Here is a 132224-nt window from a genome sequence, read left to right on the forward strand (position 1 = left end):
TGCAGGCTCGACACGAGTGGAGATAAAACATTGTTGTAGCAGCAGCGTACTGTACCAAGTCGCTCAAGCAGCACAGGCAGAAAAGAGCGACATCACAGCTGCAATGGTGTGAATATGAATGCAGAATATGCAAAGTGCCAGATCAGTCAAAGCAGAGACGCCGTGTATTTATAAGAGCTGTGATAATGTCATAGCAGCTACAAATGCAGAGCCTCGACTGGCAGATAAAAGGTCAATCGGTCATTAATTACAAATATGTTGTTCCATTCCAACAGTCCGGCACCAAATGAATGTGGTTTATCATTTTTATTTAAAATGAGGAAATCCTGAGCATGAGCGACTCGTTCCCCACAAACTCGGTGTTCATTTGTGTTTGCCGAGACAGAAAGGTTGGCGTGGTAACTATCCACATCATGGAAATGTCATCACAATACAAGCTGACACAGATTAGAATCATGCAGAGAATTTCATTAAGTGGTAACATCACAGAGAGACAGACCGACGTGTGTGTGTGTGTGTTCTCACTTTAACATACCAAACAGCTCAGAGTTTGCACTATGCATTTGTGCTTTCAGCTACGTTTATATAAAGGCGGTTTATACCACATTCACACACGCACACACTTTCATTCTCACACACACACACATAACACTTTTGAAGTTGCACATGTACACACACATTATACTGTTATAGATTGACACAGACATGAACAGTAAGATTTGTTTTGGTCCCAAACAACCAGGTGATCACGCCGCCAACAGCACTCACTTTTTTAAAATGACCTCAGATTACAGGCATTGTTCTCTCCGATTAGACTTTGTTTTTCCTTTGTCGTCTTCAATCCTTTGCCACCGTAGCCGAACGCTTTGATGCCGTTACACAGAAAGGGAGTCGATCGAATGTTAAATCAATGAGTAACTCTCAGAGAATTCCACCGCGGGCAATTTCAAACAAACACAACACATTCTCCCCCAAAACATCAAAGAAAGTTCTTTTAAGTATGTTACATATTTATAAGATGAGGGTATAACCATAGGGGGGAAACGTCTCACCTCCAGAGATTAACAATTGCACATAAATGTTGGCTAATACATTTCAAAACAGGAGGAAAGGGTTAAAAATGGCATTATAATACACAGATCAACATTTGAACAAAATTGTACACTCGCTTTTCCTTTACATGACCATGATGATGTAATGTGGAATAGAAAACGTAAGAAAAGCCGAACATAAAAAGCTCTTTGGCTCCGTTACCGCGGCCGGAGCGTGAAAGCGTTTTAAAACAAGCCTTTACTCTTCTTCAGATTCTTTTGCTTCCAGTTTGGCAGGGCGTTGAATTCCACTCGACTCATCTCCAGAAGCCTCTGAAACACACAGAGAGCACATCAAACGTCACAGCAGGCCTGTCAGCTCTGTCTGTGCCTGTGTGTGTGTGTGTGTGTGTGTGTGAAACAACATTTGGTCCTGACAAGCTAAGTGCTACAGTAATGGACTGGAAAGAAAACAAATACTGTGCTGGGACACGAGTTACACATCAGACAATGGAATACATGGCACCTTTGTTCCATTCTATTCCCACTTTTTCCTGCATTTTCCCTTCGTTCTTATTATCCTGCTGCTTCTGGTGACTTGGCAACTCGTGCTTTGTACCTTGAAGTCCTGGTCAGAGAGGTAATCCTCCAGGCGCAGAGGGTCCACGCCTTCTGGCAGCGGCTTACCGGTCAGCTCCTCGATGGAATACTGCTGCTTACTCAGCTTAGACAGAGCCTCCTTCACCAAGATCACTTTGTTCCTGGAGCCGCCAACCTGCACACACACACACACACACACACGTAAATATATGAGGCTGCATAATAATAAACTGAACTAACACCTGGACGTTAAAGGGAAAAACAAAAGCCACCGAGTCAGAGCAGAGGTCACGCAAACGGTTACTACATCAGCTCTGTCTGTATTCTGCTCTACACGAGACTCTGCTTGCTATTCAGCACATGGGCTTCATCTGTGCAGCTCCCAGTGAGTAAGACCACTCTGATTCTTTCTGTGATCAAATGGAAAACAGAAGGTTCTGCTGTGTGAGCTGTGATACCAGTAAAGCTCCCATTGAGCCTCAAACTGCTCGTATAAGAACAACACGGCAACACAAGAGATGTCTCCCACCTGTGCAGCAACACTGCTGTTCTTCTCCCAGTATGGGAAGATGTTGGTGAAGGTGAGGGGCTCACAGCCCGCCAGGATCAAGTAAGCCTGAGGGGGGCGCCGAGGGTTCTTCTCTGTAAAGTCAGACCACAGGATCGAGAGTGAAACAGGAATACAAAAATCAAAAACACTGAACATGAAAGGAAAGAACAGATAAGAGCATTTATCTTTGTAAGGCCATAAAATATTTCTCAACACATCAGAATACAATCATCAACTTCTCCGTCATGTGGCCTGTGACCTCTGACCTTTGCAGTAGTGCAGCACGGTCTCCATGGCGCACTTCCTCTCATTGTCCCAGCGCATCTTGGCCGAGCCGGTGCACTGTGTGTCGTCCGGCTGCCAGCCCTGCCACAGGTACACCTCCATGCGGTTATCCAGCAGGAACAGAGCTGGGCCAGGGAACAGGAAGTATAGCTGTGTGAACACATGATGATGATGCTGCTGCTGTGAGAACTGTTTGAGTGTGTTTGTGTGGTACCTGGCTGTTGCGTGGAGTAGAGGTTCTCCTGGAGGAAGGGCATCGCCATGACACCCTCCATCACCCTGGCGGGACACAGCTGCTCCTCCCCTTCAAACACTCCAGAACTCGCGCTGAGCCCGAAGAGACGGGCCGTGTAGTTGTACTTCCCCGGATCTGGGGGGGAGACACGGACACGGACGGACACACACACACACAAACTTGTAAAAAGCAGTTACAGCTCTTGATGCATTAGTGCAGAAAATGCTTCTTTTCTTCCAGTAGGTGGCAGCATTTACATTGTTTTGCCTTAGTCTTTTCTTCTCTCTAATATTTAGTCCACGTTGCTTTGTTAGTGGACATTACTGGTAGCTGGCGAGCGACGTGTTGGAGACCCCTGTCCTAATCCCTTTGAGTTCCTGGGTGTGATGCTGGGCCGGAGCAGATGAGGTCTCACCTTGCAGCATGCAGTCGTAGGCCTTCTTGTCTGGAAGGCCCAGAGCCTTCATGAAGTCTGCAGGCTCAGCCCCTTCCTGCACCTCCTCCACCTTCACCACGCTCCCGCTGCTCAGGCCCAATTCTGACGGACACCTTGTGAACACAGAAGGTCAAAGGTCAATTCACATAGTCCTCCGTATAAACTCGTTAAGGTTGGCTGTGCCGGCGCCTTACCTCTGCTTGAGTTTCTCCACAGCCCTGTTGGCGACCTCCCTGGCGCCGGCGTGCACCTTGCAGCCGTGCCACAGGAAGAGGCGGCACCTCTGCGTGTCCAGGAGCACCAGGCTGCCCCGGGAGCGCAGGCTGGTACAGTGGCAGTCCACCTCCACCAGTGAGGCCTCCACCTCCACCTCACCTCGTACGCAGAACAACCTCCACCTGTCTGCAGGGGGGAGGGGGGGATACGGTCACAGTTTAAAGGATTTCATCTCAAAATATGAAGGACTATCTTTAAACTCATCACAGGTAACGCCCGGTTTGTTTGTTTTGTACCTGTGTTATTGGCTCTATCCTCTCTGCTCCCCTTATGGATGATCAAACCTCCCTGGAAGAGCTGCAGGAAACATGGAGGCTCCTTCCCCTGGGTCACCAACACCTGGACAAAACAATCTGATGAAGAATTCCTCCTCCTCCTCCCTGAACAACTTGTCTTTAAGATCTTTGCAACATGTGAACGTTTTTATCAAAACAGGTTTTGATGATTTGGTGTGATGTAGTTGTGCTCACCTGCGCCCCCCTGTGGCTGCCCAGCTCCACCGTCATGAGAGCTGAGGTTCCCTTCTCGTTGACGCTGGAGTGGCGGCCCTGCCAGAAGAAACAGGCGATCCTCTCTCTCCCAGGACCGCCGCTGCTGTGCTCGCCGGGCTTCTGCCGCTTCCCCACTAACAAGAACACACAACCAGACCGTATGAACTTCATTTAAATACACCGGGACAACAAGCAAGTCATTCAGTTGGCTGAGCTGCTGATGACTCACCGATCGTGGTGACTGAATACTTCCAGCGGAGGATGTAGGCGTCGCACTCGTGCAGCTGGCCCAGGCTCTCCTCGGGCACTTCAGCCTCGCCGTGCTCTTCGATGTGCCAGGCGTCTACGGTTACCGAGGCCAACTCCGCCTGCCTCCGGTCCTCGTTCCGCACCAGGCCGTGGCCCCGCTGGACGTCCACGCCCTCCAGGACGCACTTCACCGGCTCCGGCTCGTTGTCCAGCAGCGCCCTGGTGTCGCACGGCTGCAGGTCCAAGTCGAACGAGCAGCGGGCGCCGGAATTTACAGGGCTCTGAGAAGACAAAGAGAAGAGCGGGATTATCTACAGAACAGAAAAGGGAAAACCCTTGGAGTTTGAGGCCACAGGGCGACAGCAATTCAGACTTAATAGAGAGGAAAGTATTCATTACCCTGACACGAGTAACACTATCAGTCAGGCAGAACAACAAGCTTGTTTCCTCTACCTTTCTACCCCACTGTGTGTCATCATCTCTCACAATTCCACCTGCCACTTGGAACCGGGCCAGTTTTGATTACCTTGACTTCCTCGGCGGCGGCGGCCTCCTCCTTCTTCCTCTCCGCCCAGTCCAGGAACTTCTCTCTGAACAGCGCCGTCTCGTTGTGCTCCGACAGCCTGCCGAAGAGGGTCCAGCTAGGACGGCCCTCCCCCTGCCTGCGGATCACACACACACACACACACACACACACACACACACACACACACACACACACACACACACACACACACACACACACACACACACACACACACACACACACACACACACACACACACACACACAGAAAAGGCTGTCAGTTGTACTAATAAGGTAGAACCACTAGGGGATCACATAACACAACTGATAAAATCAAAGCTTTGGTTCACACAGGGGTGAAGACAAATGAAAAACAATCTGATACACAATAACCCAACCATGGGGGTTCTTTGGCTCGTCACACTCACTTTGGGACGTCCGTGTTGGTGATGGAGGCGTCTAGGGGGTTGACCCTGCAGTCGCTGTAGTCGTAGCTGCCGCCGAAGAGCTGCTTGCCCAGTTTGACGGCCACCTTCCTGTCACCCAGGGACACGTCCTTGCCGTGCCACACGTACACCTCGCCACCAAAGTCAAAGACCAGGACCTGGGGGTGGAGGAAGAGGCAGGAGGAAGGTTTGGTGGTTGAAAGTAGGAAGGAAGGGAGTAAGGGGAAAAACTTACTTGATTCTGAAAGAGTCCCCCCCCCTCCCCAAACAGTTTCCAGACTTCCTTGCGGCCCTATAATCCCTCTGCTCTTACCTCTTTAGAGTTCAGCAAGGAGACGCTGGGGATCGAGGCCCAAGCGTCTTCGTGAGGAACCAGTTTGTCTCCCTGGAGTCTGTACACACCAATGGAGTCGACCACGCCGCTCTCATACAGCTCGTCCTCCTCTGGCTCCCCGGCCCCTAAAGAGCGCACACACACACGCGCACACACAGTGAAACTACAGCACATTGGCTCACCGTGGCTTCCTCCTTCTTCTGAGCCACAATAAACTGTAATGTCACAGATACAGAGCCAGAACGGGACGTGTGAGCGGGGTGTGCACCTATGTACGGAGTCTTTCCTCCCAGTAGGCTCCAGAACTCTTTGGCCCATCTGTTGTCAGTGTTGATGCCCTCCTCCAGCACCGTCACCTGCGGAGCCTTGCAGCCGAGGTCCCTCTTGGCCTGAACGAACGACGCCATCTCCGACGCCTAGACGCAAACACTCCACAGGTTAGACTCCTGGGCCGGGCTGTGACTTGGAGGAATTTAAAAGTACGATGAACCTATTTCCGAAATGTTTACCTTCGCTTTCTCTATGACGTTGGCAAACTCGCCGCTCCAGACAAAGCAGTGCTTCGGCGTTATGAGGAGGTAGCAGTCACCGCTGTTTAGAGAGGCGGCCTTGGGCTCCACTAAACGCACCTGGATGTGTCTCCGACCTGCACGCGACATATACACGCCCCTCTGGGATTAGACACGCCCACTTATGTGTTATCCTGACACATTGTATACATGCTTTATTGCATTGTGCACTTTGCTCCGGTTCAAACCTTTGATCCGGATCAGCATGAGCTTGTTGAAGGGCACGGCGCTGTTGTTGGTCACCACATCGGTGGACTTCACGCTCCGCAGGCTGACCTTGCGGAAGTTCTCCTTGCTGGCGAGGCCGGCCAAGGCCACGTCAGCCAGGTTGGAGTGCTTCGCCACTGAGCGGGGACAGAAGACGAGATGATCAATGAAGCAGAATACTGAGGTGACATGTTGTGTTTAAAGACTCCTCTATTAACGTCTGCCATCTCAACGAGTTCAGGTCAGTAATAAGTTTCGATTATAGTTTAGGAGAGCAAGGGAATGTGTTTCATCTTTCAGGTGAGTTCTACTATACAGCCTTACACAACTGTGGTTCCTCATTGAAACCTGTGAATACGTCACTGTGCTCGAAGTAGTAAGTGCAGAACACACATTCAGAGGAAGTGGAAGGTTATGGACTTTCGAAAAGAGATGCAGAACCTAATAAGGAGCTCCGCCACATGTGGTCTCTGTTTACGAGCGAGGAGGCGTCTTACTCCGCTCCACTTGGATCCTCTTGGTCTCCACTGTGGCCACGTTGAGCCTCTGTTCGGTGTAGACCTGCCGGATGTCGTTTCGGGCAGCCAAAGCCCTCAGAGGGTTCCTGGAGCCCTGGTTCCGTCTGGGCGGTCGCACTGCACGCTTGTGTTCCGCTACGGCTGAAGTGAGTCTGGATTCACACACGGACGCACACAGTGTCAACATAAGGGTGTAAAAATATATTGTATTTATCCTTTGTTTATTATAAACTTACTTTGGCGTGTTGGCCTTGATGTTGCTCAGATCCTCCTCGGTCATGACCACACTGGAGTTCTGGAGTGTCGTAGGCGAGACGGATTTGTAGAAGTTGCCGAACGTCTCGTCGTCGTCCAGGGTCATCACCTCCTTCTCCGTCTCTGCCGTCACCTCGATGGTGGACGTGGCGCTTTTGCCCACGCCTGACCGGCCCGCCGCCACAGGAAACAGGAAAGAAGGAAGGAAAAGGAAGTGTTACACAGCTCATCAGGTCAGAAAGCAGGTCAGAGTACAGCCATGTTGGATATCCTGTCCCTTGCAGCTCTATGATAGTAACACACACTCTCCTGTTGGAAAATAAAACAAGAAACGGGGGGTCTGTACCTTTATTGTGAAGCTTGTCTAGGAAAGACTCCAGCTTGTCCAGACGTTTATCACCTTCCACCTTTGCGGCGGTTCTACTGGAGATTTCTGTCCAGCAGAAACAAACAGAGTCTCAGAGCTGGACTGGATCTGACATTACGCTTCTGTGTAAGGATCAAGATAGTCATGCCTGGCTGTACCTTCATGTGGCTTCACAGGCGTGGCATTCGATTTCTTCAGGGAGATAAGTGGCGACTCGTCCCTCCCCGTGTCGGTAACGAGACCTGGAGGAGTAAAGAGAGCGAGTCACCCTCTTGTGTCACCGCACAATGAGTGTGTGCAGACGGCACAAGTGGCAAAATAGGGGGGAAAGTACGAGACACAAACGGACGGCCGCTGTAGTAGACGTACCTTTCCTCGCCATGCGTCCGGCGACCGTGAACTGCACGGAGTCGTTGGCGGCCCCTTTGCCTTTGTTCTTCCACTGCTCCTCCTTCTCCTTCAGGACCTTCATCCTGTCTGCCAGCGACACCTTGGTCCCCACGTCCACGCCCGATTTCTGCAGGTAACATTTAGCATTTGAGTTAGTTTGTTTCATTTAAAGGAAGTGCGGGTGGGAGAAGAAGAGAAGTTACTGGAAGTGACGCACATAATCCGACCTGCCTTTTAAATCAAGCTCCCTGTACGCCTTCTTTTACAATGTGAACCCTAATTCTTAACACAAAAAAGACTCAACTTTGTTCACAGGAACGCCGGTGCCAAAAGTCTAACGCCATCCATCATCCTGCACAGTTTCTCCTTTGTGATTTACTCAGACTGCCACTTTTACACCTGGATTCCACCATTAAAAGTAAATTAACACAGGTTTACTGGACCCACTGGTCCCGTTGGCCCACAACAGCAATGTGAGAGTAATTAATGATATTGTACTCTTAAATATCTGTGAACTGTTTTATGGTCTGGCATGTGTGTGTTTTCTTGCCACCCCCGCACTCGCTCATTGCTAATAACGACGAGGAATTCATCTGCCGTCATGCAGCGGTGGCGTCCTTTCTGCGGCTCGGACGCAGGAACATGACTCACATGAGATCTGTTGGACGCAACTTTGTCGTAATTCACAGCAAGTTTAGGACATAATTAACTGGAATCGGTCGGCAAGTGGAAAGAAAAGCTGCTGCTGAAACTTTCCTTTACACACCCTTTGCCAACACACAAACTATACACACAGAAAAACATTGAATATTGTCACGGCGTTAACTCTTTAAGCTTGACGATCACGAGAGGAGATGTCATATATGGGTTATAGAATCGATACTGAAAAGCTATTTTGATGAGTTTAGTATTGATGAATATAACTTTTCTAGTTGTCTTCAGCTATTCGTTAACAATATTGACCACATGACAGTTCAGTCCATTAGGTCAGATGAGATTCTCTACAGACGTGTGTGATCCATCAAAACACAATGTACATGTCACAGGGCCCTAAAGCTCTAGACGTTTTACACGGCCGCCCCAAGCTCCAAGCCCCCATCTCTGCAGTGGATCAGAGAGGGGAAATACCTTGGCCTGACAGGACCCCAGAGAGCTGGAGGGGAGAGGGGGGGGGGGGAGGGAGGCCGGGGCCTGAAAACCCCACAGGAAACTATTTTTCTCAGCCCTGCCTTACTGTACCGACGCAGGCAGCGCCTCGGCCAAACCGCAGACACTGAGGGTCAGCAAACCGCATTCGTGTAGCAGGAGCGGTAAACCCAGAGCGCCAGAGTGAGAGATTGTGTGAGAGATTGTCCAGAAAGCAGATAAAGAAACGAAAGAACAAAACAAAACTAAACAAACTGAGCAAACTTGATCTGCGTCTTTGCAGAGAGGCACATACCTTCAGAGACGGGGAAAGGTGGACAGGCAGGTGTCAAAGAAAGGGCGAAAGAGTCCTGAGGTGAAGACAGGGGGATACTGGAGAGAGCGGTGAAGGAAGGAGACGGGAGGACAGGAGGAAGAGAGAAAGGAAAGGAAAGGCAAATTAACCAGAGAGAAAATCGAGGAGGAAGAGTACAGGAGGTCAAAGCAAAACATTCGCGTCTGGAGGCGGCCGGCAGGTTTCGGCAGATCAAAAGAAGAGAGCAGGGGCGGTTCAGAGCCCCGCACCAAGCCTGGGAGGATGGGAGCGAGGGTGGGAAAGAGAAAGGGGAAACGAACCACAACAATGAGAGAGGAGAAAGCAAAAGCCGTAAATAGAAAGCAACGAGTGTCTGAATCACTCCGGTTCATGTGCATGTGAAACTAGAGACCTCTTTTAACTCCGTCATAGAAATGATTCCACCACTTATCCCGTCAAAACGCTCAAGGCCCTTTTAAAAAAAAATATACGACATCGTTAATACGCCCGAGAGCTCGTGATCCCCGAGACATTTCCATGGGAATCGCGGCACCGGAGACGCCGTATTCCCACTGATCCTTAGCGCCGACGGGCTGGAGGGCCGTGCGGGGGAGTGGCCGCGTGTCAGGGCGGCGAGTGTGCTGAGAGACGGCAGGCAGATCTCTACTGAGTCACTGCTGAGGCACGAACCTCAAGGCACACGGAGGCAAAACACTGGAGCGGATGAAAACAAAACAAGAGGGATTTTGCCCATAAGCCTCAGTTAAAAGTATAACTGAGGCTTTTTGCATTAGAAACGTCAAACAGGGCAATCGAGCTTCATTTAAGGAATTCAGCTTGTGTGTTAAATGTACACGCAGAAAAGCTGCGCAGGCTTTAACAGGAAACATCTGGAGGTGGTGGGGAGATGGCGGCGTTGTGCAGCGTTTGCGGGGCCGCGATCCCCGGCTCTCCCAGAAACCAACTGGGGAGCAATAACATCTGCACCTGCAAAGCACATTCTGCTTTTGCTTTGCTCCGCGCTGAAACCACCTTTTCCTCCAAACACACACAGAAATCCAAGCCCCGTATCAGATGGCACCGAGCGAGCGGTTGCCAGGCTGTTTCTCTATCTGCAGCTATGACCTCATTTGGCTTCTGCAGCTACGACGGCCGAGCCTTTGTTTAGCTGTGCAAACAAAGCTGATTTGACCGGACTGGACTTTACGGTGTGTGTGCGACAGCGGGACTCGACGGCGATAACCTCATGGCGAAAAAGGGCAGAGATCAGTGAGGTGCCGGCTCAGCCACGTGTTAATGCGAAAGAGAAGAACTCTTCTACCGCGAGTGGAAGCGGATCAAATTCACGGATGTGGTGTTGAATCATCCTGATGGAGACACGCCACAGAAATACAAAATGACATCAGATTCCTAATGAACTGGGGATTTGTTGGGAATTTCTGGCCGCCTGCACGCAGTCATTCTTCTGACCCTGCATTTGTCGTTGTAACTAAATCAGGCCTTATCTTATTTGAAAACGCTGGACGTGCCCATTTCCAGGCCCCGAGCAGTTTCGTTCTGAGGTTAGGTCATGTTTGGAAGGAGGATGAGCCCAGGCCGACCGGGCGAATCCTCCAGGAGGCTCACTGATGCAGACAGACCTCCAGTCAGGGGGATGACAAAATGGAGATGACATCACTTCAAACTTAGTGTCCAATTAAATGTTACAGTACTTTGTCAGAGCTCCACGCACCGCAGATATGGGCTTTCCACTCCATCATCTCATACTCGTCCCTGTGATGGTCATAACGGACCGCGGTGTTAGCGATCTCGGCTTTTCCGGGAGGATCCCCAGAACGCCCTGAAGTCTTTTGCAACAGTGTGACAGAACATTTGCACCTTTGTACGACTGAACAAATCTCTGCAGAGGACAAAGCCTCGCTCGCAGAAGGCCGTAACGAGGCTTTGCCAATTTTTTTTTGGGGGGGGAGGAAAAAAGGTCAGGCCAGCAAAGGAGAGCAGGCATAAGCTTGGAAACGGTTCAAGATGTGGTCATAGTGTTGGATTTTATTTTTTACAAGGGGGGCGAGAGAGAGAGAGGCGTGTTCCTCTTTGGGAGGCCGGCTCAGCCCCGGGGTTACGGCTTAGGACCCGCCGCTCCCAAACGTGTTCCGCCAGAGTCCCGCCCCGCTCTTGGCAGTATCTCGGGGAGGTGGAAATATGCCGGAGGAGAGGAGGAAAACGCATCCATGGAGTAAAACCTTTCTGTCCGTGTGTCAGAGGACGAGTCTAAATATGAAACAGTATCTTGGAAAAGCGATGCACCCTCACACGACGACATGAAATCCACTGAGGCCCTTTTACCTTTTTCATCCAGGCGTTCTCAGCACCTTGGAGCTGGTTGAAGCGGTCGGCTAATGGCGTCTGGACCACTTCAGAGGGCTTGACCTTCTTGACTCGCTGCTTCTTCTCCTCTGCACCAGTCAACTCTGTTAACCTACAGAGAGGAATAAGCACTTTTATTCTTCTTCTCCTTCATTGATATTGACGGTGTGTTGTTGGCGCCGCATACTGACCTCTCTTTGAGCGAGGAGCCCAGGCTCTCGTCCAAGCTGCTGTCCAGCTCCTCCCCGTCCTCAGACACTGACGGGGTCTTCTCAAAGCTCTCGTCAGGCGAGGAGCTCTGCATCTCCTCTAAACTCCCCCGACTGCCGCTGCTACTGCTGCCCTGCCGCTGCTGTCTGCCGGCACTCAAACTCCCTCCATCTGTGCTATCCAGAGCCAATGATTCATCCTCTTCATCCTCATCATCTTTTTCCCAATTGACTTCTTCTTCCTCCTCCTCCTCCTCCTCCTCCTCCTCCTCCTCCTCATCTATCTCCTCTTCACTTTCAGAGTGACTGAGGGTGACGCTGCTCTGTCGGGCCAGTGTGACGCCGGGCGCCGAGCCCTCGCTGTGGTCCGACTCCACGCTGGTGGAGCGACTCTTCTTCAGGATTCCCTTGATGCCCGGCGGGCCCGAGTCTTGGCGCTGCAGCGAGACGGGCTGGCAGGGGGGCAAGGGAGGGGGGGAGGCATCTCTGTCCCTGCTGGAGGGGGGCGCTCTGTCAGAGAGGAGACTGGAATTCTGCTGCAGAGAGAAAGAGAGGGGGAGAGAGAGAGAGAGAGAGAGAGAGAGACAGTCAGCCATGATACTTCCAACACAGCAAACAGTATATTATGAAGTTGATTAAAGTGAATATAATCCACAATATTGTGACAGAGTTGTCTTTTGTCAGCTCATGTGCAATTAATGTTTATCTGTAGTGATTTTCAGACACACATGTTAACAAAAAACAGATGTTCTGTCAATTTCTGCTGTGTTTGTGAGTCACTGAAGTCTGTTTTGTGTCCAGGTTACTGACATGGAACGCAAAAGTCAGTCTTAGAACACATTTGCCATTAATTGCCTAAAGAAAACACACAGACGGCTCAGGGGATGTGATCATGCGTCAGAAATGCCCGGGTCTTACGTTCATCACGATGGTTACATGATATTAGGGGGATGAAACGTGGAATCCACAATGTGCAGTGATGCAAACCAGACAAAGCCACTTTAAGTGTGTGTTAAATGTGGTATCACTTAGAAGACTTGGAAGAACAGCAGGCGCCTCACTGACAGGTCAAAGGTTATGGGAAAGAGTGCTGATGTGGTGCTGGGGGGGGCCAGGGGGGTGAAGAAAGACACAGATAGTGAAGCCAGCTGAGTGTGTGACCCAGGTGGTCTCCTTACATGAAAAACACCAGGATGCAGAGTGTGTTTGTATATGTGCACACACACTTTGGGAAGTAATCTGGCAAGAACTTATGAGATAATATTTTCTTTAATGAGAGATAACATTGTAGTGTGAAACTCACAGTTAAACAACACGCAGATTTAAAACAACACCGACCTTCTCCTCTTTCTCCGTTGCGGAAACACATTCCCGGCGCTTCCACCGAGGTTCGTCGGCGGTCTCGCTCACTTCCTTCTCAGGCGTCACGCACGTCTTCAGCAGGCTGGAGGAAGAAAACAAAAAATTGAGTTTGCACCATCTCGGCGTCTACAGCTGACAGTCAAACAATGACACACACACACACACACACACACACGCACACACACAGTGGAGTGCTGTAACCGCTGGAGACTTCTCTCTGGGTTTTTAAATACCATCTGGCTCTCACTGCTGCAGCTATTCCCGTAGCCTGAATCTGGTTTGCATCTCCATGGCGACCACAGTGTGTTTGAAGCGCATGTACGTGCGTGTGTGTGCGTGTGTGTATGTGTGTGGTATCTCAGGTATGCTCTGCAGGTTTATCTCGCTTATCTCCTCAGCTGTTTGCTTGTGTAGACAATTTCAATTTGCCGGCGATTTCCTGTTTGACTGCCAGTTAGTGGATTGGTTCTATACGTGTGGATCGCACCATATGTGGTTAAAGTGATTACTTTGCTGGTAGAACACAAGACTGCATTGAGAGTTAAAATGGAGTTAGTCTAATAAACGCTCGGGCCGCAGAGGCGCTTGATTACATTACAGTTACTGTAAGTCAACACACGTGACAATTCTGTTACCCAATTAGAGGTGAAACTCAGTTCTGGCACAATGTCTGCACCTCTCCCCACCTGGTAGACGCTGCCTCTTCCTCGCCTGTGGTAGGCCGCTGCCTCAAGCCGTCTTTGTCACGGCGACCTCTGCTTCCGTCCTCCGTCCCTTCCCACTCCTACAGAGAGAGAGAGAGAGAGAGAGAGAGAGAGTGGGGAGAGTTCAGGAGGTTGTTTGTTTGTTTGAGATTGTGAACTGGGGGCCCTGCAGGAAAAGAGCCAGTTACTATCAGCCCACCCTGAGCACATACAGTAAAATCTAAATTTAAAAGCACAGAGATACACTGTGGGTGTTTTCCACATTAAAGCAAAGGGCCCTCGAGGGAGCTACCATTAAGTTGCTTCATCCCCCTTTGAACCGAGGTTAAACATTGCTTTAGTGGAGCCTCTGTCCAACGGACCTGAGGAGTCTCAAGTGCAGGCTAACGTAACGGACGTACTGTGTGTTTACAAGCCACTTTTCTATTCAAACAATGTGTGAATGTACGCAAGGGAAGAGATTTCAACAGGGGATATAAAAAGAAAGACGAGCTTTGCTGCATTCACTGTGAGCCCTGCAGGTGTTTGAGTCATCAGCCTGAGCAGACCGGGTGAAGACAAGTAGAGCCACAGCTGAGTGGATACCAAATAAAAGAAATGGCTTATGGAGAAGAAAAGGGTCAAATACCGGAGAGGACTGGAACAAAGACATGTAGCAGCATCTTTATATGAGCTACGTCCTCCTCAGACGTTTCTGTGCTCGAACTTCACAGCCTTCATTCATGTCGGAAAGCAGACGCACGGCTGCTGCGACCTCATAACTCAGCTTCTCCCGCTGGAGACACTGACTCACTGGCGTTCGACGGGGGGGACGCCTCCATTTTCTTTAGCCGAGAAAAATGAAGACGGGGCAGACTTATTTGTCATCACCGGGGTCTCATATTTCAATTTGGAGTGGGAGGCAGGGAGGGAGGCAGGTAAGACAGAGGAGAGGGCACAGAGGAGGAAGAGTGTGACAGGGCCCTTTGTTTCCGAGCCGTGTTTTCCCAGCAGCTTTTGGTTATGGAGACTCGCTGCCATCTGGGTTCACTTGGCTGAGCCTTGGCACCGCTCCTGCCTCCGACGAAGGCTGAGGCAGAGCCGCTCCGACCGAGCTATTTCCATCCGCTATCGTGAAATCTAACTGCTTGTGAAACCTCCGCACAGTCAAGTCAAGAAAGACAGATGCGCTGTTCGTCTCTCTGCCGAGCTCGTGACTAGATCTTCCATTCCTCTGCATCTCCCAGCCTTCTTAGACTGCTGCCTCCACGCTGCTCTCAGACCTCCGAGGATCGCATGTGTGAAGTCATGACTTTGGCCAAGTGAGCGTCCAGGTGCGGGACAGCTCAATGCTCTATGGAACAGCTCTATTTGTTATTAATGGAGCGTTCTTCCTGAGGAGAGTGTGAGAGTGTGTGAGTGTGTGTGAGTGTGTGTGAGTGTGTGTGAGTGTGTGTGAGTGTGTGTGTGTGTGTGTGTGTGTGTGTGTGTGTGCTTTTCAAGCGCACACCAGCTGCACTCTGGACGTCTAAATGTGCATTTTACAGTAAAGTTGTCAGCTCTGAATTTAATCAATACCCTTTTTTTTTGCGCTACATCTTAAAGCAATTAGGCTCATTACATACACCTGTACAATCCAATATAATGCCTTTTGCTATAATTACTACCTTTGCGAGGCTGATAAAGTTCAGCTTTTGTTGGTATCGTGTCTGAGAGGTCGGTTGATTCATGATGAAGCTACACATGGGCTGGACAGAATATAGAAAAACACCTCACGACTTGCTTACGGTTCAAAGTGTGTCGTGGATCAAGAGGCGAAAACAAAACGTCTGTACCTTATGAAGAGGCATTTTGGAAGCCGCATTCCTCCTGGCTGCAGAGTCTGTAGGCGTCTCATCAACTGAAAAAAACACACACACACGCACAAGGCTTACCGCAGATGCATCCATGACACACAATTACATCATTCATTTAGACAGCAGGGATAATCGCTTTCTGACAAATGAAACCGCACACTGGGAGCCACTTGAGAAGGACGGCGAACATCAGCACAGCAGATTTAAGAGACTCATCACAGCGCAGAGGGGACGGGGTGATTATATGACCGTTAGACAACAAGGGGGGAGCTTCTTTTACGAGCCTGGCTCATTCCTGAGGCTGTAGCTGTCCTTCTAACATCTGTGTTTGCGGCAGGTAAAGCAGTGAGTCAACCACCTCGATATCCACACATGCACAAACATCTCAATCTACCAAAACAAGCTGAGGGGCGTCGAGCGGCTCTGACGGATGTGAATCGGAGCGCATGAGAGCGCAGCGGACGAGCGTGCCAGTCCTGTGATACCTCTCCTCCTAATCCGGTCCGAGCCCGTGCTACACCCCTCACATGACGCACTGTGAACCAGGAATTAAAGAGGGGGAAAGTCCCCAGCCCTGAAAATCCTTTGACCGTTTATCTCAGCAACTAAAGAGTTCAGCGAGGTGTGAAAATGGATACCGTTCCAAGAGGAATCCTGTTTAGTTTTGGGTGCCGTGCGTCATCTGGACAAATCTTTTAATCTCGAGGTGAAGGAAACCGTTACAGAATCCCAAAACAACCAAAAGAGTTACAGTAAGTCAGCTCAAGGTAAATCAATTTTTATTGCCTTCACAATGGGATGTTTCAGGCCAAACTAATCTCCCCCCTCAGAAGTCAAATCCTCGATAACAAACGTGTATCTCCCACCCCCCCCCCAAAAAAGAAGCAGCTGACGTCTAACCGCCTTTTGTTTTGCTTCGTGTTTCCAACTTCCCTGCTGCCCCCGACGGCAGCTTGATTTAGTTCCCGGTGATGAAACGTTACACATTGCAGACTGGTGATTCCACTCCCGAGCAAACTCTCTCTGGTTTTGACTCGGGGCCAAGACTTTTCACATCGTCCTTTACGCAACGTCTGAGAGGGAAAGGGAAAAAAAAGAACCACTCGAGCGATGGAAAAGGCTCCTCTTAAGTTTACTGACGCTTCCATAAGTATTATCATCCATCTGGTATGACTGCTCAGTTGGAGCTCGCAGAGAGAGGCCTTTGTGCGGGCTTGTGTAACTATCACCCTGCAGGGTTTGTGAGTAGAACGGTGCCTGCCGGGTGTATCCATGTTGTATTCTTTACAGGTCTGTACAGCTGCTTACTCCACGGCTACACGACGACACGGTACCTGAAGTGAAGTTAAAGTGTGGCATGATCCCAAGGAAAAAGCGCTCTTAACTGTTTGCATGTGGAGCGTTGCAGGGTGCGTATGGAATGGAAACAGATATCTTGGTGAGGTGACAGGATATGCTCTGTATAGGCCCGAGTTGGACGTTGTTCTGCATAGTTGAGGGATTGAGGAAACTCCTGATGCGACCATGCGAGGCGTCCTGGCTCGAGACGTGGACGCTCCTGCCAGCCTGGAGAGGAACCGCAACACGTCCAGCTCTCCCTTCTACTCTCCGTACCTCTTATTCACACCTGATGCTGTGTTTTTCCTTACGCAAGATATACACATGCTGAGAAACCTTGGGAATCCATCAGTAAGAGAACAAACAGGTTAAAGAGCTGGAGAGCCGGTGAACGTTCTGAGCCAATGCACAGCAGTCAGTAAAACATTAGTATCCTCTGACTGTTCCTTTCTATCTTCATGCTGCGTTTTCAGTTTAACAACCTCCATCATAGATTAGACCCTTTTTAATGTAGTGAACAGAAGGGAAAGCCTACGCTGCTGCAGTACGACAGGCAACGTGTGTGTAAGCAGCTCACTGAAGTACATACACTATTACATCGTCACGGTTTGGTTCAAACGTAGGATTTGTTTACAAATGGAGATGCCGGCTGCTTTATTTGCTGGTCATGCTTGCTGTATAGTTTTACACGCGCCAATATGAAGCTGGAGCTCTGAGCAATACCACTTCCTGATTAACTTGCTGGGTAAAGAATTGTGTGTTTACCTTGTTGTTCAAATATGACATGTAACGCAATATTACGCAATATGTCCTCTCTTCAGTTTGTTGGTTCTGACAATTCACACACCACAAAAACCTGCACCCACGTAAACACAGCTTATTTGTAAGGAGGCACCAGATGGACAAATTGACCAGTCAGATCAGATCAGATCAGACAGTGAGGCAGACGAAACACATCCAGGGAAGAACGCCAACGCCAGAGCCAGCGGACAGGCAGGCAACCAGGCGGACTGACGCCTGGGCTGAAGGCTCAGGTGGCTAAATGGGAGTCAGGGAGAGCCGCCAGCAGCCTCTGTGTGTGTGTGTGTGTGTGTGTGTGTGTGTGTGTGTGTGTGTGTGTGTGTGTGTGTGTGTGTGTGTGTGTGTGTGTGGGTGTGTGTGTGTGTGTGTGCGCGCAATCTTGGCAATTTCCCCCGTCTTTCTGTTGGAGCAACCTCCAAATTTAGCCGGTAATGATAGCTTGCTGAAACACGTTCCCATTGTGAAAGCATACAATCAAAACTTTGCACACGGAACAGAAACGTGAGAGAATACGCACGATAAACAAAAACACTGAGTCACACACATGCTTTAAATCACGAAAAGGGCCAAAAACAGCAGCGATTAATGAATTTGTACAATAGGAGCTGCGACCTCAGCGCGACTGCCAATATACCTTCCATACTGTGCAGGCGGGGAAGTGGTCAGAGATCAAACAATGAGCGTGGAACAATAGAGGACCTGAGCGCAGTGAAAGTGGAGAGTTCGTCTTACCCTTTGTCTCCTCTGGGTCACGGGTTTCCAGCAGCCTGGGACCAAAACAGAGACAGGGGGGGGGGGGGGAAGAGAGAGAGAGAGAGAGAGAGAGAGAGAGAGAGAAATGAGGTCAGTCTGTAACTGAAGCCTGCAAACTACACAGATTAAATATATATATATATATATACCATTTAAAACACACACACACACACACCTGCATGCATGCAATAATCACATAGGATACACACATTCAGGCAATATACTACACAACATACAGTCCACGGTGGCAATGATGCGGCGGCGGCGGCTGTGTAGTGCCTGAAGACGCGGCCATTCATCTCTAAGTAATGGGCGTTAAATATGGACGGGGACAGCAGCTGCCTGTGATGATGTAACAGGAGGAGCAGGAAGAGGAGGGTCTGCTTTCAACACAATGGAGCGTCAGGGTGGACATCTGGGTGGGGGGGTTAAAGGTCACTTGGGGAAGGGGACACTAATTCGATTGGAGGAGTCTAGACGCTGGTGTACCATCACTCTGCTCATGATTCTGATCTCATTAAAGCTATTTGTCATTTTCCATCATGTAAACACCATAACCGGACTAAAATGGGGATCAATTCTCCAGTTTACAGTCGTCATGAACATTCTGTGCATGCAATTCGCCGTCAGCATGTAGACAAGACTTGATTCCAGGCATTGATGATGTCATACTCCTGCAGATTGAGCTACAGTAGCGAGCGAGAGTGAAGCTGAACACACATTCAAATCAAGGTAGCACAGTCATTAATCACACACGTTAGGACGGTGAACTCCCTCTACTGTTCTACACAGAGTGATGTCACACACACACACGCGCACGCGTACATGCGGCTCAGAGCGATGTAATGTAATAAGGGTTATAAGACTACGGAAGGAAGTAATCACAGGATCTGCATCGTAAGGAGATCTGAGTCTTGTTGTCTCTAATTTGCTTCCTCGACGGCAGGAGAGCTCAGCACTTCATCTGTCAGGAACCTTTCCATTAGCAGAGCTGAGCCAGTAAGACCGCGTAAACAATAATTAGCCAGCGTTCACGTTCGCTCTTCACTTTTTAGAGCTACGGTAACACTAACAGTCATTTTGTAGGGAGCGGTGCCAACGAGCCGATCAGTTTGTGAAACTCGAAATGCTGCCGGCCTCACACACACACACACTAGTGTGACTTTCTGACCGTGTTGCTCAAGTAATGAATATCTTTATATCCTTCAAAATAAATGTCAGTTGCATGGAGAGTCTGTCATCGCGTCTGGAGTAGCCGGGTCGTCAGGAGGAGTCAGCGTGCGAGCGAGTGAGGAGAAGTTGGGATTTGACGTCTGGCTTGAAGATGTGGACTGGCTCTGCTCCACTGGTCATGGTTAGTTCTCCACTTCCCCACCAATAAATTGTTTGTGTGTAGTACAGGCACATCTTTTGTCTGTAAGTCAGGCGTGCCAAGTTCAAAGGGTGCGGCTTTGTAATTGAACTCCTTAGACCAGGGGTTAGATCGGGGGCAACATTCAGCCCAATTTAAACTCAAGTGTAAATTCTACATGGATCTAAATTCTGATCCAGGCCTCAAATTGTCCCGCATGAACAGACAGCCTGCAGAATGAAGCTGTGGTACAGTACAGGACAGGTGTGACTTACATGACTGAGGGCTGTATGTAGTTACAGTAACAGGTGACTGGGGAGGATTCCTGTCACAGGCAGATAAACTTGTTGACACGCTAGTTTTCATTATCATTTGGACGGCTGAGCTCCAGTTTCCTTCTTGCTATTCCTGTCCCAGACAAGACACACACACAGGCGTACATTTCACCTGAGGTCAACTAAGCGTGCACTGCTCTCAACAGGAAACGCATGCGAGTCAAGCAGAGGACTGGGATATGATGTCATACACTGGTGTCCACTGTCCTGTCCTACAGTCAAAGCAGTTATCAGTGTGTCTACACACATGATTGCACAGCTGGACTGTGACAGCAAATGTCAAGACTGAGCAGATTAGCAGTCAGAGTGACACGCGGGCGAGAGGACGATGTCAACACATCAGCCCTTCCTTCCTGCTCTCTAATTAAAGATACAGTCCGCTGCTCTGGAGTGACTGTACCACTACTCCAGCTGTTTGCCAAACATCCGGTGGCAAACTCAACATGGCGGTGAGTCATCAGAAGTTGTCCATAGGGGACTGGTCTTGGGAACCAGAAGCTGATCTTAACTGGATCAATTCTCTTAGTAACTGCAGCACTGGACCCCAAAACCGTGCTATGAGCAGCTACATGACTGAATATGATGAAACTAGAACCACAATAACCTCACCTAACCTTCCTCTGCCAGAGAAGCTGACAGGAGATTTTATAGCAACGATCTGCTGCAACACGTCCCACTGCACACACACTGTTTGTTTTTGGCCAAGGTATTACCACACAAGGCAGGGTTCGTCAAATCTCACTGACTTACTAATAGGCTATCAATCACCCTTATCTCAGATCAATAAGCGTAGGGCAGGAGGAGTTGGCAGCGCTCAAGGCTACACTCCCAAATCTCTGTCAAAACTTGGTTTGGTCACAGTTCGACCCATCCCAGTTCTTCTCTCTCTCCACATGTCTCTCCCCCCGCCCCCCCTCGTTCCTGCAGGGCGCCTGTCAAGATCAGACAGGCCTGGGCTATGTGCACCCCTCCCCCCTCCACCCCCCCACCTTGATTACAGCTCAAACATCCCAAAACCAGGACTGGACATGTTTGGCTCCATCTGTGTGCAGCATTCACCATCATTCTCTGGCAAAAAAATCATCTCTTGATCTCCCAGATCACTCTGACACTTTCTGTTTGTTATTAATTCCCAGGCATTTTAAACATCTGAACCCTCCCCCCCCCCTCCATATGACAGCTAAGCGAACCATAACAAGCAGCATGCTTGTAATCACAGCAGAACATACCATGGCAGAGTCCAGTATGGCAATCCTCTGCTTCACACACACAAGGCCAATTTTGGAAATGTTAAGACGTGGTGTTTACTTCAAAGAGGCAGATAAGCTCTTAGTGTTCTGCTAATGTGCTCACTTGTTGTGCTTCCTCGCTCATTTGGAGCTGGCCCGTCTTCCTCCACGGCCCTAAACACACTGCAGATACTGATTCTGTTGGATCGAGGCACCGGCCGGACGTGAGATACAGATACAGAGCATCCATTCGCATGTTCTACGTTTCGAGGGGTGTGTGTGTGTGTGTCTTGCTTCTATTACGGAGGGACATTATGCTCAAAGTTCAAACAGATTCCCATCTGGAGCCGTGTGTGTGTGTGTAGTGCTGTGGAGCACTCTGAGTGTAACTGGAGTCACAGAGACATACAGCACATGAATATTTCAGATGATTACATTACTTTAGAACGGCATTCTCTTCCTAAGATGTAATCTGGAGTCTGAGGGTATTTGTCTAATGAGCGTCTCCCTGACCGGCTCAGGCTTTCATGTGCCCAACCAGGCTTATGTCATGCTGTTACACGAAGGTTGTGTCGAATTGGAATGAACGTACCTGGAATGAGAGGGCGGCTTTGAGGAGGACACAGCTTCTGATCTGGAGGAGAAAGCTGTGTGGGTCGTCTGGTGTCTGGTAGTCTGTCTGGTGCAGCCCGGGTCTTGACTGGGGTCTGCGTCGGTGTGTTCCACAGGTTCCACCGCTCTGTTCTGCAGGCCCCTCCTGGTGTAGCTGTACTCCGATCCATTATCCTCACATTTTTCCTTGTCCTTGGTTGTGGAAGATAAAGCTTCGGATGACGAATCTCCAATTCTCCGGTCCCTGCGGACATATTTGGAGGTGACGTCTTCTGTGTTGCCGTAGCGCTCGGCGAGCTCCCTCCTCCTCTCAGCCTTGTAGCGGGCGATTCGTTCAGCCTTGGTCTCTGCGGCCGAGCTCTGCAAGGTGTCTATTCCATCCATATTGCTGTCCCTTCTGTTGAAATGCAGTCAGAGTTTGGGGGAAGTGAGAGGATTCCAAGATGCTTCTCTGTCCTAATCCCCTCCAGCGACGTCTCTCTCCATCAAAAGTGTACCACTGCTGCAAACAAGAGAAGCAGACATCATTAGTGCCTCATTGCTATGGGGTCGAGTTGCATATTGAGGCTCTATAAAGCTGGTCCTGAGACATGTACGGGTGTCCAGCTTCCATTGGAAACTGTCTACGGTTGCCTCAGCTGCGGAGCTCTGAGCCGAGCCGAGCCCAACCCTGGCCCGGCCAACACCTCCCCCTGTGAGCATGATGTCAGTCAACTCTGCTCAAAGACAACCGACCACCGCAACGAGACTCTCACATAACCTCTATTCCATCCACTCACATGGAGCGGGGCTGGAAAGATGGAGGGAGGGAGGGAGGGAGGGAAACAGACATCACACACTTAATTGAGGAGTTTGTGACTAATGCATGAGCTCACACAAAGAGGAGGTACACAAAGAAACTGCCCATATCAATAATAATTGGGGCTTTTTGTTAACAGCTTCACACCAATAAGCACCTTTGTTATGCACGTCTCCCTTCCAGATGAAGCGGAGGGAGACGGCCCGTTTGGCCCGATGCCTCAGCGAGGGAAGTTACAGAAAATAAAATTGCGGCACGCTTGTTGACACACTTTTATATTACAACTCTGGACTGTTCAACGGTTATGTATTTAAAACAAATGAGGGCGGTTGAGTCGAGTGCATTTTGTTCCGACAAGTATTCACAGGGCGTAAAACCTCACCGCCGATGAAGAAGTTCCAAAATTTGCTAAGGCACTTAAGTGCATCGCCAGCTGACAACGGCAATAAAACGTATTACGTGCGCTCACTTTCTGGCGGCTCCACACCGAGCACGGAGGCCTGCTTTTAAACGGACACTTCTCACTGCGCAAGTATGCAAACGCTGCTTTGGGGCTTCTGCCCCGTAGACAGTCCGGGAGCACAGGAAAGATGGAGGTAGGAAAAGGGTACGTTTTATGTTCGAGCGGCACAGGGGGTTACTACAGCAACAAAGCTCATAGCCAGGAGCGGCGCTGAGGGACACCGTATGGGAGTTATACATCTGTGCAACGCTAGTAATGAGAGTACAGGCAGGAAAGAAACGGGGAGGGAGAGAGAGAGAGAGAGAGAACGAGAGAGAGGAGGTGGCTTTGGTTAGAAAGTGTAATAAATGAGCCAACTGCCTCTTCTGTAATGACGTAAGGCTCTTGCAGCTTGCCAAATGCAGCACCTCTGACCCCTGAGCACCTGATGGGATAAAAAACAAAACCCAAGCCGCAAAATAACACAGAGGCTCGGTTCCCTTTTAAAAAATAAAAAATATGGCTTTGAAATATTACCCAGGAAATCACCATCTGTCACGGTGAGTGTGTGTGTGCGTGTCTTCACCCCGACCTCTGGCCGCCCTCATCCACCTAACATAGCAGCGCTCCTTTAAATCATGATGAACGGCCGTCGCGTCTCCCTTGTGCAAGTTTAAGCCACAAACTGTAACTTTGCTTGACATTTGCATGCCGTCTGTTGCTCTTTTTAAAAAAAAGAGAAGAAAAGAGAAACGCCTGGCCTCTTAAATGTGCAGGCATAATCAATTAGCAGTGGTGCATCCATCCTGAAGTTATTTCTCCAACCTTACAAATCAAAACTTTGAGCAATTAAAGATCAAGTGAAGCCTGACGGAGGTTGTGAACTCTCAACTGAACACTTCAATCTATTGTATGGGATTCTAAGTTGAAACGAAGCTGATGAAGGTTCAGAGTTGTGGCTCTCTTTCACCTAAACTCACAGTTATTTAGATTCAAACCAAATGTGCATGGGGAAGCATGCATGCAAATCTCCTTAAGAAGGCAAAGGATTCCCGAGGTTGGAAGTCTTCCTCTCCCTTAACATAACTTACCTCAGTCACTACCTATAAAAGGACTGCACAGCGCTACACTAAAGCTTGACCACGCTGATCCAAAACATTAAGCTTGCTTTGTTTGGACGCCTCCTCTGTTGTGTTAAGCAACAGGGGGACTAGAACACAGTGGTGAGTCATACATTAGAAGTCATCACCGCTATCAGCAACTGGTGAACTCACCCCAAGATGTTTGTTTTGGTAGGTGAACTTTACCCATAATGGTCCGTTTAAGTAAAAAAGAAAATGTGTGAGGCAGAACACATTGAGAGGTTCTAGATAGGATCGAATGTACAAAGAAACAAAGGTGGCTTTTGACCGCACAACCTCAGGTTTATCTGTTACCAGTTCTCCTCCTCGGGTGGGGGGGGGGGGTGTACACAGACTGCTGCTACTCCGACGGCTGGGGCGCTCGCTGACCTTCTGTTGCCGCGGAGCCGTTGCGAGCTATGAGAGGAAGATCTGTCTCAGCGAAGGCCAAGTGTCACGCTTCCTGAGCACCCCCCGTATCCTCCTTCATAAAAGCTCAATTAATCAGAAAACATTACTCACACACTGGGCACAGGTCCACGTCTCTCTAGAGAGAGGGGACAATGAAGGGCAGGGAGATAACGCTGAGTGGAATCAACAACCACACTTCCCTCCCCCTTCCCCTTACATATTCAATATCAGTCTGAAACCTTCTAACAGAAGGGATATACCACCAAAGGAAGCGGTAAACCACCCAAATATAACCTCTCAGCTCTCCAAATACCCTTCACATGAGTCTGTACTACACCAAAAACATCTCAGTGCTATCAACATTCCTCCCTGCACCCGGCAGAAAGTCCACACAGAGCACAACGAGAGCTTGACAGAACTATGCCCTGGAGACAGATAATCAAGTTACTGATGTAAGAATGAATGATGAGCAGAGTTTAAGCTGAACTCGATTTACTTGATTTAAAAGGCAGGGGTATGTTCCAGGCTCTGGGATTCAACCAATCAGCCCTTATCCTCATTACTCACAGCCCACTGTTGGCCCTATCTGCATGTGTGAAGTAACAAGGCGCCTCATGGGAAAGCATACCTGTAGTGCAGCTTCATAGAGACCACATGCACACTGACTAGAGGATTCACTCCAAGACCAGGGGGCCGGTCAGGAATCAGCCCTGGAGGATGAGACTGACCTGAAGCTCCTCGGTTTGCGGATTCTTTCAGAATTCACGTGTCCGTGCAAGAGTATGGAGCAGGAATGCAGGCTCCACCCCACTCGTAAACACTGGATCTGCATGGGAAGGTAGAAGGATATGAACCGTACAAACAGTCTGGGCCTAAAGCCATCAACGCTCAGACTTCCATTTATCGAGACAGTGGCATTTCCTTTCGGATCAACCTTGTAGCCAGAAGCTCCGAACAAAACCTTGATGCAATGACACCAAGGTGCAGGGAACCTGTGCAAAAAGGGCCAAGCTTACACAAGAAGGGCCAATGTTTTACTTTGAAAACCTCGCACAGCGCCACGACCTTTCATCAGGTGCTCCAACATCTGAAACAGATTGGATTTTGGGACATTTTGCAGGCGAGGCATCCAAATGAATGTACGCTGAGCCCCGGAGAGCCTTTAAGACATCAACTTTCCCTTCACCGTATGAAGAGAGAGAGACGGCCGTTAAAGATGGAGCCAGCTCCGACGCACATTCTTCCTCGGGGGGGAAGAAGGGTGGAGAATGGAAATATCACTCCGCTAAGAGAACCAGGTGCCAGTGCGTCGACTGTAGAGCAAGACTGCCACGCCATTGCTTCAAAACTTCTTTAGTGGTTCCAGCTCAGAGGGATTTCAGGGACCATAAAGTCATAAAACATCCAAATACACTCCAGTTGCATTACGTTTACCCACAAGTCTCTCAAAATCTTTGTACCTCTGCAGCTGTGTCCCGTAATAAAACAAACAGGGCATAATAGAAGGGTACAGGGCACAGACTGGCACGTCCCCAGCAGTTACTGGGAAAACACGCGGCTCGCCTCTGCTCCCTGAGGGTGTGTACATACAGTATATGTTGCCTGTTTGCGAGCGGGGCTGCGGCTGGGGTCACGTGACCAAACGACCAGAGCAAATACATTACGGGTCATCAATCAAACAAATCCAATAGCTCCATATTTCCACGTATCTCACACCCAATCTATCCCACCGACCCTATTCCATCTACACACAGCCCAGAGGGGGGGTGAGACCGGGGTGTGTCAGCATACACACTATACCATAATCAGCCACATACTGACTGGCCAATGTGTTCCTCATTATTAAGCAATCTTTCTGCATTTATGGCAGTTTAAGGGCCCTGGCTGTAGCTAAAGGCAGAGTGGGTTGTTTTTTTTTAATTGCAACTGTAGCGGCACTGAGCAGTAATGGAGAGCTTAAGGAGGATGCTGACAGAGGGGCTGTGTTTTCTAACGCGGCCCCCCTCTATTTCACATGACTCAACAATCCCCCCCCCCCCCCGAGCTGGAGCTGGGAGAAAAAAAAACGAAAGAAAACGAGGCGAGAGGGGTTGAGTTGAGTGACAAAAGAAGGGAGAGCGGAGGAAGAGGAGTGCGCCGGGGAAGCGTGCAAAACAATGACGGGGAGGAAGAAAGGAGAGGCCTGAGGAGAGGATGGTGGAAACAGGGAGGGGGGGGCGGGGGATGAACTGCAGAGGTCAGAGGAAAAGAGGGGGGGGGGGGGGGGGGGGGAGAAAAGGCTTTTGTGGGGGTGGATGAGATGACTTTGTGGGGCATGTGTCTCCAGGGTGCCAAGGGGCCCCCGTCTGGTGGTGCTGAGGGCGGAGGAAGAGGAGGAGGACGAGGGGCAAAAACAGGGCCAGAGACAAATCCGTTTCTCCCTCCCTCCCTCCCTCTGTCTCTCACTCACCCATCCACCCACTCACACAAACACTGTCAAATCCTTTTTACCAGCAGTCCCGCTGACTGTAGCCGCTCACCCGTGAGGCGGTTGACATAACAGCCCCCCAGATAGACGGGCCTGTGCTGTGAAAACTCTACTGACCGGCTACAGCCCGGGCTATAATTGTCACCAGACGCACGAAGCCTCTGTCAGGGGGCGCAGCGTTTGATAAATTCCAAATGTTCATGGGAGTGTGTGTGCGGTGCGTGCGTGCAAAAGTCTCGCAAATGTGTCACATTTTCTTTTCTGTTTTTAAGCTCTTTGTCCGAGCCTTCCGGCCGGCTCTGTGCCGCATTCAAAGGACCCATTAAATGTGACGTATGGGAAAGCAAACAAGCACAACACACCCGCATGCAACGTAAAAAACAGGCCACACACACACACACACACACACACACACACACACACACACACACACACACACACACACACAGTGGGATGGGTGGGGTTTATGGGTTTATCTCACTGGAAGATCCTCTGCTAACATGTAAACACACAGACACACACACACACACACAGCCAAAACACACTGCAATGTGCTAAGTTTGGATTCTACTGCGAGGGTTAATGTAGGCCGGGCGCAGGCACGCACACGGGCCTTTTATAGGACTGATGTAGTAGCTCCATTTAAAGCAGCGCCGACAGTCACGCCTCCCTTTGATGCACGCTGATTTACAGAACATGTTCCCTCGGCCCGACAGAACCTCCTCGGTGCTGTGTGTGTGGAAGCTAAGACGAGGGTAAGAGAAGTGAACAAGCCCGGTCATTCGGAGCAGAAAAATCAGTGCAGATGTTTGGATTATTTCTCCTTTTCCTTGAGGAGTTCACACACACTTCCTTCACTGCTTTCTGAAAAACAAATTTCACAGAGCACCAAAACAAATCCTTGTTTATCGAGTCAAAAACAGCGTGGAACACTTTGCAAAAAGACAAAAAAGACAGAATACAAGGTCATAGTGGCCCCGCCACGAAAACGATGACATCACCTCATTGTTCACCAAATGTATGACACCGAGTCACCAAAGACAACACACTGATTTCTATATGGGTGTTATCATGCAACCCCTGCCCATTTTCTACAGTACACAGACTCTGGGCCAGGCGCTGAAACGCACAACGCTGTCTCCTGTCGGTGCTTCTCTCACGGCCAGAGACGTTCCTCACCCTAGAAACCGACTAATGTGATTGCTCCACTTGTCAACTACTTATCAGCCTGGACTTCATCCTCAGAATGGCGCCTTACAAGATACAGACACGGCTGCACACAAGAGAGAGAGAGAGAGAGAGAGAGAGAAAGAGAGGAGACACGAGAGGCGGCAGGGGGGCTCACTGGGGTGGAATGACTCATCCAGTGAATCCCCATCATGGGGTCTCAGTGTTTCGCTCTCGTGTCCACTGTTCGGAGCAAACACCATCTGGCCAGCTGGAATGCAACTGAGTGGTGGACGGAGGGGGGTGGGGGGGGGGTGAGGGTCTCCTGTCCTGTGCGGGGAGGGGGGGAGGGGTTATAGCTCAGAGGGCGAGTATTTACAGTAGAGGTATTAACCGTTTCAAACCAGACAAACAGCAGAGACGTCGACTTATCTGTTCAAACAGGAACAAGAGCAGAAATCGGGACCCACAACTGCTTACTCATTAGAGGTCAATGACATTTCTAACAACCAGTAAATGTGCCCTGTTGCTTAATGAGGGTTGCACATCATTAATGGGAGCGTGTCTCTGTCAGTATGGGGAAACTCTACATCAGCACACTACAGTCAAGCCCGTACGGTCGCTATGCACGGAATAACTTCTATTATAGATTTCTGTTTTGGTCGACTGCCTCCGTTAATTTGAATGTTGGGTGGATTTGCTAATAGTGAAAACCTTTCACTTGTTCCTGTGGGGCCGACGTGTGTGTGGAGGTCGATGGAGGAGCAGAGCTTTGTGTTGTAAACTACTCGTTCTGTAATATGCGTTGGCTCCACTGCAGGCGTTTTACTGGCAATAAAATTCAGGAAAATATGCCGAATCAGCAAGGCTTCATGTTATTTGGACACTCTGCCCGTTTTAGTCAAAGTGGGATCAATTCCAGACGACCTGTACAACGCCCGCTTCAAACTAAAGTGCTGCCGAGTCCAGACCTGCTTGTTTGGAACCTAGCCAACTATTACTCACATGGACACTGAGGCAGTAAACCCCTGATTGACAAACGCACAAACCGGTGCCCGTAAACTCACAGTCTAAGCCCTCTGATGTTTGTTTTTCGGGTTTTATTTCCCTGGGATGACGGCGTCAGACAGATCTCTGCTGTGACACAAAGCTAAGACAAGGTGAAGCGTGGCGTAGGAGAGAGGCCTCCCGCTGTCGGCGCATGGAAACCATTACGCCTGTGTGCCTTGAATGAAAGTCAGAAGTGCAACCATATGTTATGCAAGTGTTGGGCCTATGCTCACTGGCGACGTCATCCCAAACGAAGCTTTGGCTGTGCGGTCGCCCGGGCCAAATACAGTTAGCGATCTGGTGACAAAGCTGGACGCCATCCACTCCGACTGTGAGCGGAGTTTATAAATATGTCTCGGTGGAGATTAGCCCCCGGGTAACCTCCAGCAAATCATCCCGGGGGGATTCCTATTGCTCACTTTGTCACATCCCTTCTCCTTAACGCAAATATTTGTACTGCAGGAGGTTTTGGCAGCAGAGCCGACACCAAAGCCTACAGAGGGCAGAGCGCTGAGGAACGCTGGGAGCAGCGCAGAGGGGAGAGGCTTAGTGGGTGGATCTCTGTGATTTGCCTGAGTTTTTAGCAGACAGATTTTGCATCTCACTTAACAGTCTGTCTCTCTCTCTCTCTGTCTGTCTGTCTGTCTGCAGGTCCAGAAATTTTGAAAACCATTGTTGAAAACCACAATTACCCACAACATTTGACAATTTTATTTTGTAAGATTCCAACTCAGCTAATGGACACACACAAAACAAAACTCCACCACAGCATGCTGGCAAAACAGCACCGACTGGTTACATTAAACACAATGAGATGACCAGGTGACCGGGCGAGCGGCCTCATGCGGGCGACCACCGAGTAATCCCGAGCTTTAACTTTGTAATGAAGGGAACATCCTTCCATTGAAACCACTAATTTGGCTGTTTAAATCTCACAGAGCTCAAACAAGTTCATGCTCCAGCTCGCCAGGTTGCGACACTCAACTCAATCAGAACAAAAGCTGAGTGAGTAAGTCAACATTAAACAAATACACTTGAAACCTTTCATTAAAAACTTCCGACATTGCACATCTGACCCTTGCTCTCGTTCATTTGTAATCTTGGTGATCTAGGACAAACATATATCAGGCAGAAACCATTCCTTATTACAAATGTCCTGTATGTGTGTCTCTCCACCTGAAGCCCTCATCCAGCATGAGCTCCTCCGCCCTGCAGAGCCCTGTCAGCGCTGCTCGGTAACAGGATCCCTACACAGGCAACACAACACCGCCCGCTGTTTGACACGAGGCGTTCAGGTGAATGACAACACTTACCACTACCCTTAACAACGCTCACTTCTGCCTCGGCGACAACGCCAGGCCTGTGTCTTTGTTTGGGGTTCTTTACACGGTGCGGCAGAAAAGGCAGGTAAAGACGCAGCTGAACCGTGTGGGTGGGAGAGGAGGAGGAAGAGGAAAATGAACACAGCCACTCCCTGCTCGGACACGTTCCGTTCCAGCTGCTCGCTCTGCACTCACCAGGGGGACTTTGCTTTGGTCCACCGAGCGTGTTTACTTTTCAAAACTATTTTACACACACAGACGCCGATTGTTGTCTTATCGAGGTATTCCGTCTGTATTCTTTTACTGCGTGGCTCAACACCGGCGTGGAGGAGGAGGGAAGGTTACGGGGGAATGCCTGTTGTGACACAGCCGCTGCCAGAGATGCGGCACGATGGGAAAATTACAGTCTGGCAAACCTCAAATACCATCGCCCCCGGAGAGGAAGCAGCACATAATGAGGTCGATTGTATCCACCCTTTGAAAAAAAAGTCACAAGTACTCTTAAAGTTATTAATAATGCAGGTTGTTGTACTTTCTAGGGGATATTTGGTAACCGAAGTCACTAGAAAGAGGTATGGCACGTTCATAGTGTGTTGTAAAGATGCAGTATGACCAACTTCAATCGATATTTACGATATGGAAACAGCACATATTTGCAGAGTCTCAAGACGAGTCCCAAGTGCCAGTCAGTCTCAGTTTGAATCAACAGAACATGACAGCTGATAGGAAGAATCACCGGCCACAAAAGACAAAGAATAAACACTTTAATAGAACACAGTCGCCCGATTCTGCAAGATCAAACGAGCCTCATCCATCTTTATGTACACATTACCCAAGGAGTGTGCAAGTATTTGTACTAGGCTGTCACGCTGTTTCAACACACAAACATCAATCTGATCCCAACACGATGTAACCACGCGCAAGCTCAAATCACTGGGTTTGTTGTGAAATTACGCACATATTTCATCCCAGCAGAGATGGGAAATAGGGTTGTGTACGGAGACACAATTGTCCCCGAAACCGTGGCGGTGCGTGTGTTTTGCTTGGAGATATTAGCTTCCTCTCACTTTCTTATCCCTTTTGTTTTCACAGGTGTTTTCGCAGAACACGAAACCCCAAATGCTCGCCTGCTCTCTGGTTTTGTTTGCAAAGGGGACAACGGAGGGGAGGGAGGGCAGCTCGGGGTCTCACTTTGGACCAAGAGGGGAGGCAAACTCCACTCGGCCAGTCTCTGGTGACCACTAGCACTCCTGGGCAGCCTGCCAAGTCCAAAGACAGCAGGTTAAAGGACAAAGCTGGATCGACTCGGGAGCCTAAGTCAGTGTGTTAGGCCCCAGCAGTCCAACTGAATAATTCAAAGGCATATTCACTGGGAGTACACACATAGGGCACCTTTAACAAAAGTGTATGTTACTGTGGGCTTAAACGTCATAAGGGTTTACTACACAATACAATACAATACAATACAGGAAGCAGCGTTTTCTTTCATGGTGTAAGTCATATAACACCACCAAGCTAATGATTAAGTAAGGAAATTAAATTGACCAATGCGGTGACAGCTGGTGTGAGCCTAGGCGCAACAATATTGCGACATTTAAAAAAACCAAAGCGCATCTACGCACGGTATTCTTGTACATTTAGGGCACGTAACGCAAAGCACGTAGCGTACAGTACGTTCGGCGTGTCGGTTAAACACCTGTCAAAACACCGTAATTTGCAAACAGGAAACCTCGTCCGTGCGGTGGGAGTGACAGCGGAGTGAGTTAGACTGCAGTGACACAAACATTACCGGGATGTAAAGTGAGTATAGAGATAAACCGAGACTTACCTGGAGTCCCCATACGTCTGAATGCACCGGTTTAGTATAAATGAACAAAACAAGGCGCCGGTTCGAACACAACTCGACGAACCTAGCTTGAAACTTCCTTAACTCGCTAAAACTGGATGCTGAACGACCCGGCTGCAGCGACTTCTCGACTTAACGTACAGGAAAGCGTGACTAAACCGACACTCGTCTTCTTAAGAAACGCTGCGGTTGTCTACGCTCATCCTCTGTGGAGGTCGTGGGACGTTACGCGGAGACTCGGCTCCTCCTGACCGGCCAGGTCCCGCACAGGCAGCGGCGAGCGAGTGTTACAGTCAGACCCTGTCGCTGCACACTTAAAATGCTTCCTTGATGCTGATTGGTCCAAACTGCAGCGAAGAGGCAATGCTACCTTCACGTGTTTCTGGTAAATCTCCACTCCTCCCCTTATAGATCCCCTTAACTTATAAACGTTATTAGACACAAATGTTCGTGTCTAATAACGTTTATAATGGCTTTGTTGTTTCTAGGGGCGTCCGTTTTTTCCCAGAGTACTGTTGAATGATTTTTTTTTTATTAGTTAAATGTGTACTTTTAATGCTATGTCTCGTAACAGTTTGTAACAATTACTTAGTTGAAAATAACCAATGATGTTTCGATTGTTTTGAGGAATGGTGATGCCTATATTTCCGACAGCATTTATGCATCATAAAGCCAGGCATTATGTGTGTGTACGTGCTCCATCAACTTCCTGTCTGCTTGTACACACACGCACTTTTAAACAAACACACACGTTGCTTATGCTGTTGTTAATTTATGCATTTGGTGACTTTTGGTTTCAACAGAACCTTTTTGCACATTCTAAAATGTGGAGCAGGCTACATACATACTACGTCTGCCATCTGGCATCTCACAATAGTAGAAAAAATACATGGTTGCAGTGCCTCCTGCTGTTCATATTGAAGAAGAACACCCACATTTTATTATCCCAGCAGTCTGAGAATTTTAGGTTCAGATACATGCGGTTTACATTTCATGCCGTTCCTACAAACATGCTTACATACATGCTTTTGACACACAATGTTTTACAATATACATTTTCGAATAGAGATAAAAGATTAATGATCGGGGCTTCAGTCAACAAATACAGCTTCACAATAGGAACAAACTAGGCCTTAACACACACATTCCCTAAAATGCAAAACGACTTTGAACAACTTAAGGTTCTACAGCTATATCTAAAACTTGAGAGGTTGGGTCCAGTCAGTAATCAGCTGCTAACTCTCGAATGGCTCATCCTGCATCATTTCCTTCCTTCTTTAATGGGCGAGGTGATAGTGCAGAATCTTACTGTAAAGTATTTATTACTTCCTGGGACTCTGTCGGCCTGTGAGGCATTAGGGTTTGTCATTATTATGTTTTTGCATAAATACACATATTGTCTAGATGAGATTTAAGGTCTTTGTTCATATATTTTTTTAACATGAAAATCCATTTGCTGTATGAAATATGAAATTGGATTTTTCCAGTCAAAAAAAGTATCAGTCTGACGGGTGTGTGTGTACGTGTGTGTGTGTGCATGTGCATGCTTGAAAGGGAATGATTAATCATCTTGTCCTCTAATCAAATCCATGTAACGCTGAAATTAAATTAAGTGTCATTCCACCAGAGGTTATGTGAACTGCCTGCTGAAATACCCAAAACACACACACACGCACACACACACACACACACACACACACACACACACACACACACACACACACGGTGTGCACTGCTTGAATGTGTTTACTCAATTCTCCATCATGTCAGAAACAATCTTTTCCTCCTCCAGAAATGCTGAATGCATAACTGACATCCAAATGATTAATGCGTTCACAAATGGAACATCGTCTGTATTTCCTTCATCTAAGTGTGTGTATGTGTTACAACCTGTCAGTTTATATTGACCCTCAAATGCATGCAGCTGACGCGAGCTGTCCAACTCATCATTTCATCCTCTCCAATTCCCTTTACCTCAGTGGAACGCCTAGTTAGGTAACATCAAGCCCACCTGTGAAACAAACATACAGCCTGTTATGAATGACTGGTGACTGGCAGCCATCAAACACAATCAAATATCCAATATGAATCAATAACCCGAGTGATTCTGTCAGCCAGGATGCTAAACTCCAGCACAATTGCACTTAGTACTGCTGCGTTTATAAAGGTCACGGCTGCTAATGTCGGAGTAATGAAATGTTCAAGCATCTAGGTTTTTGGGGTAAAACAAGGAGGGATTTGAAGCATACATCAACGTAAATCAAGATGAAGTCTGCAACGATTCCTCATCCTTCCATTGCTGAACAGGATTTGGCGAACATTTGATCTAAGACCAAATTCAAAGGAAATGGATGTTTTACTGCATATAAATCAAAATCCACAAACTTATTTAATGTTTCTGCTATACAAAGCAATAAATAAGAATATTGCAATGCCAAATGTCTCTGCCTTTTCTGACCCATATTGTAATTGCGTAAGATCTGATCTTGATTTTTGCCCAGATCTAATCTATAGCAATTTGGCCAAAGCTCAAATATGTCAGCAGAGAGAAAATGGATGTGGAGGGCTTTGGTCTCCGATGTGTGGGATGGCTTAGGTGTCTTGACATATGGTGATGGTGTAGTATTGAGTACCTTGTCTGGGCTCATATTAGGGCACATCCAGTTGTACAGGTAGTAATAAAGGCTCCTGTCACTCATGCTGAACTTGAGCTTCTCCAGGAAATTCTCGTTATCCATCACATCGAGAGCAGTGAAGATGTCAAATCCTTTCTGCCAATGAGAGAGAGAGAGAGAGAGGGAGAGAGAGCGAGAGAGAGAGAGAGAGAGAGAGAGAGGGAGAGAGAGAGAGAGAGAGAATTTATGTGGCGATCATACACACAATAACAGTTTTACATATTTGATTGTGTCTGATCATATTTTGCTTTTATTTTATGTCAATACTACGTTGTCGCAGAGAGTTAATGATTAAGATCTTTCTGATACACTCACAGATTTGGCCAGGACCAGGGTGTCCTCCATGAGGTCCGCTGGGTGTGTGGCGGTACAGACAAAGAGAAAGAGACGAGCGTCTCTCAGGTCGGTGTGGACCGGATGATTCAGCACTTTGAAGGAGACGGTGTAGAAGCTCACCACGTCTGTCAGCCGGCCATCATCGCCCTGCACGACAGTAAGAGAGCACAACATAATCTAGATTTAGAGTTGTCTTACATGCAAAAGGAAACAGGAACATCTTAAAGTATAAAGACTACAGTATTAGTTAAACTGGACAGTCCCGACCTCCACCACATAGGTTTCAACCACATTCTCCCGTGGTAGCAGCCAGTGTTCTACTTCCTGCAGGGACAAGTTGGTGCTGAGGTGAAACTTGTTGAGGTTGGCCTTGAGGAGCGAGTGTATCTGCGGAACGTCTCGCCCCGTCATGGCACGCAGACCTGGAGTCTTTGTTAGCTTGGAATAAGAGGAAAGGAAGGCAAAAGTCAAATACATGCTGGTTTATATCTCAACAAAACAATTGCGAGAGAGAATCTATTGGTGGTTACATGTGCCGAAAAATATTCATTACACTTAGGTCTGCGATTATCCAAGTGCGTCAAGGTGATCCTCTGACATGCTGCATTGTAGTAGAAGTATAAACCTCTAGGTGGCAGCAGAAACTAACCTCAGGCAGGTGGTTGAATTTGCGAGCCCTCTGCAGAGTCATGCTCTGTCTCAGGCCTGGGAAGTCCACGTCCATCAGTTTACGGGCTTTCAGGGGCCTGTGCCAGTATCTGAAAGGACAAACCTTCACTTGTCTTTGGTTGCATGCACACAAATGAATGTCAGAGCAGTTTGGATGACAACTGTGTTCACACGGTGTAAACTAAATGGCTGACAAAACCTTTTTAAACAGGAACCGACATAAAGACCGTAAGTTTGCTGTTTCTGCTTTGTATTAATGAACTTAGTTGCTGGTGTATGCGGGCTTGTACCTGCAGGAAGATACTGGTGTAGGCAGCACCACATCAGCTGTGTAGACAGCTTGGTAGAGCCCCTGCTGGTTGACTCGTCTAGTGATCTCTCGGATCAGAACTGGACTCATCCGCTTGAGGCGAAGCTTCTTATGAACGCACAGGGATCTGACCTGGGCCATCTGCTTCTCCCTGGAGACACATTTTTCATGATTTTTTCCGTGAGACATTATTAGAAAGATTTTCCACAACTGCCCTGAATACTGCAAATCTACCAGCTAAGTAAATGTGAAATATCTTCGTCGTCCCTCTGCTGAATTCAAATACGACTCAGTTGACGCCACAAGCGAACAATTTTTGGATATATTAATGTGCTACTCACACGTCATACACACGGACACTCGCACCAGCAGCAGTGATGAAGCCGACTAACTTCTTATTGCTGTTTACCCTCACACCACAGCACCACTCCGCCTGCCAGCTCGGAGGTTGCAGAGCCCTTGAATGAAAGAGAAAGACGTGGTAGCGGCGGCTGCTTACAATTTACCAGCAAAAGAGCTGAGAATGAGCAGAAGCCAAGGCTTAACGAATGCAATAGCTCGTCTTCCTCAGGGCCAAGAAACCGAGCCATCACCTAGGATCAATGCTTACGAAGTCAATGTTATGTTGATAGAAGTGTGAGATACGTTTATGCAGATCACAGAGAGAAACCGAGCAAAAGCAAGGTCGGTAATTAGAGCTGGAGGTATATGGTGTGTTAAGAAACTCCAACTCTTAATTCCTTCAGTGCTTCTCTGAAGCCAAGAGAAGTAAATAGAAGATTTTCACTTCAACTTCTATCAAATTCTACTAGAAGAAAGAAACAGGGTGAAACAGAGGAAATTGCCCCGTGTTGAATCTTACCATTGCAGATACTCGGGAGAGAAGTCAAATCTGATAGTGTTGTCATCTTCCTCCATGTAGTTGTCGTTTAACAGAGTGCACAGCTCTCTCGACTGGAAACGTAATTGGAAAATTATTGAAATCGCTCAGGTTGGAATTCGGTTTTTCAAAGCCGACCCGGCCTTGAAAAACAAATCTGTACTTTAAGTCAACAAAACACTCGAAGTGGGAACACAAACACGAAACACCGAGCTTTCAGGAGTGACATTAAATGAAACCGCAGTAAATGTTTTGACCCTGACAGGCTGCGTCTGTCTGTGTTGATTTACCACCGTGGGGCTGCTGAGGTCCAGAGAGTCCCAGGAGAAGCCTGCGGGCAGAGAGTACGGCTCCTCACGTACACCGCCGTCCCCCTCTGCTACTGGGCCGTGAGTCAGAATCCTGTCACCTATAAGGCCACAAGACCGAATTGAGAAATACCTAACGTGCGTAATGACGTGTAGACCAGTTAAGTTCCATATTGGAGAAGAGAGGCCGCTTATTACCAAATCTGGGGACCGGCTGTGTGTCCCAGAAGCGGTACTTGTACGTCTGGGCCTGCTGCAGGGTCTTGGGCAAACCCTGGCCCCTGTAGAAGAGATGGAGTGCTCTCTGGATCTCCTGCTGCTTCTTCTCCGGAAGCATATTCAGCTAAGACACGGACAACGACGGTAACATTCGCTTTATGATCCTCAGTAGTACGTTAGGAAGTATACATGCAGTCACAGAACATACACAGAAAGACACTAACCATTGCGATAGGGTCCTTGGGTCCCTCTGGTCTCCAGGCTTCTTCCTTCTTTTGGTTCTTTTTGCTGTTTTTCAAACTAACGGCCTTTTCCTCCGCCGGCTTCTTATCACTACAAGACATTTTTATGCACATACAACTCAACTCCTGTATAGCCGCTCACACCAACAATTTAGGATGACAAAAACTGCAAAGAACGACGACGCCAACACTTTCAGAAGCCTTTCCCAGAAACAAATAGGCCTTTTTTCATAATAACTTCAAGAAATATACTTACGATGCGTTTGAATCAGACATTGTAGAGGAGCAAGAGTCCCTGAAGCAAAAACCCGGGTGTTTTCTAACACTTTTGGGTTTTTCAAGCTGTTATCTTGCTGAGCAGAGAGGGGAGGGGCGTGACTGTCAACGCAGCCCACACCCAACTCCCTCCCACCCCGTAGATTACTGAGAACAACACCAACAATTTAATAAAACTGCTCACAGACCACACACTGGACAGAATAGATCTCTACTGCATAGTAATAATAACTCACCGCCGGTTCATCCAGGGACCGGATTTAATTATGGATGTCCCTTTGTTCCATTTAAGCCTCAGCCCTTGGTCAGTGTTTCCTAGAATGCACAGCACCTAGAGATACTCCTGGCAATTAATTTCACCTTAAAGGAGATTAAAAATATTCACATAATTGGCCTGAGAGAGCCACAGCAAGGCCAGTGATGATGATGATGTAGATGAATCAGACAATTCTGTATATGTAGTGGCAGTAGGGAGGAGCAACGTTTCAATCAAATAATCAATCAGCCATGAATGTTAAGTGAGCGAGCATTTGGACCGGCAGAAGACTTCTGACTGCCCTCTGCTGGCCTTTAAGAGGAGGTTACAGGTCACGGGGGTCAAATGTAGATGTGAGAAAGCCGCCGCCGTTCAGCTGTAAGTGGAGGTGAGGAAAATTGAGAACCTTTGTGTTCTCTGCTAAGCAATTCTGGTCTCTCTCTCCTGACAGAGAGCTGAACTCATCCGAGCCAATCAAACAAAACGCTCAGTTCATCATTCGCATCACTGCAGCCGCTCTGTTCTTGTTTACTTTCTACACAGCTGAACAATGCTGACAGTACCTGTAGCTTTATGCCTTATGGATGTTCCTTATCCCAGTTATGTCTGCTGGAAGCCTGGAACCACTTGCAGCACCACTGGCCATTAAGAGAGAGGAAGAGAGAAAGAGAGAGGGAGAGAGAGAGAGAGAGAGAGAGAGAGAGAGAGAGAGAGAGAGAGAGAGAGAGAGAGAGAGAGAGAGAGAGAGAGAGAGATTCCCATATGTGGCACTGTTGATATTTCAGTTAGTGGATATTCTTGCGCTGATGACCTTGTCGTCTCAGACTCCAGCTGAGGGATCAGCACATTGAATCATCTCTAGTCTCTGTCACACTCAGAGCAGATCTGTTATCTTCAGCCCGGAGCCTCTGTAGTCCTTCAGCTCTACACTTGCTGTATGTGTACTTCAGGTGCCGAGTATTAAGGAAATCCCAGAGAAGTGACATCTTTATCATATTCTTGATTGTGTTTGTTTCATTTTCTAAAATGGTGAGGATCTCATTTTGATTCAGATTTTGCTTATTTTTTAGCTGTTGTTCCTTTTTCTGTTTCCAGGCTGATTGAAGTTCCCTCTCGCCTGACTTCAGAAGGTTAATTGTGACGCGGAGAAATTATTAATCAGCTTCTGCAGTGGGTGTCAAGTCATCAGATTTGTGAATCCGCTCCCGTGGCGCTTTGTTGTCACACACGCTGACAGCAAACTGTTTGTCTAGTCATTACAGGTGCTAATCTGTTTGAGACACACAAACATCTGTTATCTAAATATACACCAATTAAATATGTGTTTCTGCGGTGAGACACTTTAGCCCTTCTTACATCTAGACAAGCTCCAGCTACTGTGCATGTGGATCTTCATTCCAGGTCTGAATTCACAGTTTTAGACCACTGGATGCAAACTATACTGATTAGTTTATGCAACATAACATAACATAACATAACACAACATAACATTTCCCTCCAGCATGAAAAAAAGAAGGTTTAAATAATTTCACTTGTTTACCCATTTTCGGGCCAAAACTCCTGATTGTTTACAGAGACCCTGCGGCTAAATAGATGAATCCTGTAATCTCTCTGCAGCTGTAATGACACATTACTTGATTTTGATGTCCAGCTGCATTTCCTCCATTTGCTAACAACATAATTCTAAGACCTCCATAAACGACCTGGTTTGCAAACTTTTTTCAACTCATTCAGCATCCGGACCAAAGCTGGAAACACGTTGAATACAAATTGTTATTGTTATTTAAATCAAATGGCAGAAATGTTGATGTTTTGAGACTAGATAAGAGAGCAGTGATGCAATGTAGCTGTGGCAGTTTAAAGGATCATTCCAACCGTGGCCTGTAGATGGCAGAAAAACACCTAATAAGTGGTCCAACCAGCTTTAATTACAGCCAATCAACACAAACTGCAGATGAGACAATTTGTTGCTTCCTGCGGAGGGCGTGTGAGGATAAACAGCCAGAGGTACGCCTTGCTGTGAGTGTCAATATAAGTATGTGTGCATGGGACACACACGCACTACACACACACACACGTCAGAAGCATTAGATTTGCAGGCCTGTGATCTGTCAGAACAGGATCTTCCTCTTCGTCTCTCTCTCTGCTGTCTCAGACTCAGGTGCGTTTCTGTTGTTGTGGAAAGGAGACGAACGATCAACCGCCTCACAACGTCGCTCTCTCTCTCTCTCTCTGTGTCTCTGTGCCTGCCCAGTCTTAATTTTGTCGCTCTGTCCTGTTTCATTCACTCACTCTCTCTCTCTGTCTCCATCTCTCATGTAGGTCTTCTCCTCACTCAGCTCATCTCTTTCCCGCCTTCAGCACTCATAATCAGTGAAGTGGAGCGATCATTTGTATCAAGCATTCTTCTTTCTTTACACATTTATCATTTTAGCTCCATTGTTGTGTTAGAGAATAGGACAGGACGAACATTATCACCTGATCAACCCTATCCGGTACTTTTCCTGATGTTACATTCTCTTTCTGACCCCTGATTCTTATTAGACCTCATCTTTCTGAAAGTCACTCGGCCTTTAAAGAGTTTTTCTTATAGATCCTTGAAAAGGTGACGGTTTGGCAATATAACTTTTTCAACCGGAACAGAACTGTACAACATGACAGGAAGCAAAGTGTTTATCTCGTCATCCTCCCTTGTAGTTGGTCAAGTTCCCATGATGCAACCTGTCCGTCATCTCGACGCGCCGTGTCAACTTGAAAACGACGTCTACGCCGAGTTACCGGCTCCCCGAGTGCTCGCCAGGGTGCTGATGAAACTAACCTGGATTTTTCGCACGACACACAGACTCTCCCTGGCGGTTATAAGATCTTTTGTAGCTTTTGTTGTAACAGGTGAGCCGACCGGCAGAGTCCACTCAGAAATGGGAAAAGCTATCCGTAAATTCAGAACTCTGGGTTTAATTTTCCGGTAACATTTGGCGAAGCTTCATCCCGTCTCTGACAACAGGGGTTACAGCTTGAAAGGCCTCTGTCTGCATACATGTCAAAAATACTCCCTCTCTCTCTCTCTCTCTCTCTCTCTCTCTCTCTCTTTCTCCCTCTCTCCTGACCGGCAATTTAGCGAAGGCCTTTGCTTTCTGGCTGCTCATCAGCATGTTTTCATCAAAGAGTCTGCGATGCCACTTTGATATAGCCAACAAGTCAGAAAAAGAAAAGCTGGCCTCCGTCCTGATTGGAGGATCCTCCCTCTTAAATCACCAGGCCTGGTTTGTTGATATAATTTTTTTGCTCATGCTGCTGGCATTGATTAGACGGACTGAAAGCCCAATTTGCATTCATCTCCAGCTCCGAGCCGAACACTGTTGGCTGAACTGATGAATTATTTCTTTCTCTGCCAAATCTGGCTGCGAGTGAGGTCTTGCTTGAAGGTTTTGCGGGGGGCTGAACTGTGTTATAGTTTGGCAGCTTGTCTTTCACTTTCACACAGATGTATACTGTAGTTGATGTGATAGTCAGGGTTACCAACAATGAATGGACTATAGCTGTGTCCCCGTGTCTGTCTCCTGCTTATTCCAGCGGATAGAGACAGAAGTGGACACAGATGCTCCTCACCGGTTTGGCTTTGTAAGTTGTATACATTTAATTTAGGCCAACATTGACTTTTGAAACATCTCTGAGACACTTATCTTGAATAGCGACAAGACAAAGATAATTAAAAATTGCTTCATTTTATGCGATTGGAGTTGTTTTTAGAGTCGGGCTAAACCAGCAGGATTGGGATTTGACTCAATCATGTGGGCTCATGTTCAGATTGTGGCCGTACTTCAGGGACTTGTTGAGGGAAAATGTATTTGCCGGCTGAATCTGGTTCCACCCGAATAACTCTGGGATTCTAACCAAGACTTCAGTTATTTCCTGCAGCACCAGTGCGTCCTTTGGGAGGGAGAACTTGGTATAAGTACTGCATTGTGTCTACTTGTGTGTGTGTGTGTAAGACATACTGCACATTCACCCACTCCAAAGACAGCAGCATTGTTACTTTCACCCTATTTGACATCATATCGGATTTACGCAACCTCTCAGGCGCGGAGCCGTTTCCAGATTACAGAGGTTGATATTGAAATCAAAAACAAATCAAAAACAAAGATGAGCCCATTGCCGACGTAATGAAAGAAGCCGCAGCGATGGAAGGGCCCCCCGGTGACATGCTGATAAATAAAAAGCAAGCATATAATTGGAAATACAGCAAAAGCTCTGTGGCTGATTTGTGCGGATTGTCTTCACGCCTATAGAATTTGCAGTCTTAATGTGTGTGTGTGAGCGGCATTGTGAGAGAGACGCAAAACACACATTAATGGCAGATAAATGGAAAGATGCGTGAAAGGGGAGGGAGGGACTCTTACTCACTGATACGAAACACATTTGTATTTTCTGAACGGCACAAGTACATTAAGATACAAACCTCACAAAATAAATACAAATACTGACACTAATACTACAAAACATACAATACAAAATACAACCATGCTTAAACACACATTAACCAACACTTTCCTGGCCCTTACATCCTGTTAATGTCCTTTTTTAGCGGCTCAGTCAGTTTGTGACCCGAGGAATAATTAAGCTTCGGTAAAGCGATAAAAGCCGACGATAGCAACAACAAATCAATTCCCTGAAAAACGAGGAACCGGACAAATTCCGCCTCAAAACTTCACCGTAAAGATGCACAGCACACAGATTCTTATGAATGAATGCACAACAGATACTTAGCTTTCCTTTTCCTTTAAATGAATATTGATAATTTACTATGAAAAGGAATCTACAAGTGAGTCTGTCCTGCTTGATTAAAGTCTGAGCCGAAAACAAATCTCTCTCTTTGGATCTTGGCCACGGCGGTTTGCGCAGTCCAAGATTCATCCGTCACGTCCATTATTCTACCAGCCAAACACATTTTGTACTTGAACTGCACCTCCGTATGTCGCTCTGGGCTCCTGCCAACGTGGCTCGGTGGAAGTGGACGGATTTAACAGCCTCAGTCACAATTTACTGGCATGGCTGGCCTGTTGGCTCGTATTGCTTCCTCACAACTGTGTTTGTGTTGTATCGAAGTGAGACGGAAAGGATTGTGCACTTTAATCTTGGTTACTATTTTCACGTGTGCAGCAAGCTCCGGCTCTGATCCTGACATGACAATGTGAATCTGCTCTTTCCTGAACAATCCAGAGCTCCAGATGTCACCAGATGGCAAATATCTGCAGCTTCTTCAGGGGTTGAGATTTTTTCCTGAGGCCAAAAATCACCCCCATAAAGAAACTGATCATTTCCTACTTTGCACACTTCATTCTCGTTCCATTTCCTCTCCCGGTGATCTTCTTTCACCTCGTCGTCTTACGAGCGCTAATGAACCTTTGTTCTCTAGCGACGCCGTGACGAGCCTGTTTACGAGAAGCTTTATAAATAAATATGTCTGAACTTGACACCGATATCTCCGGAATAGTTAGTAACCCATTTATATCTTCTGGAGACGGAACTTTGGGAAGCTGCTTTTTCAGCTTTTGAAGAGTGCCCAAGCAGAAAAGTTTCATTTAGGCTTAAAGCACAAACATCTCACTTTGACAGGCACTCGTCTTTGCTCTTCTTCATCCTCAGGGTCAGACAGATTAGACAGCTGTAATTGAAGAAACACTTTGGTTGGTTCCAGGGCCACCATCTCATGCTTTGCTTAGTTGGTTTTCACATATTAGACCAACTCACTAATCACCAATAATTGCTGGTTCTTTGTGAATGATAACACTGATCAAAATGTGTGTGTGTGTGTGTGTGTGTGTCCATGCGTGCCGTTCAGATTTGCCTCTGATCCCTCCGTAAACCAGAAATCAATTGGCTTCAGTCTGTACTCAGAGCATTTAACCAGACAGTTCTGATTCAAAACATCCAAACATCCATCATCTCCATGCCACATTCACAGCACACAAACACCTTTATGACGTCTGCGAGAGACAAATAGAGAGTGAGAGCGAGAGAGAGAGAGAAAGAGAAAAGACAAAAAGACAGACGCAGGTCTATTTTTGACAGATTGATGGAAGAGCAGCTCTGTGGAAAATATGAACAGATAGAGGAGAAAGAGGGAGAGGGACAAAGAGACAGATAGAGGAGAGAGAGAGAGAGGGAGAGGAGAGAGTATTTTTGACATGTATGAAGAGAGAGGCCTTTCAAGCTGTAACCTCTGTTGTCAGAGACAAAGACAGGCAGAGTCGGAGGGGTCACAGCAAAAACAAGAGAACAACACAGAACAGAAAAACAAGATGTGTTTGTGTTACATGATTCATAATGTGATGAATTATTATGACCAAATTGATTCATTTTCATTTAATATTGGAGTGTTTGTTCACTGACTTGATTAATGTGTTTTGATGTGAGTCATTCTTGGCAGGACGAGGCATTCAGGGACAGACGGGAAAACACAGGCTCACCACTGCGGAGACGCGGACACACTAGTCGTTGAGTGTGTGGTGTGTGACTCTGCCCCTTGGCAAACACCATGGCTACAATGCGTTCAGGGTCAAATCTGCTACTTTTGAAAGGACTATGCAAATAGAATAAAGCCGACACAGCAAAAAAAAAAGACTGGAGTCAGGTCCACCTTACACATCATCTGACAAACTCCACAGACTTCCACTGTGACGTTTCACATGGTTTCATCTCAGAAGTGTCCCACGCTGCTGATTCAGTGGCAGCTTCTCATGGAGGCAAAAAAAAAAAGGTACTTGTACTTCAATTGGCATTCACACTCAGTCACACACACACACATGGATGGATGAGAAAAGATAGAAGGTCAGGATAATGAATGACACGGAATGTGCTCTCTCTCTCTCTCTCTCTCTCTCTCTCTCTCTCTCTCTCTCTCTCTCTCTCTCTCTCTCTTTATCTCTCTCTCACACGCACACACACACTTGAATCTGCGCTGGCATAGTGGGACTGCTGCCGCTCAGTTGACAGGCAGGTAGAAACAGAGGATTCATGTAAGACGACTGAATGAATTCACCGGAGTATCAAGAGTGTGGAACAGGAAACAGGAAACATCCCGCGAGTCTTGTTTTCACTCGTTTGAACTGCAGCTGAACTCCATTCTGTCAAACACTTCTTCCTGCTGTGGTGGTTTTAGCCCATTAACCAGCAAACATTGTTCATTAGTTTACATACATACTTTACAAACATACATACAACAAGTAAGATCTCAAATATTTCCAGTTGAACTCAAGGGAGCTCGTGTTCCATTTCCCACCCGAGGGCCCACAGGATAAAAGTAAAGGAGTCTATATATGTGAAATAGAAATGGAAGCAGGCATCGGGGAAACGGGCTCAGTTGAAGTTATACAAGTTGTTCAGCAGAGCAATAATGATCCACCTTAAAGAGCAAGAGGTTCACGAGGTCAGACGGAGGAGATATTCAAGGAAAGTAAACCGGTGGGCTGACAGCGGTGCGTTCAAGTGTCACCGGGTTTCAAACTATTTTCATGATTAATAATTAAAGCGTCTTGTGCGTAATACTACTGTCAGATCTCACGTTAACCTTATTATACATTTGCTGTAGAAATATATGTTAGTAAGTCCACACACACGCACACACACGCAGCTTGTCACTTGTTTGATCGATCGATTTGCTGAGAAAAACACAGAATTATGTTCGACAATCCGCAAATAGGAAATGAGATTTTGAATAATTTGTTGAAATGCCCGAGAGCAATTTCCCCACGTTGTCGAGTTGGATTTGCAAGAACACGGCGGGGATTGAATTGGATTTATTGATCTGACTGGGGCTTGAATAAAGAACGCTGTAAAGTTTCAATTGAAAAAGTGTGACAATGAAAATTAAGTGGTGCTTTTTAAATTGTAATAAAGTTTCCACAAGATTTGCTTTTAGTTAGAAGATGAAGGAGAACAGGTAACACACAGAATACAGAAAATTGAGCAAGTACACATGCATGCACTCAAATTCACACCTTTACACACACACACACACACACACACACACACACACTGCAGTCACAAATACCCGTATTCCTGCCACACTCTTTGAAAGCTCTTGGTCACAGAGGGAAAGGCAACATTGCAATTTGCCAGTGACTGTGCAATCCTGTGTCAGTCGAGCCAGCAAGGGACTGCCAACACCCTACACACACACACACACACACACACACACACACACACACACAGACACACAGATTCACACAGGGAGAGAGAGTTAATTGATTCACAGAGCCAAAAATAGAAAATGTATGTCTTGGCGAGTGTGTGCCAGAGAGACAGGGGAACATTGTGTGTCAAAAGTATGTGAGCTTGTGCATTTGTGTGAGTCAGTCAGTGAGTGTGTGTTTTCTCTCGAGACCAGAGTAGTTGCATATAACACCGCAGAGCTCCCCTCTCCATGAAATAGACCATTGTGAAGTAACTTTGCTTATGAAATCCATTTTGCTCATGAAGGGAACACGTGCGCCAGTGTCAGAAGGTTACAGGAGGAATCTCTCCCAGGCCTCAACAAGCTCCCACATGTTCAACTCATTACTTGGTAGGTGAATCTCTCTTTTCTTGCGGTCTACTACAAGGACGGATATGGAGAAGAAGAATGGCTGAGGGAGCTCTGGCTTGGCTGCGGCACAGCATCCTCCTCCTCGTCGAACAATCGTTGCCGAGGAGGAGGAGGAGGAAGGTTGAGGAGAGACAATCTCTGTGGACGACGCCTGATTTACCCGGGGAGGATGATGGTTGATGGTGGCGGTGCAGTGATGCGACTTTGGGATCGATCAGAACAGATGGTGGAGCGCGTGAAGGCGGCGGCGGCGCTCTTGATACTGGCAGCTCATGTCAGATCTCCAGACTCACACAAATTGAAAAAAAAGCTGCTTGATGAGGACTGCGGCTGTCATTTTGTACACATCCGGTCTGCAGAACATGTGAGGAGGTCTACAGGTGGTTGTTTAAGGGCTCTGAGGGGACAGAGGGAGAGAAATGGCAAAATAAGGCATCTGTTTACATCATTTTAATTGGTTATCAAAGCTGGAAATAACCAGTATCGTATTTCTCGCAGTCCCGTTGTGTGTTCAGCAAAGACTTTCTCTTGGGTTTGTTGAAACACATTTAATGGAATGCATGAAAGTCATTAAGTAAAGTAGTAGATCAGACAGGTTGAGGACACATGGGTGGATACTCCAAAGAGTGAATTACCCTCCTGGAGTGGCTCTGTGTGCAGGCTGGATGTGGATCTGGTTATTGCTTTGAACAAACGGCCTCTCAGGAGCCGGCAGCTGACAATTCCCCGTTTCAATTTACTATAATTTGCCTAAGCAAACAGCAACGCAATTCATCAGAAATGAGGATAAATCTGTGCGGCACAGTGCACATTTCAAATCAGCCCCGTTGCTAGATGAGATTACCGGTTTGGTGCCTTGCTTATGGGCTTCTGGCTTCAGTTGGTTGATAAGAAATCAGCTTTAATGCTCGCGGAGCTCGATGATCCAGCTGCTGCGGAAATGATTCGCAGATTCTTCGACTGCTTTTTAGTTGAATGTCTGACTTTTACGCTCATAAACAACCAGAATTAAATACCGATGGACCAGCTGAGACTGCAGTTTGTCTGGAGATCCTTGCTGCTGTGATACGTGGGCGTCTTAGCAAAGGGAATATTGAAATCCCATCCAAGTTGCAGCACAGGCGTCGAGAGTTAATCATATTTTTGTGCTTACAAAAGTCAGGCCCAACAAACAAGTCTCCGGGGACGTCGGCTGCCACGTCGGAGAAGCGACGCTCGACAATCAAGGAGAATACGAGCGAGGAAGAAAATCCAAAAGTCCAAATCTGCTGACAAAGTTTAGTTTTTGGGCTGGTAAGAACTCTTTAAAGTAGCCAGACAGCAACGGATGCAGAGGGGATTTGGAGTCAATGAATTGTGAACTATCCCTCCTCGGCTCACCGCTCAACTCTTCCCGTCTCATCTCATCCCTCTGCTCCTGCCGTAGATGTTATATGTATACACGGATAATCAATCCGAGCTATGATCTGCTCCGTTCAGGAGACACGGGGGAGCTGCTCGGTTTTTGCATGTAAATGTGCAAATCTGGAGATGTGAGCAAAGACAACATAGCAACATAGCAGAGTTCCTTCAACTCTGCCGGGACATCGCAAAGGCTCTTTCATATATTTCATTCAATATCCGTCTCTTTGCTGCAGCAGTTTTATCCCGAAGATCAATAAAGTTCATCTTATCTTATCAACATGCTTTAAAGACACTTAAGGGAGCAAAATGGAAAAATGAATGAAGCACAAAATAGAAGTGAGGAGGCAGAGCTCAAATTTCACCAGTTGTGTCGTCCACACACACACACGGGCACCCACACACACACGCACACAGCTTTGAGAATGGTTTATTGATTTGTGATCATGCCTGCAGTGGCATTTCAATCCTTTTTAACCAGCAGAGGAAATTCGTCTGAGCCATTTATTACAAATGTCACGAGGTCTGTGCTTGTGTGTGTGTGTGTGTGTGTGTTGTCTTTGTGTGCATCCAGGAGCTAGTTCCCCCCTAATTCTCTGTGTGTGTGTGTGTGTGTGTGTGTAAGCTTTGTGTATGGAACAGTGCATGTTTCTGTGTATCCCAATGTGTTTCAATGTGTACATTTCAAAATGTATGTGTGTGTGTGAGGACCCAGCACCCAGGGACTTTCACACAAGGTTCACAGGAGCACAGAACAATCAGCACGAACAATACAAGGGGAAAATGTGGAGGATAGCGTGGACAAGAAGAGAGAAATACAGTCGAGCAAAGAAAGAAACAGAGGGAGAGAGAGAGAGAGGTGAAAGAGCGCTATGAGCTCAGAGTATTCAAATGAAACGAGGGAAAACAGAGCGAGAGAAAGAGAGAGAGAGAGAGAGAAGACTGGAAAGAAGCGACTGCCGTGTTCTCAAGTCTTTCTTGCACACCTACAAGATTCAATACTGCACCAGGATGAAAGGGAGTGTGTGTGTGTGTGTGTGTGTGTGTGTGTGTGTGTGTGTGTGTGTGTGTGTGTGTCAGTCTCTGTGTCTGAGGTCATCTGATTCATTATTTACCTTTTTTATTTTTTTATTTATTTACATGTGATGGCTGAAGCTGCGTTGGCGCTGTGTTTGCCACACGGCTGATTGTTGCTGCCCCGCTTTGCCTCGTTGGCCTTTGTCAAACACAGGCGGACGCTGATCGAGAGAAGTTTTATGTTCGACTTTAGGTCACGTCACATGCACCCTGTATAAATACTCCGCTGCCACTGTATGCTGAGATTACTCTCCTCCCTCCCTCCCTCTGTCCTCCTCTCCTCTTTGTCTTTACCAACATAAATCATGGCTGGCAGTCAATAAGCTCCTTGTCTCCAAGTTTTAAGTAGCCACCAAAAGGTCAGAATGCCCCAAATACCTCAGAGAGAGGTGCGAGGAACCATCTGCCTGTGACAGTGATACACACACTGCTGCAGCTCGGAGCTTCTGCCTCCAGGATACAATCTGCGTCTTGATCAACAGCTAAGACAGAAAGTGACAGAGCCAACAATGTCCACCAGTGCTGAAAAGTTTTGTCGCCTTTTGCGTCCAAAAATTCATTCAATCTTTAATAAGTCACCACACAAGTAGGAGCTCATTCAACTCTTTTTGTGAGATAGATTCATTTTGCACAATACATAATACTGGATACATTTCTGTCCCGATGTACTCGTATGAGGACGATGTTTGTTGGGTCTCATACAATCAGGCTGACACTGTTTCCACAAATCACACTGTAGATGTTTATAACAGGATGGCCTCTCTTCCTCTCTGCCACATATATTTGTCTGAGTGATTGGTGCGTACACTGGAGAGAAGCAAGAGGTACGAAATCAGATGAAAAATGCAACCAGGCATCAGCATGACCTGTACATAGTGTGTTGGTGTGTGTGTGTGTGTGTGTCCTCGAATGATATAGAGCGCAGTCAAGGATTGAATGATTCAAGTTGTCAGGGATGTTGAAGGATGTTTTATCAAGATGGCAGAGAGATGCAACTTAGCGCGTGTGCTTGCGTGTTCGCCACCGTGTGCGTCCCGTGTGTGTGAGCCTGTGTGCATGTGCTGCGCGTGTAAATGAAGCGCGAGACAAATGGTACAAGCGAGGGGATTTGGATTGATGGATGACGGAGATGATGGTGATGAATAAAAGGATGAAAGATGCAGTGGGGGGTAATGGGGCGTTCAGGTTCTTCACCTTTCCCGCTTTCCATAGTAGATGCAAACAGTTCCAGTTGGTGCTCAACCATCTGATGACAGTAGATCTCAAAATAAGAGCCCCTGTAAATGTAAACATCATAAATAGGTCCTGTTTAAGTCCTGTGAACTATCTTGTGTTTATATGTAAATAGAATTTTAGCAGCTCATCAGATGGAATAGGAAGCTTCCACAAATTTGCAAAACGCCACTCTGATAAGCACGCAGCCAAATCGTGGAGCAGAGGCCACCCGTCTGTGCTTTCCATCAAGCCAGAAACACCCACAATGTATCTAGTTAGTTTTTGTTTTTACAGATTTTATACAATTTTAAATCAAAAGGAAAGAAACTACTTTTGCAGGAGGCTCAATCCTCTGCTGTACAATTTTCTTGCCAGGTGCGTTTGCGTTTTTATAAACAGGGTTCCAAAATGTATGTCATCTCGTCCACACGGGGATTAGAACACATTTATAAAACATCAGTAATATCCAGAGTACAATCATTCCCCCGTTTGCAACAAAGGAAACAGCTTCCTGCTATGCTGATCACACATTAGAGTCTAAAGTCAATTTCAAACCCATGCATAATAAATACGTACCAATTAAAAATCACAAACTTAACTGACACGGCGCTGTCTTAATTCTAAAATCAATTATTTAGTTTGAAAGTCTCGGCAGCCTTTAAAGCCGTCACAGAGCATTGTGTATTTCTGTTACTGTCCAAAAGATGGTGAGACAGGGAACAACCTCCAAACTCTAATTTTGATCAAAAGAACTGAATTTTTGTTACAATCTCATTTATACAGCATTAAATAGGTATTCTCTTTCCATTATGCATGCATATTTGATGGGCTACTTCTTTCTTTTTCATTCATTTATTTAATTTATTTATGCAACACAACATATTTTCTACATCATATCAAATCTACAATACATTTTAATGATTTTTTCGTCATGAATTGCTCAAATGGATCACTGACACTGTACCCATATGATCAGGTTATGAGGTTATTATTAGGTTTAAGTCTGCTTGTGACCTAAGGGGCAAAGAGAACGACATGATTAAACAACGACTGCCACGGTGGCCCTCAGCCAGATGCTTGACCCCTTGCAAAAACGGGGTTGTGGGTGGGAGTCAGACGCAAAATATTGTCATAAATAAGTCAGTAATTAAAGGGCTTAGTGCCAGAGTGTAAAAGGCAATCAGCTGCAGTTTAAACAGGAAGTAAAAGCTCTGGAGGCGACGGTAAATACTTCTTCACTTGTGTGTTTTTAATATCATCAATATCAGATCATATTCACAAACAGTTTGTCATTCGGTCCACTTTTATTCAGCCCTCTTTTTTTGTTTGCCAAAATGCACTTATCTTATCTCTGGCTGCGAGCCTTCCAAGCACTCTGAGTCAAGCTGCTGCTGCTGCTGCTGCTGCTGCTGCTGCTGCTGCTGCTGCTGCTGCTGCTGCTGCTGCTGCTGCTGCTGCTGCTGCTGCTGCTGCTGCTGCTGCTGCTGCTGCTGCTGCTGGTAAACAGAGGTGATGATGATAAATGATGCAGGGTTGCCAAGGGAATATTCATTTATTTTGGGTTTTCCAGAGGAACGAAGATGATCGCCCACTCCAAAGAAATCACATTTTTGGGGTGACACCATGTTGGGGAACACAAAGTACTCACACTGTGTATCATAAACTCTCTCTCTCTCTCTCTCTTTCTCTCTCTCTTTCTACATCTTCGTCTTTTCTCTTTTAGACTTTCCTGTGCATGTGATGACTTTTCGCTCATCCCCTTTATAAGCACAGCTGAGGCAAGCAGTGCCTCTTCCTGTCCTGGTGACTTCTTCGTTCGTGCAGATGAGGGAGATCTGCTTTTGTCCTATTTATTTCATAGTCTTACTGTTTTTTATTGAATGTGGATTTGTAGTGCAGCTCCAAGTGATCCAGTCCTTCCACTTAAGTCACCGAGCGCCACCTCGGGCACTCATGACGTTGATAAACTGAACGTCTTAGAAAACAATTATATCTGACCTTATAATTGCTCAACACTCAACGCTAACATTACGCCGCACTGCTGCTCGTGTAAAACAACAGTCATTTGTCACACGAGGAGCTAAAACACAAGGTAGGAGGCAGAGCGGAAGGAGCTGCAATCAATCACCATCGCCGGCACACTTTTGTTTATTCTTCTTTTCCACCTTTTTTGTTTTTGTCTTTGGCTTTGAATGAGTATGTGTATGTGTGTCTGTGTGTGTGTGTCATCTTTACTTTAATAAGATTAATGATTACTTTAATTTCGCTCACCTTTTATTAATCATACTTAGGCCCTGAACTCATTCCTTCTTAAAGATTTGCTGAAGAAATTCATGTATTTTTCGCCATTTTCTTGACTTGATTCAGAATTTAATATCAGAGCTTTGTGTTCCCAGTCCAAAATATTTGCTGAAATTCCAGATATCGCCGACATCCAGACACAATGGACACTTCGGTACTAAAGATCTAGTTTTAAAAGAGATAAATTGTGACTAAATTGGGGGAAATGATCCTTTGGGAGCTTTTACTCATCTGAACTTTTGCATCAAGCCGTTCAACATTCAATCCAGCCTTCCCATTTCTCTCTGCGTCCCTTCAGTCTCTAGAATCTGAGTCAAGGCAGTGTTCTTATTATCATCAGCGGCTCTGACTAATGTCCCCGCAACACAAGCAGTGCAATGCCACAGTCAATACAGGGCTTCAATTATTAAGTGGGTATTGGTGTGCAGTTTGCTTTAGCGGTGCTGGAGACTTGTAAATGATTAAACACATTCAGTGTGAAGAATTGGTGTGTGTTTGTGTGTGCGCGCGTGTGTGAGAGAGAGAGAGAGTTGCGCAGGGATATTTAAGATACTGTTGCAAGTATTTTTGTCTTTTATGCTTTTGCATTAATTCAAATAACTTTCCTACTCTAAAGCTTAGTTGTGTAAACATACAACAGGAATCTGGACTTTTATAACGTTGATCTCAATCTTACGGACTGATCAACCGTCACTCCATCACTCTGCCTTTCATGATCTCCACTGTGGATTAAGATTGACATGGTCTTTGTGCCGATCTGATGAAGATTTGATTTGCAATGGAAGTACAAACAGAGTAGAACATGCTGCTCTTTCAAATATATGGCAGACTGTGGAGATCCATTTCTAGTCTGAACCTGCCTTACACCTGGTTTATAGTGTGACGAGCAGAAGGAGAGTGTTAGAACTGCCTTTGGCTGTTTATGTGTTGAATTATACCATCTTTCTTGTATCTGCTTTGGCAAAGAAAATCCACCCGAATCTCCTTGAAAGTTTCGATGTGTTGCTGTGTGCATTTTATTGTTTGAGCCTTTGAAATCCCATAATGTGAACCCTGTCACTCTGTGCCTACGGTCTTACAAAAAAAGCTGAAGTGAGAACAGCAGGAGTTTTTTTAAACTCGCCTATGAGGCTTTGTAGTCACAGGGGCTTTGATGTTTCTATAGTCAAGAAACACGGACGGACGGACGGACTGACGGCTCTGCAGGTAGGAGTGAGAGCAATTAGTTCAGTCATAGTGAAATACTGTAAGGGGATATAAAAATGAAGAACTCCTCACTTTGTCTTTAACATCAAGTTTATATCCACACATTTTTTGTATTCTACATTCCTTTTTATTATTATTCAACAACTTCCCAAGGTCTCAAGTAACAATTTGACATTGATTCAGTGCATTAGTGCCTAAATAAAGCAGTATTAAAGTTGCAGCTAAACATATAAAACTGTATTTTTGAGAGTGAGGTAGAAACATTTTCACACATTGGAATGTTCTGCTTTCCCAGAAATCGCACACACACAAGACAGAAGTGTTTAGAAGTGTAAGACTGAGATTAAAAAGATGCACAGAAAACACTGTCAAACTGATTGCAAATTAACCTTAATGTAAATGCAGCCAAAAACTCCACACTCTTATCTAATCTTTCTTGCAACGCAACTGGGCTATGTCTCCAGGTAAATAAAGCCTTAATCCAGCATAGAGCGGCTGTTTCGGATTGATCCGGACTCTGTGGAGGAGCATCATGGTGTCGGAAACGCCGTAAAAGGACAGACAACCTGCGGCTTGATCCAGGTACACGCCGACTATGGAGGTCGGGAGGACTGAGAGGGGAGTGACAACACTGTTATGCATGAAAGACCAACGGTTGCCCTGATGAAATAAGGACCAAGACTTTTCATTGTATCCAAATCTACTTTCACTTCCTGTTCTTTGAATGTCATTGCACGCGACTGCTACTACGACTTGTCCCTCGATCCACTCCACCTCCCAGTAACAACGTCTAGGCAGACTCTCTCTGCTCAGGACCTGCAGCCTGTCGGTGAATCTGTCTGGATGATCAGCATATGACCGTTTAGTCCCACATGTAACTCTTCTGTCCCCCTCAGATAGTGACAGATATTTACTCGCTGTGTTTGGATCCAGCTTCATTTCATGTGCATATTGCAACAGTTTATATCTGGTCTTAGGTGCTGCTGGTGACAGTAAAACATCCACATCAAGCAGCGTCAGTGAGATTTTGGTGCATCCCTCATTCAGACTGTTCTGTAGTTGACCTGTGACCTTTGACACAGCCGCTGACACATTCTCAAAGTACCTCAAAGGACAGAGTTGATTCAAGGGTGTAGATTTTCTGAGAAGTGGCAGTGACTTATAATGGTGTAGAAACTGGATGTGATCCTCTGTGTGTGATAGCTGCTGCAGCTCGGCATCTTTCCTCTTCAGCTCAGTGATCTCCTGCTCCAGTTCCTTCTGAAGCTTCTTAGCTCGACTCACTTCAGTTTTTTGCTGCACACGGATCTCCCACGTCACTTCTGAGCTTCTTTTCTCCAAAAGACGGATCAGCTGGATGAAAATCTCCTCACTGCCTGTCACTGCTTCATCAGCTGACTGATTGATGTCCTTCACCTCCTGCTGAAGTACATTCACGTCTTTCTGTATGTCCCTGATTCTCTGCTTGACCATGCGTTGACTTGCCGTGAGCTTTATCTGCCTCTTAGTCCTCTCTGCTGCAACTGAGACTGTCTCATGACCTTTGTGTTTATCTATAGAGCAGAGATAACAGATACACTGCTGATCAGTAAGGCAGAAAATCTTCATCAGCTCACCATGATGAGTGCAGATGTTCTCCTGAAGCTTGTTGGAGGGGGCGACCAGCTTGTGATTTTTGAAGCCGGGGGAGTCGTAATGAGGCTGGAGGTGCTGATCACAGTAAGAGACCAAACACTGCAGACAGGACTTGATGGCTTTCAGTTTTCTCCCAGTGCAGCAATCACAGCCAACATCTGCAGGGCCAGCATAGCAGTGATAAGCAAGAGCAGCTTGGTGTTCCGTCTTCTTCAGCTCCCCCACTAAATCTGCTAACATGGTGTTCTTCACCAGGGCAGGCCTGGGTCTGAAGGTCTGTCTGCACAGAGGGCAGCTGTAGATCCTTTTCCTGTCCTCTCCATCCCAGAAGTGTTTAATACATCTCATGCAGTAGCTGTGTCCACAGAGAATGGTCACTGGCACCTTCAGTAGATCCAAACAGATGGAACATTCAAACTTTGCTTGGTTCATTTGAATTCCTTGCTGTGCCATTTCACCTCTAACTAACAGTGAGTGTCTTAGTTTCATTTCCCCTGAAATGAGAGCAGTTTGTGCTCCTTTCCCGCTTGTTCGACCTCCGATCTGCAGTCAATGTGACCCTGCTGCTCTGAACTTCAGCACACTGGCTAAACCCATCTCTAATGTAGCAGATCAGTGAAGGGGAGGAACAGGAAGTCAGCTCGGAGGAGGAGGAAGAGGAAGAGGGCCGGCTGGTTGAGCTGTGATACACCCCAGAAAGAGCAGTGTTTGTGAATTTAACCCTCGCTTACCATACCAGGGTGGGTATTCCTTATTCTCTGATCTCTGCCTGCCTCGACCTCCCCACTTTGCCTGTTTGATCCTTTATTTTGTACGACCTCTTCTGGCTACAATTGAGATTAAAGCCTTTTAATTTCCCAGCTGCTCTTGTCCGACTCTGCGTTTGGTTTGGCTCTCACTGACTGTAAACAAAGAGTGTGTGTGAAGAAGAGTTCCTCTGTTCCTTGTGGTTTTGCCTCCATGAACAGCTCAAGTCCCCCTGGATTTCGTTTGTGTTGACTTCCATATTTGTGTGTGTGTGTGTGTGTGTGTGTGTGTGTGTGTGTGTGTGTGTGTTAAACTGGCCATTACAGCGCAGCACATGCAGTCAGCATTTTTAGGGATCTTTATCGTCCTGATCAATAACAACATTAACCATTTGGTTGTATAGAACAGGAGTAAAGTGAATAAGTATTGAACGTATTCTACATTCGCTGTCAGAGTTTGATGTAGATGTAAATAAATCACAGCAGCGCTCCAACAATGCATGTCAGAGAGACGCCGCTTCACACTGTAGCAAAACATTTAGAACACCTGAGGGTGCAACAGTGCTGCTGTGTTTCCCTGCAGCATTGAGAGCTCAGTTTCAGACTGCCAGGTACGGAAATATTACTAAAGTAATATTATAGTTTAAGATTTACGACTGTTCCCTCTTTCTTCTGAGGATCTCCACCTTGTAGTAAGTCCTGGAAGAATCATCTGTTTCGGTCACGGAGGTCAGATCAAGGTTGAGGAAGTATTGAGTCAGGCTGTCCAAATGAACCTGATTAGCATTATTAGCGTTATAACGTCCTTGTGAGTTCATAGCTGACGTGAAGCTCTGGGAAAATGAGTTTGTAAAAGCTCTTTTGGCTGAAGTCAATAATGACTAAATCGCTCTGTCTCTTTACTTTTCTCCTCATTGTCTGTCTTTTCCGGCAGGTCTTTAGGCCATTAATTATATACTCTATCTCCATCCCTCTGTGTACATCATCATTATTATAATGATTCACTAACTTTAACTAACTGTCATCACTGTCAAATTAAAGCAAACTTTCCACTTACTCCTGTTCCGTGACTCCGACATGAATGAGGCCATTTAAAATGTGTACTTTCATATTAATTCAGTCGGGAGGTGTATGCAGACTGGAGGCTCAGGCTTTGCTAGACTCGGTTTTGCTGTGATTACATTTTGTGGAATCAATATTGAATTTTTGGAAGCGATGTGGATCAATGAAAGCGACAAAATCAATCAAAAATGCAATCATAAACAAATCGGTTACACAGCTGGAACTAATCAGGGAGGTGGTTATCTTGAGCTCTGCCATGTTATTGTCAAACAAACCTTTTCTGATGGAGTCGTTTGGCAATAGTCAAAAGGAGAGCGAGTCACTTAATGAGGTTAAGATGAATGATTAGATGTGGTTCTCAGACTGGAAACATTGGTACAGGAGCCGCTGAAAGAGTTGTTTACATGTTAGACATCCGGCTGTGCTTAATAAAAGAATTAAGCACAAGAAAGCGAGGATTACAGGCGTCGGGATGGATGATGGATGATGGTCGCGGTCGCACAATTCACTGCATGCTGGAGGAAATTTGCTCCACATGTCTTCCACTATTTTCGATTTGTGTGGAAAATGGATAAAAATTGGATATACTCCTCTCCTCTCCTCTCCTCCCCCGTGAGTCAGAATCCATGAATTAAGAGGTTGCAGATGCACGAACGTATGAAGGACGACGTCATTAATAATATGATTAAAATGTAATAATCATTTGGAGAATTTGAACTGATTCAGATGCAAAATTTCCATCAGTTTTTCTACGAAAAAGCCTCAGAATGCCGTTGATCCTTTTGTGTTTATGTAAATGACATTTCCTGACTTTAGGCTTGTAGCTGGGCGAGCGAATTCAGATGCATCTGTCGCCAAAATAATCATTGTTATTCATACTTTCAGTGTGCTACTCCACAGCGTATGAAAAAGTAATGAAATTGAATTATTTATCATTTTGCTAGGGGCTTTCTGAAACCCCCTGCAGGACCCCGTGTGGACCCCACTTTAGGATCTGCTGCAGTTGAGCGACATGTCAAAATCAATGTGCTGCTATTTACTGTCAAAAAGTACTAAGTGGGTCAGTCCAGGTAATGTGGAAAGTAAGTAAAGTAAAGTAAAAGTTGTGTTGTTTATTATCTCGCTTTCATTCAAGAAGGTCAAGTTTTTTTTTGTGTTTCTTTGGTTTATTAGGTTGCATTTTTAAATGGATAATGTCCACCTTTTACATTTGCATTTAAATTTGGATTTATGTAGATTGTGTTCCCTTGTCTAACACCTTTGACCCTTTGCTTTATTAAGAGTCACAACTCCAACAAAAGCCTTAACAAAAAGGAATTTATGTCTTCAGACTTTCACAGAAACTCAAATCCGAGGTCTGATTTTGCTCTCAGATCAAACTCACGAGTCTGTGTGTAATTTCAATGCCTTTTAAACCACAATGTGAGTTTAAAAGTGAACTTGCTGCATCGATTTCAACATTCTAATCATTTAATGATAACGTAAACATGCTTAGTTAGGTTAAGATTCCTTTACTCTTCTTGTTCAGTGTTACTTTCTTTTGTTTAATCTTTCTAACATAAACTCCTAAATGTGTGTGTATGATGATATCCCAGACACACGCACACACAAACGCTCATCATCCAGAGCAATCCGTGTCGTTCTTTGATGGTCACGGCAAGATATAATTGAACGTCTGTCAAGAACATGAATCATCCAATTTCTCAGCTGTAGACAGATTGGATCTTCGCTCCCTCTGCAACTGGGAAAGTGCAACAAAACAGAACTGAAATAGTGAAATTACAGAACTAGAACTAGTTCTACTTTTGGTACCAACTTTGCCTTCAGACTCGCCTCATTACTGCATCAATCTGCCTCAATCCATGACCTTCATCCCAGCTGATTACACTAAACTGCAAACCGTTCCAGTGTAGGAAGCAAACAGCACTACATCATCTGCAAAGAAACGTACGATTCTGTCCACGCAAATCAAATTATACCTCAATACATCGTCTAGACATTTTGACTACAATTGGAAGTATGATAAGTTAAGTGTTATTGACCCTCTGGTTTCGTTTGTGAAAGCATTTCTTACCCAAAACCTTTGATAAATCTATTGTTCTTTTCTCTCCAAAAAAGCAGAATGCCTGAAATGTCCTTACAAAAACCAAGGGAATAGCAGATTTCTGAGCAGGCATCAGTGTGTTTGCTGTTGACAATTCCTCTACGTGCTTCTAGAGAACGCAGTGCCTGAAGTCTTCCGCCTGTCATTTCGATGTTTGTGCTGCAGTGTAAATGTTTCAGTAATTATCCAGCACCCTGAAGCCACCAGCTTGTTTAGAATGCGGGAGCTCGTATTCCTCCGGGAGGGAAAACACAAACTCAGACCGCATCCCTCGGATTGAAGCATCCTCACTTCAGCTACCAGTCACTTCTAGTACGAGTAAGAGTCTAGAGATGCTCAAAGGAGTAAAAGCTTTATTTCACCCTGTGTTTCCTCTTCGGAGCTTCGGCCTGTGGAAGCTACCGCGGTGAAGGTGGCAGGACTTGTAGAGCCGGGCTTAACTCCTCCTGCTCTTCCTCTGACGGTGTTTGTGCCCCTCTGTCCCTGTATTTGCTAGACAACCTGATTCAACTTGTCTTTTGTTCAACCAGCTGAACACGAGTCCATTACGACTGTCGCATTGCAGTTACTCGGTGCCAAATGAACCGCGGTGAAACTCTGCAGTTTAAGGGCAGTAGTAATGGATTATTGGGGTAATTACTTCTGTTTACCTTCATTAACCTTTAAAGGCATTTGGGGGGGGGGGGCTCGTATTTCTGCTGCCCTACTTTGTCAGCTGTTTCCCAGCAGAGTCCTTGGAGCCTCCATTTTTACAATAACCAGCAGATACGATGTGACTGCAATGAAAACGAGCCATTATTGAATCGCAAAATGTGTCAATTTGCATTTCTCTGCTTGATCTGCTCCTTAATGTTTGATTATACATATTTACAAGGATTTGAAAAGGGGTTTAATCACATTTTATAATACTGCAGAGCAAAGCAAGACTGAAGATTTGGTAAAATTGGGCCCCAGTCCATAATTATGAAATATAAATGTTACGCATTTAATTGATCTCATCTCCAAACCCAATACGGCCTCTTGGTTCACCCATCCATCCTGCTCGCAGCTATACAAGCCTGGATTAAGTCTCAGTTCATTCATATTTGTGATTCAGGTGAGATTCTGTGAGACGACACGATTCCCAAATGATAGAATATTCCGCAGATGTAGCACACAGGCTTTAGGAATGAAGTGGCAGTTCCCTTTCTCTCTCCCCTGAACAGCTGTAGATGTTGATGTAAATGAGCTCCAGCGCTCCCAGGAAGCCCTCGGGGAGAGAGGCAGATCGGGTCGTATTGCCCCGGGCGCACCTACTTCTTGATAAGTGGCTCTTTTTCAGGTATATTAAGAGACTGTGGGGAAGCTAAGTGGAGTCTGATCTCTCACGTAGGGTGGCTAAAAAGAACCCACCGAGCAGCTTCCACCATGTCCTCTTATTCTGTTTAATGTCTCTCGTGGCTTCTGGACAGACGGTTTGAACTCTTTGGCTCAGAGCTCCTGGACGACTACGAACACAGGATCCTTAAAACGCCTAATGTCGTCCTGGCGTCTCGTTCCCAGGCTTTAGGACAGGAATGACGCGAAAGGGGCCGAACTCGGATTATAGATTAATATTCTGTGAACTAAATCCTGATCTCCACCGTCTCTCCTGGTATTCGAGTCAGTCGCCCGTTCCATTCAAACAATAAGAAGCACAAATCTTACTTTTCCCTGACAAAATGGCAAAGTTGTTTTTCTCGCCATCTTTTCACACACGCACACACGGACACGCACGCAGGGACGCAGAGGGAGAGAGAAACAGTTAAGCAGGAAACGGAAACAATGATGAAACCTGAGTGTAACATTGAAGGATTAGAAACTGTCAAACACCCTCTTAAAAACAGACGATCGTCCCTATTTTGGTCCACTCTGTGTGTGTGTGTGTGTGTGTGTGTGAGAGAGACAGAGAGAGAGAGGGAGAGAGAGAGAGGGGTACTCAGCACATGCTCACTGCAATTAAACGGTATTTCACATCATAAAGTTTATAATTTTCCACATTTATTGAAACACAAGGCTGGGGCCCATTTGTAATTATTTAGCAGACAATTACAAACGCAAAGAATCTAGAAACTCACACTTCCTATATATATAAATGGTGGCATATATTTAACTCAACCGGTATTAAAGTGGAAATGGTTGTGACTTTGCTGTACTACAGATTTAACAGCATTTTTTCAGTCTTCTATGACTTTAAAATCCATAGAGTTGGGCTGCAGATGAGAGGATCTCCTGTATACCTGCAGACAGGTGGAGGACGGTTCAGCCTCTGCCGGTAGAAATGGATATTCTAACAATAGCTGAAAAGTTCCATTCCATAATTTCACCTGACACACCTGACTCGCCATTTCCCAAAATAAAAGCACAGGGCAAGCTTTTGTCAGCTTCGCTCTGTCCACATATGCTTTCCAGTTACATCTACACCATCTTCCTGTCTCTCTCTCTCTCTCTCTCTCTCTCTCTGTGTGTCCTTCCCCGTCAGTGTGCGTCCCTGCATGCGTCTCTCTCCTTGGTGTCGTATCGATTCCGAACACTCAGCCTGGTTGGGGCGGCGGCTGCAGCTTATGAGGCAGTGAAATGTCAGATGCCTTTGGGAGAGAGAAGATTAGACGGCTCAGAGCAATCCGTCTGTCCCTGTCTCTCCCCGTCTAATCATCTGCCTCTCTGCCTGTCTGAGTCCCTGCGTCTCAAACTGCTCTCTCTCTCTCTCTCTCTGTCTCTCGCCTTGCCTCTCGTCTCTCTCTCTCTCTCCACCGCTCTGCGTCTGTCTCTCTCTCTTTATTAGTCTTTCCCTCAGCTCCGCGTCTCTCTCTAATCCTCTCAAGTGCCGGTTTTCCTAAACCATATTAACGCAGGGATCATCTGCATCCACGGCGAATTAAAAACGGAACAGAGATGATCCGAGGGGTCGTCGTCGCGTCAGAACCTCACGTCTTCTCTCTGGGAAATTAAGCTAAGATCAGAGGATCCTCATCCCCGGTGTTTCAGAGGTCGACAGGTTTGTGGCCCTTGTTTGACACGGGATGCATTTTTGATCAGCATGACAGTCGCAACTTGCAGTTACAAGGTTCTTCGTTTGACTGGGGACTCTGTGAGGTCAAACAGAGCTACTCTCTTCTTCTAATTAAACACTGAAGGATGTGGGAGCTCCTGATCCACGGATCAAGAGGATATAGAGGCTCACCATTCCGGCCTGGGGGACATCAGCTCTTCATTTATTGAGAATGAAGTCGCTGTTGTATTAGAACTGAGATTTATGGACGATTCCAGGCGGATAGATCACACAGTCAGGGAGTGAAAGAGACAGAGAAGAGAGAGAGAGAGACAACCACACACACACACACATACACACACACAAATGTCCTTCAAACAGGGGGAATAACAGCATTCCTGAAAGTGATCAACATCCTGTGATTTAAATTTAGCCATAATTTAATTCATAAGCTTCATCTGCCATTCAAATGAGTCAAAACAGAAAGAAGAAGGGAAAAGTGTCACAGCCTGCAAGGGGGGAAACGGAACAAAGGGAAGATTGGGGCCCCGCTGCTGTGAGGAACAAAGGGAGGAGAAGTTTATCAGTGGCTGAAGGATAAAGATGTTTGCTTCAGACGAACAAAAGGATGAAACATATAAAGAGAAATGAATAAAGATCCAGGAGGGAGCAGGTAAATTAAATTCTCCTCAGTTCTAAAGTATTTGTTCCTGTGGTGCAATTATAAGTCAGTGTAAACATAAAATACACACACACACACACACACATACACACACACACACACACAGCAATATAACCCCAGGATAATAATAGTCTGGTAACTTTGCAGCTCTTCAAAGTTTGAAACGTTATTTATAACAGCAACACTGTCAGAGTTAATTAGGACGGCAGGGCAACAAATTACTGGACCGACTTATCGGTCAAACTTCAAAAATTAAGAAGACAATCAGCATAAACCTCATTTCTCCTCATTAAAGATGAAGGTTTGTTTTAGTCAAAGTTTTATTTTTCACTGTAATTCATTTGCTTGATCATCTGCTTCACTGTTGGTCACCGGGAAAGTTTGAGTCCATGTTGCACAATCGGCAGATCTACATCAAAATAAATTGTATATTTCTAGCACACACACCTGACCGGAATGACTGACAACAACTTTAATTGTGTCTTTTTGTGTCTTTGTGTGTTTGAATCACTCGTAACAAATTGCTCCACTTTAGATATCAAAGTTTTCTTTCTGCTTTTCATCTTTTGTGTCTCTTTAACGATTTATGCCTTCATGCACACGTGCCTGGGATGATTTGGTATAATCCACACTACACACACACACACACACACACACACACACACACACACACACACACACACACACACACACACACACACACACAATCATACTCATTTATACACACCGGTGTCACTCACATGCAGATTTGGGTCCAATTAAGCTGAGATAATTGTTCACAATTAAATTGTGTGTGTGTGTTTGTGTGTGTGTGTGTGTGTGTGTGTGTGTGTGTGTGTGTGCTATTTAGATGGGTTCACGTCCAGGTCAGCATCTCTTTCATCCATCAGGCTTCTCGATGGCTCTAATTAAGCCGCCGATAATTACACACACACACACACACACACACACACACACACGTACACACACACACACACACACACACACACAAACACACTAAATCAGAGACAAACACACACACACACACACACACACACACACACACAGGTAGCAGTTCTGTGCTTTAACGTGATTTAACACACAATGAGACGGAAGGAAGCGCCAACAAGGTTTTAATGTGTGGCGGGATGATGTGATGGATGTTTAGCAGATTTATGTGCAGGAGAGTCGTGGACGGGACCGAACCATCCATCACAGAGACGCAGTCCAAACACCGCCCCTCCCCCTCCCCCAAAGTCAAGTCCAAGACACGAGAGACAGAGTACAGTCAGTGTGAGCGCTGAACAGAGAAGGTTTCAGCTCAGACGTGCTTAATGTGGCGCTAAGGGAAACCCAGTCTCCTGATCTTCCTCTGAATCGCCAAAGACACTCCAGGCTCCTTCAGTCGGGCTGTCGGAGATGGAACGTGACCATCTTGACAGAAACGTGAAGAAGTCCTCAGTTATCCATCAGAAAGTGGTTTAGAGACACAGAGAGAGAGAGAGAGAGAGAGAGAGAGAGACAGACACACACTCTGTCTCTGTGTCTCAAACTGAGGCATCAGGCTGTGCTGCCCTCTGAGGACAGCTGCCTCTCTCTCTGTGGCTTCCCTTTCCGTTTTGTTTACTTCTCCTGTCCCCGTCGCTGAGGTCGGACCAGGCATACAGTGAGGCAGTGAGGCAGTCAGGCAGGCAGGCAGTGAGGCAGTGACTCAAAGAGGAAATGGCAGGACTCAGGGGGAACCTTGACATAAGTGCAAGTCAGGAAGTTGGAGACGATGGGAAAATATTTTGAGACTGGACCTGAGACGAGGAAGACTCTAATGGTCTGTCCACATCAGCCCCGCAGGATTTCTGTCCACCTGCCTGCCTCCTTTGCACTCTGCCGCTTCCTCGTACCTGTGTGCCAATCCACAGGTCTCTCTGTCCATCTGTCCATCCATCCATCCATCCATCCTTTGGTCCTTCCTCATGTCCTCTCCTGGTTTCTTTCCCTCTTCACTCCTCTAAACAAAAGAGGCAGGGAGCAGATCTAGTCTGTTGTTTTTGGTTTTCTGGCTCAGTGGACTGAACAGGCCTGCAGCAATCTGCTGTTTATCGCCCAGTTCCCCTGCAACTCACCCTCCTGAGGAGAATTAGCCCTCCTTGCTTCCTTCCTTCCGTTTCTGTCTTACTTCCTTTTTTCCCCTTTGAAAGCGAACGTGTCATCTTAGACGCCACTTCATGATGTCATCACTCATTCACACGTCCCAAAGAGACGCGTTCAACCAGTCACTCACTGGACAACTATGAACACACACACACACACAAACACACACACATATTTGAAGTATACAGTTAACATAATGTTTATGTCAACAGTGAGCTAAAATATTCTTGGCCAATATTAGAGTGTTTACTTATGTCAGCAAAACAATGTCGTGTGAGAGAGAGAGAGAGAGAGAGAGAGAGAGAGAGAGAGAGAGGGAGGGAGGGAGGGAGAGAGAGCATGTACAGCACAGAAGGTGACACAGATGCAGAGTGTTAAGGTGCAGGTGCTGGAAGCTTCATTTATCACCGTGGCGACCTGGTGCTGATTCCAGGTGTTTGATCGATCCGAAGCGCCACCTCTCTAAATCACCTGAGATGACGAGTGGCTTCATGAATACAACATCTAAACTATTGGATTAAGTCATTCTTCATGTTTGCTTGACATTTTTATCACAAACGGAACCAAACAGGCCTGAATGCGTCTTGGTTTAGGAGTCCAGCAGCTTTCAGTGTTTGTGATTCTCACGTTTCTTCCTGTTTGCAGAAACAAAATGAGGCTCACAGCAAACTAAACGGCAGCCAGAGGCGTCCCCTTCACCAGGTAATCTCCAGTGTGTGTATGTAACAGGCTCTTTCATCTGGCATCACATTATCAGTCCTTAGTAGGCCAACACACACACACATGCAGAGTGAGTGAGAGAGAGAGAAAGAGAGAGAAGGAGAGAGAGGGAGAGATGATTGGAAATGTGCTCTTGTATACACCCTGAGGCTCTTGTGCACCTGCTACTGATGAAATGAGAGGACACACTGGAAACATGTAAGCACACACACACAGACACACGCAAGTACTGGAGATTACCTGGTTTCGGGAAATGGCTGTTATTTTGTGTCCATTTATATATTTCAAATTTTTCTTATAAACTTATAAACTTAAGTCTGGATGTCCAAAAGAACTCCATGATTCTTGGTTTGATTTCTCACTTCAGAGGTGATATTTAATTACAGGATTGACTGTAGTCTGGACCGTATTGTCTGTGTGTGTGTGTGTGAGTGTGTGTTTTCTCCCTTGTTGGTAGTTTCTGCAAGCTAGGGATGAATCTAATTGAAGGGAGACTGCAGGCTGGAAACTTTGAGGCTCAACCATTGGAGTAATCCTGACTTGCAAAAGAACTACTGACAAAAATGAGAAACTCACACTCACATGGTGTCTCTCTCTCTCTCTCTCTCTCTCTCTCACACACACACACACACACACACGCACACACACACACGCACACACACACACACACACTGTATACTTCCAAGGACTGCTCGGTAAGGTGCACATTACAGTCATTTGCTCGGTGAATGGCTCCTCATAATTAAATGGCGGCTATAAGAAGCACATTTACCAGATGTGAGCTTCTTCTTCTTCTTCTTCTTCTTCTTCTTCTTCTTCTTCTTCTTCTTTTCCTACCGTTGACTCGTTTGTCACCTTAGCACGATTCAGACATTCCACACATCTGCTCTCAGGATGCTTGGCCAGTCGGTGTGTGTCACTTTGAAATATCTAGATTCCTGGTACCTAAGAAGTAAGTTTGATTAAAGTTTGAACACTGGTTGGAGACTTCATTTGAAGCTCAAGACTTTGAGGTTATGCTTTGATTCTCTGCTTCCTCTTCATCTTCCTTCCTGGGAGACAAATGTCCTCCCCGTCCTTTACCTAGTTTCGATAGCTTAAAAACCCACCTAGTCTCTCCGTCAACTTGACTACTGACTCCTTTACGCCCTCTATTGGTGTGGAATGGAACGGCGACAAGAGAGCCTACGCATTAAGTGATGTAGGGTTAGGGTTAGTGATGTACATGTCTGGTTAAATGAATACGAGGAAACATTAGAGCAGGTAGTTCAGATCAATAACTAATCAGAGAGTGACCTTCACACACACACACACACACACACACACGTTTTCTCTCCTGGGTATTCCCCCTATAATGTAAAGGGCAGTCAGCTTGTGTACTTTGAGGATCTTAATACTACGACCTCGCCACTTTTGCTCCCTCCTCCACTCCCATCAAACGACCGGTCGTACCTCCAGCCGTCACACAACTCCAAAGGGATCGATGAATCATTAAAGTATTAATTTAGAGTAGCTCATTGGCTTAATTACACAGAAACAAACGAGACCATCAGCAACAACACAGGGCTTTTGAATGGAACCCTGCAGATCCACCTTGATGTTTCTTCAGCAATACAACACGATTATATGTTTGGAGTACTACAGTATTTATTCTGTGTGTGGATCTGTGCCACGTTCTCTTTGCTACTTTGTGTTTTCAAGCTGTTATCTGAGGCGAGCAGGCAGCCAAAACGTTACTATAAGATAAACAATCCATGAAAAAAACCCATAAAGCTTTCCTGAGGCATATTTGTACATAATTAAACTACATGCTCAGCAGTCTTTTCACCAAATATCTCCAGAACGCAACAGCTTGCGAAAAGAAACGATGCCAACCACCTGATGGAGTTAGGATAAAGCAAATCGATAAGTCTTAAATTTCTAATTCTTTCAATTCTGTCATGTAGGAGACAGAGAGAGAGAGAGAGAGAGAGAGAGAGAGAGAGAGAGAGAGAGAGAGAGAGAGAGAGAGAGAGAGAGAGAGGTCGCGGGCCTTTGCCTGGGCCAAAAAAAAAGTTACGCGGAGTGTCGTCTATTTACACTCCCTAGGGGGCGTTCATGTCCTGTAAGGCGAGTTGACACCCGCCATTTCACACCGTCGAAGAAAACGCGCGAAGTTTGATTACATGTGCTAATTAGCATGGCGAAACGCGGCTACGACTCAGACTATTTCAGATATAGATTTTTATAGACTTTTATTGAGGACAAACGAAGAGGAGCTGTCCTGTGACCGCACGCAGAACAACTAATTCACAGAGGTAAGCCTATCCTAGGTCTGAGAAAGAGAGAGAGAGAGAGAGTCCACTGTCTACTGTTTGTTTGTGTGTGTGTGTCTGTGTGTGTCTGTGTGTGCCCCTGGGTTTGAATCCCCAAGTGAAATAAGTCAGTGTAGTGCACAGTTGTCACACCTTATCACAAATACATGCCGTTTTGTTTGTTTATACCCCTGGTGACACCATGGGCATTTCTCAGTGAATATATAGGTGTGTGTGTGTGTGTGTGTGTGTGTGTGTGTGTGTGTGTGTCAGTGTCACAGACAATTTCATGTATTCCACTATGTTTGGGCTTTGAGTCAGAAAGGGAGAGTTTTTAATTGTGGCTGGAGGGTGTGTTTGTTTTGTGGCTGTTGACCTCCCTGAGTGCACGCGGGGCCAGACTCTCTATTTAAATTTAGAGAAAGACCAATCGGCCAACACACACATACACACTCACACACTCAGATGGCAACCAATTTGCATCAGTTTTTAGATGTAAAACTGCAGGAAAGCCTTTCAGTACAGCTACAGGTGCTCTCTCTCTCTCTCTCTCTCTCTCTCTCTCTCTCTCTCTCTCTCTCTCTCTCTCTCTCTCTCTTATTGTAAAACACTGCTTAGAGAAACACATATACATAAGTGCAGATATGAACACATACACAGTTCTCACCTCCATCTGCATAGGTCTAGGTCTGCTAAAATATGCATGGAATACTACAGAAAGAGCTTTCAGTGGCAGTTTTGAAGTTTTGTCTGATGAGATCTACGCTGCCGACTCTTTGATTTTGAAGCAACCATCACTAAATCACCACAGAGAGGATGGAAACAAACAAACAAACAAATATTGTGATTTTGAATGAAAGTCCCTCATCTTAAGTGTTTTGTTTTTGCTGTAGTTTTCTTACTCGGGTTGTAAAACAAATCCATTATTCATATTTGCATCTGTGTAGAAATGCAACGGTTCAATTCTTCTGTGGACCTTTTTGCTTTGTTGACCCCCTGGGGAAGTTGATCAACCACCATAGGGTCGCCCAGGACAACTGAAAGATCTATACACTAAAATCATTAGTGTAATCATTTGTACAGATTAGGAATCTTGTGTGCGTTGAGATTTCCAGGCCTCGTCTCTCAGACTTTGACAGGACTGACGTGTCCTTGAAGGCCTCGTTCACAAAAAATTGAATCCCATTCCCAACATAAGTGGGTCTTGTGGCTCATATGTCAAAACGAATGCTCGGGAGAATTCTCCAGAGAAACCCGGAAAAACGCGTCGCCTGAAGCGAAAGTGTCGAGAAAGAAATGAGTCGTGTCGCGCTGCAGAGAAACAGAAAAGCTCCATAACAGATCAAATTGCTTTCAAATAACACACACACACACACACACACACACACGTCAGGAAGTAATAAAGTGGGCGGGTGTGTATCCTGCAAATGATTCTTCTCACAACAAAAAAAGGGAACAATCTGAACTTTATCTTGCTCCAAAACATCGTTGCCAGTTTAGCGTCAGAGTTAAGCACAGAGGAGGAGAAATCTGGGTCATCAGGCGAATTCAATCCTTAGCCGAAATTGTGCGAATAATTGACAAAGTGCAGCTTCCTTAACCGACCGAAACCAAACAAAGAGAGCCAGACAAAACAACTATTGTCTTCACTGAGCTGCGCTAGTAAACCTTTGTGTTTGTGTTGCCTTTGTTCAGTTAAACACAGCCTCTGTTGTTGAGTTTGACAGATAAATGGCTCCGGAACACTCCAGCGACAAAACGCGTGTCTGGCGGTTCTCAAACTGTGTTGCGACTCTACTACAACCATGGTAAGTGAAGTAAAGGACAGATAATTAAACCTGCTGACATGCAATTAAACAAATTAAACACGTTTCAGGAAGGAATGGTTCTGTTGTTATTCACTCCGTTAGTTTGTCGCTGCTGATCAAATGAACTTTCCTCTAACGACCTGCAGGGCTCATTACTATTCAATCGCCGCTGTGTAAAGGCCAGGGGGACAATCGGGCCAAAACAAAGGACAAACTTTAAATGTTTGTCAAAGACTAGAGTAGATTATTGCTGCGTACAGACTTTAATCTTATTATATTTGTTCTGTCCGGAAGCTACTCTGATAGAAACCGTCGGATTCTCATTTTCACTCACACATCAGTGAAAGCCTGAAGCCCTCACACTGCTCGCCTTCCCTGGATCATTCCGCCGTCTGCTTTCCACGCTTTCTTCTTCTTCTTCCTCCTGCAGGTTGAGGCTCGTTGAATAAAAAAAAAAAGCACCTTCAAGGCGGCAAAGCGGATAAAAACGCGAAAAGCTCGGATTGCACTTTTGCCAACAGGCCTTTACCCGCATAACGGCTTTGAATAATGCCTCAATTATCCTTTTACCTGGGAAAGTATTCACCCGCTCGCTATTGGTTAAGAGGCCTAACACGTGTGTGTGTGTGTGTGTGTATGAATTATTTAGCAGTAATATCTCATAAGAAGCAGATTATACAGCGCGCAGGAGACGGAGGCCTCCTGAACCCCGACGCCGACTGTAATCAAGCCTGAAGACGGCGAGCGAGCAGCGGAGGGAAATAAGAGTGACGAAAGAGAGAGAAAAAGGTGGACAAGGGCCAAAGGGAGGAATGGTTTCACTCCTCTGTGTCTTTTTGTTTGCTTCTCTCCTTCCTGTTTGTTTACCTCCATCGCTCCGTCTCCCTCTGCCCGCTCCTCCTCCCCCTCCCCTTTTGCATCGTTCTCAATCTCCGCGTTTAATAATTGATTTTATATTTACACAAAACAGAATGGGTTGCCAGGTTGGGGGGCGCAGGGGGGGCTGTTTTGTTTTTCCAAGTAATAGCGCGACATCCAATACATACAGAATTAATCTATTTGTCGCCGTCCGTCTTCATCTTTCACCGCATCTGACAATCTGTCAGATGAGTAACGAGCGCCTCACGGGGTCCCATCAGCGCTCGTCTTCCTCATATGATGACAAACTGGCCTCACGCTCCGCGGCTGATTCGCCCGACCACCCCGTTACTGGTGCAGATCAATCAATTTGGGGTAATCGCCATTGATCAGATCAGCGCTACGCTCCACATACCAGGAGGTGACAGGAGACAGGAAAGCACTGGCGACGTTCTATTCTCATTTCATCGCAACAATCTTCAACACAGCTCCCTTCCCCTCACCTTCTCACCTTACCTTGTATTCTTTTCCCTCTCTACTCTCCATCTAGGAGCCAACATGCAGAGCCAGTACCCAAATCTACCCATCAATCAATCAATCAGGCCGGATTCCATCGATCTGAGGAGCAGCGAACCGCCGCTAAAGGACGGCGGCATCCTGAAAAGTAAAGTATTGATTCGTTTCTCCCCTTAACTATTAGATTTGATGAGAATTACGACCAAAATAACCAAATTAACTGGAGTTTCAAGCTTCTGAGGGACGACGCGGATTAACGATGTGATCAAATTTAACATTGACTTTGGTTAGAAGGTCAAAAATATCATTTACCTTTCTCTTATCACAATGGCTGGAGATCAGCAAGGAAGTCTAATTGCTCGATAATGAGATTAAAGTATTGATTAATGGGATGTGAGGAGAGTTCGGCTCACTTTTAAAATAGTCTTTGAACATTATATAAGCTGACCTCCGGGTAGTTTGTAGGATTTTTCTTTTGTCACTTTCCTCCGTCACAGTGTTGCAACAGAACCTAATAACAAACGTTGGTCGATGATGTCGTTTCTTCATGACAAGAAAATATGTTTCTCTGCGAACACAAGTCAGGGGTATTTTATTTGCCGGCATTCTTTGCATTGTAACAGACGTTGTTGTCAGCGTGTAACCTTCAGCCGTCACTAGCAAACGCGGCCGCCCGCCCTTCTGTTCCAAGAAATTGCTTCCTTTTCCCTTTTGAGGCGAAACCTTTGATAAGTCGGAGCAGGATGTGGAGCGAGTGGAGCTCAAATTGATGCTGTCAACAGGGACCGCATAGTTTCCTACCGACATAATACTTCAACTTTCTACTTTAAGCAAGGCTGAGTACTCTGGACCTATGTTTGTGTCGGTTTGAGGCTCTCTGTATCAGGATTAGCCGCGGATTACAATTTACAAATGTTTCTTCACCTTTAATAGGCTTTGGAGTAGAGGGGCCGGTTTCACCTTTTTGTATGTGTGTGTGTGTGTGTGTGCGTGCGTGCATGTGTGTGTGCGTGTGTGTGTGTGTGTGGCACATGTATTTGTAGTTTTATGTGTGTCACAGCTTGTACTTTCCATGTCACCATTCCCATGGGATTAGGGGTGTGTGTGTGTGTGTGTGTGTGTGTGTGTGTGTGTGTGTGTGTGTGTGTGTGTGTGTGTGTGTGTGTGTGTGTGTGTGTGTGTGTGTGTGTGTGTGTGTGTGTGTGTGTGTGTGTGTGTGTGTGTGTGTGTGTCAGTCAGGGGGGGGATCGTCTCAAGATCAATCCAGATATACACTAAGTACACTAAGAGCATCAGCACAGACTAGACATGGTGTTTGTGTGTCGCTCTCCAAGGTGCTGAACCCCATACAGTTTATTTTGAATAACTGGTTTGTTTTGCTTAGTTTACTGCGATTCACACAAATCTTCTTCCTCATCGTTGTCGTCCTGAATCTTCATCACAAAGCTTTTTTTTATTATTTCAATTTACAAAATCTCCTTGGCCAGTGGACACATTTAAATCCTCGTGTCTGAACTGATCCCTGCTCTTTCACATCATAGATACAGCAGATTGCGTCACTTTAACACTTTAGTTTAGTGTCAGTTTAGCTGCATTCCAATCACATCACTAAATGATGAAATGAATTTAAGTGCAGGGGTGTTTATACAGTTTTCTGTCAGTTGTGGCCCAGTAGCCTTGATTCAGGAGCTGGATGGACTCCTAGCTGCTCCCCGGGCGAGGAGGTGACAGGCTCAGACAGTGAGCGCCTCCAGCAGAGTGAAACGCGAACGGATGGCTTTTGATATCTCAAGAGATAGAAAGTGAAATGACAATCCACAAGAATGCCACAATCCCACAGACTGTATGACATTATTGTGAGACAGGCCAGTTAGCCGCTCTGGAGGCGCCAGTCGAGTGCAAACGACTGACGTGCGGACGGCGGACGTGCGGACGATGGTTCCATCATCGCCGCTTTGCTCTGTACGTGCCTGTTAAAATCATCTTCCTCTCTCACACTGACACGGCAAAAATCACCCTCACAGGCCAGGTGGAGGGGAGCGCCGCCTCTCAGCTGAGTGCTGCTGCTCTGTGAGACGCTCTATCCAGGCCACCTGCTCAGGAGGGGGGTGGGGTGGGAGGTAGGGGGGGGCGACAGATGGCAGAGTATTACCTTATGCAACCACACACACCTCCCCCCCAGCTCGAGTCACGCCAGCCGCTGTTTGTCAGTGACAACGACAACAAACACTCGCATGCTGCCAACATGTCCCACAGGTACATCCAACATGTGCTGGGACATATGGACCACGAGATTAGGGGTGTGTGTGTGTGTGTGTGTGTGTGTGTGTGTGTGTGTGTGTGTGTGTGTGTGTGTGTGTGTGTGTGTGTGTGTGTGTGTGTGTGTGTGTGTGTGTGTGTGTGTGGTGACCTAATGTAAACAATCCATAACTTTAACATTTATTTTTGCTACCTTTTTTTGTGATGACTTCTAGTTTATTGTTGTTGTTTTCTATCATGTCTGATGTTTGCAGCCTCTCGCCTCTCTGACAGATTCAGTTCCATGCAGGTGTGATTTATTGCCGAGGTGTTGCATCGGGTTGCGTTAGATTTTCACAGGTACGCTCTCCTTTTTCTTTTGAAGAGTAGATCCTAATAGAGGTTATGTCAGACACACTTACAGCTCATTTTGGCTCTGAATACTTCAAATCCAGTGAAACTCCAGTGAGATTTGCAGCACAGTCAGTAAAAATACAAACAGATTAGGATCTCTGGTGTAAATGATCAGCTTTGTTTTGTCTCCGCTGTGCGGCATTGAACGCAACATGACCTCATTACCGCATCATACCGCATCCTTACTGCATCAAATCCAAGTTTTACCACCTGATAGTTATCCGTTTTGTACAGAACACATACCTCTTCTCACAGTACAATCGAGCTCCATCTGTTCCCTCGGGAAAAGGAAACTAATTAACGCGATGACATGCGAGCGGGACTGCAGGAGAACGTAACTGGGAAGCGGCGGGCGATGCATAACAAACCTTAGCACGGGCTGGATGAGTGTGGATGTGTGAGTGAGCTGAACGGATGAAACGCTCCAAATCTCTGCTGCAGCTGTTGCAGCATTTAATGGCCTCCACTCAGCAGAGATGAGACCGGGGTGTGATAGCACGGACGTCTTCCTCAGCTTCTCTCATCATTTGCGTAGATGTTGTTCTTAAATGTTTGTTAAGTAGTCAAAAGGCGCTCATTTCTGTGTCCTCGTCCTCCTCCGTGTCTGTCATTCCTCTGTCCGGCTCATTCCAGCGGATGGATCGGTACCTGGGGACGAAGGGGGCGGGGTCAGAGTCATCTCACCCTGCACACCAGCGGAGGGCGACCACATTAGATAACTGTCATTACTCACCGTGGTAAATGGATTACAGGCCACCGGAGTCGCTTGTGTGTGTGTGTGTGTGTGTTTGTGTGTGTGTCTGTGTAGGGGCAGGGCAGATAGGGAATCTCTGTGTAAACATGCTGCTGTGATCATTCTAAAGGGGTTCCCAATCTTTTCCACTGCAGGACCCAAATGAGTATAAAGTAGCTCATTACCTGTTATTCATTCAGTTTGTAAAGGGAAGAATGTTGTTTGTACGTTTATGTAACATCTTCACGTATACTTCAGTGTGTACTTGTCTTCCCCTGCTGGCTGGATCATTAGCAGTCATTGTTCCTTCTGGGCTGCTCGCTTTCTCCTCTCAATTTGTAACAATTAAGATTTAAATGTTGCAGATGACTTAGTTAAGTTTGAGGGAATATTTAAAGCTCTGTGTTTTTGCTGCTTACTGTCACTGTAACTATACATCTTAGGCTTGATTCATTCATTCATTCTGTCTGAATCTGTGGCTGATCTCATCCCATATTGGCCGTAAATGTTTATTATTGCTCATGAATTTGGCAGTACGACCTTGTGTCTCAATGTCACACACCTGTGGGCCTCACATTCAGCTCAGCAGCTTATTGTCCTTCAGCGTTTCACTCTGGATAGCCACAGAACTTTAGCTGACACATTAATACTCCAAGAAGTCTTTCATGGATGCAGTGTTCAAATCTAAAAAGGCAATTTCCGAGCCCTAATGTTCTCCATTAGTGTGATATTCCTGACGCTCAAGCTGTTCCTAATGTTGGACTTTCTTTTTTCATTCATTCCTCCGAAGTGAAGAGCAGGTGGTGCAGAGCGTTAACACGTTTGTCAGTGAGCTACGCTGCCCCGCACAAGACAATATCACTTTAGAAGCTATTCACCACGTTCAACCATGCGTGGGAAATTCCTTCTAGTGACCTCGACTGTTGATTTGTTTTGTCTGATGTGTGCTCGTTGATATTCCGCTCCTGATCCAGATTACTAAAGCCAAAGAGCTCATTCATTTGAGCTAAGAGCATTTTAATTAAGATTCTAATTGAAATGCATCAACAAGGCACCCTGAAGAAGTTGATAATTTGGACAGCGCAGAAATATTTCATTATGTCACCACATCAATTAATTAGTTTTCAATTGCAGTGCCGGTGGAGGAACTTAGTCAGGAATAGAAACGGCCACAGATGGAAATAAGCGATGTAACTGTATTTGTCAGTGTCGCAAATCAACCGCAGATTCAGTCCAATTGGAATGTTTGTTTAGGAAGGAGTGTTAAAGTGTGTGAGAGACAGAACAGAACATTATGCCTCTCTCTCTCTCTCTCTCTCTCTCTCTCTCTCTCTCTCTCTCTCTCTCTCTCTCTCTCTCTCTCTCTCTCTCTCTCTCTCTCTCTCTCTCTCTCTCTCTTTGTCATTGGACCATTGGAGTCAGTTTGGAACCTCCATCCACCCTCTGCTTGGTCTTGTCCTCCAGCTTCTCCCGGATCATGGGTTATGCAGTCCCTCCATCGTGTTCAACCTGAGACGCCTGAACCACCTCCACTGTCTCCTTTTCAATGCTTCCTCCCTCTTGATGTCTGAACTCTTCACCCCGTCAAGCACAGAGTCCCGAACAATCCTGCGGCACAAACTCACTTGATCTCATTCTTTCGCTCGCCGCCTGGAGTTTGGCCACCACAGATAAGAGCTGGAACTCGGGTAAACTGGAGAGCTTTGTCCTCAGGCTCAGTCCGCTCTTCGGCTCAGTACAGTGTCGGCATCGGGGCAGAAGCTGCAGTAGACCTCACGCATTTTGACGGTACGGTAGTTACATTAGTTACATACACACGCTCCCGTTATGGAATGACTCCAATTTCGACTCGTCCAGGCCCTTGAACCACTTTCTGCCTTCTTCTTGTTGTCGCTCGCTTTTCCTCTTTTTTCGCCTCCATCCCTTGACATTGCCGAATGTCAGAGAATATCGGTTTTTGGGCAGAAATCAGTGAAATCTCTCCTCTCTTCATCCAAACTCTCTCTTCTTTTCTCTGTCTTTTATTTCTGTCATCCCGGCTCTCTTTGCCTCGTTCTCTTCCTTTCTTCCCTCCTTCAAAGCGGCACTTGAACCGTCCATCCATAATCAAGATGGTCATCAGCGCCGCCCTGCCTGTAATGACCTCAACAACAGATGAATGGTAAATCAATAAGCCCTGACCTTGCAGCATAATAGGACCGGGGCCCTTCTGACTCGGGGAACAATGACTTCATTATAGAGGCAGACAGCTGAAGTAATGGAGGGCTGTTATTTTATGAAATTATACACCTTTTGTTTGTTGGAGTTGCCGGGGAAAGTAGTGAGGCCTTGAGGTTCAATGGCTGCCCTTGAGCAAGGCACGGTACCAGATCCGGGAGCAAAAAGGTCATTGTCATGTCTCAATTAAGTCCCTTCTTACCACTTTGCGTCAGTAAATCTTAAATCTTGTGGTATTGTCGTGTAATAAAAGCGTTAATTCGTCCCCTGTGATCTTCCTCATCCCCTCTCACCTCCTCCTCCTCCTCCTCCTTCTCACTTGTCACCTCCTGGTGCAGCAGAGGGGAGGGGGGCCGGGCATGAATATGTGACTCGCTCCTCTACGCCTGTAAGTACCACTGAAGGGCCCTTGAGCAAGGCACTTCATCTCCCTCTTTGGCTTCCTCATCAGCATCCAAAGAGTAGACGAGAGGAAAGCTGATTATGAGCTGAGTCTGGAAGGAGCAGCAGCGATTCTCACCGTTGTACGAAAAGTCAAGAACCCCAGTGGAGAATAGCTCCGCCCACATACCCCCCCCCACACACACACACCCACCCACACAGACACACACACTGTAGATCATATCATCATCTTGGGCTTTGAATAGTAAAACCTGTTTGTTAATGCACTTGTTCTTGCTGGCTGAGCTTGTCTACACACACACACACACACACACACACACACACACACACACACACACACACACACACACACACACACACACACACATAAACACAATGAGCCACAAATTGATTCCCAAAACATTATTGCAAAGGGAGGCATTAGATTAGAACACCTGAGCCTGGATTATGGACTAAACTAATGGATGTAATTGAATTTTATATCACCAGCAGTTACAGTTTCACCTTCAACACCTTCATTCACCAGCTGCCTCACAGCCGCCGTATTCATTTAACGATTCCTATGTCTTATTTAATGATTTCTCTCTCTCTCTCTCACCTTTCCTAAACTGTCCACGTCTCCGTCTCCGTTCTGTCCTTCCTCTGTGGCCTGATGCATTCAAAGACCCGTCCTCTCTCAGTTGTAAGCGTGGCCCTGCTGCTGCTGCTGTTTCTTCTTCTTCTTTTTTAATAGGTTGTGAACGGGCTGCAGGGGAAATGCTTCTGCTGTTAAATGTGTAAATTCCACCTACAGCCTGTAAGTAATTATGAATTCTTTGCAACAAAAGGTGTATCTGGAATTGTTTTTAATTAGAAGTGGCCTCAGTGTGTCACGCTCGAGGAATCGGCTGTAATTGAAAAGCGAAATGGGCCGCAAACACATGAAAGGCAGAAGAGCACAAATGAATCCGTCTTGAATTTGTGACCTTTTTTTTCAATAACTGCAGTCGTGTTCTGTTAAAATGTGCTTTTTTGCATCGCAGGCATAAAACACACATATTTGCTCAGAGTGGCCGGCGTATCACCTCAGATGAGGCTTAAGAAGCTGACGTGTGCACATTTGCATGGGAGACTTTGCTTATTCGACACACTTACATAAGCAAATGTGTTTCCCCCTTCTTAGAAACGAATAAATGGAATGGAATGTGAGTAAAAGGACAAGAGCAGGCGATGGAGAAAAAAGTGTGAGGTGATTGAAAAAGGTGAAGTAGAAGCAGTTACAATGAAGATGAGTGGAACTGGTGAGAGAAAGGAGCGTAGAGAGCAGAAAGCTGAAAGGATCTGAGAGGAGAATGTCAGAATTCCGCCGCTTACAAATCCCAACGAGGCCGACAGAAGGCAGACGGAACTCAGCCGTCTCTGAAGTGCAGCGGCTGAAATGGCATTGAAAAGGCTAAAGGGTGGGGAACGCCTGTAGCTTCTCCTTTTCTCCTTATGTCGGAGGGTCTCTGTAAGGCTTTGGAATGTTTCTCGGACACGGATCCAAGCGTTCCAATTGAGCCGAGGTTCATCTTTGTTCTCTCATAAGGAGACATAGACAGGACAAATTGTTTCAAAGGTTTGATAGTGTGTTACAAATTCATCAGTTCCCCCTTAAATGTACACACACACACACACGCACACGCACGCCTCTTTCCTCCTCTATTACTCCATCTTTCCCCAAAAGACACACTCATCGCAGCTGCCACCGTGACTAATGGCGATGTGTGTGAGAGCTGGCGGTAAGTAAGACGGAGGAGGAAGTCGAGTGGAAGGACGTCAGCGCTCGTCATTGAAGGAAACCCAGAGTCCGGTCACGGCGGGTGGAGTCGCGCCCGTCCAGCCGCTCGCCTCCCTCACTTCCTTTCTTCCTGACCAATGGCTGACAAGAGTTTCTCAAACATTTGCGTTGCCTTTGTGTTCATTTATCTTCCCCTTGCTTTCTCTCCATCTTCCTTTGCATCTCTCTCTCTCTCTCTCTCTCTCTCTCTCTCTCTCTCTCTCTCTCTCTCTCTCTCTCTCTCTCTCTCTCTCTCTCTCTCTCTCTCTCTCTCTGACGTCCCTCTTCCCACTCCCCCTTCAGTATTCGTTCGCCGTCCACCTCGCCATCACTCTCACTTTGTTTGCCTCTATACCATCTCTGCCTCGGCCTCAGATCCATCATCATCCTCCTCCCCCCTCCGTCTGTCTGTGTTCTCTGCTCATCTCCCTCTTTTCTGTCTCATATTCCTGCCCATCATATTCGCCGCCGCCTCTCCATCTCTCAGGTGGCGGAGCGGCTCACCGGCGAGGAAGGTCCAGCTCGTAACTATGAGGTTGCAGATTGAATCTCCGAGCCACGCGCACGCCGCCGGCCTCCTGTCCTGTCATGATGTCCTTGAGGAACACGCTGAATATACACTCCACCTAGTACGAGAAGAATTCCGGAAGTAAAAGTTAGATGTTGATGACAGAATGTACAAGGACATTCAAGTGTGTGTGTTTGTGTGTACTAGTGAAGGATGTCTCTGCCTTGGTGGAGGTGTTACTGGCAAGTGAGGCAGTGGCCGTGCGGGTCCAGATAGCAGAAGCTTCCACACATCAGAACTACACGCTTCCTTATCGGCTCTCTATCGCTCCATCGGATGAAGGAATAATCTTGTAAAAACTAGGATTGTGTTTTTGTTTGTGGCGAGCATCTTGTGGGAGCATTTGTCACATTTCTTATCTTCCTCTCTAAGGTTTATCGTTCCCAGAGAGAAGAAGGTTGCACTCTTTTAACCCCCTCCCCCCCTAAAAAAGAGAAAGTGTTTTGATTACATGAAGGCTTCCTGTTGGAATTAGAGCCTGTTTGTGATTGGACGATGATGAAGACGTGCTAAGTTGGATTCTTTTGCGAGAGTTAGTGGAGGCCAGACGTAGACACACACACACACACAGGACTGAGACTTAATCACATCAGACGTTTGTAGCTGAGCTGCACACAAACACGGAGCTGTAATTACATGAATTTTCATTTTGTGTGCGTGTGTGTGTGTGTGTGCTAATCAGGGTTAATTATCAACAAGAGAGAGAGAAAGAGAGAAAGAGAGACTAACTGAGCTAAAATGCACTTTAATCAGAGTGTGTGTGCCACTTGTATGAGCTGAAACATTACTTACATTAAGATGCTTTAACACCGACTATTAACTGATCATTCATTTCTCACCAGCATAGAAACATCGGCTTACAGAGGAAGAAGCTTAACGCTAAACTCCTCCGTGAACATACATCTGCTTTCCTCCTCTTTCATGCTGGAGGGCGTCTTTGTAGTCTCACCATGGTTTAAACCCGCCTTAATCTCGCTCAGTAACTGCAGATCAAACGCCGCGCAGCAGGGGGGGGCGGAGTGAGTTTGAATCTCCACGTGTGGCCGGGCGCCGAGGTGTTAAGTCTCTGCCGCACGGCGCTGACCGGCTGCTGCAGACTGGGAAAGGCATGATGGGTAAAAGAGAGAGAGACAATTTTTAACTGTGCAGGTTTAAACTCGGCTGTAACGTGTGTTTACATGACTGGCTGGTAGATGATGTCTTTGTTTTGTTCTTTATTTTCATTGAAGAAAGCATTTGACATGACAGAAAGAGGGGGGAAAGGAAAGAAGGTTGTATTCTTATTAGTGTTGTTGTTTAACTTCTTTCCAGAGAGGCAGAGAGCCAGAGGGAGAGAGAGAAAGGAGAAGTTAGACCCCGAGGTAAAATAGGCAACATGAAGTAGAAGTAAATTGAATCAGTGACAGCAGGAAGCCACGGCGGCTGGAGGTTGTGCGAACATGGCGCAGTAGAGTGACGGCATAGTCCAGGATGGCATCGTTGGAGGAGCGAAGCTGCAGCATCCCACACACACATAAACCCACACACACACACGTTTTGTACTGTCGCTGCAGAATTAGAAAAGTATTGTGGGCTTGTCAACATGACTTCTTATTATGGGGTTAACTAAGTGTAAAATTGACTTTGGGGCAGAATGTGACGACTCGGCGAGACCAATCGCCAGCCGCCAGGTTTGAGACGAACCGGGCTTGAGCTCCAGGATGTGAGCTCACATATTGTTTGACGACGGTTTGTGTGTGTAAGTGTGGAAATGGCTAACTTCTCTTTTTACACAGAGATCTGAAAAGGTGGAGGTTTAATTTCCCCTTTGGGTTTAATCTATTATGAGGTTCAAGTTGTATCATTTGTGTGTGATGCTCTGACTTTCGTCCATGCTTATATTAAATCAATTACAGCTTCAGATATCCAGGGTTAGAAATGTCTAAATGTAAAAAACAAAGGGACGTCGAGTCGGCGTGTCAGGAATATGAATTGGTGGCGGTCGCGGTAATCGCTCCTCCTCCTCTTCCTCCTCCTCATGTCCCGTCTTGACATTTAGCTGGGAGCACGGCGGTGCCACCGGGTCTCTCCGGAGCGCTGCCCTCAGTAATGTGCAGCGCTCAGGCGTACCGTGATGACGCTCCACTCCAAGTTCAATCAATTTGACCCCTGACCTGTTTGCTGCTGACCTTTTAGAAAGGAAAACCAATTTTCAATGTGCCACAAATTTGGCAGCAAATTTGGGCTCCGCCTGGTTTGTGTTGCTCTGTATCACATGTGTGTATTTGTTTGTTTATTGAGATTCCACTGGTGGGGTTTTTTGCAAGTATGTTGGAGGAAAAAGAGCTAAAATCTCCATTCTTGTAATTTTTTTGTGAGTGAAAGTAGCTTCAGACATGGTTGAACATCTGCCTTTAAAACCCTATTTGGGTCTTGGCTTGTACGGCCATTAAAGTTGTTGTTGTTGTTGTTGTTGAGTGTTTTCGCTGATAAGGTTGATTATTTTCAGCTTTTAAAAGAGCTTCCAAGAAGGAGCCACAGTGTGCAGGATTGCAAAGAGCAGCGACGGCCTGAACATCCCGCTGCTCCTCATTCAACCATTTGTAACAACGGCAACAACATAAAGATGAAGATGGAGTAGATTAGCACTCACAACCCACCGTTACTATACTAGCTTAAATGAAGGGGAATAGAAGGAGCTGGTGTTCTGTGCTCTGTTGTGGGACGCAGGGGGAAAGATGGATGCCTGGATTAAATCGGAGAGATACGGAGGTGGAAAGACAAAGAGGAAGAGGAGTGGAGATGAGTCGGTAGATAAGAGAGTGAATGATTGGGAGGGAAGGGAGAGGCGGAGAATGATATCAGAACAGGGGGGTCAAGCGACGGGAGGAAAGTTGGGGAGAAGGGGAGCCCGAGACGGGACGGAGACGGGTGAAGAGGAGGAGGAGGAGGAGGAGGAGAGTTTGGCGGCGTCACGTTGAGGGATGAGAGAACGATTCCCTCGCCCATCGCTCAACGCCGCCTTTACTGCTGACGCCACTTTCCCCCCCCACATACACACACACACACATAAATGCAGACGTAATCTCGCTCCGTTGTTTATCTTTATTGAATCACATTCACGGCCATTCTCTCCCTCGCAAACACACACACACACACTCATTTTTGGCGCCATCAAACGCTCTCACGTCCTCTCCCCCTCTCTCTTCATATCTAAAGAGTTTGGAACAAGTCGTAAAGGTTGTGGTTAAAGCGCGGTCGTTAGACAAACATTCCATCCCAGGATACAACGTAACGCTTAGATATAATCGGCCCTAAACGAGCAATTTACGGTGGCTGTTTGAGAACAGATAGAATCGTTAAGAAACATCTGTGCTGGTGTCATGTGGGATCTCAGCAGGAGCAGACCTGTAACCCAGTTAGTGTTTTGCCTCTTAATTCACCGCACCGTGTACAGGCACGGATACAAAATGGTTCCAAAAGAAAAAAATCTTGGAGTAAATTGTGTTTATGAGCCCAGAAGGTAGCAGTATTAGAAAGTAGCTAATCCTCCATCCTGTTCATTCCTATTGGCCCTTATTGTACGGCAGTGCCACTTTGTGTTATTGTACCTTATTGTAGGCGAACCTGGAAGTCCCCTTATTTATTTATTTTAATTTTTTTTGTAAGTTTGTGATAAATTGTATATTTACAGAAGCAGAATGATGCTGTGAGTCCAATCTGCCTCCTTGTTGCTCTCGTCTTCTGCTCTCGGCCTCCTTCCACTGGCAGCGTATTACACAAACAAAATGAATAGCAGCTTGTGTTACCTACAGGGGCTCTGCATGGCCAAGCAACCCAAAGGGCAGCTGAGCAAGGCACATCTGGGAACAGGGGGCGTCAGTGTATGAGGGGAGCTGTTACAGTCAAATTAGCACTTTCCAAGTTTCCATCATCCTGTTAGATATTTAATAGAAAAAGCAGAATTTGACTCGTTGTAATATTATTCCTCCAAACTGAACCGTCTCTGTCTGTTTTGTGGCGTTTGAGGGATCTGGGTGGAATTATCCCCCTGGGTGATGTCATTAGAGGGTGCAGAATTGTAATGTTACTTCATGTTCAGTGGAAGAACAAACAAACTATTAATTAAAATGTCCAAAAGCCCTTTTGTGTGCAAAACTGGTCAAGCTAATAATTAGTCTGGAGGAGCAAATATCACGGGAAGAGAGAACGGTCCCTGCCAAACTGGTAACAAACATCTCAGCTGTACGAGAGGCATTTCAGCCACCAGACTGGCATAGAAATTCTAAAAGATTGAATTTATTTGCTCAAATTTAGCATAAGCATATTAAAATATAATGTTGTGGTGACCCACATAGAGAGACATTCACCTATGATGACCTGTGCCTTTAAGAGCGGCAGAGGGGGTGGGTTGCCGGTTCCGGTTTAACGGAGTAGAGTTAGTATTATTCCGACTTTGAATGTAGACGTATATTAGTGTGAAATAAACAACCAAGACTACGTCTATCTCCGTCTCCAGTCTCGTTGTTTCCTTCCCTACAATGTAATATTTTTCTAGAGATGCTGGATTCGCACTTGGCTTTGCAGCGGATTGGACTCCTAATGAAAGTTTGGCTGAAATGGCAAGTGTGTGTGTGTGTGTGTGTGTGTGTGTGTGTGTGTGTGTGTGTGTGTTTACACTCTTGCTGCCAAAACTTGTCGCGGCGCTGTTTTATTCCACAGAGGAAGTTAATTTTGGACTCGAGGTTTCTACCTTAAACCTGCCGTCAGTGAGCTTGTGGGCATCAGTGGAACCCTAGAGTCTCTCTCTCTCTCTCTCTCTCAGCGAGGGCTGAATAGCAGACATACACGCACACACACACACTCACACACACACAATTCGGTGAAGTCAAATATGTATTTAATAAAACTGAAAGCTGAAATATGACAGAGTTAATAGCTACAGCAGATTACATTGAGGGAAGCGATTACGTGGGAACACTTTCTCTCTGCTTCTCATCTCTGCCTCCCTCTTTATGACTCACACACACACACACACACACACACACACACACACACACACACACACACACAATGGCATGATTGCAGACCGCCAAGTGTCTGCATGCATATAAGTGCAGGTTAATGATGTTTGTTGAAAAAAAAAGGAACGGCCAAATTCCAAAGCTTGGTTGTGTTAGATTGTGTGTAACCTTGTGGGGGGTTTTGTCGTACAATTATGCAAAATGTGATGCGCTGACATGTCCACTTTGCAAATACTCGTCTGGATTGATGACTTCACTTTTCACATGCGTCAAAAAACACTGAGTGGTTTAAAGAGACCAAACAGAGGAGCTGAGTGCAGGAATTCTGCTAGAATGGAGACAAACAGACAAATGTAAATGTAATGTCAGATGATAATATGTTTATTCGTCTCATTTAAACAGTAGACATGAATGTATTACCATAACAAACAGTACATAATAAAATGCAGCACATAGACAGCAAAAAAAGATGCCTGCTAATGCATCAGAGCACACACACACACATCTAGAAATCATCTGTAAAGAAGATGAGCCGACTCCTCACAGGTGTGTTAAGTATGGTGTTTCCTGCTGTCGGCGGCTGCGTGACAGCTAATTAAACCCTTTGCTAGCGTCCTCCGCTGCTGCACCGCAGGCAGGCATTATTTACTCTTATCTTCACGCCTACGCAGACACACACACACACACACACACACACTTGCACACATGCTGACACTCTATTTGGAAGCAAACGCAACACACGCACAGAGGCAACAGCTGCACACACAAGCGGAGTACAGTGCTTTACAGACTTTATGTGGTGTGAAACAGCGAGTGTCTGTCCTTAGAGGGCTTTTACCCCACATTCCAGCCTGTATTTGTCTCCCACACACACACACACACACACAACCACACACACACACACACACACACACACACACACACACTTTGCACTCTGCACTCTATGCATGTCAGCAAGCACATTCTGTCTCCATCATTTATTTTTGAAGAAGGTCGCTGAGTGTGTGTGTGTGCGTGTGTGTATGTGTCTGTCTGTCTATGTCTGTGTGTGGTAGATAATGATGAGTTATGGGTTTTCCACACACACGCACACACCAAGAGACACACTGATGCACTAAGGGGTTAATTCACTTAGGATCACAATGAATCCGTCAGGACCTGTGTGTGTGTGTGTGTGTGTGTGTGTGTGTGTGTGTGTGTGTGTGTGTGTGTGTGTGTGTGGCGATCTCCCCATTAGCTTCTTACACTGGTGACCTTTACAAAGTCGATCAAAATGGATTTTTATTTCATAGAGGGTGTGTGTTTGCGATAAATTCACAAAAGAACAGAGAGCATTAAAAGTAGGTATGCATTGTAAAAGCTTGGCTGCATTACATCTCTTCAACCTGAGAGTGTGTGTGTGTCCTCTTTAACAACTCTAACGTATGTGACTTTGGATGTTGGTGACTTTGACTCCTCCCCCTCTGTGATGTGGATCCCTCTTGCAAAACTCTGAGATTGCCGAGTCCAGATGTCTCGTCTGGCTCGCTGTTTCTATGCTGTGTGTGTGTGTGTGTGTGTGTGTGTGTGCGTCCGCGCCTCACAGTGTGTCTGCTTTTCACACTTTCCTCTGTGGTGCCAAAGCACAGCCTGCCTATACAACGCACGTGTTGTTGCAAGAGAGGCGCCCCCGATAGACGATGTTACTTTACTTTTTTGAGAGAGAGAGAGAGGGAGAGAGAGAGGGAGAGAGAGAGGGAGAGCAGCACCATCAGAGCCACACGTCTTCTCGCCTTCTGGCCTTTGCGGGGCAGATCAGTTTGACTGCCTGGCCTGGTGTCTTTCCACCTCTCAGCGTGAACTGGGGGACACACACAAACAGAGAGTGTGCATCCTTCACACAGCCGGGGGACAGGAGGGCCACTGGGAGGCACGAGAGCGGCTAAAGGCTTTGACCTATGAACAATGATGCAGCACCAAGGGGGGTCAGGATCACACTGAAGCAGTTTGCTGTTTGTATCTTTCTGGATAAACACTGATGCTCAGCCCGCTGCAAAGTATTTGGTCAGTGTGTGTACGTCCATGAGAGATGCTCAGAGCTCTGGGAATGTTTAATACTACGCCACAGTTCAACTCAAAAACCTTCATAAAAACCCTCCAGTTGTTGCTGTACACTGAGAATTCTGAAGAGTATACATTTTTTGCTGTAGTATGTTTGTTATTGTTTGCTAAAAAGATATCTGTATTATGAGGCGAAGGCTTTTACACAACACAATCTGTGCCAGGTTCTTTGAATATTCTGCAATATGCAACAGGAGTTCCCTCTTTCATGCCAATGATTTGATGATGTGCAGCTCTTAGACGTCTTAATAATCAAACTCTACACTCATTTAATACAGGGAAGTACAACTCAACATGCTCTCATTTAATTCATATCAGCTTTGATTGATTCTGAATTGTGTAGAATGTACACAATAGAAGAAAATCATTCCAGTACATGCTGGTCGAAGGGAAATTGTCATCATTGTCGAACAGTTTCTCACCATAATTGAACTGGACTAAGTAATTAGTAGCTTAACTGCTTAGCTGATGTACTAATGACCTGGAAAGGCGTGTGACCCGCTCTGTCTGTCATCCTGCGACTCCCTGCCTGGACAAGCATCTGACAGAGCAACTAACTCACTGACGGATTGACCGACTGGCCGACTGACTAAACAGCTGAGTATCAGACGAGAGCGAGAGAGAGAGAGGGAGAGAGAGAGAGAGAGAGCCGGGGTTGACTGACTGCTGGTGTGCTGTTAATACGAGGGAAGCAGCCATGTGTGGCCGCGCCAGGAGCAGGCTGAGTGACCACCGGGCTAATAACGTGACCCCCCTCCACCCACCAACACCCTGTCTAATGCCTAGTAGAGAGAGAGAGAGAGAGCGAGAGAGAGCGAGAGCGAGAGAGAGAGAGAGAGAGAGAGAGAGAGAGAGAGAGAGAGAGAGAGAGAGAGAGAGAGAGAGAGAGAGAGAGAGAGAGAGAGAGAGAGAGAGAGAGAGAGAGAGAGAGAGAGAGAGAGAGAGAGAGAGAGAGAGAGAGAGAGAGAGAGAAAAGCTGGTGATATGCCTGAAGAGTACAACAAAAGTTGAAGTGAAATTGCTCATATTGATGTGTGTGTGTGTGTATTTCTTCCCTGTTTTCTAGAGGCTATAACACAAGATGATGATGATGATGGTGGGTATCAAATCTTTGTGGCGCTACCGTAACAATGACAGCAATGATGATGCTGTTCTGTCAGACATGGCCCGAAAGCACGCACGCACGCACGCACGCACGCACGCACGCACGCACGCACGCACGCACGCACGCACGCACGCACGCACGCACGCACGCACGCACGCACGCGCACACACACACAGGCATACACGCAAAAGCACAACCATGACTGAGCTGATCATTGTGACTGTGCTGAAGTGCGTATGTGTGTATGGTGACCTTCAACGCACTCTCTCTCTGTGACTCTGTGTATGTGTGTCTGTGTGTGTGTGGCATCAAAGCTGTAGGCAGACTCACATTCACCAAAGAAGAACTCTCATCCCAATGCAGCTCCATGTTTTTCAGGTTTAGAGAAAGCCGAGTCAGCAACCTTTCTGCAGGAATCCACTTTAACATTTAAATCAGGACTAATTCCCACCGCCAGCTAGCCACGCCCACCTCACCTCATTTAGTGGTGCATTTGTCAGCGTTACGCCTCGTCGGGATAGTCAGAGGTTTCATCTTCTTAAAACACGGGACATAAAAACGCCCGGGTCGGCCTGAATCAAAGAGCAAAGTGCTTCCTTCCGCTCTGGCTGTTCTGCACATTCAGCAGTCACACAAGAAGAAGAAGAAGAAGAAAAAGAAGAAGAGGATAAATAGCTTCCAGATGAAACCGGCTGCTACACACTGAGGCATATTTGTACACACTTCCTGACCGGCACGCATGCACTTCAACCATGCTGTCACGGCTTTAACTTCGGCTTTAGACCGTTTTAAAGTTCATCATTCAATGGAAGTCAGCACTGTCGCTTCTACTGTCTGTGCCTGTGTTTGAAATGCTAATGCCACCCAACCGCCGTGCCACAGTTTCATCATTGATTCGTGCAGGGACTCACCTGAAAACGCCGTCAAACACACACATACACACACACACACTCAATTACAAAGCTTTAAACTCAAGGACACAGACTCGGCAACAATGAGACACGCATATACAAAGTGGAACTGTGTGTTTTTTCGCCAGACTGTTAAGGTGTCAGACTGTAAAATGTGTGTGTGGGAAGGTTGCAGAGTGTGTATTTATGAGCTATTTGCTGAGGTTTTCACACAGCCACCGTAAAATTTAAAAGCTTCATTATTCATAAATCTAATGAACCAAACCGCATATAAACACAGGGGGAAAACAAGACTGGAGGTTACACACAACACTCCCCTCTCCCACACACGCACACACACACACATTATGATTGAGTGACAAGGTGAGGAAAATCTCAGTCGATGGATGTAATTTTCCGTCATCAGCCCCTTCCGTCTCTCAGCTCCTCCATCATCATGCTTCTATTATTTTCTCTACTCTCCTCCGCTCGCCCTTGAAAAGTCATTATTTTACATTCCGTGTTCCTGTTGGACTATGTTTTGCATTTTGACCCTTAAATCTTCAGTTGTGTATCGGAAGAAGCGACCAAAACCTGACAGTATGATCCAGCTAATACAACTTTTGCATAGAATTGTTCAGGTCCATGCGGTCCCATTGTACATTACAACTGGTAAACTCGAAGTTTGGTATTTCCCACACTACTTGAACACAGCATTGAATTGTTACTGCAGCTTGAACCGTTTGACTTTTAGAACCTGGTTTGGGTATTCCTGAATGCAACAACGCTTCTCTAAAAGAGCTGATTTGGTCGGGGGGGTGGAATGGGAAGGGGAATCACACACTGAATGCAGCTCACATCACCTTTAATGTCCAGCAGAGATCAATATTCATACTTATGAACCGTGTAGTCTGTTCTGAATAAAGGCGACATGACACAAGAGAGAGTCGGAGCTGCAGCTTGAGCGGTAGGAGCGGGAATGTCGGTGCATCTTAATTATCTCCACCTACTTGTTCCCTGACTGAGTGCTCAGTCTGGGTGTGTGTGTGTGTGTCCCTGCCCCCCCTCCAGTTGTCTGGACAGGCAGACCTGCTGGTGTTAATTGGTGTGATAATCCTGCTGCGTAGCCACAGCCTCGCTCGCCGCGGAGCCGCTGCTCTTAGCATGGAGGACACGTCTGGCGTTGTACCGGCACCCTCAGCCAGACACTTATACGAATTTGTGATTTAGATTTTGGCCTCGTGTAGACTTTGGCCTTTTAATGATGAAATTACCGTCTAATGTTGTTATATCACACGTCCGCTGTTGAAGCTCATCCTGAAGGTTGTTCTGTCTCTTGTTCACATTTGAGAGTTTCACTTTGAAGGCAAATGTTTAAATGCTTTCTCTTTTTTTTACTTTTCCAGATGTTTCTGAAGATGCAGCAGGGCGCGTACCTCAGCACAACATCATGCATCTGGAGCAGGAGTGTGTACGGAACATCTGGGAATGTCAAGAGCCTGAAAAACACAACACATCACAGACCTCACCTTGAGTATTGCAGTGAGTATTATGAAGGTGAGTGATGCTGAATCCTGCTGACTTGACCACAGACACTCACACACACCTGCTCCTGGATATGGGATGTTTGGCTACGGCTTTTTATTCAGCAAATATGATTTCCGGGTTCATCGTAAGAACTCGTAACGTAAGAAGTGTGTGATTGATCAGGCCTGCATATTTATCAGCAGCAACCCACAGTCACTGGTGGTTTTCTAAGTATAGAACAGAGAGAGTTAGACAAAGAAGAAGAACAGAAACTAATAAGATCCTGCCTCAGTTACTCCGCTGTTAGATGTCTTCACTCGCTCTGTGTGTGTGTGTGTGTGTGTGTGTGTGTGTTTGAGTTAGGCTTCCAATCACAGGTTTAGATTTTTAGGATTGTTGCTTTCCTTTGCTTTGCTTCCCTGTGCCTTTAATCTGAACTCTAACCTCTATATGCTCCTGATGTGCAATGTTCCTGTGTTTGTTTCTGCATGCATGTGTGTCTTTGTGTGTGTGCGCCTGCAATACGAACGCAGCTCGAGTTCTACATCGCCGGAGAGCCTCCGCACGCAAACACACAACCACTAATGTGATATGTTACAGTGGGCTCTGTAAACAGCTCTGGGCCTCTTGCTATTAGTGTCTGGGCGTGTTAGGGGAGAAATGTGCGGCATCAATCAGACCAGAGGGTGATTCAACTGGCTTTCCTCCCGGCTCCATTCGGTGCAGAACCATGTATCAGTGTTTCCCCGGGAAAAACTTTAATTGGGGGGGGGATGGGAAAGCTACTGAATCAGCATTTAGGGCCGCACACATCACGTGACACAAATGCTGACCACAGAACTCCTAAAGCAATTGTTGAAACGGGATTTAGTCTTTAGGGGAGTGACGACAATGCAGCCAAGATTAGTTCCAATCTCAACTCATGTCACCATCATGTCCATCCTGGTTTTTGAGGCCTCTTTCATTTTCAGCCCAGCCTGGAGTTCGCTGCTGGTGTTCAACACTTTTTTCGCCTTCTGATTTTTCATCTTTGCCAGCATGTTTGGATTGTTTTTGCCTGACCTGGTTGTTCCTCTCAGAGATTTTTGGCCTCACCCTGTGGATTACCTGTTCTTTATGACGATTGCCTGCTCATGAACTTCTGCGCTCTGTTGTTGTGCCCTCCGTGGACTTGTTTGCCGGTCAGCCTGACTCCCCACTACTTCTAAGTAATCCTGTTGTATCGGTCAGCCTCCCTTCCACTTTTTGGACTTTGAAATTTGTCATTGATTATTGAATTCCTCCTGCCTTGACTCTGAGGTTAGTCTGCCCCCTTGTATTTGTATTCCAGTCAAGTACAGGCTGCTTACTATGCTTATTCTGTGTTTTCTTTGCCTGTGTTTCAGTCTTGAAGTCTGGTCTTTTTTTACAGCTATTACAGCTTAAGATTCTTTGCATAGTTGTAGACATTTTAGGATTGTTGATCTGCATTATTAGGTTTAGGAGAGAAAACTTGTCTACAGGGAAATGGGACACCCCAGGGCTCAGTGCTTGGGCCCCTGTTGCTGTTTTGACTGTCATTACTTTATGTTGGTTGGACATGGACATTTGCTTTGTGGCACTTATTCTCTTAGTCACCGTTGCTTTATCACAACGATTTACAAAAATAGTAAAGAATGCGGAGAGAGCATTTATGAAACAGCAGGGGAATGAAATTAAAAGCCCAAAAGTGTTCTACAAATATAAAATTGAAAAATGTAATCTGTCTGCCTCGTGGGGACAAAAGGGAACTCAACTTCTCCAGACCAATAGAAGCAATAATTGCATTCTTCAGCTGTACAGTAATACCTTGAACCCTCTGTGTTCCACCACACGCCGTACCACTTTTCATCCCCGTAATAGGATTGCAGTGACAGTATTCACCGCCACCGCAACTGCACCCACTCAGATGAGCATCTACACTCATTGGATGATGATCTCTTTTCATCCGTATTTATTCAGCTCTTTTATTGGTCCTCTTAGTTTTGCAAAAAGACAAATTTGTCTTGTACTAGCAGTTTGTTATGATTAGTTCAGGCCCACTAGTCTTGGCTGCCATTCCCAGAGCTCAATTGGATTTGGTGTAATCCCACAGAGCACAGCAGAGCAGATGGACACACAGGTAAGATCACAGTGAAGTGGGGCTATAATTGGCCTGGCCCACTGCTTGCAAACCCCCTTTTACCGTTGGCAACCGCAATCCTTTGATTACGTAATTAGTTTTTAAAATAGAGTTACCGCAGTCTCCGCCGTCTACCCAACACGGCCGCATCCTGTACGACTCCAATAACAAAAGAAGTAGCTGTTAAGGTGTTTTGCTGGATTTTGCACCCGGAGTGCAGAGTGTAAGCCTGTAGAGCAGATGGACAGACAGGTAACAATGCAGCAACACAGGGAACATGAGCTACTTTGGCTGTCTGCCCTCATCCGCCTAGTTAAATTTTGCTATCAAAGTACAAAATAAAGAAAGTCATTACTCTATGCATCTAACAGAGCAGGTGGCTTTCTTACAACTGTCCCTCTACCTATCGTTCACTTTATTGGGAACAGATAAAAGCCCCGGATGAGAACAATGGTAGTAGTGTTGCATTATTAGAGCCCGTCTGCCCGTGACGCCCCTTCTCCATGACTGCTGCTCAGCATTTTGCGATTTGAATGCTGGGAGTGTGTGTTGCAGCTATAATGAGGTCATTTTTGCCTATTTCCCGGTGACATGTCTTAGTTAAAGCGGCAGCAGAAGCGGCAACAACAGCCTTTCTAGCAGAGCCAGGATACTTGTTGCATGGTAGAACACCAATTAGGCTCCATGTCACCATAATATGGTGCCAAGCCTCCTAAAGTCTCGTCGTAAATTGCTGTGATGTGTTTATTTTGTACTTCTTTGACAAATTTCTGCAGTGACTGTCGCAGTATCAAGAGCCACAGAGTTACCATTGCTGCTTTCTAACATAAATGTGCCTTTGTAGACTGCTGCCTATATTAGGAAGAAGGGTTGAAATGGGTTCAACTGAAGATATTTGTTTGTAGGATGAACCAGATGCATCAATATGACCCCACAACCTTGTCGCAGTCATAAAAATGGGACTGTGTGGAGCCTGATGTGGTTTGCTGTTCTAAAGATAGTTTATTTATTTATTTGCTTTTTGCTTCTTTACTTGCTAAATGTATATTGTAGAAGAGTCGGGCAGCAAAGGTTTGCTTGAGCTCGCTGTGCCAATGCTCAACATTTGATTGTATTACCCATGCAGCCAGGCAGAGGGGGAATTTAATCTTAACTCTGAGCAAATTGAACCCAGGATTACTTAGTTTTGCAGTTATTTATCTGAGTGTTCCTCTCTTCCAATGTCATTTGCTGTCCAGGCAGACTTATAGAATAGACAGGAAGCAAATTAAGTTATTTCCCAGTGCGTTTGTCTCCTTGTCTTATAGAGTGATTAGACGATCCATCCAGGTATTCTATTTAGATCACTGTGTTGGTGTAACTTCACTGATTCAACCGGGACAATGGAAACTTAATTACACTCTATTAGTGGAGCACAGGAAGAATTCATATTTGCAACCTTTTTCACATTTCAGATTGACCACTTTATAAAAATCGACACATTGCGATTACTTGATGCATCTTCACACCCGAGCAATTTGAAAAATCGAGTCAATATTGAAATGTTAGACCTTTTGCCTGCACATTAGCAACACCGATGTTCCCTCTTGGATGTAGTGGGAACTGTTACAGTGTAACAGTGACGCGGGGGGGTGAAGTTTCCCCTTTAACCTGGCGGTATTCATGTTGCCTCGCAGTCTCCGCCGCGGGGCTCACACACCCACACGGGAGCAGAGGAGCAACTCGGTCCCGTAATCCCGGTGCCTTTTGCCCGCGGAGGTAATGAGATTACGGCGGCGGTGGCGGCGCAACAGACCACTCGCCGCTGCCGATGCGGTGATCGCTGCTCGGCTGCCTTAAGACGGAACCTCCTCTCTGACCCCCGCATCGTCTCTCTCTTCCTTCCCTCCCTCCCCCTTCTCCCCCCCCCCCCCCCCCCCCCCCTCCCCCCCCCCCCTCCCTCTGATATACTGTTACTCCGTCTCTCCCTCCACAGTGCTCGTACTTAACCGTGCGCGTCCAACACCGGAGACTTGAAGTCCAAAGAGACGCCGCGGAGAGAGAAGGAGGCTTACAAGATATTTCCTGTCCCACGGGCAAGACTCTGATCTCCCGGTGATTATTTGAAATAGACGCATATTTCCCTGCGGATCGATCGGTGTTATTTCACCCGCCCGGAAAAGTGAAGCTCGGGGTGGAAGAGTTGTGTGTGGATGTTATTTCCCCCGGAATTCCTTTCTTTCCGTGGGCCACCGAGGCCAGCAGTATGTGGGAAAGTATATGTGTGTGTTCAACCGATGGCTCCAGCGGGGATAACGTGGTAAGTAAAGCGGCAAAAACGGCATTGAACGCCTCTCTGATGTTACCGATAGTGACTTAAAGTAAGGCTCGCTCACTTAGTGGTGCGTTCACAGACCCGGCGGCAGCCTTGCGATGTGACATTTCAGAACATGATGCATAGTTTATACGCTGCCCCGGTGCGTTCAATGTTCACAATAGTTGTAATCTGCGTGTTTAAGCGTTTTTCTGTGATATAAAATGAAGACAGACGTGTGATACACCGAGGACACCGAGTACTATCACGGTACACACATTAGTTTTGCGGTAGTTTCTCTGCGTTTTGGGTAAAGAGAAAAGGCGATAGTTCGCTGTCCGCGGTGCTGAATCAGGCCGGGTAGCGTGTGTGTGTGTGTGTGTGCTGGCTAGGTAAATTGAAAAGAATGTTCCTGCTTGATTTACTCTGCAGACAGCTCAGCACATTTACATGCAACAAGCAGGATCCATATGCGTTCTTAATGAGGTGGAGCTGTTGCTGTGTACTGTAACTGAAATAATACACAACTACAGTGTGTAAGGAAAGAAAGTGGGGGAAAATAGAAGGAAATGTCTTAGTTTACCCCTCTAAATGAGCCGATCTTCCTGTTTCCTGCACCAGCCTGGTTGCTCGGGTGTAGCAGAGAAGGATTAGTGAGGAATCTGCATGCAGCCACAAACTCTGTGTTTCATGACAGGAATATAATTTCTAATAACTAAATGATCACCCCATCCCCCCTCCCTCCCCCAGGCTCAGGCATCATTGATCACTTTCAACACCTGGATTATAGTTTGTTTGGGTGAAAATGCTTTTCCTAGTTGGCCGCTGGGTCTCTCTCTCTGTGGAAAGAGGGATTATGAGGAGAAAGAGAGTCATCCGATTACTTCACCTTATGGCGTGCTGCTGCCCGAGAGCAGAGAGTGAGGGGAGAAAGTCAGGGGGGGGCTGTGGTATCAAGGAAGGATTATTTATCTGTAATATTCCTGTTTTCATTTGGTTTAACGTGTTGCTCACATTTGTTATGAACTTCATGTTGCTGTTATGTAACCTTAAGCTTTGCCATGTGTGGCAGCTATAATAGTGTGTGTGCGTGTGCGTGTGCGTGCACTATCTTGGACAAAGAATGTGATATGTTTGTGAACATACATATACTGTAAGTGTGCTTATTTCATTGCATTGTGAGTCAACTGCTACCTGTATGCTGTTGGGTGTTGAAGAAATGGTGTGTGTGTGTGTGAGTGTGAGTGTGAGGAGGGGGGTCAGACAGACACAATCTGTTCTCTGAACTTGGGACTCATCCATCCATCACTGTGTTAGATCCTGTTAGTCACGGATGACAAAGGCACCGAGACTTTGATTGAAGTACGCAGGAAGCCTTTGCCTTTTGAATGGAGATGCTCCCTAAGGTGTCCCCCCTCAAAATTGTGATTAATGTAATCTCGGCTGCACCTTTATTTTACACTCCCTTTATTTTTAAAAATATTTATGAACATTATGATATTTGCCATGACTCTCTTAGATCTTTGCATACTCAGAAGCAAATTTGACTCTTGTACTGATTGTAAGCAGGCAGGATGAAGGTACTCCCATTGCCATCATCGTCCTCATCATCATCGTCATCATTTACTAGAACGGTTATTTAATTGTGAAATCAAACTTTTTGTATGCGTTTTGAATTTGACCTGCTTCTCTGCTGCAGATCAACCAAAAGATACAGTTTGTATTTTAACTGAAGTTTTTTCTGGCTCACTAAATCTAGAGTTTAGCATCTATTATTATCTGGCCAGAAGCAAAGTAGTAGTTAAACTAGAGTACGTTGGCTATAATATTCTCTTTAAGTCACTCCTTGATTTAATGTGTGGAGGATTTATTCTATAATCTATACAAATATTGGCTTTAGTCTCATTTCTAAATATTTCCAGACTAGTTGTACTCCAGTTTCCTGTCTTGGGTCAAACAGGGCGAGGCAGAGCTCAGCGATCAGCCTGCTTTCCTCAGGACTTGGCACGGCAGCTGCAGCCTTACTCCGATTTCATCGCATTTGCCCAGGAGCTGCCCCTGCTGACAACAGCCAAGTAACCGTGACAACAGTGAGAGTGGCCAGCGAGGATAGGATAAGGCGGGGGGGGGGGGGGGGGGGGGGGGGTTATCAGTGTGTCACCTGTTATGCCGACCTAACACTGTACTTGATTCTGATGGGAGATTAAACCAATTTACACTTAACGTTACAAATCAGTACTCAAGGCATCTCAAACTGCAGGTTACCATGGCAACAATACACGGGACACTGAGTTAAGTAGCCGTGATATAAATGTGCTGACGTGGCAGATAATGGGTTTGTGTTGTTGTCTCCACCTCATCATGTTCACTTAGTATGCACGCACACACACTTTATCATCTTTTACGCACACAGTAAGTTTGGGCCCAAATGATCTCAGTCAGGTCAGCTAGTTTGACCATCATGGCTCCAGATTGTTCCTCTTATCTGCTGGTTTGACACGTTCACCTGTGTTTTTCCAAAGTTTGGCCTCTTTTAACCTTTTTTCCCGTCTCCTACAGTGAATGAAATCTCATTTTCCACGGCTAGTGTCCAACGTCCAAAGATCCAATCATATCAAATAGTGGTTTTCCATATTTTGACACGCGCAAACTGTTTTGGAGCAGGACTTTGTGTCAGCCGGGATGTGATGCAGTGCAAACGCAGGCCTCAGAATGAGCGCAGCCCCTCCCTCCCTGCAGGAAGGAATGTAAAGAAACCAAGCTTAATTTCGTGTGTTTGGAACAACAAGCCGAATTTAAAATCCCTCCTTTATTTTCCGACACAGTGTTGTAGGCTGTCAGACACGTCATATTGAATTAGCCACGCGTTGGTGAACCACGCCGGCTCCACCTCCGCCGAAGATTAACAGCGATATTCGGTGCGTGCTCCTGTCAGATGAGGGGAGACGCGCCGGAAATCAAACACGCAGCTGTTTTTCAGATTCCATTAGCCTTTCCGCTAAAACGCTCCATTATGAATGTAACTCACACTCGTGTTATTCTTCTTCCTTTATTTATTTTTTTTTGCATTTTGCCATCAAAGCTCCTCGTGGATCCAAGTGGAACAAATGGTGCTTTTAGTTCAGCTTTGCCTCACTGCAGTGTTAACAGGCGGGGAGCAAATTTAAAAAAATGAGAACTTGGTGAAAATCATCTCCAGACTCATTTCTCCTGAATACTTTTCTTCTAATGTCGCTTAAGGAATGTCCCTCATCTGCTTCTTTCTTATCGATCATGATTAGTGTATTATCATCAGCAAAGCGTCGCCACCTCTTCCCGTCTCCTACAGGGTTATGACATCATCCAACCTGGTGGCACACATTTTAATATGCAGCCGTGGAGCCTGCCAATGTTCTTTTTCTTCTCTCTGAGGCTCAGACGTCTTTCACACCATCTCATCTTGGCTGCTGTAGTGTTTTTGTCTCATTCTGACACGTTCAGACTGAATCCGGGTGAAGTGTGGGATGTTTGCGGCCCGTTGTGTTCAAACTTTGCCGCCTGGAATGTATGTTGACACGCGTTGATGTTTAGTGGGAGTGTGTTCTGTGCCAGGTTCCGGTCTGGGTGCTCCCGTGCGAGAGAGCGAGTTTAACATCCCACCATACAACCCAGTTAATCGCACCAAACAAGATTATCTCCCCGCTGGCCAAAACTCCTGCTTGGAATCTGCATATCTGGCAACCCGGGCAGGAGAGACACAGTGGCAAATTAGTGCAAGCTGCCTAATTTGTTTTCATCGCCACCAAATTTTTATTACAGCTTACAAAGGGTATTAACATATTTAATCCGGTCCTGCGTGATGATCAGTTGGAGTAATTCTAACCAGGGAAAAAGAAGAACAAAAGTGTAAAGAAATAAAGCGATTTCTGTTCTTATTTCTCTGACAAAATGGAAGGATAACTTTCAACGCACCAAAATCCTTATCTATGCCCCGTACTATCCTACTTCCCCAACCTCCCAACACACAGACACACAGACACACAGACACACACACACACACACACACACACACACACACACACACACACACACACACACACACACACACACACACACACAGAGCTCTGTAGTTTGGAAACTGGGTCGTACTTTCGTTTTGGGGTTTTTCCTGGTGGGTCCACGCAGCAGAGTGAGTGAGATCGACTGAACTCCATTTTTTAATCCTGTGTGGTTTAGAAAGTTCTGAAAACCTCCTGCCCCAGTTTAATACACTAAGTAGCTTACTATCTGTTCGGGGGGAGATGGGGGGGGGGAGGGTCCTAAACCACTTGAATCCAGAAGACGAAGAAGATGAACGTCGGTGAATAATCCTTGGAAACTTCTCTTCATTTCTATGAATGTTGACCCCAAAAAATCCCTGATAAAAGAGGCAAATATTGTGTTTTAGTCCCATTTCCAAAAAAAATCTCGGAACATAGGCCTGCGTTCATTTTTAACACCTCGTATTTAAATCATTCATAGGAAAAATCCAGGTGAGAATTAGACAATCTAAACATTTAGCAGGATAGTTTCTCTTTTTTCGTTCTTTTTCTTTTTTTACGATGGTGACATAATTAGCACTTGTAAGCATGATTCTCCTTTTTTTTAATCACTTTCTATTGGCGGAAGTGAAATCTAACAGCCTTCCTTTAGTGTCGACTGCTGTGAGAGGTTTAACACTGGCAGCAGGAGGGAAATGAACTTTATGGCCATTTGGTTGTTCTCAGCAGCGCTCCAGTGTTTGTTAGTTCTTAGGGTTTATATCCCCAACATGAGTGCATTTAATGATGAAGACGAGGATGTCATTCTTCATCCTATGAACTCATGGAAAGTTTGAGACTGTCAGTCAGTTAGCCTTCATTTTACATATGTTGTGTTGGAAAAATCTCAAATGTTTCAAATGTGGTGCACGACTTGGTTGCCAAGGCGACACTTGTTGATAAAGATTTGTCGTTAAGTGAAGATGCTGCTCTTAGACACGCCGTCGGCTAGGAGGGAATTTATGCCGGCGCTGCCACACACACTCACACACACACACACACACACACAGTCAGCCGAACATTATAGTTGCTGCAAATTGTGTGTGTGTGTGTGTGTGTGTGTGTGTGTGTTTCTCTGCGTGGGAAACAGAGGATTCAAGTGTCTGTGACAGTAGAAGACTGGCCCATTTGTGTGTGTGTGTGTGTGTGTGTGTGTGTGTGTGTGTGTGTGTGTGTGTGTGTGTGTGTGTGTGTGTGTGTGTGTGTGTGTGTGTGTGTGTGTGTGTGTGTGTGTGTGTGTGTGTGTGTGTTCTTAGTGGCTACATACTAAGTCACAGAAGGCTCCCAGTGTTAAATCTAGCCTCTGGCTTAGTGTGTGTGTTTGTGTGCGTGTGTGTGTGTGTGAGAGAGAGAGGGAGATTACAGTGGCCATTGCCAACTTCAAAGTGTCTGCTGGTGTTGTGCCAGGTCACCATGTCTACACAGGAGAATTGGTGTTGAGACACACACACACACACTGCTACACACTTTATCTCGCTCTCTGCCTCCCAATCGCACACATGCACACACACACACAGGACATGCACACCGCCAGGAGTGTATTGGTCTTATCAGAGGTCCCAGTGAGTTAAGGGAGGCATTTAATCAGGGTCAATGCGCCGCTCCTGGCATCAAACTGACTCCACCATCTCTCTCTCTCTCTCTCTCTCTCTCTCTCTCTCTCTCTCTCTCTCTCTCTCTCTCTCTCTCTCTCTCTTCCTCCCTCTCCCCTCTCTCTCTCCCTCTCCCTAAATATTGCTGGGCAACAAAATTGTGTTCCGGTAAAACTTAACCCTGGACCACCCGAGGCTAAGAATAGTTTCAGCCCTTCGTCTGGTGGAAGCGGCTGACGGGCCCGATCGTTCCTACATCACATCAGACTCTCAGCTGTGACCTCGACGTCTCGCCGTTTAGCAGCTCCAAACGCCTTAAAGCGGCCGCCGCCTGGAATGTGGACTTAAGTGGTACTCGACTACAGTCGGTGATGCAGCACATGCTCACTTAGACGAGAATTTGTTCTGTCTCATACCTCAGCCAAGGCCTAACAAGCTTGCATCATCATTGCGTAAATATGTCTAATCGGTGTGTTACATTTGGAAGAAATTGACAAAAAATCTAAATGTTCTTCCGTGTTTATCGTCTATTTCCAATTCTCCATGTTAGATACTTTCTCTGGAATTGTCTGGATCCATAAATCCCCACAGAAACGCACAAGTCTAAGATGCTGCAGCTGTAATCAGGCAGTATATTGATAGAAAGTATAATATTGTCTTTTAATGGGACTAATTTCTACACATAATTCAATGATTGAAAATTAGATTCCACGGGGAGTCTGGAGCAAATGGAGTCTAATTTATGTGAGCTGCATCACACTGGCCCCTCATTAAAGTTTGCTGCGCTATTAAAACTTTAAAGTCACAGCAGGATAGAATCCCCCCCTCAAAAAAAAAATAGGAGGTTTATTTTCTCCAGCAGCTTTTTCTTCCTGAAATGAAATGAGCTAAACTCATTCATTATTAATGGCTCAGAGGTGCAACTTTTAAATATGTCATGCCAGGGAACAAATTAGCTCGACTCCACTAACCAGCAGGAGCTTTGGTGTTTGTTTGTTTGTTTGTTTGTGTGTTTGTTTGTTTGTGAGTGTAATGACTGCATACTCGAGCAGGTGATTGGGTATCAGCAGAAGTAGATCCAAACTATCAACTCCAGCCATTTCAAGTGTTAAAAGTCACATTTTTATAGCTGCAAGATAGGCAATTGTGTAATGTACACACACACACACACACACAGACAGATGAATGGATGTATATGGGCAAGCAGCTGTTGTTTACATGCGGCGTCATTAATGGAGGCTGTTGCTGCATCATCCAACAAGCAGCCGCAAGAAACAACAAACCTAATTAACTCTGAAACGGGACGATATGAAACGGAGCATAACAAAAAAAAAAAATGCAGACGAGGCGGGGACCAGCGAGAACGAACCATTTCCTCTTGATGCATCGTCGTGACAACCCGCCAAGCCTGTTTTTTTCCTTTTCACTTAAGTCTGGCATGATGGCCAACATAATCACCTTTGCCGTTTCCTCTGGCTGCCTTGTTTTATGAGACATAAACAGCAAATTGAAAACATCAGCGCCTCTGCTGCCGCTACAGTTTGTCTTCATAATACAGCCTCTCTCATCTTCCTCCTGGTTTCAATCTCATTCTCCTCACCAGAATGCCAAACAAAAGCTCTTGTAGGAAGATGAAAAAGTTTGCGACCAATTATTTTGTGGCCTCATCGACTATTCTGCCAGCATTTATCTGTGTATTAATATTTAACGCCGCCGTCAGTTTGAAAGGGATTTTCTTAGACAGGGCTGCGACTTGAAAAACATATGAACTGGCTGCGTCCAATCAAAGTCAACTAGGAGGGAAAATCTCTAAATCTTAGTTTCAGTTATTGTATTTTCACAAACGATTCATTCTGGACAGCTCGCAGTTGTAGAGTCGACACACGATGCAGATTAGTGAATTTGCTGCTTTTCAACCCTGCTGCAACGCCACCGTGCAAACTGAGAGGAATATTGCGTGTGCTGAGAAGATGGCTCTGCTCTGATTGGCTGTCGGCACAGTAATGCACTTTCAAGGTTTTAAATCTCCACATCCCTGCTTTAAAATGAACGACCCAAGTGACAACGTTTACTCACGCCCGGCAGCTGTGAGCTTCATCCAGCGCCTGAATAATGAGCGGGAGTCGGCTCGCGAGGCCCCACGGCGGAGTCGAGCGTCAGACGTTTGGCGCTGGCGCCGCTCGCAATGCCGAGACTCGTTAATAACGGAGGTACGACACAGGCTTTAGCTTAGATTTAGTGTCTGGTGAAAGTATAATAGTCAGCTTCAACAACACGGCACGCTCACTCGCCCGGAGCTAAGATGTTGGAAACAGAAAAACAATTAGGGGGAAAAATGTGGAGAGGTTGTGCAATCAGCCACTTCTGTGAATTCACCCAGTTTCTTGTAGTTTTGACAGTTTTCTCCATCAGCGTTTCTCAGAGAAGCTGAAGGGAAAAATAACCTGGAAACCTCAGACAGCTGCTCGGATCAGACGTCCGTAACAAATGATTGATGGCTCTTCCCATTCAGTCCCACACCAACATGAACCCTAACATCCCTGCACCTGACTGGAGGCTGGGTCGTCAGAGAACTTCTGCAGGTGGCACTTTGCTGTGATATGGTCTGATTAGTGAAGCCCAGAAGAAGAAAATTGTTGGGAATGGTCTCAGATTAGATATTAGGCAGCGGTCGTTACTTTGATTCACTCTACACCTTTCTTTAAAGGGTGTCGCTATTAGTGTCCACACAAAACTGGGACAAGGTTTCCTCAGGATGACCCACTACTGTGTGAAGACTCACTGAGAGTCATGAAAACTTTCTTACTGAGGCAGTAAACGCACCGTGATAGTGGAAATGAACAACGATCATCTGTGTAACATTTGTGATGTATATTCAGTTTTAGTTGTTTCCCACTGTGTGTGTGTGTGTGTGTCGCAATTTGATTCTGTCAGTCATTGGAAAATTACTCTAATCAGCAGAAATTCAATCGGTTATGTCATGTAAATTGTTGGGGGGGGCGGGGCACCAACTCATCTGGGGTTAACGGGAAACTTTAGCAGGAAAGGCGTGACAGATTACAGCCGGAGTTACCATGACATCCCAAGCCGAGTCGACCAGGCGGAATGAGACGTGAGATTTATCGCCGTCCGCGCGATTAAGCGGAATATTGGAATAATTGTGGCGTTCAGAGGTGAAGGCCATGCGACTGATCATGCGCCGGCGCCTGTGACAGCACCATCTGTCATAGTTAACGCCGACTTTACACCGTGTTAACCGCTAGCCAGGCCTCATTATTCACTCCCACATACAATCACGCATGTGGAATCTTACATGTGAACACACACACACACACACACACACACAAGACATACAGACGAGGCTCCACTGTGTCCCTGCATATTAAATATCTTCCCAATTTTGTGTCAATAATGAGTTAATAAGGACAGTAAGTAGTATTCTAGATGGATAATATTAATACAATATGTGTGTGTGTTTTGGTGGCAACGTTCAAACCACCTTGTTACCAAACTTCTAGATTTGATTGTGTTTTGTTTCCGGAAGGTTCCAGCCCCTCTAATGGGACCGAAGCTGGTTTCTGTCATATTACTTTGTTTTATACGCTGCAAGATTATTAACGTGATTAAAGTGTCGTTAAAGGGGATCTGAGCTCCCTGGGACTCAAACCGAACATATTCAGCCTTTGAGAACGCTGGGACTCTACTTTTGCTTTCTATTTTGGTTTCTTTATCTTCTTCTCTCTGTGGTGGGAGTTTGAAAAGTGTGCAAAGATACAGTATAGAAGATATTCATGTGTTGCTGGCCGCGTTTTGATCCTTATTGCATCTCATTTCAGAGAAACAGCTGCAGCGCGTCGTATGTTCTATACGCTCCGTCTCCCTCCTCATGTCTTTTGTTTATTTCCGCAATTTCATCTTCTGGAATCGGCTTCCGTCCCTGAACTCCCTCTCTTCTCCGCTCCTCCTCACCTCCTCTGCTCTCCGTGCCCGGCGTCCTCCTTCTTTCCAGCCTCTCTGCTTTCACCCGCTTTCATTTGCCACTCTCATCCCTGGACTTCCTTTCATTCTCTCCTTGAGCCATTTCCTATCCACCGCCCCCCACTGTCCCCTGGTGCACCCAGCAGTAACTCAAATAAATATCAAATAGCTTCATTCATTTAACAGCACTTCAAATACTTAAATGAAAGAATAAGTAATTGTGAGTTTTTGTTGACAAGGACGTGCGGAGGCCCGAAGCTGTCACTCAGCATTCAGGCCTTTGTGCTGCGTTCATGTGCAGTTGAACATATTCAGATCAAATGTAATTAACAGCGTGAAAATGTCTCGCTGTAATGTTTCAAGCGGCAAACGGGGACTTTGATGTAATGTTGAATGATAAATAACTTTGTTGGATTGTCGCCATGCCAACAGTCAGTCGGGTTTGTTTGCATCTTATTTTCATTAAGAGCTCCGCTTTGAAACCTTTGCGATGCTTTCATGTGCAAAAACCTCAATGAGCTAACCTCGCCCTGTGCACCCTGAGTGAAAACAGTGCTCTAGAGTACAGTATGTCTGATCACACGTTTCAAACTCATTTAGTTGGTGACGGTGTCTCTCCCACCAGAAACGAGGGTCAGCTGAGGTTGAGCTGGTCCGGCTCCATTTACCAAACGACTCTTCCTCTCGCTTTGTCCTCCTTCCTTTCCTTCCTTTTGACTGAAGAACGTGTTTGGCTTTCGTCTCCTCCCTTCCATCTCTCCCTCGCAATCCCGTAAAATCGCGAAACTCGAGCGTGTCTCCCTCCTCCGTCTCCTCCTCTTCCTCTCTGCGTCTCCCCTGGTTCTTTTATCTGTAAACGCTGGTGTGTAATCAGGGAAATTGTGTTGTTTTGGATGCCTCCTCTTCACATGCCGGGTGCTGACTGTCTGCGTGGCACTCAGTGAGATTGGCAGAGCAAGGATGAGCAAAGCGCCCACCATTAGCTTATTAGCCCCAGTCAACGCGACACAGCTGTGTGTGTGTGTGTGTGTGTGTGTGTGTGTGTCTGGCCCATCAAACTGTTTGAACACTGGCGGTTGAACTAAGGCCACATGCTGTAATTGATAAGAGCACGTGAGGGATTCCTGTGTGTGCTTGCATGGATTCCAAGCCTTACTTAGTGGAATCAGGTCTGTGGTGTTGATCCTCAGTAGAATCGGGTCAGGTTACCGGCGGGTAAGTATTCTGATGCTGGCGGTGTTTTGAGCCCTAAGGCGTTTATCCACATCCCTCCATATAGGCCATGCCCATTTGCTTCTCCAATTATCCTCCGTTTAGAATTTTTCCTTAAACACTTGACTATTAATAAACTACTCAGCCTTGGTGGAGGTATGGTCTCTCTTAGCACCTTCTGTTTTTGTTCTGTATTTGGTTTTGGACACTGAGGTAAACAAAATGCAACATTGGACAGAACTGAGAAATGAATTATAAATAGTTAATTCCACACCATTACATCATTAAAGGTCCAGATGAACTTAATCCCACATTCAGGATTGGAGGCCACATGGTTTGCAGATGATGTAATGATGTTCCTGAAAGCTTTTGACAGCAATTAGTGGACGTCATTCATATGTGGAAGGAAGTGGACAAGTGTCACGTTGGATGATGTGTGAGGTGAAATGTACGGATGTGAGAATTCCCGACCTTCATCCCGACCTCAAAGTTTTCGTCTGCAGGTTATTCCCGGCTCATTTGGCCTCCAGCCAGTAACCACAAGGTCAACAGGTCAAAGACACTGAACGTCTCCCTCAGTCAGACAGTTGTGGAATAATATGTCATAGCAGAAAGCAGACAGACAGGCACTGACAGACAGACAGGCAGACACACTCTCTGAGACACACACACAAAGAAGGAGACACTGGAAGCAGACCTAGACAGACAGCGGGTGTGACAGAGAAAAGAAAATATTCCATTTGTTGTCTTTTTCACAGAGGCAACACACTCACACATGCACACACACTCACACACACACGGATGATTGCATCAGTCAGTGGCAACAACATGAATCTGATCACAACCACCAAAGAAGAAAACAAGTTAACAGCATGTCAACATCTCTATCTCTCGCTCTCCGTGTCCGACTATTTTTGGGGTTGCGTCTTCTGTTTGATATTCAGATTCTGTCCCCGTCTCTTGAAACACTCCGCCTTTGTCTCCGTCTCTTTGTCAAAGTTTTCTCCTCTTTTCTTCTTTGTTTTCGCTCTCCCGCGTCTCATTCGAGGGGGGGGGGGGGTTGCGTTCTCGCTGTTTTCATCGTCTCTGTCTTTGTTTACCTGCCAGAGCGTCTCTACTCATTGGTTCCATCTCGTCCTCCCCTCATTTTACTCTTCTTCTCCCTTTCCCCTGTGATCTTCAACATATCAGTGGAAAGAACCTCTGCCTTTCCGTTCTTCCCTTTTGTGTTTGCTCTCATCTAACCAGTCGTTTCTTGTACTCGCTCTCCCCCCCTTGCTCTCTCTCTCTCTCTCTTCTCATCTTCTTCACCTACTCTTCCTCGCTGCGGGTGTTCCTCGTCTTTAGTTCCCCATGCATATTTCCCCTGCTCCTGATCCTCTATGTGTGAAGATCTCCTCTCTCCGGCTGCATTTCCTCTTCTCTCCTGAGGATTGGAGCTCTATTAGAAGTTCCGCCCGGAGGGACAGTGCCTTCCATCCTGATACTCTTCATCCCTGTTCTGGCCGCTCTCTGCACGGCTTCCTGATGTGCGCGTTGTGAACTTTGCCAAGGGATCAAAACTGAAGCAGTAACGACAAAGAAGATGAGACGATGCGTTTTCACAAAGTTTGAGTCTGTTTGAAGAAAGGTCAACGCATGCAAATACATTCAGAACTCTTTGCGTTGCACTAAACATTCAAAACATTAGGGAAACTGTGAGAGACTTATATATTGGAATATAGGAACACATTTGAGTTGAGCCGACTTATCTACATTTCCTTTTGTGATAATAGTCGATTCCTTAGGGGAGTTCTGCAGTCTGGGCTGAGATTGTCCTTGTCGGAAAGATTATGGTGTTTGTTCAAACCTCTATTTATGTCCAAGAAGCACAGAGACATTCTCGTAGAGAGTGTGTGTGTCTACGTTTCTATTCTGAATGTGTGAAGGCGACGTGAGAGTTCTATTACGGATCGTCCACAGGTTCTTGGTCGTGAGTTAACTTAAGATTCCAGCAGTTTTCTCCGTAAATGAATATTTGATATAACCAAACTGCCTGTCTGCCAAAATGTCAAACTCTTTGACAGCAAACTCTTGCTACTTTCCATTATTTTGATGGAGAAAAACACTTTATACCGCTGCGACACGATTGCTTATACGACGTCCCTGAATTAGACGGCTTGTAGCAAACGCCAATAGCTTTATTTACATCCACGCTCAGATCTCAGCAGGCGGACGGTCACGCTGTCTAAGCTTTGATCCGTGTGTGATCATTATTCACTCATTAAGTAAAGAATAACTTAAACGCTTGGACTACATTGAAGGACGCCTGCGTGAAAAACAAACCCAGAGTTTAGTTTGGTTTAGTCTCAGAATGAAAACTCATCAACAGGGTGAATTAATGTGACATTGGTGGGGAAAACAACATTTATGTGTGTTCGGCAATCAACAAAATGGAAGCCAGTTTTCAGCGCCACCATCAATTTGATCTTGATCACAACCCGCTGTGCTCTTACGGATACACTGACGAGCCAGAGCTAAATATGTTCTACTCCATTAAGGGCGGTTAAGTGCAGCATGGAGTGCCCTTCACACTGAAGTGCGCTGAGTTCAAGGACCCTGCAACTCTTTTGTTTCTCCTCTGTGGTTTGGAAAAGTGTCCCAATTAGGATTCCAGAGCTGCCAACTCTCAGATCAGATAGAGCAACAGAGTAATCTGGCTGTGTCGCTGTAATCTCTGCCATGGGAACCTTCCCAATCAACTCCAATTAGCAGGCAGCAGATTATGCCGCTCAGTGGCGTTTCCTGGGTTTCAGTCTCAGTCGGGCGGCTCCATTGTGGCTAATCTTCTTTTCGTGCATCGTTATATTTGACTCATAAATAAAACTGTGCGCATAAATGAATTGAATATTCTCAGTATTAGCATGAATGTGAGCCGAGGCAACAAGTGGAACAAAGCCACACTGAGGAGGTGGAGACGTTCACAGCACATTAATGACCATCCACACTATGTTTGGTTATACTTAAGCAATGATGTCGTACAGGTGATGTAGTCAGTATTCAGGGACCGACTGGCAATGTCTCAGAGGAGAAGAGTTGAGAGTTGAAAGCCCCAACTGTGAAGCACCAACTTTACCACAGTCCTTTAGTGTGGGGGTGTGTGTGTGCTTGTGTGTGTTTTGAAGTGAGCAAGTGTTTGTAAGTGTGCAGCTGTATCCGCGCGGTACATATGTTTCAATTGCGTTACTTCAAAACAATCCCGGACCGATTTATAGATGCATACACGCGGACGCACACAGCACACACACACTGTTCACTGTAAACAACTTTTTAATGGAGAAATTCAACAAACCCTTCTAATCCCCCCCCCCCCCGCTCGCCCTCCCTCCCCCCTCCCCCCTCCCCGCCGCAGCAATACATTTTCACAGTATGAAATGTAATTATTCACAGCCTGAGCTACTCAGGAGCGCAAAAACAGAATGCATTTCTCACCCTCACACACTCTCTCTCACTCTCTCTCTCTCTCGTGCATAAATTATCTACCAGACGCGTGCAAAATGTATTATCAAGTCAAATTTATTTGTACAGCTCAGTGTGACACACAGTACAGCCTCTCTAAGAGATTTACGAGCTCACACAAGTTCCCAATGTTTCTCACAGAACCGTGCTTGATAGTAACTTTGCAGTATTTGTGTTGTGTGTCCGCATGTCAGGTTATAAGTCGTGTTCCATTCCCTGAGTTGTCACCATCTTTTTATTCGCCGTTCGTGTGTGTAATTGTATGCAAGCAGGAAATTGGCTGATAATTCCCAGATAAGGAGAAGCTCCCTACTAAACTCTCCCGACATGCCGCTGACCACCGCACAAAGCATTTCCTCTTCTATCATCACCCATATTACCTCCGTCACTCCAAACGTCTGTTCACTTTGATGCACGAGAGGCCGCGATTAGATCAAAGACTTGAGGATTCCGTGTAACAGCCATGAAGCTGAGTCTGTTACGGCTGAACCACAGTGCAGAGAGTTCATGGTGTTTACTTCCAAAAACGTGCAGCTCAGGTACATCGAACTCTGAGAATGCCACAGTGGTCAGATGTTGTAGTCTTGAGTGTGTTGATCCCTGCGTCTACATCGCCTTATACTCAAAGTCGGTGCTCCTGCGGTGTAGAGTGACAAAGTAAGTAGGTGGAAAGTGCAGCACTTGACATTTTTAGATGTGAGCCGAACCAAAGGCCTTTAAATGCGTAACGGAGGGTTCGGGTGCAGAACACAAACAGCCGAGGATGAGGTGAGCAATCGTGGCTGACTTGTATTTATCCGTCTCTCCTCCTTCTCCCCGCAGGCGGATGCTCGGTGAAGCGTGGTGGTGAAGATGGCTGGAATGCGCTTAACGGGGCCTTTGTCACGCCGCCGAGTCAAATGGCTGCGTGCGACAGGAGCCAGAGTCCTTCATCTGCTGCTGCTGCTGCTATCAACCTGTCTGGGCCAAGACACAGACGGTAAGGTGCTGCTCTCACTCCCATCTCCTCATCTGTCTCGTCTCTGTCCCGTCCTCCGCCGCCCCTTTCTGTCCACTTCTCCTACTTATGATGTATTATTGGACCTAAACAGCCTGATTGCTGTCAAAAACAAGTCACAACCCGTCACGTTTTCTGTTCCATTCACATTTTCCTGACCTGGCAGATCGCCTTCAACGATTTAACCCCGGAGTCACGTTTAAGCTGAAGGTAAAGTGGAGAATGAAGTCGTCACCGAGAGACGAAGCTCTGCCTCATGTTCACCGCCGATTCTCCGCTCCGACTGTCAGAATATTAATGTTCCAGTTAACCCTTAGTCCTTGAGATTTATCTGCTTGGCATTTAGCTGACAGGGACTTGAGCCAAAGGTCTGCTTGTGTGTGTAGGTCTGTGTGTGTGCGCTCTCTCTTAGCCTGGAGAAAGCACCCCCCCCCCCCCCCCCCCCCCACCACCACCAATGAAGTCATACATTTCGCACATTTCCCCCTAATTCACTCCCTCTCTGCCGCCATCGTCCTCATTAGGTCACTCTATTCTTTTTATATTCTTTTTTTATTCTTGCGCGCATAGCAAGAATAGTACGTTTTAACGAGCCCGGGTTTCAGCATGACGGACAATAGTTTACTCCGTCTTGGGGCCTTGTGACATGAGCACTGCTGCTGAGTCTAGGGACGAGTGTGTGGATCCGTTTGAGGCCCCGAGTTAGGAAACTATATTGACTCCTTTTCTTTAGGTGGGAAGGGGGGAGTGACAAGTAGTTCCAGTGTATTTAAATGAGCCTGGGCGGTGGGATGAGGGTCCAAACTGGCTTAAACATTGGGTTGTATAGGTTCTGATCCCTTCTCCCTGTGGTAATACAGGTGGAGGTCATTTGTCTGGAAACGAGCACCTAAGCGAGACTAATTGTGACATTTACGCCCCTAATGTCTGCCGCTCGCTTGCGTTCCGCCAGGCAGATTTATGGCGGATTGTATCTGCGCGTCAGTATCTGGGTGGAGTCGGAGGTTTCAAGGTGATTGTAGTATTTATTACAGCGCTCCCTCCGTTTACTCCGGAGTGAAGCCTCTCTCTCCCCTCTTTCTCTCGCCGTCATCTCTCCTAGAACTTCCTCCCTCCGTCGCTCACTCCATCTTTTCTTCCCATAATGGTGGTATTCTAACTGCACACACACACACACACACACACACACACACACACACACACACACACACACACACACACACACACACACACACACCTGTTGGAAAGCACTTTGGATTCTGCATTTGCTGACCAGGAGCGGAGCAGTAAGGCCACGTGTTGGACGGGTGTTAATGTATTTCCACCATGCGTCCCCAGAACAACTCCTTTCTGATTACAACCACTACTGCTGTCAGCTCTGCTCAACCCCAAACTGGCTGGGAACAGACCTGACATACTGAGAGAGAGAGAGAGGGAGAGAGAGAGAACGGGGAGAGAGAGAGGGAGAGAGAGAGAGAGAGGGGCCAGGATAACTGATAAGGCATCACAGTGACAAAGTGGTGATCCCTACAGCTGTGTGTGTGTGTGTGTGTGTGTGTGTGTGTGTGTGTGTGTGTGTGTGTGTGTGTGTGTGTGTGTGTGTGTGTGTGTGTGTGTGTGTGTGTGTGTGTGTGTGTGTGTGTGCGTGCGTGCGTGCGTGCGTGCGTGCGTGCGTGCGTGCGTGCGTGCGTGCGTGCGTGCGTGCGCGAGCGGGGTTCACAATCCATTTTCTCCAGAGACACATCAATCTAACACAAGGTCACAGCCGCTCCCCTCGCTTTCTCCATCTCCTCTCCTCCACCACCGGGCCCTCCGTCCTTCCTCGTCCTCCTTCAGACCATCTCCTTCTCCTCCCCTCTTCCAATTTTGTCCTCTTCCGTTCCCTCGAAGGGGAGAGAGGAAGGATGGATGGATGGACGGACGGGCGGGGAGCGGGTGATGGATGGAGTGTGTGTGTCCGGCCAGGCAGAGAAAGAGGGATTGGACCCAAGGGAGCGCTGCGGATTGGTGTGCCTGCTGATGGAAGCTTAAAAAAGGACACGACACGGGAGAAGTTTACAGAAAACACTCTTGCCCTTCTTTTTTTCCTCTCCTCTACAATTTTACAACCATTCATCACTCAACCCAGACTTGTTTGAAAGATTCCCAAGCATATTTTAAGAGTTCCATTCTGTCAGTCAGCTCTTCTGCAGCTCAAGGATAAGTCAACGTATTGGTACGTGGGCTGAAATGCATTTAGTGTAGTTAATGAAACTCGCCGCCTCGTCTTTGTCTTGGTGTTTTCAATTCTTGGTTTTAATGTTCCTTTCATTAAGTAAATCATCTCAAAATGGCTCCTCGCTTATTAATTACTCCGCATCAAAGAGACCCAGTGTGTGCGTTAATTACACAGTTTAGTTTCTGTGGGTTTTGTTGTGGGTTTTAAACGGGGGTACGTGATCTGTTTAGTTATTCCTCCTCTATTTTATAGTGTTATAGGGAAGGAAGTGCAGTTTATGTTGAAGATTGTGAAAAATCTAAACTGTTGGATAATCGGAAGAGAGCGTTTGCTTGTCCTCACTCAGGGTGCACAGCAATGCTACAGGAGGATTATTGTCTTCTCATCGTCTTGGGTGTTTAGGATAAAGTAACGTCGTCTCTCTCACACTAGGATGGTGACTCACAGTGTGGTTAAAGTGATACGCCGATGATGTCACAGAATTCAGGATATCAACAGAGGTCACGTGAAAACGTAGAAGTGTTTGAGTGCTTAATGTGTTTCCTCTCCACATTTCCTCTGTTTATATTTTCTGTGATATGGAATTCAATCGTATACAAGCCATAGCACATCAAAGGTTTAGTCCATGTCTCTCACACTGAACGTGACTCATGCTGTGTGAAGTGAGTCAGTCCACCTATTCAGTGGGTGATGAACACACACGCATACACACAAGGTGCGTAGTCCAGGTGCTGTGTTGTGCTGAGTCACGCTTTCAGTATGTATATTTTATGGTAACTCTAGTGTGTGTGTGTGTTTGTGTTTGCACATAGAGGTGAGAGACTTAATTGCGAGATAATGGAAGTGAATTGTGTTGCGAAGAAACTGTTCCTAATGAACGTGACTGTGTGTTTGTGTGTTCGTGGTGACCGTCGCTAAGCTGCACATCGTGTTTGTACCCAACAGCATTAGCTGTTTTCTGTCTGTCTGGCCTCGTAGCTAATAAGTCACTGCACTCACATCTCCCTCTCTCTCCCTCTCTATTCCTGTCTCTCTCTCTCTCTCCCCTCTCTCTCTCCCCCCCCCTCTTCTCTCTATCTTTCATTCTCTCTCTCTCTCTTCCCCCCTCTCTCTCTCTCTCCCTCTCTCTCTCTCTCTCTTGTCCTCAGAGAGGACTTTCTCGACCTCCCTTGGCAGCCTCCCATACCTGCTCACTCAGCCGGCCAAATTCAGACAGACAGAATTTGAATAGTAAATAAAGCAGATATTGATGGAAACACTCCAGGTTTAAATTAAAGGGCGTTAGAGGGATGATGAATCTGACACCGGGCGACTTTCTCCACCGACTCTCTGTCACACTTCCTCCTTTTATGTGCAGAGCAAACTCAGGACACCTCTCGCTCTGGTGGATCTTTTCATCTGCATGAAGGAAAGGCGCATTAGATGAATGTATTCCTTTTCCAATGTACTTTCTGGAGTCATTTCTGTGATTAGATTTAGCCGCAATTGTGGAAGTGGTGAGGAGAAGTGTGTGTGTGTGTGTTCTTCCAGGGAGATGAGCGCGAGTGCCCGAGCACATACAAATGAGGGAACAAATGCTCAAGTAAACTTTTAAGTGAGCGTATAAGTGTATACTTAATGATGTTAAGTACATGAATAGTGGGCAACAAGAGGACACTAAGTGTACTACACCAGCACTTTTATCTCAGGAACGAGTGCAGACTAATGATGAAATATGCTAATGACCTCTCACAAAGGGAGAGGATTTGCATTCCTTTCTCCAAAGTGAAATATTCATCTTTACCGAAGTTTATACTACAAAATAACACTTCAATCACCTCCGAGTCCTGCCACATTTACTCGTGATGGAGAGGGAGGGTGTTTAGCGTTGCCGATCAATTGCGCGGTACTCAAATTTAAAGAGGTGTAGCTCACTGCATTTTGATATCTCATCGTGTTTGTCTGTCACTTTACATTACCACCCAGTCTGTTTCTACCGTTTCATCCCATTTGCTTTTCATAATTTAAAAGGGCGGGGGGAGAGGTAGAGACTGACAGGTAGTGCGTGGGAGGCAGAGGAAAACACAGAGAGAGAGAGAGAGGGAGAGGGAGAGAGGGGGACTACAGGGCACAAATGGCTGCTTAGTAATAGATGAGGGGCATCAACTTACACTGAAGGATAAAAAGGTATTCAGGCAGGAGAGACACATCCGTCATCTGCTGTTCCCACACACACACACACACACACACACACACACACACAGTAGCTTGGTTGTGTGTGATGTAACTAGTGTCTCTTGCTCCATAACTCACGCATCTTCTGCATTACTAACCTGAGCTGCACCCTTAAACCAGGTCAAAGGATTATAAGGACAATTGACAAGTTTACACACACTCACCGTTTGAACCTCTCCGTGTCTCACCTGACGTCATGTCTTCCCTATTTTCTCTTCAGTTTGACGCTGAGCTTACACACGTTCACAGCGTTTTATTTGAAGAGAAACAGCTGCATTCTCCCGCTTTGGAAATGGAGCGACGAAGCCGAATCGTGCAGTAAAAGGCAGGAAAGCAGTGAGTTAACAGCTGCTAGAGGCTTTGCAGAGCTGCCAGTCAGGTCACATCGCTCTGAGATACACCGCCCTGCAACCGTATAAATTCATTGCATGTCATCGTAATTTGGGTTAGACTGTAAAATATGAAGTTTGACGCGTGTCAAGTTGGCAATGAGCGGCTGGTGAATCATAGCAAAATGAGAATCGGGTAAAAAAAACAAACAATGCCTGCAGAAGTGAGTCGTTAACTCTTCCTCCATCTGTGCCCGGTTTATAGACGCCGGATGTCCCGGGATTTTTTTGGGTGGTGAATTTGTGATATTGTCCAAATTTGATGGCGGTTTTGGAGATTTTCCCTCAATCGTTAATGTCCGTCTGCTTTCGGCCCGAATCCTGCACTGACAATTGGCCGCTAGAAGTTTTGGAGCGCTGTTGTTGACCCTGTCACATTACACATTATTATTATTATTATTATACAAAATGTCGATGCTGTTCTGGGTGCAGTGTCTTATATCTATCCCATCTGGGCTCGGAAGGTCTTCGGATTCGTCCAGTAAGAGTGGGAGAACGTTGCCTAGCAGGGAGAGGAACACCTGAGAATTCAGCATAAAATGGATGAAAAGGTTGTCACACCTTCGTTTCCTCTATTAAAACATGTCTCACAGCTTTGATGTAAGCAACAAGTGTCTCTCTGCAGTATGTAATGTTTTATTCTATATGTCCAACGTTTGCTCCTGTTGCTAGACACAACAAAACAACGCCGAGCTGGAAGGGAAAGAGAGAGAGAGCAGAGAGAGAGGCGATTTTGTTCTATAAAGTCTATTTTCTCTGTGAACTGATATCCGTCTCCTGTCTCCCCCGTGGGAATTCTCCTCCTCAGCGTCTCTCCAGAGCTGTGCAGCAGCGTTGCTCCATCTGGAGTCACGTGGGTGTTCTTGTGTTACCCCGGCGCCCTCGCTAGGAACAGAAGAATAAGGTGGCGGTGGTGTGTGTGTGTGTGTGTGTGTGTGTGTGTGTGTGTGTGTGTGTGTGTGTGTGTGTGTGGGGGGGGGGGGTTGATTGACGGCGCCTTCTTTTTCTCCTCCACATTTTAAACTCACACAGCTTCGGATTCAAACCCTCCAGATGAGCTCCCGTTCATGATGTCAATGCTGTCTTCTTTTATCTCCCTTGCTGTACCCGTTCACACACTTTCACCCCACAAAGCATTAAACCCGCTTCACACACACACACATGAGCCCCTCATCTCTCTCCTGCTCTTGTATCTCTCACAATGTTTCATTCACAATGTTTTTGCTTCCTCCTCTCCTTTCCCCGCCTCCTCCTCTTCCTCCCTCCTTCCTCGGCCGTGCGGACGCAGATTGGCAGTACGACGGTAAGCACTGCCTCTTCTCCCCCCCCCCCCCCCCCGTTTAGCCGTGTGTGTTTGGTGGCCGTGTCGTCTTATTAACCCCCGGTAACCTTGCAGGGGGGGTGGTAGGGTAGGGGTTACATCCGCCGTTACCAATGGAAACGCAGCCTCTCCCTCCCTCCAGTCTGCGCCCGTCTCCTGCGCGCCCTCTTCCACCTTTTACTACCGCAGTCCATTCCATTTCTTTATGAGCCCTCTCCTCTTTTCTACATCTTTCCTTTCTGCTGCTGAAAGGAGGAATTATGTTAAAAGCCTCTGCTTACTCTTTGTCATTAGAGGTAGATTAGATCTGCCCCCATTGTGCAAGAATAATAAAGCTTATCCTTTATTCCTTTAAAGTCATTTTGTTTCCTCTTGTCTGGCCTTGGCGTCTTTGTTTCCCATTTTTCTACATGTTATTTTCATCAGTGTCTCATTTACCCCTCCTGCTCCTTCCCTCTGTGTTTCCTCCGCCTGATTGTTCACTGGCTTCCCTCTAACACTTTACACACTCAGTCATTTTCTCCACTCTTCCACAATTTCCACCTTCACTCTATTCAGTGCCTTGTCGTCTCCACCCCTCCCCGTATATTTACTCCGTGCAGCGCCGTCCAATTCCATTTCTTAAAAGGTGACGTGACGGCATGATTGCACCAGACGCTTATTTCTGGAGGAAATAAATCTCCTAAACAAACAAACTTTCCTTTTTCCTTTTTCTCATATTGATACAAAGTGACTCACCTGGTATAGCAGCAGGGTCATGTGATTATTAATGATATTTTTCTTCTATGTTTCCCCCACAGAGTGTAAACTCTCTCGATTGGGTCCTCCTGCCACTATCGTCGCCATAGATGAAGAGAGCCCCAACGGTAAAGTACCCCTCTATATTCACACTACACATTAAGGATCTGTTGGAAATGACTTCAAACAGACCCCCCGCCCCCGCCGCCATGCTCTCTGCGTGACAAACGGGACCCTCGTTAGCATTTCGGCCAAGATCTTGACCTAATGATCACAATTTACTTAAAACAAACACTGGGCGAGCGCGACCTTTCCAGCAGATGCTGACCGGCCTGGTGTGTAACCCGCATTAATATTCATGGGAGTGTGTGTGTGTGTGTGTGTGTGAGAGAGTGTGTCATATTTGGGGTCTGATCCATATCTGGGAGCTAAGCTGTTCACTGATTCAAAGTGGACTAAATCACTCTGTGTCTCTGCAGCAGCAGACAAAGAGGAAGAGCCGTGTGCATTTGTGTACATTTCAGTGGTCTGTCCTTGAACTGAAGTCGCCTCTGCGTGGCTTTGTCTAACTCTGCTGCAGTAGATAAAGAAATAGCTAAACAAATACATTACCCAAGAAAACCTTCACCCATCAAAGCTAACAATTTATTAGATCTACCGTACGTTCACTGAGTTTTCCCACACCTTTTTATATCTTAAAGACCAGAGACAATCTTCAGTACGTCTTAGTCTCCACATTTGGCTCAAACCGTTTAAGCCAATCTTACCTAATTAGCAGCTCCTGCCATTTAAGACTGCACAGAGAAATATAAACAAACACAGGCGCCAAAGATCTGCCTTGGGGTGTGTGTGTGTGTGTGTGTGTGTGTGTGTGTGTGCCTGTGCGTGTGCGTGTCTGTGTGTGTTTGTGTTTGAGCTGGTTTAGGCATGAACGTCATAGATGTTGAGCCCAGACGAGCTTATTGTGCAGGGTTGGAAATGAGATGAAGGCTAACAAACACAAGTGAGAGACCATCAGCATGACTCTTGACTATAACTATGGACCGGAAGTTTAGTGAAGCCAAAACTCACCCTGTTTTAACTCAGTGTGCCCAGTGGTGCTGCAGCAAGGGAGAGTAGAAGTGGATTCATGTGACTTTTGCACCTTTTGAACGCTTTCAAAATAGAGCCCCAAGGAACTAAGGACATATATCTATCTCCCCCCCCCACACACACACACACACACACACACGCGCACCGCTTGTGTGAGATGTCATCTAGCAATCAAGCTGTAGCAACAACAGTGTGCATCATCCTGTGCCTTTGTGTGTCTCAGTGTGATGTGTATGGCTCAAGGGCACCTCGGGGTGATTGTTGAACTCTGGGAAACTGTTCTTCATTCTCATGCTTTGATTTCTATTCTCTTGTGACTGATACCACTTCACTCCCGAACAGGACAGCTCCATTTCTGCTCATGTCACACTGATACGTGCCGTACTTGTCGTAGCTTTTAATGCGCTTCGTGTGTGTGTGTGTGGGGGGGGGGGGGGGATCAGAGCTGAGTTAGAAAGATTTTTTGTGTGTAAATAGCAAATCCCAGAATTAAGAACCTCTTAATATCATTTGTATTCATAAAGCAATACGGTTTCTATTACAATTCTGTTATCTAGTTAATGGCAGTGTGTGAATGTTTGTGTGTGTGTGTGTGTGTGTTCCTGTTTGTACTGTAATTTTCCTCGCGGCGTTATTGAAGAATAGCTTGATGCTGGAATGATTTTCATGCATAATGCCGGGTGTTGCTCTGTGGAGACGGAAGAACAGAAGGTTTGTTAAAGTCAACATTATTATATACATTATTATCATTGGGTAATACAGCAGGGAGTGTGTGGGCCAGCCTGCAGGCTTTGGGTTGCCGGATCCGCCACCATGAGTGTGTTGGGATAATATATAGAACGCAGCTATAGGTGGTGGTGGAAGTCCTAGTGGGCCAGGTCTGAGATTCGGAGGTCGGAGGTCGCCGCCGAGCCGCGCGTGACCGATGTGATGATTGCCTTTTATACCTGGCTGAGCTGCGTCGGCATTAACATTCAGATAAAAGCTGGCGTCCTGTCAGAGGGAAAATCCATGTGTCCTCCGTCCCTGCGCCTTGGTTTCCTCTTCCTCCTCTTTTGTTCTCCTCTTCTATGCTTCTCTCCATTCTGACGTTCTTTGTCGGCCCCCAACGTTCTCCCCTCCATTTCCTCCCTCTCTCCCATTTCTCTAATTGCTTTTTATCTGCGCTTCTTTTCCATCTATTCTATCTTAGACACACACACACACACACACACACACACACACACTCGCCTCCCCATGGCTGTTCTGCCTGTATGCTTTAATGCGAGGGTCAATTTAATCAGGTGCTGCTGAGTACAGTGTTCAGTCACTCATATAAAGTGAGGTCGCTGTGAAAAGAAGCCATTTATATTATATGGTCTGTGGAATTAAATTAGTTACAGTTGCACTAAGTGTGGGAGCGATCTGTCTTCTTCTTCTGCTGTACTTTTCTGGTAGTTTCCTATGAGAGGGAAGAAGGCGGGGCTACGCGACGGATGTCCTGACAAATGACATTTTCTCTCCCGTTTCTCATATAAAGAAGCGGTTTCATTAAATCCCCCCTCCTGTTTATTTAACATCAGCAAATCACAGCGCGGCATTTGACACCGTTTCCATGGTAGCGCAGAAGGCCGTGACCCAATTTGAAGTCTGGCAGATCAGATATGAGATCGTTCGGAGAGTGTGCGTGTGTGTGTGTGTGTGTGTGTGTGTCCATAGATAGAAAGTTGGATCATCCACATACCCAGACACACACACACACACACACACACACACACACACACACACACACACACACACACACACACACTGACATACACACACATGCATGCACACTCCTTCTGTAGGTTTATTAGCTGACAGTGCAGACTGGGACGGGCTGCAGTCATGCATTACAACAAAAGTGTGTGCGTGTGTGTGTGTCTCAGTATGCAGGTGTGCCAGTCTAAGCGTGCCTGCTGGCATCTGTTAAAGGGCAGATGCCAAGTGGACTTAGTTTAATTCCTGGTCTCTCCGCCCTCTGTAAACTAATCCTGGACCACGGGAAATGCATTCAAACACAAAGACATACACACACACACACACAGCTGCCCACCTGCTGTATCAGGATTGCCGCATCCATACTGTGTGTGTCATCTAAATGGATAATCCAAAGCCCCAATTGTCTTATTCCTCTTTCCCTCTGAAACGTTCCACTTCTGCTTTTGTGTCTAAACGCGTGTCGTCGTCGCTCCGTTTCGCTGGTTTATTCCCGACATTAGCAAATAGCTGAGTGCTGCCGAGCGCCAAAACACGAGACCTACAATTACGGCGTCGCCTCACTGCCCGTGGGTTACCGCTTTAAACGAATAGCTCCGTTTCCCATCTGCACCGTCTCGTCTGTCTCACTCAAATGTTTATTTTTAATTACTTCTCAGATTGGTCTTGGCGGGCAGAAGCGTCGTCGCCATTAGAACATCTGCTGCGTCGTTTCCAATGTTCTCTTCTATGGACGGCCGCCAGCCATCTTTGTCTCTTTGACTTTAGTATGTAGACAGACGGATTGGACCCAACGTCCTGTCTATGTAATTCCATTTAACGTAATTCATCTATACGCTCTCTGTCCGTCTCTCTCTCCGTCTCCGTCTTTGACCTTGTCTGCACCCGACACGCCGCAATAATCATTTCCAGATATGTCATTAATTAAGAACGTGAAGGTCAGGTCTTGTAAGGACGACGCCTGTCTCTGTCCTTTTCTCTAACTGGTAAATTGAAATGAGCCCGACCGAACCGTCCGTCTCCGTTTGATCTCGTTTGACTCTTTATTTCCCAGGATTCTCTCAATTATCTCATTTTCTGTCGTTTGCTTTCCCAGGAACGCTGCTGGTGGAGAATATGCAGATAAACGGCGTGGCACAGGGGCCCAATCGCACTATCGCTCTGTCGCTAAGGGACAACAAGGACTACTGGGTGATCCTGGACACCTCCAAGCAAGCCCTGTACCTCAACAGCACCGGCCGGGTTCTGGATCGAGATGTAGGACGACTTGCACGACTTCAACACTGATCCTGTTTACGTTCTGTTGTTTGTGTCTCTCGTCTACCTTCCCCACCTCCTGTGCTGCGTTTGGCTCCTCTTAACGGCAAATTGATAGAAATTGGAATCCCGGTGAAATCCAAATCTGGAGCGTCTGGCAACATTTTACCGCTGCTGTTTTTCAATTTACGATCTTTGATTTAAATCTTTCTTCCATCCGAGGTTTGGAAACGGGGCTGGAAGATTATTTTCTCAACATTTCCTCGACTAAGGCTCTATTTTTTCCTGTTGCATTCTAGAGATGAAACCAGCAGATTCTTAGTCTCCTTCTCTCCATCCCTCCTTCTCTCCTGCAGCCTCCCTCCTTCATTCAGTCCATCGTGGTCCAGGTGCAGTGCTACAACGAGCTGATAGGCACGGTGATTTTGCACGAGGTCCGCATCGTCGTGCGAGACCGGAACGACAACGTGCCGCAATTCCAGCAGCCGTGGTACTACGTCGCCGTCAGCGAGGTAAAAACACACACACACACCCCCACACACACACACTGACACCTTCTCTAAAGCCTCTAAAGCCTCCTGTGTGCTGGAGAGGAAAACATGACGGCTCTGCTGTCTGTCACGCTGGCAGCAACGGGACACGTGGGGTTTGCGAGCGCAGAGACTCTGGGAGGAAGCCGCTCTGTCAGGCCTTTTGTCAGCTGTTACTGTACAGAGGTGTAACCGTGCCGCTCTATCGGTCAGGCTTGGTGCTAACGGTGCCCGGCTCCAAGGCTGATAGACGCACCAGCTCGCCACCACAGGCAGGAAGGTATCATGCACTCAGGTTGAAGGGCAAGGAAAGAGGACTCATCAGCAGGTCCGCGGAAAGCATCTAAATGTGTTATTGTGAGGCTTCTGGAGTTGTGTTTAAGATGCCAATCTCCGGGCGTCAGCGTGTCCTCCAGAGTCTGGGGGAAACACAATTTAACGAGAAGACGCGCCGACTTCACACCGGACGAGGATTGTTGCAGCTGCTGCCAGCTCAGACCCTAGGCGGGCCTGGTGGAATGTCTCATTATGCTGTCTTCCACCCGCCTGTCCAACACAATCTGTCTTCTCACAGACTCCCCTGCTGGCCTCTCTCCTTTCTCTCCAGGTCTGTATCTTTCCCCCTTCTCTTTCTCTCTCTCCCTCTCTCTCTTCACTGCTCCCAGCTCCGCGTCCTCCTCTCCTCCCTCTGTCTCTCTCGCTCCATCTCTCCTTGTCTTTTCCCTCTCACTGCCTTTTTTCTCTCCCTCCCCGCCGTCTCTCATTACCTTCACTGGCATTATTCCCTCCATTCACCTCCGCGGCTAAAGAGACGTGTCGTTAAAAAACCAAAACAAAGAGCCTCTAAAATATGATTTCTTTGCCAGGTCAAGGCAAGTGAGGACAGTTTGCTTATGATAATTTAGAAAATGTGAATAATCTTAGTCAGAATGGGGGCAATATTTCCAAACCAGCAGCAGATTTATTCAGATGTGAGTGTGCGACTGCTTATTAGTCAGACAGCTATCGTCTAATTCCGTCCCGCCGACCCCAGAACTCCGACGCATACAATTATGGGAATATACAGAGACCCATTCAAGGCATCCTCAAACTTTGCCTGCACTAAATTAGCTTTTACACGTCGTCCCTCCTGCGGCACGAAAATCACGAGACGCCGTCAGAGTGTTTTTTGTTTAATCAGACTTTATTATTATTTTGTTTTTAATTTACCCTCCCCGTATCTCTGCGGGACAGATGGAGAGACAGGCAGGCCCGTGCTCCCTCTGTGCGCGTTCTCCTCTTCTTCCTCCCGCGCAAATGAGCAGCTTGCCGAGCGCTAAGCGTTTCTTAAAACAAGCGTCATTCTTCCCGTCTCAAGGTCCATTGAATCGCAATCACCCCATGTCGCTTTGTGTTTGTTTGTTGGCTCAGACGGCAGCCGCGGGGGTGTCGGGCTGTTTTGCCTGATCAGATACGTGTCAGTCTGCTATCAGCCCCAAGTTTAAATTTCGCTTACGCGGTTAAAAAAGTGAGAATTAGAGACAGAAATGAATGATTTAACTCCGCCTATGTGACACGTATTCTCTAAAGACGTGTTTCAGCACTTTACCGAGGCTATGACATAAGAAATGGAACCATGGGACGATAGGGAAATAGGCCAATATATGATTGTGATGCATATTCACAGGATCCAGCCTTGTGCTGTTATGCTGAAGTGTACGATTGTGTTTGTGTATGTGTGTGTTTGCACGAGTGAAGACGAAGATGCTTCTGTTTTCCAGCTGACGCCCGTAGGAACTACCATTTTCTCCGGTTTCTGGGGGAACAACGGGGCGACGGACATAGACGACGGGCCCAACGGACAGATAGAATACACCATCCAGTACAACCCCAGTGACCCGGTAGGTGATCCACACACTGAGGGGGTCGGTAACGTTACACACACTAGATGTAGCGTAGAGGTGATTATTGTTGTTATTGGGCTCAGAGACAGAAACTCCTGTTTTATATAAATGATCAAAAACAAACCTGGCCTCGGGAACAGATGGGCCGTTAGATAACTCTGGACATACATCGTTTGAAGATTGACTTAATTATTGATGAAGTGTGTCTCATTTACATTTTTGATAAGATCAGACGTGGCACACTTCCTGTTTAATCTGTTTAATCTCGTCCTCTCTGTTTACTTCAGCGGGATGAATCCTTGTAAAAATCTAAATCTCGTCTTCATTTTTGCTCTTCTTCCCGCCTCGTTCCTCACTTTCGACTCCCCCTCCCATCCCCCGCTCATCATCCACCGCCTCCAGCCCCAGACAACGCTCCTCCCTTCAGCATGATATTAAAGTCGTACTTTAGCACTCACGCTGCCGTGGCTCTTACTCCTGCTTGTATTTGAGTTAAAGCCGGGATTCTCAGAGTAAACAACAACATTTCCTCCTTCCTCAGCAATACATATCGAGTGCGTTCATTCCTATAACCTCCATAAAACATTTGAACGTTTGTCTGGGATGGCTTGCCTTCCTCTGGTCTGCGCTGTGAACACACATTAACACGCAGCGCATGCAGCTGCAGTATGGATCACTTCAGCGCTGCGAGCACGCCGGCAAAGCAGGAGACACAATCAATATAAAGGGCCTGTTGGTTTAAATGAAGCTCTACGGCGCCATTAGCAGTCCTAATGTCCACAGGGGGACTTTAAACTTCCTCCAATTAAAACTCTTAGCCGATATCTTATCTCTCTTTGTGTTTTGTGGATGAGAATGACACAAAAACAACGACACGAGCTGAAGTCTTCCAAAGCACCTAAGAAGGTTAAGAGTACTAGTTACAGGTGTGGTGTATGTTCCATATGTGAGGTAGTCAGTATTGGGTGTACTAATGTGTGTGTTTGTGTGTATTTCAGACGGCCAACCGAACCTTCGACATCCCCCTGACGCTGTTTGGATCAGTGGTTCTCAGAGAAAGACTCAACTATGAGGAGATCACCCGCTACCTGGTCATCATACAAGCCAACGTAAGAGCCGTGTGTGTGTGTGTGTGTGTGTGTGTTATGCTGTTGATGATGAATGACTTTGTTAATAGAATTGTTGACGTTCTATTGTTCCTCTGCTCTTTCTAACACACGGCTGATTCTCGCACTTTGATGGACATTCTATTGGGACTTTATGGCTTAACTTCCTGATTATGCCGTTGCGATGTTTGTTACGACAGGAAAACTTTGCTTATAGCAGCTTTTCTTGGCACATATTCATTTGTCTCAAGGCTCATTTACCCTAAAAGCTTTTATTAAAAGCCAACATCAAGATTAATGTGTTTCTGACTGCTTGAAAGCTCCAACATGCTCATTGTTCATCTGAATGCAATATTAACAGCCTTACAGCGGCTGTCAAACTGCCGCGTATTAATTTTCAGAAAAGGACTCAGAGTTCAAGCGGAAGCGCAGCAAACGGAAACCGCAAATTGGAAGTGTCAGGTGTCGTCAGGAGATCGTTGACCTTTTTCAACACGATTTGCAAGAGGAAATTCAAGAGAAATTGATTCTAAGCGTACGTCAGGAACAGATTAAGTTGTTAAGTTGGTAACAACATAACATAAATTCAGGGCCACGGAATTTCAAACAGCTCCAAAGAAGCTCAGCCCGTTTTGCTGTGAACATCTGAGCGTCAGCGCTTCTCCAGCCGCCGCTCTAAGACGTCTTCAAGGCCGATCCATTTTTATATTGTGTGAGCGTGAAGGTGGTTCTCTGAATCGTGAGACCCTGGCACAATAAAAATCACCTGCGTGCGTCACCGAGGGCTCTGGATGCCAACACACTCTCCTCAGAATGTCTCGCACCTTCTGCCATCTTCAAAAACACTGTTATGGTTTTCACAGCCTGGATGCTTTCAATGAAGGTCAGCCGCTTGATATTTTTCAGCTCGACTCGCTTTATTAGCTGCTGTATAATATGGAAATGTGAGTGAAATACAGTAAAGCACCAGTGGAACAGGAGGACGACTGGAGAGTTCTCTCTTTTTCATTCACTGAGCACAGTTAGAGGAGCATTTGTACTACGTTATAAATGCATTAGGAACCTGTTAAGCCTCTTGATGTGATTAGGGATGGACGTACAGATGGTTCAATGCTGAAAGCTTCATCTAGCGGCTCTGTATCATCTTAAATTCAAGGGAGAGCTCTCACCCTGAAGTCAAATCTGTGTGTGTGTGTCCACGTATGTGTGTAGGATCGAGCCCCGTACCCCAGCGAGCGCCTCACAGCCACCACCACGCTAACCGTGGACGTGCTGGACGGCGACGACTTGGGTCCCATGTTCCTCCCGTGTACGCCTGTGGGGAAGATGCGTGACTGCCGGCCCATCACGTATCGGGCCAACGTGCTGGAGCTCACGGATACGGTAAGTTTGTGCGACTGGACGGAGGACGTGTGTGTGTGATTATGTGTATTGCGTCAGCCTATGAGCTTGGCTGTCTTTGACTTTATCAGTTTACACTCTGACGTTTGTCATTTCCATCTATTTTCATTTTGTTTCATTGCAAAGTGCCTAAACAGAACAAAGTGGACGAATTCCCTCTATTGCTTTTTGCTGTGATTGTTGCGTCTAGTGTGTAAATGAAGCAGCTGTTGCACATACATTACCATAATCGGCTCAACAAATAAGAGCAGCTGCAAATGTGAGCAAGTTGTTGGAGGAGCAACATAGTTTCCACTCCTGACAGTCTCAGAACCATCACAATGGATGAATCTGTGTGTTTATAGATAGAATTGAGATAGAATGAGTCTACCAGTCTGTTTCTAACTGTGTGGACACGAGGAGGGGAAATTAGAACTTGATATGGATATGATATTGCCATTTAAGACACAGAATTTTTTAAGTTTTGGGTGACTTAGTTCTTCCATTAGTGCAGAACTTTAGGTCGGGCCGCGGCTTCTGTTGTAGATTATTCTGTTAGCTTTGTGACAGGCCATAGTGTGAATCTCTCTGGGTATTAACTGTTATTTATCTGTGAGCAAACACTGCAACGCCACGCTACATATTTCTGCTTACGCGGCTGTAAACATCATTTTGCATTTGTATCCCAGGCACTTAGCTTCCTCGCTTATCCACAGCCATTTACAAATACTTAACTTACAATCGCACAGGCAACGTTACTGCAGGCAAACTCCTCACCTGGCAACGGAAAGTTTCTTCCTTTTTCTGTCTTTCTCTCTTCTGTCACACACACACACACACACACACACACATACATACACCTTGTCTTTGCTTCTAGCGAAAAGAAGGAGAAACACGGTGACGAACAACTTTACACCTAACGCTTTTGAGAACGAACAAATGCGCAAAGACAAGGACATGGCTTTACGATGGAGAGATAGCGGAGGAATGGATGGCGTTTGGTGGGTCTGGGGGGCGGGTTAAAGCCAGAGTCTGCTGGGAAGAAAGCGAGAGAGGACGGCGGAGGAAAAACAGCACACTCAACGCCGGAAAAACACAGGAGGTGATTTTGAAAACACATCTCAGAACACTGCAGAAAATCTAATGTAATCCAGCGCAGCAGCCCAGGAACGTTAATGCAACTCCATGGTGCCTTTAAGGACACAGTGGGTGGTGAAAATACACTGAACAGTATCTCTAATTATAATGTTCACCTGCATTTACAGACGTATTCGGTTATTAGCCATACAGCTTAATATAACGCCATCCAATTCAACACTTCCAACTTCCAACTTCAGACTCAGCTGGTAATGGTGTATTGAGTGCCTGCTGGGTCACTCGATACCAATCAGGTCTTTGTTGGCACAAGGGAGAAATTGGCATTCTGCCTGGTCAGAGGAGAAGCCGCACGATGTGGTGGTGCGTTTAATTTTTCTGTGACGCAATTGAAGTTGATGGAAACAGTGAGATTGAATTCCAGCACGAAAAGGTTGCGCTCATTGGTACGCATCATTGAAATAAGTGGTCTGTGTCTAACATAATTGTAAGAAAAGAGACTTCTGAATTAAATTGAGCTTGTCAGACTAATTTTGAACCATTTAACATTTTAATTAAATATATTAATCCACGCTCCTCTCATGTAAGCGAACCAGCACTCTCCCTTTTGATTGAAAGTCGACTTTGAAAGCGTCCCACATTACTCATTTGAGGTAATTGAATGCATCTTATAATATGAATAAAGGGTTCTAGTTCTAGATTGTTCCTCTATAACGGAGAAAAGGTTTCCATGGATTGAAGGCTCTGTGGATAGATGAATGGACGTGATCAGAGAGGTTAAGATGTAAAATGGATGGTGAGGATAGCCCAAGAGCTGCTGTTTGAGAAAGATCTGACAGCCGGGAGAGGAGAGGAGAGGAAAAAAGTGCAGAGTCGAGACATTATAATAGTTTGAGTCCTAATCATACTGATGAGGAACGACAGCCTCGGAGCCTTCAAGCCAACCAATCCACTCACTCACACACACACACATACAGACACGGGCACGCCAAGAATGTTTGTCATTTATACCGAAGAGTTGGCTGTCAGGCCATGTTCACACATCCACTTCACAAAACGCCGCCGCAACTCACTACTTTATAGCTGCGGGCAAGAATGGATTATTAAACAGCAAGTGAACAATTCTTCCCGAGACTTGACCGATCATGTAGTTTGTCATCTTGTCAGACTGGCAATTGATTGGCTACAGGCTGCATAAAGATGCACCGAGCTGCCAAAGTCCACAGCACTATGTCATATTTATCTCATTCAGCAGCTGCAAAAACACCCAACAGTACAACGACGCAGTACTGCAGTGCACGACAATGTAGAAGCGGTTACCCGTTACTTTTTTTATGGGTTTGGGAGAGCGCTGCGTCCCTGTTGCGTCAGGAGGAGCAGCTGGCTACGTCTCCCCCGTGTGGCTCCGCGGTAAAGACGCAAGGCACTAACGCTGCCAGGGTTTGATCGCCGCCGAGGCCGCAGAGAAACCATCAGCCAGAAAACACACACCTCCGTAGGGGACATGGGGGTTTAGTGTCCAATGCTGAGTCGGCACCTTTCATGGTGCTCCCGACCACTAGATGCCATCGTGATCAACCACCTTCATCCCTCCCCCCCCCCACTGGTCCACGTTTCAGCCATTACCTGTTGTCAGGTTTGCGTCACACTGATATTCCAGTCTTTGTTTGCCGGCCTCAACCTGCCCTTGTGTTGAGTTCACTCCCTTTGGTCTGCTGGATCGGATCTACGCACCTCTATGGCTTCAATAACCGCAAACAGAAATAGAAGAAGTATTTGTCAGTGAGGTTAAAGATGAGAATGTACACAAGGTCTTTTGTGCCAAGGTGAACACATTTCTTTGTATGAATAGATAGAACAGTTTCTGCTGCTGAGGTCAGAGCACAAAACTGCACTTTGTGTAAGTTTGTAAATAAAGACCCCAACTCTGACTGAACTGAACTGTGTGTGAAACATTCGCCTTGTATGTTCTTTAATTAAAAAAGCCACAGAGAGCTATTTTTCTTTACAATCAGCACCTTTTGTCGTCTATAAAAGGTTTCTACACGCTTTTCAGACATTTCATTTCCCTCCCAGCTGCAGCGATCTGGGAATATGTACGCAAAATAGGCCAAGCAGAACTGATTTGGTTACGACTCCTGCCTTGCTCTAGCGTGATTCGCGCGGGTGCCATTTCTTTTGATGTTTCCTGATTCTTTGTCGCCGTTAATCGCAGCTATTGTCGCGGCATCGTTTCACCATTTCACTCCCGGTGACCCCCGCCGTCTCTCCCAGACTCTTCCTGCCTTCCTTAGCCGCATTTACATCTCCCCCTGCTCCCTAATAGCCCTCAACTCCTGGCAGATTAATGTCTTTTCCATGTATTTACACTCCTCCTTCACTCCACTTCATTGCTCTCCGTTCCCATCTCTCTCCTCTCCTCTCCCTCCTCTCCCAGAGATATCGCTCTGTGATGGCTTGTAGATTTTTACTGCTGACAGGTGCGGTGGTAAAGGTTTCATCATAGTAGGCGTATGAGAGCGCTGTCATGTACAATATACACACAGTATATAGCTCTCTCTCTCTCTCTCTCTCTCTGTGTATGTGTGTGGGGGTGTATGTGCGCGCATGCAGCTGGGATTATTCGTACCCTTCTTTGTGCTTGACATTTGACTGCTGTAGGGATGGTAATATTGCATCCCACAGACATGCTCTTGGCTCCCATTGCTGTCTTTGTATTCCCCAGATCCTCAACACATCACAATGTACTGTACAGCATAGCACACACACACAACGCTGCACTGCACACAGAGCCACAACTAACAGTGTAGGCAGCTGTACCACCTCATACAGTAATGTTGTGTCAATCTAAGCACTAAACTTTAACGTTCTACCCGGTCGTGTCTCCAGACGAAGGTGAATCCCGTCAACGTGACTCCGCCCATTCAGGCCGTGGACCAAGACAGAAACATACAACCTCCGTCTGCCAGACCGGGCATCCTGTTCTCCTTCCTCATCGGTGAGTGAAGTTGAAGACTGTGATCGATATTATGACGTAATGGAACTTTTCTGAAAGACAAAGTAGATTAAATCCAGGTTCTTTATACCCAGTTTGTCCCATAGCAACCACAACATTAGCCTGTGTTGTGTTTACAAAGGAAATTGCGGAGGTGTTCTTCTGCTGAATAGAGTTTGTTTGTTTGGGGTTTGTCGTTCTCGGCGCAGCAGATGTTTAACTTAAGTCAAAGTCTAGACTCTGACAAAGGTATTAAGATTAAGAAAGAAAATTCAAGACACAATACAGGTCTCTAGGCAATGCAGAGACACTGGGACACTGTGTGTGTGGACGGACGCTGCTGTTTCGACAATTGGATTGTGCAACTAAGACTACAATGGGCCACTTTTGGGTGAGCTGAGTTATTAAACCTGATTCATTCCAAGTCCCAAAAACTGTAACTGTGGCATAGTGCTTCTTCAGACTATGTTCCTGAATTGACCTATTGTACTCCAAGGTCCTTTATTTGAAAAATGACACAGTGATGAAGAGTTTATAGAGCTTTAATAATAGAAAGCAGCACTCTGAGTTGGCCTTCATCACGCCAGCTTGGTTATTTCATCAAACTACATAAACACAAGAGAGAATACGTTTTCCAATTTGCTGCACAAACTTTCCCGACAGCAAACTGAACAAGTGCATCTGATGGAGAATGCCTGTGCACAGTCTGTGGCATATATTTTAAAAAAACAAAGGCGTGTTCTTTATTTTTACGATACCTGACACGTTGTGGACCGAGCGCTCAGTCCCGGGGGAACAGAGGATTTGTACTGAGAAGCAGAGAGGCAAACGGAGAACTGCCCATAACCACAAATACAGCTGGAATCCTGCTGTGTGGGAATGCAGCATCCCAATGGGAGCAAATGAAGTCAGTAGAGGCGGCGAAGACGGGGGACACACGCACACAGAGGGATCGCACACTTGAGAAATGTCCATGATGCTCATGTGGCCTGCTCCTCTTACCAGCATTTGATTTCCCCACTGAGCAATGCAGCTTTGTGTGTGCGTGTGTGTGTGTGTGTCTGGTGTGTGTGTGTGTGTGTGTGTGTGATGGGAAGCATCCCCCACCTGTGGAGAGCTGAGATGAGAAAGCTGGGAGCATCAACCGTGTCTTTCTCTGTCTCTGTCCGTCATTCTCTGTCGTCCATTAGACTAACAGACATTGATTGTTAAACCAATTATTGGCATCTGTCTTTCTCTCTCTCTCTCTCTCTCTCTCTCTCG

General features: G+C 46.3%; 4 protein-coding genes and 1 long non-coding RNA gene across 6 annotated transcripts in view; 2 read left to right on the forward strand and 3 right to left on the reverse strand.

Annotated features, from left to right (window-relative positions):
- Nucleotides 1-291: 291 nt before the first annotated feature.
- Nucleotides 292-33022, reverse strand: svild (supervillin d). 2 transcript variants are annotated; one of them, XM_076151694.1, is made up of 29 exons: nucleotides 32706-33022; nucleotides 22079-22600; nucleotides 18551-18585; nucleotides 15659-15723; nucleotides 13827-13924; nucleotides 13117-13222; nucleotides 11761-12311; nucleotides 11549-11681; nucleotides 7744-7891; nucleotides 7533-7616; nucleotides 7354-7440; nucleotides 6989-7172; nucleotides 6732-6904; nucleotides 6216-6371; nucleotides 5968-6104; nucleotides 5727-5874; nucleotides 5438-5583; nucleotides 5107-5282; nucleotides 4680-4815; nucleotides 4134-4434; nucleotides 3884-4038; nucleotides 3650-3752; nucleotides 3332-3539; nucleotides 3117-3250; nucleotides 2681-2836; nucleotides 2448-2591; nucleotides 2161-2273; nucleotides 1651-1806; nucleotides 292-1364 (listed from the first exon to the last, which is right to left on the reverse strand). In XM_076151694.1, the coding sequence occupies exons 2-29, from the start codon at nucleotides 22480-22482 to the stop codon at nucleotides 1278-1280; spliced, it is 4524 nt and encodes a 1507-aa protein (XP_076007809.1). In that variant the 5' UTR covers nucleotides 22483-22600; nucleotides 32706-33022; the 3' UTR covers nucleotides 292-1277. The 2 variants fall into 2 exon arrangements, with proteins under 2 accessions (XP_076007809.1, XP_076007808.1); XM_076151693.1 differs by having other exon boundaries at nucleotides 11761-12314.
- A 318-nt stretch (nucleotides 33023-33340) lies between these two features.
- Nucleotides 33341-38758, reverse strand: LOC143001713 (glycylpeptide N-tetradecanoyltransferase 2-like). The gene is made up of 12 exons (XM_076151466.1): nucleotides 38619-38758; nucleotides 38345-38453; nucleotides 38100-38244; nucleotides 37884-38002; nucleotides 37576-37667; nucleotides 37055-37171; nucleotides 36694-36864; nucleotides 36384-36492; nucleotides 36002-36172; nucleotides 35714-35881; nucleotides 35357-35494; nucleotides 33341-34734 (listed from the first exon to the last, which is right to left on the reverse strand). The coding sequence occupies exons 1-12, from the start codon at nucleotides 38636-38638 to the stop codon at nucleotides 34711-34713; spliced, it is 1383 nt and encodes a 460-aa protein (XP_076007581.1). The 5' UTR covers nucleotides 38639-38758; the 3' UTR covers nucleotides 33341-34710.
- A 16025-nt stretch (nucleotides 38759-54783) lies between these two features.
- LOC143002270 (tripartite motif-containing protein 16-like) lies at nucleotides 54784-56822 on the reverse strand. The gene has a single exon (XM_076152295.1). The coding sequence runs from the start codon at nucleotides 56803-56805 to the stop codon at nucleotides 55108-55110; it is 1698 nt and encodes a 565-aa protein (XP_076008410.1). The 5' UTR covers nucleotides 56806-56822; the 3' UTR covers nucleotides 54784-55107.
- Nucleotides 56823-72283: 15461 nt separating this feature from the next.
- Nucleotides 72284-110982, forward strand: LOC143001716 (uncharacterized). The gene is made up of 3 exons (XR_012963717.1): nucleotides 72284-72391; nucleotides 91118-91268; nucleotides 110832-110982. It is a non-coding gene; the product is annotated as an uncharacterized LOC143001716 (long non-coding RNA).
- Nucleotides 110983-117042: 6060 nt separating this feature from the next.
- The window catches only part of LOC143001890 (protocadherin-15-like), a 60307-nt gene continuing 45125 nt past the window's right edge, over nucleotides 117043-132224 (forward strand). Inside the window, 8 exon segments of the mRNA XM_076151732.1 lie at nucleotides 117043-117130; nucleotides 117949-118014; nucleotides 121812-121972; nucleotides 122329-122484; nucleotides 124263-124382; nucleotides 125384-125494; nucleotides 126704-126874; nucleotides 130856-130964. Coding sequence (XP_076007847.1) covers nucleotides 117043-117130; nucleotides 117949-118014; nucleotides 121812-121972; nucleotides 122329-122484; nucleotides 124263-124382; nucleotides 125384-125494; nucleotides 126704-126874; nucleotides 130856-130964 — 982 coding nt within the window.

Source organism: Genypterus blacodes, unplaced genomic scaffold (assembly GCF_046128005.1).
Source record: "Genypterus blacodes isolate CSIRO-AG114 ecotype Tasmania unplaced genomic scaffold, CSIRO-AGI_Gbla_v1 ptg000055l_1, whole genome shotgun sequence".
Lineage (NCBI taxonomy): Eukaryota > Metazoa > Chordata > Actinopteri > Ophidiiformes > Ophidiidae > Genypterus > Genypterus blacodes.

Coding starts and splice junctions, on each gene's coding strand:
- LOC143002270 (XM_076152295.1), bottom strand. CDS start 56,805: ATGAAACTAAGACACTCACTGTTAGTTAGAGGTGAAATGGCACAGCAA.
- svild (XM_076151693.1), bottom strand. CDS start 22,482: ATGGATGGAATAGACACCTTGCAGAGCTCGGCCGCAGAGACCAAGGCT. Junction 11,682..11,760: donor GGCTCCTCGCTCAAAGAGAG/GTCAGTATGCGG, acceptor TCCTCTCTGTAG/GTTAACAGAGTTGACTGGTG. Junction 4,816..5,106: donor ACCAACACGGACGTCCCAAA/GTGAGTGTGACG, acceptor TGTGATCCGCAG/GCAGGGGGAGGGCCGTCCTA.
- LOC143001713 (XM_076151466.1), bottom strand. CDS start 38,638: ATGTCTGATTCAAACGCATC. Junction 38,245..38,344: donor CCAAGGACCCTATCGCAATG/GTTAGTGTCTTT, acceptor TCCGTGTCTTAG/CTGAATATGCTTCCGGAGAA. Junction 36,493..36,693: donor ACACCAGTATCTTCCTGCAG/GTACAAGCCCGC, acceptor TTGTCCTTTCAG/ATACTGGCACAGGCCCCTGA.